At 52.8% G+C, this 138,339-nt stretch overlaps 1 protein-coding gene and 1 pseudogene across 2 annotated transcripts; both read left to right on the top strand.

Annotated features, from left to right (window-relative positions):
* Positions 1-1,158, top strand: part of LOC128120744 (40S ribosomal protein S26-like) — a 3,926-nt pseudogene extending 2,768 nt beyond the window's left edge.
* A 15,526-nt stretch (positions 1,159-16,684) lies between these two features.
* Positions 16,685-85,234, top strand: Scarb1 (scavenger receptor class B member 1). Of its 2 annotated transcripts, XM_052755478.1 has the most exons (13): positions 16,685-16,984; positions 56,594-56,751; positions 57,925-58,066; positions 60,289-60,492; positions 62,148-62,243; positions 64,157-64,272; positions 66,292-66,458; positions 72,068-72,186; positions 74,820-74,893; positions 77,521-77,572; positions 78,264-78,410; positions 80,851-80,979; positions 84,431-84,543. In XM_052755478.1, exons 1-12 carry the CDS (start codon positions 16,859-16,861, stop codon positions 80,977-80,979), a joined length of 1,530 nt encoding a protein of 509 aa, XP_052611438.1. In that variant the 5' UTR covers positions 16,685-16,858; the 3' UTR covers positions 84,431-84,543. The 2 variants fall into 2 exon arrangements, with proteins under 2 accessions (XP_052611438.1, XP_052611439.1); XM_052755479.1 differs by lacking the exon at positions 80,851-80,979 and having other exon boundaries at positions 16,689-16,984; positions 84,431-85,234.
* The last annotated feature ends 53,105 nt before the right edge of the window (positions 85,235-138,339 follow it).

Below are 138,339 nucleotides of genomic sequence, written 5' to 3'. Positions count from 1 at the left end.
ACCTTGTGTGCGAGCATTCAAGAACCCACTTGGCATGACCTCATCCTGCCCAAAGAGACAGCATTGCATCCAAGCCGGGGAAAGTGTGCCTGGCTTGCAGAGACAGGTTTTGAACCTGCTTCCACCAAGTGCCAGCCCTGTGTCTCAGCCAGGTGCCGGGGAACAGCTCTTGCTTCAGGAGGGAAACTGAACTCCGCTGCAAGCTAGCTACTTCACAGGACAAGGGCAGGTCCTGATCCCAGGGCGCTTTCTCTGTGCCCTGTGACCCCAGCATGCTCCTCTGGCCTAGCTGTTCGGTGGGTAGTGACCACTCAAATGTGAGGCACGCAGCCCTGCGTAGCCGTCACAGGCTCTAGGGTGCTGGGGAAGAGGCAGCCAGAACAAGAGTGGTGGTTTTCTGGGTTGGGAAGAGAATATCGCTGTAGCAAGGATAGCTAGAGGTAGCCTTTAATCCTAGCACTCGGGAGGCAGAGGCAGGCAGATCTCTGTGAGTTCGAGACCAGCCTGGTCTACAGAGCGAGTTCCAGGACATCTAGAGCTACACAGAGAAATTCTGTATCCAAAAAAGGGGGGTGGGTGGGAGGCTGGAAAGATGGCTCAGTGGTTGAGAGCACTGGCTGCTCTTCCAGAGGACCTGGGTTCAATTCTCAGAACCATCTATAATGGGATCTGATGCCCTCTTCTGCCATGCAGACAGACATACAGGAAGACAGAGCACTCATATACATAAATAAATAAATCTTAAAAAAAAATAGCTATTTCGGGTCTTGACTCCAAGAACACCAAAAACAAAACAAAACAAAACAAAAAAGAGGAAAAGGGCCAAAAAGGGCCGCGGCCACGTGCAGCCAATTCACTGCAAGAACTGTGCCCGGTGCGTGCCCAAGGACAAGGCCATTAAGAAGTTCGTCATTCGGAACATTGTAGAGGCCGCTGCCGTCAGGGACATAACCAAAGCAAATGTCTTCAATGCTTATGTGCTCCCCAAACTCTGTGTCAAGCTGCATTACTGCGTGAGCTGCGCTATTCAGAGCAAGGTAATCAGGAATCGATCCTGTGAGGCCTTTGAAGGACCGAACACCCCCACCATGATTTAGACCTGCTGGTGCTGCACCAGGACCTCCACACCAAAGCCCATGTAAAGAGGTGGCTTCATAAAGACAGAAGAAAAAAAAACAAAAAACACCTTGGAAAGATAAAATGGGACTTACACTTTATGTAGTAAAGCCACTGTCCTGGGACACACATCAAAGCCAGACACTTGCATGTCTGTAATCCCAGCATGCCACATCTGTAATCCCAGCATGCCATGCTGGAGATGGGAGGCAGAGAGACTTGTGGGACAGTTAGCCTGGTGTACAAAGCAATGAACAAAGGGCCCTGTCCAAACAAGGTGGGAGGTGAAGACCACCCCCCAAGGTTGTCTGTGACCCCCACATGTATGCCATTACATGTGTGCCGGCACAAACACACGAAGACCCAAGGCACGTGCGTGCGTGTGTGTGTGTGTGTGTGTGTGTGTGTGTGCAATGTGCTCACACACACAAACTAAACCAACTGAAGACAGAATGGCTGGGCAGTCCTGAGGGGCTTGCGGCAGAGCTGACAGGCCAGGCCAAAGTCTTATGTCTGAGCTTGCATGGGGGGATCCACACACTAGCTCCCTCTTCAATTTGTTAACTTATGAAAACAGGGTCTCACTATGCGCGGTGGTTTGAATAGGAATGGCCCCCACAGACTCCTGTGTTTGAATGCTTGGCCCACAGCGAGTGGCACTATTAGGAGGTGTGGCCTTGTTGGAGTGGGTGTGGCTTTGTTGGAGTGGGTGTGGCTTTGTTGGAGAGGGTGTGGCCTTGTTGGAGGAAGTGTGTCACTGTGGAGGTGGGCTTTGAGGTCTCATATTATGCGCAAGCCTGGCCTAGTGACACAGTCTCTCCTGCTGCCTGAGGATCAAGATGAAGAACTCCCAGCTCCTTCTCCAGCACCATGTCTGCCTGCATGCCACCAGGCTTCTCGCCATGATGATAATAAACCAAACTTCTGAAACTGTAAGCCAGCCCCAATGAAATGTTTTCCTTCATAAGAGTCGCCATGGTAAGCCGGGCGGTGGTGGCGCAGGCCTTTAATCCCAGCACTCGGGAGGCAGAGCCAGGCGGATCTCTGTGAGTTCGAGGCCAGCCTGGTCTCCAAAGCGAGTTCCAGGAAAGGCGCAAAGCTACACAGAGAAACCCTGTCTCGAAAAAACCAAAAAAAAAAAAAAAAAAAAAAAAAGAGTCGCCATGGTCATGGTATCTATTCACAGCAATAGAAATCTCAACTAAGACACTATGTAACCCAGACTAGCCTCCAATTTTGAGTACTCCTTCTTCTGCCTCCCGAATGCTGGAATTGTAGGGGTATGCTACCACACCTACAGTCTGGGTTAACCTCAAACTCTCAGTCCCCCTGCCTCAGCTCTTGGCCCCTGGCTAGAATTACAGTTATTTGCTGAAACTCTGGTTCATCTCCTCCTTAGAGCTGGTCCTCTGTGTCTTCAGGTGTGCTGCATAGTTTTATGTCGACTCGACACAAGTTAAAGCCATCTGTGAAGAGGGAACCTCAATGGAGAAAGTGCCTCCATTAAATCGGGCTGTACACAAGCCTGTAGGGCATTTTCTTAATTAGTAAATGATGAGGTAAGACCCAGCTCATTGTGGGTGGGACTATCCCCAGGGCTGGTGGTCCTGGGTTCTGTAAGAAAGCAGGCTGAGCAAGCCATGAGGAACAAGCCAGTGAGCAGCACCCCTCCATGGCCTCTGCATCAGCTCCTGCCTCCAGGTTCCTGCCCTGTTTGAGTTCCTGCCCTGACTTCCGTTAATAATCAACAGTGATGTGGAAGTATAAACCAAATAAATCCTCTTCTCCCCAAGTTGCTTTGGTCATGGTGTTTCGTCACAGCCATAGAAACCTTAACTAAGACAGCAGGTTTCATTTCTGATTTCAAGTGTTCAGGAGGATATAGCTAGTTCTGGGCCAAGCACCTGCCATGTTGGATGAGATCTTTGTATGCTAACAGTCTGTCTGGGCCTGGGAAACAGTTCCTGTGAGTATTAGGAACACCACATCAGAAATTATTTTTTTCCCCCATTGGGTGTGGGTATATGCATGTGAGTGCAGTGCCCACAGAGGCCAGAAGAGGGCGTCAGATTCCCTGGAGCTGGAGTTGCACACACAGTTGTGAGCCCTCGTGTGCTAGGATTTGAACTCAGGTCTTCTGCAAGAATAGCCAGTCAGTGTTCTTAACCACTGAGAATTTTTCCAGCCCCCCAGAAATGTGTAGAAACAGGAGAGTAACTGTGGTAGACCTATGGTTTAGTGGTTAGTGTATTCGAAGCCCAAGGCTTACTCCCTGGTACTGAAGTACTTTGACTGGAAAAGCAAGCCCTCTCTGTGAATCTCCACAGCCCAGCACTGTCCTGAGCAGGGAAGCTGATCCTTGAATGGTTAAACCCAGGAAGCTCCCGAACTGGCAGCCGCCTCCACCTCCACCCATTGAGATGCCCTGGAGCGGAGACCTAGAAAGTACAGGATGTTGATGGGGAAGACTGAGTTCTGAGGAGAGGTGGCTCTCCTCAGTTTCATGCCAGTTTCAGAATCAAGGCTTTGGATGAAGATCCAGGTGCCAGAAGCTCTTGGTCACAAGAAGGTTGCTGTGTCTTCGCACCTTACCTAGCCAGCCGACGTCCAACAGAGGAGCAGGATTGCTTCTGCGCAGACCCCCTTTAAAGACAAAGCCTCACATAGGCCAGGCTGGCCTTGAACTTGCTGTCTAGTTGAGGATGGCCTTCTGCCTCCACTGCCCATGCTATATGATTACAGGCATGGACCACCATGTTAGAGTTGCAGGCTCTTTTTTATTAGCGAGGAAACGCCCCCAGCATTCTCTCAACATATTATTGGCCAGAACTTGGTCACATGTCCTCTCCTCGGCCAATCATAGGGAGAGGCATGGTATGAACCCGGTTGGCTTAGACAACGGGGATTTTTTTCCCCCAGTTGGGGCCTTAGGTTCCCCTTTTTTGAACATATGTGGCTCCGGGGGGCGGGGGAGGGGCGCAGGAGTAAAGCCTCAGCCTGCAAGAAGGGAGAGCGAATGGAAGCTGCCGAGCATGCTTATGATCCCAGCACTCTGGAAGCTGAGGCAGGAGGATTGCCATGAATTCAAAGCAAGCCTGGTCTACCCAGCAAGGCCCTGCCTTAGAACACAAAATACAAGAGAAAAAGAAGAAAAGGAAGGCTAAGGATGCCAGTCAGTGGTACAGGGCTTGCCTCCTGTGCCCCAGGCCCTGCCGGGGACAAAAAGGAGATGGTAGGAGAGAAATTGGGAAAGCTACTAATGGTGCTTGTTGCCATACTCCCCCAAATTCCTGGGGCACATCATCCCCGCCCCGCCCCCGTGCTGTCGAGTACTGAGCCCTCCACTGAGTGTCAGCGGTGGCTGTCCCACTGGTGAGCCGTACCATCTCCTCACGGCTCTGCTGTGGCTCTTGTGGCTGGAGTCCTGGGCACTCCCCACCCCGGCACCCCCTGCGCAGGTTGGGAGCCTCACCGCAGCCAGGGAGTGACTGATGTCAATGGAATGCGACTGAGGACCCAGGGACATGATGGTACAGGGAGTCAACATGTGTGGATCACTTGGGACAGAGTCCGGTTTGTTAAGTGTAGGCTTGTTAAGTGTAAGTGACGGAAGCCAGCCATGGTGGTGCACGCCTTTAATCCCAGAACTCAGGAGGCAGAGGTACGCAGGTCTCTGTGAGTTCAAGGCCAGCCTGGTCTACATGGTGAGTTTCAGAACAGCCAGGGCTATACAGAGAGACCCCCCCCCTGCCCCCCCAAATAGCTATCTTCACCTCTTGTTGCTCTGATACAATACCCTGTCAGATGAACCTTAAGGGAAAGAGAATTTGTTTCCACTCAGTCTGAGGGTACCGCCAATCATGTGGAGAAAGTCCTGACAACAGGATTATGAGGCAGGTAGTCATATTAGACCCAGAGTCAAGAAGCAAAGAACAGTACTTGCTAGCACTCAGCTCCCTCTCTCTAGCAGTCCATTACCTAAGCCCATGAAATGCCCACAATGAGGGCAGGACTTTCCACCTCAATTAACCTCATCCAGATAATCTCTCACACACCTGGCCAGAGGCTAACCTACTCTAGATAACCCTTCCCAGGAATACCTGGAGGCTATGGTTCAATCTCCTAGTCCAGGTGCCTGGGACCCAGAGAGTCTCCCCAGATGACCGGGTGTCTTTTGTATAGGGGCAAGGGAGTTAGTTGGAGTCCTCTCTTATCTCCGGGTGCTGTGCCTCCCCTCCCCCCCCATAGCTTTCAGTGTTGGTTATAAAATAGCTCCAGAGGGCTCCACAGCCTCACTGGGAGGAACCTGCCTCCACCCGCTGCTCTCTGTAGCCCCACCCCTGCACCCCAGCTGCTCCCTCTGCTCAGAACACTTAGGACTAGGAGAAGAATACGAAGGCTCGGCAGTCTGTCTTCCTCCCTCTTACTGACCCCTTCAACTCGGATGCTGTTTGTATTGACCTGCTTCTGAGTGGGGAGTTAGACTGTGTGCCCACCTGCTGGTGACTGTTATCCATCCTATACTTGGGATAGAGGTGGGGAGGAGCTCTCGTGGAGGCTAGCCTGGGCTACAGAGTGAGACCCCTCCCCCCTTCTCTCTCAAAACAAAGACACCCAGCCCAAACCAAATCAATCAGCTAGCTAGTGGCCTGAGGGAGGTGGACAGTGGGGATGGGTCACCTCCCAATGGCTCCTCCACAACTTGGGGACACTAGGGCCCCCAGGAGTGTTCCCAGTGCGAATGCATCTCTTGGAGCAATTCGGTATCACTTCTTTCACATCTTATTCGTTGAAACAATCGTCCCAGTGTCTGTGTGAGAGGGAGGGAGACAGCATTGGCTGTGGGTGACTGAGAAAACGCCATAGAGCATCGGGAACCACAGCCCACTGTCCCTCTGTGTCCTCTCCAGCTCTCCCAGGCCATGTCTAGCCTGAAGTGGGAGGGCCAGGAGGCTGCAGGGTGTGTGGGGAAAAGGGTTGGTCACTCAACAGTACCACCTACTCGGAACCCTTCTAGAAGTCTCCACTCATCCTTAGAAGCCTCTGTGATAATGCAGATAGACCTTCCTTCAGGAGAACTAGACTGGGGACTAGAGAGAAGGCTTGGCAGTTGAGAGCAATTGTTGCTCTTTTCGAAGACCCAGGTCCCATTCCCAGCTCCCACATAGGGGCTCACAACCACCTGTAACTCCAGTTCCAGGGGGTCCCACACCCTCTTCTGACCTCTGTGGCATTGTACATGTGTGGTACACAGAGACATGCATGCAAACACTCTTACATAGGAATAAAAATTATAATTTTTTTTTTGAGACAGGGTTTCTCTGTGTAGCCCTGGCTGTCCTGGATCTCGCTCTGTAGACCAGGCTGGCCTCGAACTCACAGAGATCCGCCTGCCTCTGCCTTCCAGGAAAGGTGCAAAGCTACACAGAGAAACCCTGTCTCGAAAAACCAAAAAAAAAAAAAAAAAAAAAAAAAAAAGGTGTGTGCCACCACTGCCTGGCAAAAATTATAAAATTTTTGAGAGAGTCAGAACAAGGAACTAATTCAGAGTCTAGGATGTCTAGCCTTCTGACAGTTGGTTCTTATAGTTGAGACTCCTCGTCTGTTAGTGTCTTTCCAGGTAATAAAGGATGGTTTGTAGAGGCCTAAATGACCTAAGGCCACTAAATCTTGCATCCCTTCTGAATCATCTCTGTCTGAAGCAGGACAGTAATCAGCAATGTTTACACTCATTTCCTTCAGAAGGAAACACAGACTTGCTCTTACAGAGTGTGTCTCTGTCATAACCATGGCCAGGAAGAGGGTCTCAGGCTGCCTTGAATGACATTTTTCATGGGAGAGAGTTATATGAACTTTTTCTTTGTGTATGTGTGTGCACCACACAGGTGCAGTACCGTCAGAGGCCAGAAGGGGCATCAGATTCCCTGGGATTGAAGTTACAGGTAGTTGTGAGTTGCCTGATTGATGTAGGTGTGTGGATCTGAACAAGGGTCCTCTGCAAGACTAGCAAAAGCTCTTTACTGCCCAGCTCTCTCCAGCTCCATTTTTCTTTTTTTTTTTTTTTTTTTTTGTTTTTCGAGACAGGGTTTCTCTGTGTAGCTTTGCGCCTTTCCTGGTACTCGCTTTGGAGACCAGGCTGGCCTCGAACTCACAGAGATCCGCCTGCCTCTGCCTCCCGAGTGCTGGGATTAAAGGCGTGCGCCACCACCGCCCGCTCTTTTTTTTTTTTTTAAAGACAGAGTCTCTCGGGAGGCAGAGGCAGGCGGATCTCTGTGAGTTCGAGGCCAGCCTGGTCCCCAAAGTGAGTTCCAGGACAGCCAAGGCTACACAGAGAAACCCTGTCTCGAAAAACAAAAACAAAAAGACAAAGTCTCTTTATGTTGCCCTCCCTAGCTGTTCTGGAACTCACTCTGTAGACCAGGCTGCCCTCGAACTCAGAGAGAGTCACCTGCCTCTGCCTCCCAAGTGCTGGGATTAAAGGTGTGCACCACCACTTTCTGGCCTCTTTTAGAAAATGTTTTTATGAAAAGTAAAAAAAAACCCTCATGACTTGGAAATAAAAACATCACGCACCAAAACTGACCAAACCCGAAGTCTGTACAACTTAATGAACTTCTACATTTATACTTACACAGTTAGAATCGGCATTCCAAACGGAAGCTAGAAAGCTTCATGGTAAAATTTATGCTTTCAATATAGGATATATTCTATGTACTTATCCACTGCCAACTCCTCCCCCTTCCCCCGATCCATGGCAGAATTAGAGCTAGAAAAACATTTAGCTTTTTTTTTTTTTTTTTTTTTTTTGAGACAATGTTCCTCTGTGTTGCGTTGGAGCCTTTCCTGGAACCCACTCTGTAGACCAGGCTGACCTCGAACTCATAGAGATCCTCCTGGTTCTGCCTCCCGAGTGCTGGGATTAAAGGCATGCGCCACCACCGCTGGGCTTAGCTTTGTATAAACTCTTGTGGTGGTGCACGCCTTTAATCCCAGCACTTAGGAGGCAGAGGCAGGTGACTCTCTCTGAGTTCGAGGGCAGCCTGGTCTACAGAGTGAGTTCCAGAACAGCTAGGGAGGGCAACATAAAGAGACTTTGTCTTTTTGTTTTTGTTTTTGTTTTTCGAGACAGGGTTTCTCTGTGTAGCTTTGTGCCTTTCCTGCATTCAAACCTTCCCTATTCCCTTATAGTTAGCCCTTTTGTTCTTTTCTTTATGTTATAACCTATCCACATGGACGTTTGTTGACTTATATACATGTATTATTGGCTAGATTCTGCATATGAGAGAGAGCTTGTGTGACCCTACAATATTATACAGTCTAAGTCAGTGGTTCTCAACCTGTAGGATGCAACCCCCTGGGGGGGCGTCAAATGACCCTTTCATGGGGGTCACATATCCAATATCCCGCATATCAAATCTTTACATTATGATTCGTAACAGTAGCAAGATAACAGTTATGAAGTAGCAGTGAAATCATTTTATCCTTGGGTGGTCACCACAACACGAGGCACCGTGTTAAAGGTTCGCAGTGTTAGGAAGGTTGAGAGCCACTGGGATAAGTCCATCTATTTCCCTGAAAATTTTTAACTTCATTTTTCTTTATAGCTTGGCAAGGATTCGATTTTATAAAAATACCAGGTTTTTGTTATCCCTTCACCTGTTGACAGATGAAGAGGTTGATTCCAATCCTTGCTCTCAGGAATCAAGCTTGTGCATCTCTCCCTGCAGCTGTCTTTGTGAGGAACCAATCCCATGTTGGGGGGGGGTGTAGTTCAGCAGTCCATGGGGGCCTCCCTACCCAGGCACCTTCATCCCAGACAGTGCATCTGTGTGCCAGCCTCACCCCGGAGAAGATAGCACAGGTCCTGAAACCAGGGCAAAGGTGAGGTGGAACTGGCAGCCCAGGGAAGAAGGAAGTCCCTGAAAGACGGTGACAGGGACACACACGGGTGCGTCTCTATGACCTGGACTGAAACAGAGTTCCAGAGGCTGCCTGTTTGGATTTGATTTGCGTTGTTTTTGAGACAGGGTCTTGGCTGGGATTCACTAGATAGACCAGGTTGCCCTTGAACTCACAGAAATCCACCTACATCTGCCTCCCAAGTGCTGAGATTACAGGTGTGTGCTGCTACCACCTCCATCTTAGTAGTTTGTTTAACCCTGTTTTCCCAAGTATTGTCATTCCAATGTAGAATCAATTTAGGGTTTTGGAGATCATATGGTTCATATCCTTCTTTTACCAGGTATGTTTGGAGATTGCTGTAGAAGACACATACATATACCACACCACACAGCACAGCACAGGACACACACACACCACACATACACATACCACACCACACACACACATACACCACACACACACACACACCACACCACACCACATACACACACACACACACACACACACACACACACACACACACACACACACACTTTACCCTTGAATCTGTCTGCCACTGCTGGATCTCTCCCTACCTCTTCTTGAGACAGGGTCTCACTGTGTAGCCCAGGTTGGCATCGAACTCTAACAATCCTCCTGCCTCAGCACTGAGATTCCAGGAGTGAGCCACCAAGTCTGGCTCATCCCCTCCTTACTCCAGTTCCTTAGCTCCACAGTGTAGAGTCTCCTCCGTCCCCGGGACAGGCTGGGGGTGGGTGTGGGGGTGGGTACAGGGCACCAAACTGAACCATTACCAGGTACGTAACCAGGATTCACTCACTGTGTTCTCAGGGCTCCCCCATGGGCTCCTCCGTTCCCCAAAACTGTAGGTGAGGAAGCAGAGGGTTTAACAGCTTTTGCAGGTAGAGGAAGAAGGAAGCCAGGGAAGCCAAAAAGCTCATTGGCTGCCTGCTGAGTGGAGATAAGTCCAAGGGGAAATGGACAGAGGGAAGGAGGTGGCCAGGATGTGGAGTCCTTGTCATCTTGAAAGGGTGGACAGGAAACAAGTGGTCATTGATACGAGGTTTGAACAAGGATGGAGACTCTGGATGCTGGGGCAGGGGGATGGGGTGGGTGGGAGAATATTCCAGTAGACAGAGGGCGCCATGTGCAAAGGCCCTGAGGTAGGGGCTGGTAGCTTGAGAGGCAGATGCAACTAGACCAGAGTGGGGCCAAAGAATGGTGACCTTACCAATTACAGCAAGGACTTGGGCCTTCACTCTGAGGTAGGAGGGAGCCAAAGAAAAGGGGTGTGTGTGTGTGTGTGTGTGTGTGTGTGTGTGTGTGTAATATAATTTTATTATATATAATATATTATATAATTTGCATATGGTAAACTCATTTAAAGTGTAAGATTGCTGGCATGGTGGCGCACGCCTTTAATCCCAGCATGCAGCGGGCAGAAGCAGGCAGATCTCTGTGAGTTCGAGACCAGCCAGGGCTACACAGTGTGACTTTGTCTCAAAGGTCAATAAACTAAGATTTAGTGGCACAGTGCCAGAGTAGAAAGGGGAGGGGGCAGAGCTTAGTCCTGGGCAGTTCCTTCCCCTCCCTCAGCTCCGGAAGCCACTTGACCCCTTTCTGTTTGGATTCACTTACACGATCATTTCATGCACACTTGGAACCACGGTCTTGCATCTGCCTTCTCTCCCTCACTGGTGTCTGCTGGATCCAGCCACATGGCAGCATGCCTCAGAGACTCAGTATCCCCTCCTGCTCACAGACCACGTTTGATGTATCCGCGCGGCTGCTAGGTGGGGTGGGCTGCTGTGGAACACAAGACTGGAACTTGCCCACAGGAATTGCTCTGGGGGTGTGCATTCTCTCTCTGGGATACAGACCTGGGAGCAGAGCGGGGCGGGGGCTCATGGGGCCTTCAGGCTCAGCATCAGACCCATGCCGTATCTCAGGTACCCACCAATGCGTGTAGCCTGGTTTTTGGCATCCCCAACCGAGCTCCTTGGTACCTGCCTTTCTTCCTCAGCATTGAGAATGGACCCAGGGCCACTTTCATGCTGCTGGGCAAGCGCTCTCTGCTGAGCCATCCTGCCCTCTCTTTACTCTTAGAAGTAGGCCCTCACTGAGTTGCTAGCTTTGACCTCATTCTGTACCCTAGGCTGGCCTTGATCTTATGATCCTTCTGCCTCAGCCTCCCAAATACCTGGGTTGACAAGCCTGGCATCTAGCTGTGTTTTGATTGCAGGAAGGCTCTGTACTAAAAGGGGCCCCTCTAGTGGGGTCTTTAGTACACGACTAACCCACACTCTTTCTCTGACCTTGTGCTGGTGAGTTTTGTCAACTGGACACAACCTCGAGTCACGTGGGAGAAGAGAACATTGATTGAGGAATCACTTTCATCAGATTGGCCGAGGGCAAGAGTGGGCATTTTCTTGATTTATGATTGATGTGGGATGGTCCAGCCCACTGAGTGGTGCCACTCCCAGGCAGGTGGTCCTGGGCTGTACAAGAAAGTCAACTGAGCAAGCCATGGGGATTGAGCCAGGAAGCAGCATTCCTCCGTGGCCTCTGTGTAAGTTCCTGCTCCGGGTTCCTGTCCTGAGTTCCTGCCTCGGCTTTTCCTAATGATGGGCTGTGAGCTGTAAACTAAAACAAACCAACTCTCCCCCAAGTTGCCTTTGTTATCCCAGCAATAGAAAGCTGACTAGAGCAGGCCCTTCCTGGGTGAGCCTCCTTTGCAGGCCTCCTCAGCCACCCGGAACCGACCTTCCCCTCCCATCCTAGGCCATCCTGTGTTGTCTCTCAGACTCCCCTCAGCAAGGTCAGGATTTGGTCACCCACGTTGCCCATCCTTTCATGTCTGTTCTCTCTGTGTGTGTCATCCAATGACAGAGTAGCTTGTCCCCAGAACCCAAGGCCAGGGCCAGAGCTCTCTGAAGTAAGCATCACGTAAATTTGGACCTTGAAGACTCAGAGACATTTTGGACTGCGTGAGTTGCTCAAGGCAAGTGGGTATCAAGGAAGGGGGTTGTCGGGGGCCCCCCGGGAGTTCAATCACCCACCACAGACCTGAGCTTTCCGCTGACTGGCAAATTCCCAGGAACCACTGGCGTCATCAGAAATAAAACAACCCAGAGTTTTGTCCAGTTGACAAAACTCACCAGCACAAGGTCAGAGAAAGAGTGTGGGTTAAGTCGTGTACTAAAGACCCCATTCGAAGGGCTCCTTTTAGTACAGAGCCTTACGCTATCAAGGATGTTGAAGGCCTCAAGGGACTCAAGGACATCTTATTTTTAAAGGCTTACTTTTTAATTATGTCTCTTACTTTTTAATTATGTCTCTGTGTGCATTTGTGTACATGAGTGCAGGTGCCTGAGGAGGCCAGAGGAGGGGTCAGATCCCCTGGAACTGGAGTTAAGGATGGTTGTGAGCTGCCCAACGTGAGTGCTGGGAGCCAAACCCGTGTTCTCAGGAAGAGCAGCGAGTGCTTTTAATCACTGGGTCATCTTTCCAGCCCCCTTCAGTGAAATTTTAGTAACTGAATGATCAGTGAGTTCATGATTAACAAATAAATGAATGGGTTCCCTAAAGGTTTGCTTAAGCATTTAAAAAGTGTTTTACATTTTTATTTTATTTTATCATTTTATTTCTTGTTTATTTGTTTTTTAAATAAGGTCTCACTATGTAGCCCTGGCTAGGTAGACCAGGCTGGCCTTGAACTCACAGAGATCCACCTGCCTCTGCCTCTTTCTTCAGTGCTGGCATTAAAGGTGTGTGCTGCCATGCCTGGCCACATGTATTTATTTTGTGTGTATGTGCCTTGGAGATCAGAGGACAACTTGTTTGTGGGAGTCAGTTCTTGACTTCCACTAAGTGGGTCCTGGGGATTGAACTTACTTCATCAGGTTTGACAGGAAATGCCTTTATTCAGTGAAGCATCTTGCCAACTTAATGCTTAATTTTTTAAAAATAATTTATTTATTTGTATTTTCTATACATTGGTGTTTTGCCTGCATATATGTTTGTAGGAGCATCCCCTAGAACAGGAGTTACAGACAGTTGTGAGCTACCATGTGGTTGCTGGGAATTGAACCTGGGTTCTCAAGAAGAGCAGCCAGTGTTCTTAACCACTAAGCCATCTCTCCAGCCCCGAATGCTTAATTTTTTGACCCAGTACCTGCTTGGTAGTTTGCTAGGCGTGGCTCTAGGGGCCAGGGATGCATTGATACTTAAAAAGAGACCAATATCTGGGATGGAGAGATGGCTCAGTGGTTAAGAGCACTTGGAGCTCTAGCAGCAGATCTGAGTTGGGTTCCCAGCACCCACATGGTGGCTCACGACTGCCTGTAACTCCAGTTAGAGTTAGACTCCCTCTTCCGGCCTTCTTGTGAAACTGCACAAATACACAAAAATAAATCATACATAAATAAAGCCGGGTGGTGGTGGTGGTGGTGCATACCTTTAATCCCAGCACTAGGGAGGCAGAGGCAGGTGGGTCTCTGAGTTGAAGATCAGCCTGGTCTACATAGTGGGTTCCAGGACAGCCAGGACTGTTACACAGAGAAACCCTGTCTTGAAAAATGAAAAAAAAAATCAACAAATTCATCTCTAGAGAGACATAAAACTATTTTAAATGAACACTCCTTTTTCTTTCAATTTGAATTTTATTAATTATTCTTGTAGGGGTTTGCCATGGCACCTGAGTCTGTTCTCTCTGTCACCACGGGTTCTTGGATTCCAGCTCAGGTTGTCAGACTTGTGTCTTGCTGAGTCACCTCACCAGCCCCTTTCTTTGGCTTTTTTGAGACAGGTTTTCATGTAGCCCAGGTTGGCCTTGAACTTCCTGTGTATCCAAGGCTGGCCTCGAACTCCTGCTTCTCCTACTTCTACCTCCCATGTGCTAGGATTACAGGAATGCACCACCATGCCTGTAAGGACTCCCATTTTCAACAGATGAGACACAAAGACGCCTTTGATGAGCAGGTTTTGGGTTGAGGAAAGAAGGAGCCAGCCCGCGGAAGGATCTAGAGAAGCAGTCGTGTAGAATGAAGAACAGCTAGCATAAAGACAAGAGTAAGCCAGCCGGGGAGCTGGAGATGCTGGTAGAGGGCTTGCCACAGGAACCTGAAGGCCTGAGATTGGGCCCCAGCATCCGTATGCAAATAAAGCGCACAGGACCGAAGAGATGGCTCAGTGGTTAAGAGCACTTGCAGCTCTTGCAGAGGGAGGTCTGGGTTCAGTTCCCAGCACCCACATGGCAGCTCACAACCACCCATAACTACAGTTCCAGGAGATCCGACGACCTCTTCTGACCTCTGAGGGCACCAGGCATGCACATGGTGCACAGACATACCGGAAGGGAAGACACTTGTACACATAAAATAAATCTAAAACACTGACTGCTCTTCTAGAGGTCCTGAGTTCAATTCCCAGCAACCACATGGTGGCTCACAACCATCTGCAATGAGATCTGGTGCCCTCTTCTGGCCTGCAGGGATACAGGCAGACAGAACATTGTATACATTAATAAATAAATAAATCTTTAAAAAAAAAAAAATAAATAAATCTAAAACAAACGAACTCTAGGCTGGCAGTTCCGGTGCTGGGGAGGCAGAGACAGAAGGGAAGACCCTCAGGGCTGGATGGCCAGCCAGGTCCCAGTAGGATATTCTGTCTCAAACAGCACGTCCAGGTGCACCCACATAGACACAGGAGAAAGAGAGGGGGCTGCAAGTCCAGTGGACCCAGGGGCAGGGGCAGAGGTGGGCGGGGCCAGAGGTGGGCGGGGCCTTGGGCTATCAATTGAATCATACTGCCTATTCCAGGTTCAGAGGTTGGCCAGCCACCAACCGGCTTAAGTCTCTCAATCGAGTGCAGCCTGAGAGCAGTTCTGATCACTTACTCGTTATAGAAGAGGGCATGAGGTGCAGAGGGGCCTCAGGACTCTGAGGTGGGAGTCTTCACAGTCCAGATTCCTCCGCACCTGTTCCCATCCCATGCCCCTGATGGAGGTCAGGGCTGGAAGTATGACCTGGCTGTCTCTCCAGAATTTACCAGATGCTCAGTAAATCCTCACTTGGGGACATTTTGCTGAAGATGGTTCCAAGAGGAGTTCTTCTGGGATTTGGGGGAGGGGGAGGGCGGGGCTGGAGTGGCCCATGTTCTTAGGAGTATTAACTTGAGGTATCTGATGTCAGGGATACTGCTGGGTCATCCTCGTGTGACCCAGGAGGAGTCTTTTTTTTTTTTGGTTTTTCGAGACAGGGTTTCTCTGTTAGCTTTGCGCCTTTCCTGGATCTCGCTCTGTAGACCAGGCTGGCCTTGAACTCACAGAGATCCACCTAGCTCTGCCTCCCGAGTGCTGGGATTAAAGGCGTGTGCCACCACCGCCGGGCAGGAGGAGTCTTATAGGGCAGCAGCACCCTTGAGGGAGCCAAGGACCTGGTCTGTAAAAGGTTGCCAGGAGGAGGTGGTGACACCCTACACGTGCCAGACTGGGTTTTCTCAGCTGCGATTATCCACCCTTCATGTCCTGAGTGGGAAGCAGGCCTTGGCCTCGCTGAGTAAGTCGCCCTGTGCCTCAGTTTTCTTGGTAGTAGCACAGGGCGGTTAGGACTAGAGTGGTGGTTCTGAACTTCCTAATTAATGCTTTGCCCCTTTAATACAGTTCCTCATGTTGTGGTGACCCTCCCAACCATAAAATTATTTCCTTTGCTACTTCATAACTGTAATTTTATTACCCTTGTGAATCGTAATGTAAATATCTGATATTTCCGATTATCTTAGAGCTCCCAAAGGGGTCGCGACCCCCCCACACCGGTTGAGAAACTTTGAATCAAAGGCCCTGGCTATGTGCTGGGCATGAGCTAACTGAGCCCTGGGCAGGTCGGGGAAATACAGAGTCCTCACCTCCCTGCTGGTATCTTGCGTGGGGTTTATGACAAAAAAAAAAAAAAAAGTCCAACTGAGCGCAACTGAGCCGGTGGCGCTGGATGATAAGGAAGAGTCGCCAGAGAGCATAGTGGCCAGGCGAGGTATCTCTGCCTGATAAGCCCCTAGAACACCTTCCCGGATGGAGTCAGGGCCCCAGCGGGTGTCTGGGGCCTGGAATTCTGAGTGGAGGGTGTGCAAAGACCGTGAAGGACGCGGAATTCCGAGTGGAGGATGTGCAAAGGTCCCGAAAGACACGGAATTCCGAGTGGACAGCGTGCAAAGGCCGGGAGGAACACGGAATGGAGGGCGTCCAAAGGCCGGGAGGGGCCCGGAATTCCGAGTGGAGGGCGTGCATGGCCCGGAGGCAGGCAGGCCCCAGCCGACTGCAACTGTTGCAAGGCCAGGGATGCTGGAGCCGGAGGCATTCGCATCCGGAGAAAGACGAGATCACAGGAGTAGGGGTGGCTAGCCAGTGCAGATGGTGCCAGGGGCTTCTGCGCTCTATGGGGAGCGCATCGGTTCCCACTTGGACAAGCGAGAGACACAAGGAAGCGCAATCCGGAGCGCGCAGCGGGAATCCAGGCGCACCGTGCACTGGTTCAGAGAGCTGCGGAACTCGGAGGGGCCGCTCCAGACGGAGGCCACGCCCATGACTCGCCACTAGAGCACCGCCCACTCCCCGCCCACCCACCCCCTCCGGAATCCCGCGCTGCGCGAGGGGGCGGGCTGCCCGGGCCATGGCGCATAAAGCCTCTGGCCACCTGCAGGGCTCCTGCTGCGCCGGCCACCGACTGGGACTCACCTTGCTGAAGCTTGAGCCTCGGCTTCTGTCATCTCTGTGGCCTCCGTCGCCTCTGTTGCTGTCCCCTTCAGGCCCGGAGCCCCGCGAGCCCCGGCCGCGCACGCGGACATGGGCGGCAGCGCCAGGGCGCGCTGGGTGGCGGTGGCGGTGGGCGTCCTGGGGGTGCTGTGCGCTGCGCTCGGTGTTGTCATGATCCTCTTGGTGCCCTCGCTCATCAAGCAGCAGGTGCTGAAGGTGAGTGACTCGTCCTCCGGGGGGAGCGGGACGCAGGATGGGACACTGGCGCTACCCTTCCCACCACCTGGGAGGCCCAGGCTCACTCGGGAGGCTTGGAGGTCTGAGTCACCAGCGTCCCAGGGGCCTGACCCTCGCTGGAGCAGAAGTGTGGCCTGGTTGTCCGAGTTTCGATTGCTGCTGCCCTGACCTCCAGCCCTTCTACGCATCCCGGCCGGTGACTGTACCTAGTGACCTCAGGGCTGTGGGCAGCTGGTGTCCCCTGGTACCTCTCTGTGAGGCTCCCACGGACGCCCAGTCCCCAGTGGGTGTTCTGCCTGTCTCCTCCCGCCCAGATGCCCCAGCGATGCCCTGGCTCGCCCCCACACTGCCTGCCAGTCTGGAGAGTTAAGCCGCTTTCCTCCCCACGCTCTGGCAGAGGCAGCCAGTACCCAGGTCGGTGAGGGCAGGCAGCCGGGCCTCTCTCTTGATCTCACTCAGCCTTAGGTCCCGTTGCCCTTTCAACCGGGGACCTATATTGGGCGGTGCCGGCCAAGCCACAGACTCTGCCCTGGGAGCCTGTGTTCTCCGAATGAGCCCGGAGCTCATTAAGTCCTGGAGATTACCGTGTCATTACACTCCAGCTAAGGGTGCTTCTGAGACGCTAGGCTACCCCGGAAGGGGAAACCGAGGCTGGCCTTTAGGGACCATTTAGTTAGAACTGGACCTGGGATATAGAAGAGGCTGTTGTCACATGGGTTGATTGACATCTTTCCCCTTAGCGGGTTTGTTTACTGGGAATCTAAGAATGGCTTAGTGTACTGTGCCCCGTCGTAGGGTGAATGAAGGAGAGAATGAATGAAGTTTGCTCCTTCTTAGGCCCTGACTGCCGCCTCCCAGGACCTGACTGGCCTTCCAGATGGAGCCACAGGTGGCTTTCCTGGAGTTCTGGTGGGCACTTCTGAATCCTCTTGGCCACACTGTCGTTTTTAGTGCTTTGAATTTTTAACCCTTGCTCCTGAAGACCCTCGGGTCTGATGGCAAAGACGTCCCAGGGTCCCAGGGGTTGCCGTGTCTGGGGCGGAGGAAAACCCTTTTCCGTTGGAACCTCAGAATTAGCAAAGTTAGCAGTGACAGCCTTGTCTCAGTGACAGTCTTGGTTTTCAGCCACGCCAGGACCCAACACGTGGACTGGCTGCCTGTTCCTCACCCCGCTTGCAGCGGGTGGAGTGAGCAAGTGACCCCAGCTCTCCTGTTTGGGGGTGAGGGGGGAGTCTCAGCTGGTTCCCGGGCTCCTCTCAGGAGTGTTTTCTTTATTGGGTTGGCGTCTGCCGGGGTGGGGGTGGTGGGGTGGTGGGGAGTTAACGTGTTAGCGTTGGGACTGCGCATGCCTGTCGGGTCAGTGGGGCGGGGGGCATCTGTCTGCCCCGGGCTTTGAGAAGGAAAGCCATGTTTGGCTGAGCTGTCCTACAGCTAGAAGCTTGGGGCTTTAAGTTTGAGTGAGCGGCTTCCAGCACCCGACGAGTGAAAATCCCAAAGGCGATTGGTTGGGGGCTGAGTGGCGTGAAGGAAGGAAGACAGGAGGACACGCCTAGCCCAAGACAGCCGCTTCTTAGACGCCCCGGCTGGAGTGTAGCCGACCTCCTGGAGGAGAAGAAAGCTCACTTCAGGAGCGGGCTGGAGGACGGGGGCGGAGGGGAGCAGGGAGGGGGACCTCGGAGTTGACTTTGGCCACTTTCGTTCTTTGCGACTTGAATGGAAGCCTTGTTTTTATGAATTTTCATGTTTTATGCGGGTTTTTTTTTTTTTTTGTCAGTTAAAGAAGTTGATGTATAAAAGGCAGGAATACTTGGTTTAAGAAACAAAAAAAACAAAAAACAAAACAAGGTGCTGTAGAGATGGCTCAGAGGTGTTTTTCCAGAGGACCCGGGTTCAATTCCCAGCACCCACATGGTAACTCACAACTCTCTGCAACTCCTCACGCATACATACATGTAGGCAAAACGCCATTGTCATAAAATTAAAAATAAATAAATTGTAAAGAAAAAAATCAGGGCTGGGTCTATAGCTCAGTGATGGTAGCAGTTACCCAGCATGTAACTGGCCCTGGGTTCCAACACAAACATAACACCCACACAACACACATACACAGACACACAGACATACACAGAAAAAAGAGAAATTTCTTCTGATGTTATTATCATAGGTATGGTATCGTTTTTAGACCTTTCTATATATGTATATACAATCGTGTGTGTGTGTGTGTGTGTGTGTGTGTGTGTGTGTGTGTGTGGTGTGCACATGCATGTACTTGTATATGAACCAGGTAGGCGACCAGCAAGCCCCAGTCATCCTCCTGTCTCTGCCTTCCCATAGCACTGGGATTACAGGGTCACTCTCAGCGGTGCCCAACATTTAATGTGGTGCTCGGGGTTTAAACGCAGGTCCTGTTTGCCCAGCAAGCACTCTGCTCCCTGAGCCACCTCTCCAACTCTGATGGACATATTTTATAAAACCTGAACTGGGCCGGGTGGTGGCGGCGTTGGCGCACGCCTTTAATCCCAGCACTCGGGAGGCAGAGGCAGGCGGATCTCTGTGAGTTTGAGGCCAGCCTGGTCTACAGAGTGAGTTCCAAGGCAGCCAAACTACACAGAGAAACCCTGTCTCAAAAAAATCAAAATAAATAAATAAATCAACAACAACAACAACAAACAAACCTGAACTGCATAGCATGTGCCTTTCTCTCTCTCTCTCTCTTTCTCTCTCTCTCTTTCTATTTTTTGAGTCAGGTTCTCACTGTGTAGCCCAGGCCTCAAACTCACAGAGATCTACATATGGCTACCTCTTGAGTACTGGGATTAAAAATGAGCACCACTGTGCCTGGCTTAAGTAGTATGGTTTTTCTGTTCAGTGTTAGTTCTCAAAGGTGTGTGTGTGTGTGTGTGTGTGTGTGTGTGTGTGTGTGGTGTGTGGCTGGGCTTACTACACAAGTCGAGGCCAGAGGTTGATGTCGGGTGTCTTCCTCGATTGCTGTCCACCTTATTTTTTGAGACAGGCTCTCTCACTGGACATGGGGTGTACCTTTTCTGCTGGACGCTGGCTAGTGAATCCTTGGGAATCTGCCTGTCTCCGCCCACCCCGGTGCTGGGGTTCCAGACATGAACTACTGTGCTCAGTGTTTTTGTTTGTTTGTTTGTTTTTGTTTTCTTTTTGAGGTTGTTGTTTTTGTTTGTTTGTTTGTTTGTTTGAGACACATTTTCTCTGTGTAGCCCTGGCTCCCTGGAATTTGCTCTGTACACCAGGCTGGCTTCAAACTCAGGAATCCACCTGCCTCTGCCTCCCCAGTGCTGGGACTAAAGGTGTGCATGCGTGCGTGCATGTGCCACACCTGGCTTAGTGTTCAGCTTTTGTTCGGGTTCTGGGAAGCAGGACGAGATCCTCTAGGAAGCACTGAGCTGTCTTCCCTGCCCTGTTCAAAGGTTTCTGCATGACAGGCAGACCATGCCAATCTGTTACTGCCCCCCCCCACTACTACCCCCTCCCCACACACACTGTGAGGTATTCCTTTGTTTACCGAGTCCTCTGTTGACCGGCCACTTCCTTTGTCTCAGGCTACAGAGAGCACATACCCTCCTGTGTGAGTCTTAGCCTGTGGACCCACAGGTGTGCTCCATTTCGATTTTGGTATTTTCTTCTTGACTCCCGCTTGACAGGCTCTGGAACCAGCCACTTCCCCTTGGTTCTTCGTTCATTACATCACCCTCTCTGGGGCTATCCGGTGGCTTTGATTCACATCTTCAGCTCCACGGGGTTGGGCCACGGGATGCCCACGTAGGTGACAGTTTCCAGAGCTTAGGGGTGCAGGCACACTGTGCCATGTGCTAGCTGGGGGCCAATCCATCATTTGGGAGCTGGGCTTTCTCAATGAGACAGGGGCCAGATCTGGTTTGCTCCTTTGAGGGATTAGCAAATTACAAAGGCGATTACAAGCGCCTTTGGAAATGTCCTGTGAACCCGCCTGCTTCTTTCTGGTTTGCACCCAACCACAGTGTTGTGAAACAGGCCGAGGCTGCGGAATTCTTCCTTTCTACAGATAAGGGATCTGGGCCATAGCAAAGGTCGGGGAGCAGGTTATTGAGCATGGCCTGTGGTGGGCTGGGAGGGACTTCAAGTGCCCATGTTTGATTTACCTTCCATTGGGAAGCAGGAAATAGGGAAGAGCCCTCTCTATACAGGCAGCTGCTGGGCAGAGTCAAAAAAGAATTAAGAAGGGCCAGGTTACAAAAACATATGGGCTGAGCAGTGGTGGCGCACGCCTTTAATCCCAGCACTTGAGAGGCAGAGCCAGGTGGATCTCTGTGAGTTTGAGGCCAGCGTGGTCTACAAAGTGAGTTCCAAGATAGCTAGGGCAGCGCAGAGAGACCCTGTCTCAAAAACAATCAAAAACCAAAAGGAAAGGAAAAAAGAAAACACGTGGATGATGGAGAAAAATCACTGTTCCTGTTAAAGTCCCTCCTCCCCAGCCTCTTGCCTGTCCTCCCAGCTACCTGGAGGCTGAGGCAGGAGGAATGTAAATTCGATGCTGGCTCTCGGCTGTACAGGAAGTTAAAAGTCGGCTTAGGCTGTACAGGAAGTTCGAACAGCGAGACCCTGCCTTTAAATAAAACGTAAGCTAGGCACGTCGGGGCACACTTTTAGTCCCAGTGTTCAGAAGGCAGAGGCAGGCAGATTTCTGAGTCGAGTTCCCGGACAGCCAGGGATGCGCAGAGAGACCCTGCCAAATAAATAAATAATAAATAGATAGATAAATAAATAAATAATTTAATTTAAAAAAAAGGTGAAAAGAAAGCTGAGGATACAGCTCAGTAATAGAGAGAGGCTTGCCTAACATGTGCAAAGCCCTGGGTTTGACCCCCAGTGCTGCAAAACATCATCATCGTCGTCATCATCATCATCATAATAATAAAAGCTAATAGTTTTCTATATTTTCTTTTTCTTTTTTTTTTTTTTGGTTTTTCAAGACAGGGTTTCTCTGTGTAGTTTTTGGTGCCTGTCCTGGAACTCACTCTGTAGCCCAGGCTGGCCTCGAACTCACAAAGATCCGCCTGCCTCTGCCTCCCCAGTGCTGGGATTAAAGGCGTGCACCACCACTGCCCGGCGGTTTTCTATATTTTCAACAGGTTCCGGTCAGTGCAATTACAGTTCAGAAAAAGGTGTGGAAGGGTGCACACCAGACACACAAAGCAGATAATGATGGGTCCATGATTCTTGGCACATTTTTGTTTTATGTGTGTGGATGTTTTGCCTGCGTTTACATCCGTGGGCCACGTGTGTGCAAATGCCCTCGGAGACCAGAACAGGGCGTCAGATCCTCTGGATCTGGACTTACAAGATGGTTGTGAGCCATCATGTGGCTGCTGGGAATTGAACCCGGGTCCTCTGGAAGAGCAGCCAGTGCTCTTAACCCCTGAGCCATCTCTCCAGCCCCCCATGATTCTTTTTGTCAAATATTATATGTATGTATTCATTTGTGTGTGAGTGGAGTGGCTGTGCCATAGCATTCCTGTGCAGGCCCGAGAACAACTTCCAGGAGTCAGTTCTCTCCTACTATGTGGGTCCCAGGGATTGAACTCAAGTCGTGAGGTTTGGCAGCAAGCATCTTTACCTGCTGAACCTTCTCACTAGCCCCAGTGGTTATTATTTTGTTTGTACTGCTTTGAGGCAAGCTCTCTATTACTGAGTGTTACCCAGGCTTTATTTGAAATTATCCTGCCTCAGCTTCCTGAGTGCTGGGGTAACAGGCCTGCAAAAAACCCACCCGGCCTCCTTAAAAACAAAAAAAGAATGTATCCGTGTGTTATGAATTTAACTAAAAATGACAAGTGAGGCAGTATCTTAGTTAGGGTTACGATTGCTGTGATGAAACACCATGACCAAAGCAAGTTGGGGAGGAAAGGGTTTATTTGGCTTACACTTCCACATCACTGTTGATTATTAACGGAAGTCAGGACAGGAACTCAAACAGGATAAGAACCTGGAGGCAGGAGCTGATGCAGAGGCCATGGAGGGGTGCTGCTTACTGGCTTGCTCCTCATGGCTTGCTCAGCCTGCTTTCTTACAGAACCCAGGACCACCAGCCCTGGGGTGGCCTCACCCACCATGGGCTGGGCCCTCCCCCATCAATGACTAAGAAAAAGCTCTGCAAGCTCCCTCTTCTCAGTTGACAATGGTCTGTGTCAAGCTGCTGTAAAACTAGCCAGCACAGGTGGCATGGTAACACAGGTCCCTGTCAAATAAGGAAACAACTGAAGGGAGTGACTGCCCTGTGACTTTCCTGGAGTGTGTGTGATAGTGTCCCAGAGGCCAGCCCACCAGCATTGAGACCCCTGGCTGTTTCACCTAGAACCCAACCTGGCATGCAGGTGCCCATCCTCGGGACCACCCCCTTCACCAGAGGCCCTCATAATCTTTCTCTTGTCTATGATTGGGACCCCTTTGCTGTCCTTAAGTGGATTTTCCTGTTGAACTCACCCCAGGGGCTTGACCTATACGTCTGCTGATGCCTCCTTCATCCATTTGTGCATCCTGAGGTGCAGGGCAGAAGGCTCAGGCTGTCCATACCTGCTTGTTTCTGTCCGCTGCTTCCTGCTACCTGCTCTCTAGTTCACCGACATCTTAACTTCACGTGCCTGGGGGCTCCAGCACCCTTTATACCCCCTGTACCCCTTTGGCTGCTCCACCTGCTTGGATCCATATAGTAGTCTCATCCAGCTTTTCACGGGCAGCCAGAGGGACAATGTCCATCCGGCTCAGATCCTTTGACATTCCCCGTCTTTTCCTGAGTGAACCCCAAATTCCTCTCAGCAGCTTGAAGATCCGCACTCAGTCTGTCTCCCTTTCCCTCCCTCGACCCAGCCAGCCCCACCCCTTGGCCACCCTCCTGGTTTGAGCAACGCGATCCCTAGTCTCACTTCAAGGGTCCTGGCATGTCCCTCAGCCGGAACTGGAGTGAAGGGTGGTTGTGATCTGACCTGTGGGTTCTGGGAACCGGACCCAGGTCCTCCACGGGAGTAGCTGGTGCCGGTAACGTCTGAGCCATCTCTCCAGCCTTATTCGGTCACAGGCCTGTATGCGGTGCTTTCTTTTTCCTGAACGTGGAGTTAGCCAGGGGAGGGGCTGTGGGAGCTGACTGGGATGCTGGTAGATGGCTGTCCACCTCTCCTCACCTCAATTTTGTCTCCTTCTCCCACTGCTCCCTATGGACCTCCAGGGAATTCTCAGGAGTTGGGCTAGCCTGGGATATCTACACTGTCCCTGAGTTGTTTTGGGACCTTTGGCAGAGCTCCTGGGCCTGGCACTTGGAAGGTGGCGCCGAGGGCAGATAGCAGCTTGTAGACACTGTTACCTTGAGCAGTCTGATGTTAGTCAAAGCCTTTTATTTAGTGTCTAAATGGCTACAGTTGCTTTCTGCCTCGTTCCAGGGAGACAGACACAGGCACACAGAGATAGAAAGTAACTTGTCCCAAGTCACACAGCTTGAGGTAACAGAACCAAGCTTTTCAGTGAATTCAAAGCCTGTGGTGGTGTAGCCTCTGCTGATACAGACTGTAGCTTCTGGGTGGTGTAGCCTCTGCTGATACAGTCTGTAGCTTCTGGGTGGTGTAGCCTCCGCTGATACAGACTGTAGCTTCTGGGTGGTATAGCCTCCGCTGATAGATTGTTGCTTCTGGGTTTAGCTCGCCCTGACTGTTGAGAGGCCCAAGGCCACCACCCTGGTCCTTCCTTCTTTTACCCTCTGTGGATGAGTCTTCCATTTATCTGCATGGCCAGTGGAGGTATTCCAGGCTTTTCTCCCGTGGCTGCCTGAGAAGCCTGCAGGCTCAGAGCCCCTCAGGAGGACTCAAGTGGGAAGGTCTGCCTTTCCCCAGCTTGTGGCACCCTATGACCTTGAGGCTAAGGTCTGCCTGGGCCACTGTGGGCCGTTCCCCCAGTGGTTTCTGGGGCCCTCCGTGTCAGGATGGGTATCCCTGCAGGTTCCTTGCTCTCTAGGCCCTGGGTAGTGATGTTTGGGTATGCTGGGATTTCTTCTGTTTTCTTCCTCTTTCCTCCTGCCTGGCTTCCGGTCCCCCGGCTCGGCTCGTGAGGAACTATTTTGGTTCCCTACAGGGCTGTGGCTGTGGCTATCGGCTGCCTATTTTTAGTTCCAAGCGCTTACTTCTGTTCCCTCCTGGCTTGTCTATCCACTAGTACGCATGTCTCCAGTGCGTGTGTCACACCTGTGGGTGAATGTCCGCACAATGGTGGCCCCAGGTGTACTAGCACATACAGCTCGGTGTAGGGTCCCAGGGTTGACACATGTGGCTATGTGTGTTTTTGTGTACCACACAAGTTGCACCCATCCACGTGTGGATGCAAGTCGTTGTCTGGGCCCTCGTGGACACACGTGCTGATACATGTTCCCATGTGCTGAGGGGCAGGGGACGTGGTTCCGTAGCAGAGGGATGGCCAAGCAGGTGCAAGGCACTGGGCTCCAACTTCAGCACTGCGGAAGGAAAAAAAAAAAAAAGGGTCACTGTCACTCTGCGGTCACTGTGTGCAGCAGTGAGGTGCTCTTGTCTGGCATTGAAGCCAGGCTCTCCCTTTTTCATTCCTGGAAGGACCCAGAGACCCTGCCTATTGGCAGTAAGGGCTCCTTACTGTCCTCCCACAATGACTCACCCTAATTCCCCCCAACTCCAGGAGTTCAGCTACCTGGAATCCTGGGCACTGGCCTTGGATCCCAGTAACCGACTCTAGAGCCAAGCTGGGGAGGCCACTCGGCTCTCTGTAGAACCTATCTTAGGTGCATGTGGGTTCCTAAGAGGTTTGGCCCAGGCTGCCAGCTCTGCGGCCATCTTGGACTTCTAGAGTCCAGAGGAGTGTTCACACATCCTTGGCCAGCATAAAAGAGGCTCCAGGCCACCATGAGCCCCTCCCCCAGCTTGTCACTGGATGTTTGACACTTCCCATTGCAGGACCCGGGAGTTCAGCTGAGAAGCTCCCAGCCGCCAACCCTGGATCCGGTGTTGCCAGTATGGTCAGAGGAGGATTCAGCCAGGGGCTTTGCCAAAAATACAAACAGGAAGCCAGGCGGTGGTGGCGCACGCCTTTAATCCCAGTCCTTGGGAGGCAGAGCCAGGCGGATCTCTGTGAGTTCGAGGTCAGCCTGGGCTACAGAGGGAGATCCAGGACAGGCACGAAAACTACACAGAGAAATCTTGTCTCGAAACACACACACACACACACACACACACACACACACACACACAAATGCAAACAGGAGAGAAGGCTGAAGCAGGAGGATTGCTAATTCCAGGCCAGCCTGAACTACAGCGTGACAGGGCTAAAAAAAAAAAAAAAGAGAGAAAATTGACAAAAAATGGAAAACAGAAAACAAGAAAGGTTACACTTTTACCTCTCTCCTCTCCCTCTTCCTCCCTCACAGGTGGGTGGCCTTGGCCACCTCTGGCCTAGGGGAGGGTCAGGCCAGGCTGCCTTGCAAACAGAAACAAACAAAAAAAACCAGGCCTGGCTCAGCCTGGCTCCGGAGCTCAGGAGGCTTCATGGCTGCCCAGGGGTGACTTCCACTCCAAGCCTTGAATGGCGGGGTGCTTTACACCTTCTCAGAGTCATGGTCTCCTCAGACCTGGGGGTTTCTTGTCTCCCCCCCCCCTTTCTTTGCGATGTTCAGCTGCCTGGGGAGGGGAGGGAAGGAACAGGAGTGGCCTGCCCCTTGCTTGCTTCCTGGCATTTCAATGAAGTTCCTTCCACCCTCCCTGGAAGCTTCTAGAAGGGCTCTTGGACCACTTTCCCTGTGGGGCTCCAGGAGGTCTTCATGGTTGTCGCTGGGCTGGGTCCTTTTTTGCTCACAGTTGGTGAGTCCTCACCTTGCCTCAACTGTACTCTGGTGGAATATGTCCAGGCCCGGCTCACTGCTCAGGGCCTTAGCCATCCATGCTCAGTTCTGGACTGTCTTCTGTGGACCTTTTTCTTGAACTCCTCCAGCCTTGACCTCGAAGGAGGACTTTGGTTTGCCAGATGTCTTACCCTGCCCTGAGCCCCCTCCTCATCTCCAGGCCTGTCCTCCTCACCTTCCTGATTAGCTTGGCCTGGGGTCTTCCATACTGTGGCCGCTAAGAGAGCTATCTCTTGCTCTCTCTCTCTCTCTCTCTCTCTCTCTCTCTCTCTCTCTCTCTCTCTCTCTGCTTGAGCCTTGGGGAAGTGAGGCTCCCTCTCCTACCTTCAGTCCCTTTCCTGAGGCTGGCTCCTGTCACCGTATCTTTCATCGGGATTTTGAACTTCTTTCCAATGTCTCCTGTGATCTCTCCCCGCCGGCTCCCAGGACAGCAGCCAGAGATAACCTAGGACCTTCTCCTGCGCCATGAGGCCAGTATCCTGCCCTTCGATACCTTCCCAGCCTGTCCTCTCCGCTTCCCCTTGTGCATGGACCAGGTCTGTGGGCTGCTTATGCCTGTGACATGTCCCAGTGAGAGCCCACTTAGGTCAATTCAGATTGCACCTGCTTGGGAAGCCCACACTGGTTCCCACAGTTGACACGAAGGCCCCCCTGGCCCCAGTCTCCACACCATGTTTTTTCTTCAGCCCCAATACACTGGACTGTTTACCTGTGACATTTACCTGTATACCGGACCTTTTTCTTCTGCCACGCTGTCCCCATTGGGAATCCTGGGCTCAGGAGGGCAAGGACCTCTGTGGTGTTTGTTCTCTGCCCCCAGTGTTGGAACTAATGCCTGGCACCGGGCCTTGGGTTCCCAAATATTTAGCCAGAGCGGACAGGCCGAATCACAAGGTGTCCTGGGACACTTGGCACTGTGAGGTCCCGTGCCAGGCCATGGGTGCCATGGTGCCACTGCCCCGCCGTGGCTTGCCTCCGGGCGGCGGTGGCGCACGCCTTTAATCCCAGCACTCGGGAGGCAGAGCCAGGCGGATCTCTGTGAGTTCGAGGCCAGCCTGGTCTAGAGAGCGAGATCCAGGACAGGCATGAAAATTACACAGAGAAACCTTGTTTCGAAAAACAAACAAAACAAAGCAAAAATCCCAGGTACTATGATTTAAAGGGCTAGTTCAGGTTCCAGGCAGGTAAAATGATGTGAATTTGATTCCCAGGTCAAAAAAGCTGGTCATTTTAGTGCTGGGGAGGCAGAGGCAGGAGCATCCCTAGGGCTTGGCAACTCTGGACAACCCTGCTGAACTGGGGAGTTCCAGGCCAAAGAGAGACCCTGTCTCAAAAATCAAGGTGGATAGTGTCTGAGAAACCACACCTGAGGTTGTCCTCTGGCCTACACACACAGACACACACACACACACACACACACACACACACACACACACACCCTGGTCCATTAGTCTTTTCTTCACTAGCTCCTGCCTGTCTGGCCAGTCAACATCCTGGCCTCTACACACACATACACATACACACACACACACACACACACACACACACACACACACACACACACCCATCTTCTCTTCTGCCTCGCCTGCTGTTCCTTCTCCCGAATGCTTTTCCCTTGGCTCTTTTATTCAGTTCCTCTCTTGTGCTTCAAAGTAAACATAACTCATTTGTATTTTGTGGTGCCTGGGAGTCTCACCCAGCAATGCACTCATTCTAGACAAGAGCTCTGTCACCAATCTACACGCTACACCTGTAAGTGGGATTTTTATTTATTAATTATTATTATTATTATTATTATTATTTTATTTGGTTTCTCTGTGTAGCCCTGGCTGTCCTGGAACTCACTGTGTAGCCCAGGCTGGCCTCGAACTCACAGAGATCCGCCTGCCTCTGCCTCCCAAGTGCTGGGATTAAAGGCGTGCGCCACCACTGCCATTTGAAGACATTTCCTGGCCACTAGCTTCCCCCACCTCCTCTGAGGCTCCCCTGCGACCCTGAGTTCACCCTCCAACCATCTCATCCATTTGGTTGATGACCTACCAGGATGAGGATCCTGTGTGCTTTGTACACAGCTTTACTCCACAGTGGTGACCTGGCTGGAGTGGGACCAGTGCTGAGGCAGGGGGAGGGCCCTAGCCCTAGTGGCCATTATTGAAATCACAAGCCTTGTGGCTTGACTCTGCTCCATTCTGGGGGTGGGGGGGAGGCTGGGGGTGAGTCAGGGGGCTTTCATGTGCCTCTGTCTCCCGGGATGGCCTCCTGAGCTGGCGTTCATATGGCCCAGATCACACCCAGTGGCCCGAGTCTCTGGCAAGGACCACTCAGGGTCTGAGTCTCGACGTGCTTCCTCTTGACTCCAGCAACTTCTCTCTGGTGTCTGTGCCAGGGTGTACCCCATGTATATGCCACTGGCTTCCCCCAGTGACCTCTTTCCTGTCCCAGCATGAAGGCAGTGGGCCAGGAGAAATAGACCCAGTTTTCAGAGACGGTATTGGGACTGCTGTGGGCGGTGAGTAAATAAATCACACCTGTCTTAACCAAGGGCAGAAGGGATTAGAGGTGAGGAGCAGGTTTGGGGAGCACAGCCTTCCTGAGTGAACGGTCTTCGGCAGCCCTGGCTTGGCGTGGGCCACGTGCTCTCCTCTGCAGTCTGTAAGCCCAGGTTTATTACCAAAGCAGGGTCACGTCCTCCCGTGGTTTCCTCACAAACAGAGCCAGTGTGGGGCTGGGGTGGACAACTGCTTCTTAATCGGCCAGTGATCTCTATGGATCTGCTAGTGATCTATATCTATAGAGATGAGGAGGTGTGGCCCACAGTCATGAAGAACAAGAACAAGAACAACAACAGAAAAACCTGGCTGCTATCACACACCTGTAATCCTAGCACTCCAGAGGCTAAAACAAGAGGATCGGAGTTACATCATCCTGACTACATAGGGAATTCGAGACCAGTCTCGGCTACCTAAGATCCTGTCTCCAAAAAAAAGAGGGGGGGGGGGCATGAAAGGGCTCAGTGCGTAAAGATGCTTGCCACCAAGCCTGTTGACGGGCGTTTGATCCTGGGACCCACATGGTGGAAGAAGAGAACCAGCTCCTTCGAGCTGTCCTCTGACCTCCGTGGGTGTACCACATTCAGATTCCTACGTACAGACAAATAACAAACACGAAACACTACAAATCAAAGCAATGACGCGAAGGGCCGGGAGAGGCGGTGGTTGACAGTCCCTTGCCTCTGATTGGCTGGGCTTGGGCCACGTGCTTCTCTTTGGGCCAATCACTGTGCACCAAGGGGGCGGGGACCATTCCTCTGTAAGAGGAGCCCTCTTCTGAGGACTCAGGTCGGAATGGAGTGATGTCCTGTGACAATAGCCCAGGTAGGGAAGGAAACCTTGGCCCCTGGTTAGCACCCAATCACCCCCTTTCGTGGTTCTGTATTTGGGATGCCTCCTTTGGCGTTAGCTCCAGCCTTTCTTGAGAAAGGAGGCAGCTTATCAGGGTAAATTTAACAACTCTTGGATGGTTGGATCTTCAGCTACTTGGGTTTCTCTCTTTCCCTTTTATTTTATTTCATCATCATCATTATTGTTTTGGTCTTTTGAGACAGGGTCTCTCTATATAGTCCTGGAACTCACTATATATAGACCAGGCTGGTCTTGAACTTACAGAGATCCACCTTCCTCTGTTTCTGGGGTGCTGGGAAAGGCCTGTGCTACCATGCCCAGCTTACCACCACCACCACCACCACCACCACCACCACCACCATCATCATCATCATCATCATCATCATCATCATCATCATCATTTGAGACAGGGTCTCACAACTGTAACCCAGGCTAGCCTCAAACCTTTGGGCAATCCTTCTGCCTCTGCTTCCAGTCCTTGGGATTATAAGCATGCACCACCATGCCTAGCCCATCTTTTCTTTTATTAAAATTACATGCATTTGTTTATTTGTGTGTGGGGGGGGTGGGAGCACTTGTGTGCCCCCCTACACACACACACACACACACACACACACACACGAGTAGAGGTCAGAGGACAACTTGCAAGGGTCAGTTTTCTTCTTCCATCGGGTAGAGCCCAGGGGTTGAACTCAGGCCATTAGGCTTGGCAACAAGGGCTTTTACCGACTGAGCCATCTTAACCCCCATGCTTTATTTTCTCTTTAAGGACCACAAAGGTCAGAGGAAGCTGTGCTCTGTTCAAGGCCGTGGGGATGGTTGGTAGCCGGCCTGTTGCGGGCCATGCTGACAGTCCCGGGCTAGCTAGGGAAGTGGGATGTTGGACCTAGGGAAAAGAAAGGGAGCTTGGTAGGTGAGGGGTGGCCAGGTGATTTATTCTATGGTGACTTCCGGGCAGAGTCCCTGTGTTCCTCCCTACCTTCTCTTTGCTCCCACCCGGCCGCAGGAGTGGGAGGAGGTGTTCCGATAGATGTCAGGGCCATCCGTGCCAAAGTTCAAGCTGTGTGGGCTTCCCTCGAGGCTCGGGATGGGCCCTAGGACGAAAGTAGGAGAAGGAGCCTGGGCCTTTGCGACCTTCACGACACTCGGCACCAGGCGCCAAGGAAGAGGCGTCGAGCCGCTCTGGGCATGTTCTGCAATGTGGCTCGGGAGTCAGTTCTGGCCCCAGACCAAGCAGCTGTTGGCTCTTGCCCCGGACTTTGATGCATGCCCTGCTCTTCTGGGATAGTATAGGGGCTGCAGCTGGGCCTCAGGGATGAGGCCTCTGCTCGTGTCCCTTTCTAAGCTGAGCTGTACCCGGGGTTCTCACATGCTTGCCGTCTGCCTGGAGGAGAGAGATGAGGTGGATGCTCCTATAGGGTCATTGTCAATATCATGAAAGAGTTGATAAGTCTCTGGGCTTGGGCCTTGGGGGCTGGCATTCTAAATTTGAACCCTGGCTTTGCCAATTCCCTGCTGGGCAACTTCAGGCAAATGCCTTAACGTCTCTGTGCCTTTGCACCCCGTTCTGAATAATGTCCTATGCCCTGACTTCGGTGACGGCAGAGGAGCTAGTACTTGCTGGACGCCTAGAGTGTCATTTCACCATGTTGACACACACACCCCCCCCAGGCGGGTCTGTCATCAGTGTTTGCAACAGAACTCCGCTCCGCCTGCTGCTCTGAGCCATCAGGAGGCTTGCTCAAGGCGTGCCTAGGTTTCCCACTGGCCTTCGACCGCCTTGGTGATGTCTCAGGCTGACTCTGCAGTAGCCGGAGTGACCTTGCAGAAGAGCCTTGCCCCGCCACATCCAGCTGCCTCTCCAGGGTACACTCAGCTGTGGGCCTTTCTCCCATCTCCAGGTTTTCTTTTTAAAACACTGTTGTTTTGGGAAAATTGCTGACGCAGGACAGCCGGCCACATTGGCCCTCACCCAAACCCCTTGGCCCTGCAGAGGATACATGTAGATCTCTGTGTGGGTCAAGGACGCTTGCCTCTCTGCCCACAGCCTGCAGCTACAGGCTGGCTCCTGCCTGTGAATCCTCTGCTTCCTACCCCGACCTTCCTCCATCCCAATCTATCTTTCCTGCCTCTCTGTGTGGGTATGTGCACATGAATGCAGGTGCCTATGGAGGCCACATGAGGGCGCCAGATTTCCCGGCGCCAGATCCCCTGGAGCGGGGAGTTACAGTGAGCCACCTGACTAGGGTGCTGGAACTTAGGTTCTTTGTGGGAACAGTACACGCTCTTAACTGCTGGGCTGTCTCTCGGCAGTTTTTGTTTGTTTACAGAGGGGCCATATAGAGATCAGAGGACATCCCTGGGGAGTCAATTCTCTTCTTCCATCCTGTTGGCTCAGGGACTGAACCCAGGCTCTTGCAGCAAAGTGCTTTTTTTTTTTTTGGTTTTTCAAGACAGGGTTTCTCTGTAGTTTTGTGCCTTTCCTGGAACTCACTTTGTAGACCAGGCTGGCCTCGAACTCACAGAGATCCGCCTGCCTCTGCCTCCCGAGTGCTGGGATTAAAGGCGTGCGCCACCACCGCCCGGCTTTTTTTTTTTTTTTTTTTTTTTTTTTTTTTTTTTTTGGGCAAAGTGTTTTTATTTACTGAGCCATCTTGAGACAAAGTCTTATGGAGTTTCCCAGACTAGCTTTGGAGTCCAGGCTGGCCTTGAACCTTTCAGTCCTCCTGCTTAGCCTCCCTAGCAGCTGGGGTGGCAGCCTTGCCCACCATGCCCCACTTGGTTGCAGTTGTTAAGTTTAGAGGATTGTCCCGTGTGGGTCCCCTTCCTCCTATCAGTGGTGCCACCATTTTCTTGTCACACCCCCTCCCAGCCCTGTTTTCCAGGAGCTGAGGAGCTGGCCAGGTTCTAGGCAGGGTGCCCTGGGTGTGATTGATGTATGCTCAATGTCCCACAGACCCTGCACAAAAGCTGCCTGCTATGATGGGTGTCGGACTATCCTGCTCAACCAGGCGGCTGAGCTCCACAGCAGACGCAGAGGGGTGGTGGCCATAGAACCTAGGCGGGTTAGAGTATCCTGCACCAGCTCCCGCTTAAGCTTGCTGGCTTTCCTAGCCCCGCCTCCACGCTCCAAGAAGTGTTAATCCTTCCGCTGGCCAGGCTGGGGCCAGGCTGGGGCCAGCCCAGGGTTCACGTCCACCCACCCTCGCGGCTCCTTCTGTCCTATTTCCCCATCCTGGCCTCTGAGCCCTGCAGGAATCCTGATCCTGGCCCTGGTCCCATCTGGCCCTCTGGCACAGGAGGCTGCATTGGTTCCCCTGGGCTGAGAGCCCATCTCAGCTGGTGTTCCATTGTAGCCGGGGTCCTGACAGGCGCTGGCCTTGGGATTTCCTTCTGCTCTCTGTTCCCAACCCTCCTCGTGCCCCCCCCCCCCCTTTGTTTCTTATTATTGGGAAAGAGGACGTAGTTCTGGCAAAGGTCATAATACACGTTCATCAGGTGACAGGAGCCCCGGGTGAAAAGATGAAGCCCTTGTGGTCCTGTGGCCCTGCCAGAGGGAACCACTGACCCCCCGGGGCTGCCCTCTGCCTCTCTCAGAATCCCTACCTACCCAACTGGGTCCTGGTTTTGAGCTTTTCCTCCAGTGTACCCAAACTCTGATTTTATTGTGGTGTTCTTGCTCTGTAGCTCACACTCTGGCTTGAACTGGTGTCAGCCCTTCTGTCTCAGTCTCTGGAATACAGGGCCCACAGATGTGCACCACCAAGCCCGGCCTTATTTGTATCCTGGCTGTCCTTGAACTCGCTCTTTAGACCAGGCTGACCTCGAACCGCCTGCCTCTGCCTCCCGAGTGCTGGGATTAAAGGCCTGCGCCACCACCGCCCAGCCGGGGATATGGCTTCTTTTACTGAACTTGTTTTCAAGTTCATCTATCTAGTAGCATACGGCTGTGCATCCTAACTCTTTATGATGGAGGGATTTTTTTTTTCCACAGTATCTGTCTTCCGATGGTGGCAGGTAGATGGTGGCACTTGTGGGTGTGGGAAGCATGCTGCTGTGAGGGGTGTGGACACATGCTCACTCCTCTTGTCCCCCTTTCTCTGCCCATCCCTGTCTGTCCTCCCAAACCTCATCCTCTTCCTAGCTTCCATCCTGAATGTGACCTTCAACCTGCTTCCACAGTGGGAGTCCGTCCACACTGCAGTGGGTGAGAACTGGAGTTTGGAGTCCCCTGGCTGGCGTCCAAATCTTGGTTCAGCCTCCCGCCAGCTGTGTGACCTCCAACAGCGGGCTCACCTCTCTGACCACGGTTAGGTGACTTACATTACCGGGCCATCATCGTGAAAGGCCATCAGTTGGGTGGCTTAAGGGATGCTCGTTTCCTTTTGGCCGTTCTGGAGGCTGGAGGCCCGTGGCTGCCTCCGTGGCTGCCGCTGTGGCTCCTAAGGCTCCTACTCTTTAGCTTGCAGCCACTGCCTGCCTCATCCTTGGTCTCTCTGCCCCAGCTCTTCTTGCTGTAGACATTTCATCAGGGCCCCCCCAATGAATCGATTGCCTCATTTTAACCTCCCACCACCCCATGGTGGGCCCCGACTCCGGTACAGCCCCACTTTGAGGCATGAGGGTGGGGGTGGAGGTAGTGGTTCACCACCGTGTGGAACACTCCGGGTAGGACACTGTGTGGCCATCTTGAAGTCAGAGTCTCTGTGATTTGTGCCTGAGACCCTTGAAAGGTTGGGTCTTGTGGGAGTGAGGAGGGTGCCCGGGAATATCTGAGTAGTTCGCAGTTGCTGGGGGTGGAGCAGATGGGTGATGCAGATGCTCTGAGTCACCCCGTGCTCCTGTAAGTGACCCCGGTAAACATGTTGCTGCACTCATCTGGATGGGCTAGAATCACCTCTTTGGCCCGAGGTCACCCTGTCTGGGGTGAATAAAGTCCCCAAGAAAAGTCACACAAGAAGAGGGGTTTTTATGTTTATTTTGCTTATGTACGTGTGTGTGTGTGTGTGTGTGTGTGTGTGTGTGTGTGTGTGTGTGTGTGTGGTGGGCATCAGATGTTTTTATCACTCTCCACCACACTGATTTGAGCATCAGGGTGAACTCCAGCTGCAGTGTTCGGGGAGGTGGTGGCCTCTCCAGGCACTGGCCAGTCACCCTGCTAGGTGGCACTATCTTATCTGGGTTGCCGTGTGCCTATCTGGCTTCTGGCTTCTTGCTGTTGCCTGGATTCCCTATTTAATGTCTGTCAGATTTTGTCTGTTCCCATGGTGACAGGTGCCCTGGTTTTTCCCATTCCTAGCCACACACACAATACTCCACATACTCCCTGGAGCCTGCCACATTGGATGGCTTCAGATCTGCCCTTGGGATGTCTGGGTAAGCAACCAGCTGGCCACTGCTGGCAGGCTGGCTTCATAAGTGGCCATTCATCTTCTCAGAGTTCTCCGTGACCAGCCTTCTAGAAGCTCTGTGGCTTTGAAGAGAGCCTGTGGGTGTTGTCTCAGTTTGCATTTCTGTGTGTGTGTGTGTGTGTGTGTGTGTGTGTGTGTGTGTGTGTGTGTACACAATGTACGTATATGTGTCTGTGGGTGCATTTTCTGTGTTGGTGTACATGTGGCTACCAGAGGTCCATGTTGGATGTTCTCAATGACTGCCCAATTTGCTTGTTTGTTTATTCTGAGATAAACTCTTATTACCAGGCTGGACTGGAACTCACTATGTAGACCAGACTGGCCTCGAACTTGCAGAGATCCACCTGCCTCCTAAGTGCTGAGATTAATGCCATGTATGACCACACCTGTTGTGTGTGTGTGTGTGTGTGTGTGTTGGTGGTGGTGGTGCTGGTGCTGGTGTTTGAACCCAGGGCTTCCTAGGTGCTAGGTGAGCACTCTGCTGCTATCCTATCTCCCATGCCCAGTCTGTTTTTTGACTCAGGGAGCTTACTGATTGGCTAGACTCTCTGTGTCCGTCAAGCTCCAGGGACCTTCCTTTCTCCACCCACCCCAATGCATTAAGTGTTGGGGTTATAGACCTATGCAGCTAGGCTTGCTTGGCTTTTTCATGGTTCGGGGGTCATTTGCAGGTCCTCATGCTTGAACAGCAGGTAGTTGTGTTTACTGAGCCGGCTCCGTGGCCTGTTGAGCCTCTTCCGTTTGTAAGTAGGGCTCCAAGAATTTGAAGGGCATTAACAGGCTAGCCTGAGGCTTGGGCTCCATTTACTCAGAATTTGTGTCAGGCTGCGCTTGTGGCTCACTTTGTGGAGTGCTTCTCTAGCATGCCTGAGGTCCTGGGTTCAATCCCCAGCACCCTGGGAACTTTACATGGTGGTCCATACCCACCATCCCAGCACTCTGCTTGGCTACCATAAGGAGGCCAACCTGGGCCAGAGACACTGGTCCAAAGAAAAAATCTGTGTTGAAGGTCGTGGCGCTCAAGGCTGTCTGGCTTTTGTCTGGGATGGGAGCCTGATTGGCAGGTAGAGGCGGGCAGGAAAGTCCTGCCAAGGGCTGGAGGCCAAGGGACTAGCGTGTCTGTCTCCTCACCAGTGCTGAAATCAGGGGGTATTCCTTCAGTGGTGGTGCCTCAGCCCCTTAGAGAGGCCTGGGTTAGTCACCTAGGTCTAAGACTCTAAAGCATGGGAACTTGCTGGTTAGGCTGGGAGCGCCTTGTGTTGGGGGCCCTTGACTCTCTCCACTCCCAGAGGTTTTCACGGCTCTTCAGTAGGTGGAGTCGATGCCCCTGTCTCTGCCTCTGTCTCCACATGGCCTCCTCTGTGTTCTCCTCCTCCTCTTCTTCAAGATTTAGTTGTCAGCGTTAATTATGTATATGTGTGTGATTGCATGAATTTATGTGCATGGTGGATGTGCTTGGAGCCCATGGAGGCCAGAGGGCGTTGGGTCCCCTGGACCTGGAGTTAGAGACAGTTGTGAGTCACCATGTGGATGCTGGGAACTGAATGCTCATGCTCTTCTCCACTGACCATCCTTCAGGCCACCCCCCCACCCCCCGCCCCCCGCCTTCTTATAAGTTCATCTGTCCTTGCATTTGGGATCCCACCTATGTCCAATCATTTTTGAGATTCATTCCTATTTTGAGACACAGTCTCACCATGCAGTTCAGGCTGGCCTCAAACTCATTCCGAAGCCCAAGCGGCCTTTAAACTCACAATCCTCCTGCCTCAGCTTCCCAAGTGCTGGAATGACGGGCCTGTGCCACTGTGCCAGGATATTCTTAACTTGATGACATCGGCCCAGACCCTGTCTTCAAATAAGGTCTCACTCTGAGGTTTGGGTGGGCATCAACTTGGGGGCAGGGGGTGCTATTCTTACCAGTGGTCATGTGCCATGTATGTGAGCCCAGACTCAGATCCGCAGGATTCTCAGATTCAATCCCAACTGTCATAGGTTCTACAGAGACCGAAATCCCTCCTGAATGTCGCTTCCTCATCTGTGGAGGGGCTAGGCACTCTCTCAGCACCATCTGGAGGTCACACAGGGCCATGGACGGCATGGTTGAGTGTCTACACATGTGCATGGTGGGGTGCCTTTGACCCAGACAGCCCCACTATGAAAACAAACTACAGAACAAAAAAAAATCATCCCTCTGTTGCGATGACCAGATCTCGGCACTTGAGAGGTGGAGGCAGGAGGATCAGAAGTTCAAGGTCGTCTCTGCTAATAGTCAGTTTGAAGCCAGCCCAGAGGGGCATGGCCCTCTGGGAAGACAAAGGTGACATGTTGCTGTCCTCCCCCAGGGTCCCAAGCACAGAGGTAACTTTGGTTCATGGCTTTTGTTCTTTCCTGCAAAAAAAACATGTTTATGTCCAGGATAGTCCCTCCCTGCCCTCTCCGTGCTCCCTACCTTGGCTCCCGGTACCCGTGCGCACTTCCTGCATTTTGCAGCCCTTGGATTGGGCACCCGGATGGGTCCTGGGTCTTCCCCTTCTCTCCTCTGCCCTGTTTCCCATCAGCCAAGTCAATGGAGAGTGGACGTGCATTCGACAGCATGTCTCCGGGACGTTGGGCCTCTTCCAGAACCATCGCCCCATGTCTTCCGGAGCTCTCTCGGGGGATGTATTAGTTTCTAGAGACGCCACAAATACCCCCTGGCTGGGTGCCTGGAAGCCACCTGTGAGTTAAGGTGCCACTAGGGCTGAACTTCCTCTGAGGCCCCAGGGGTCCTAACATACCCCCCCCAATTCAGCTTCTGTGTCCCCCAGCTTGTGGCCCCATCGGTCACTCTATCCCTGCTCCACCTTCTGATAAGAACATCTGTTGTTGGATCCAGGACTCACCCCTGGCCGCTCTCGAGACCCTCAGTCATAACATCCGCAGACCCTTCCTCTTGACAAGGCCATGTTTATGCCTTCTGATAAACAGAGCTTTGGTGGTGGGGGTGGGGAGGGGTTGACACCCTGCAGGAGGATGGTGCTAACAGCAGCAGTCAGCATCGACCAAAACCGAAAGCACATGAAAGGCTGAGGAAGGGAGGATCGCACATTCGAGGCCAGTCTGGGCTGTAGCCGAACACGAGGTGTCGGGAATTATTAAACAGCTTGTCACAGCAGTTATAGTCCAGAGCAGAAGGACATGAATTCCCGTGTACTCGCTCGCTTGCTTGCTTGCTTGTGCTGGGCTCAACTTCCCCACTCCTGTGTAGTTCAGGACCCCCCTTTGCCTAGGGAATGGTGCCACCCACGGTGGACTGGGTCTTCCCACGTCCGTTAACCTAATCAAGACAATCCCTGCAGACAAACGCACAGGCCAGCCCAATGTAGACAGCCCTTCCTTGAGACCCTCTTCCCGGGTGCTTCTGGGTATGTCAAGTTGACAGTTCAAGCCGACCATCCCCAGGTCATGATTTTAAAAGACATGGCACATCTCTGGCACGTGCTTAGCTCAGAGTTACGGGTTATGTGTGTAAAAGATTAAAGGCTCATCGACACAGAACTTGGTCCCTGAAGGCGCTTACCAGGCTTAGTCACCGTGAGAACATCACAGTAAGACCCCTTTCTCAAACCAACAAACAAGAACATGGCTCAGGCATGTAGTTCATGGGTGGGGGAGGGTTTGCCTAGTGTGCACAAGGTTCTGGGTTCCATCCCCAGCACCGCGCGCGCACACTCACACACCGGCTTTCATTGAGCGATCACACCTCCAGGCACGAAGCTGTGTGTGGTCCGGCTTCCAGGCATGTGCATCAGAACCAGAACCACCCCGGTCTCTAAAGGTCCGCTCAAGGCATTTTCTGCAAGTGGAGGCGCACAGGCTCTGTGAGGTGGAGGTACCTGCCAGAGGCCACACAGCTGTTGGGGAAGGTCAGGTTTTATCTGGCATCTGGGTGCGTCACTCTTGCCTGGAGGTTACACCCTGACCCTCTTCGGGACCTGTGTGTGTGTTTCGTGTTTGAATTTTTGTTGATACTTACAGAGGTCTTAACTCAGACTCACATTTCCAGGCCCTTGTGTGCACAGAGGTGGCAGAATTTATGTGGTCGCCGCTGGCAGAGCTGCGCCCCCCAGGATAGCTGCTCCTCAGTGGGGTCCTCCTGGATGATGATCTCTAGTGTGTGGCTGAGGGCAAGAGGCTGGACTTCCTTGTGCCTCAGTTTCCCTGCTTGTCAAGGGGACCGTGACTAGGAGGGATAAGTGAGTGATAATTGGGGTAGTGTGTTGGTGCGGCCAGGATCGTATCCAGCTGCGGGCTAACATGGGCAGCGAGGTGCTCAGCTCAAGTTGGCAGTGATGTCCTTAACATCGGGCCTTCTTGTTAATCCAGTGTGTTCTAGGAGGTGTCTGGGGTCCTTGGGTGATGGGTTTGGAAAAAAAAAAAATTGGGCCATGGTGGGTGCTGAGATCTGAAGCCGCTGGAGCTTCGTGGTAAACCTCCCACCTCTGTGTCCTCATTTGCCCTGAGCCTCCTACCTGGTCAGGTGAGGTGGTGACGAGGGATGAGAAGGCCAGTGGGATGGCTGAGCAGGTAAGGGTGCTTGCTGCCAAGTCCGATAACCTGAATTTGATCCCTGGAACCTACACGGTAGAAGGACAGAACAGACCTCCACACATGTGCTGTGGTGTGTCTGTGCCCTGCACGTACAAAATAAATAATAAATAAATGAATGTGATTTAAAAAAAAAAAATCACAAGGGGCTAGGAAATGTCATTTGTCCCCATAACTCTCCTCCCTGTGTATGGACTTGCAGAGTGAGAATGAAGACGTTAGGCTGAGGTCTAGCTGCTGCCTCAAGCACGACCTCATCTTCCAAGGACTCAGTTTCCCCATCTGCAGAGTGGTTGCTGTGTTAACTCCTGCACAGCTAGGGGCGTTGTCTGCGGTGGTGATGAAGGTGTCCCTGGGAACCTCCAACAGCGGAGGACAAGTCCAGTCAGATAAAGAAAGACGAGGAGAGGAGAGGCCAGCCAGGGAAATGGCCGTGGCTGTGGCCAAGAGGCTGCCCTTGGGCTGAGCAGCCTGGCCTTTGAGGTCTCCCCACAGCTGACCTTCCCAGTCTGGGCTTGCGTGGTTTGTGGTCCAGGAGCAGATAAGCAGGCCGGACTATCAGCAGTCAGGGCCACCAACTCCTCAGTAGGGGGAGGGAAGAGACGGGATGGGCCCTGTTTCAAGGTAGAGGCTAACAGAGAGCCACTGTGGAGACCCCACAGCCCGGCCTCACCGTGGCATCGCCCCCTTCCCAGGCCCACAGCTGGGAATGGCTGAGCTCTTGTTTGGTAAAACTGGGAATGGAAGGTGTCTGTTCCCTAGCAGTTGGGATACTCACAAACCCCCCAGTACAAGGACTCCCGCTGCGGGCCAGGAGGGACACTTGGTGCCTTAAATGATCTCCGGGTGTCTTTGTGTCACACTGAAGCCTTGGGGAGTTATTAGTCTTCCAGATGGGACAGAGGAGGACTCTGAGACCCTTCTGGGGAAACAGGTATTCCCTCTTTCCATGGAGCTGACTGCTCTGTTGTGTGCTGAGCCCTTCCCAGGCCCTGGAGCTGCATCGTGGACAGAGAAACAAGGTCTTCACAGACCATCTGCCGCACACAGCAGCCGCATGTAATGGTTGGTACAGAGGGCCATGGTGAACACGGCATGGATAACGAGGAGACCAGTGGGGAAGGGTCTCTGGAGCTGAGCAGGAAGGAGGAGGCCTCTCTGAGGGCCAGACCAGTAGCCTTTCCACCTGACCAAGAACCAAAATGAGTGTTTGCCCAAAGTAGCTCACGGGTGGCGGTGGCCCGGGAGCAGGTGTTCAGGACACCTGTCGGCTGCAGGTTGCTGAGGGTCAAAGGTCATGCACACTCACAAGGACAGCCTCTGGATAACCCAGTGGGTCACAGGTGTTCGGAGGAGCAGCAGCAGCAGCAGCTATCCCAAGAAGTCAGTGTCAGGGTCTCAAAAAGTTGACTGGAAGCTGGGCTTCAGTGGCACACGCCTTTCATCCCAGCACTCGGGAGGCAGAGGCAGGCGGATCTCTGTGAGTTGGAGGCCAGCCTGGTCTACAGAGCGAGATCCAGGACAGGCTCCAAAACCACACAGAGAAGCCCTGTCTCAGGAAAAAAAAAAAAAAAAAGCTGACTGGAGAATCACTGTGGGGTGCAGCCATCCTCTTGGGGAATCTGGACGCCACACACAGCTGAGTGGTCCAAGCACTGAGTGACCATGGATGGGCAAATAGAAAAACCGGATGAGATAAAAAGGGGGCTGGAAAGATGGTTCAGAGGTAAAGAGCACAGGCAGCTAGCTCTTCCAGAGGACCCATGTTTGGTTCCCGGCACCCACATCAGGGAGGCCACGACTGCTCGTAACATCAGCTCAAGGGGATCCTACCTTTTCTTTTGGTCTCTTTAGGTACTACACTCATGTGCACAGAGCCACATATGCCTTAAATTTAATCAAAAATTCAGTTAAAATTAAATCTTCACAAATCAAAAGGACTCTCCAAGAGAGGGAATCGGATATAACTCTACAAAGGAAGAGAGCTTCCTTCTTTTTTTAAAAAAAATGATTTATTTATTTTTATTTCATGTGTATTTGTGTTTTGCCTGTGCATATGTCTGTGTGAGGGTGTCGGATCCCCTGAAACTAGAGTTACAGGCAGTTGTGAGCCACCATGTGGGTTCTGGGAATTGAACCCAGGTCCTCTGGATGATCAGCCCATGCTTATAACCGATGAGCCATCTCTCCAGCCCCTCCGTTTTTTGGGTTTTTTGTTTGTTTTTTTGTTTTGTTTTTGTTTTGTTTCGTTTTTGAGACAGGGTCTCACTATATAGTCCTTAGGCTGGTTTCAAACTCATGATTCTCCTGCCTCAGCTTTCTGAGTACCGGGATAGCCGCTGCAGAGGAGAGAGTTCTGCTCTGTGCTGTAACATGGGTGAACCCTGAAGGGCAGATTCTGAGAGAAGGTAGGACAGATGCAGTGTGATTGTGTTCACAGGGGCCCCTAGAGTACCCAGGTGTCGAGGTCGGAGGAGTGGGATGCTGGGGGGCGGGGTAGAGTGTTGAATGGGGACAGGGTCTCAGAAGGACAGATGAGAGGTAGTCTGTGGGGACAATTGCCCAACACCATAGGAGCGGATACTTAAAAATGGCCCCATATCTGGAGGCTTCACCACAATGAAAGTGAATAAACCAGCTGTGGCCAATTTCCTCCTGAAGGGACATGGGTCACAGCCCTCCTTTCTCTGGCTTGTAGATGGAGGGCCCAGTGTCCATGGTGGCTGTGTTCCAGCTTGATGAATGTCTTAGAAAAATCTCAGTTCCCTGAAAGTGTGGCCCGGAGCCATAGCTGATGCCGCAGCCTCTGCCCCTTCCTCTGAGGTTTGGCCGGCTTCTGGCTGCATTTTTGAACCTCAGCCAGCGCAGAGCTGGAGGCCCTTGTGGTATTGTCCTCGTTAGGAGTGTTTGTGAGTGAGTGGGTGTCTTCCTTGGGACAGCTTCGTGCCCCAAGCCACTGCACGCACTGACATTGGAACGGACCATGAGGGGACCATACAATAGTCTGGGGACCAGGCTGGAGAGAGCTGAGGATGGAAACCCTGGCCCAGACCTACCCCCACGGCCTCGTAAGGCCTCATGTGGCGGTAGCTCAATCGAGAACTCTCACGCGTTTCTAAATGTTCAAGTCCTTAGCTGCCACTGCGAGAATTCTCTAGTCTCCCACAGGCCCCTCACCCAGTCTAGAGGCAAGGCTGCCTTCCCTGAGAGGTAGGGCTCTCTACCCGACAGGTGAGCCACATGGATCTCTAGTGGGGGGCTAGGAGGCAGAGAGCCCTGGGTGGGTAACAACACAGCCTGCTGTGTGTGTCAAATGCGTATCCAGCACATGGTGGTCGGGAAGCAGAGACAGGAAGATGACGGGTGTGAGGCCAGCCTGAGCTGCACACTGAGGTCCAGGCTAGCCTGGGTTGCATAACACGTCAGAAAAACTACAAGAAAAGATGCCCATTCGCCACCTGGCGTGGCCCTTGATAAATGATAGCCCTTGTCACTAGCCTGACACTTTGGCCCCAGGATCAAGAAACAGGAGCTCCCAGAACCCCTTGGGGCACCTGGAAGGTAACCAGTCCTCTCACTTTCTCTCTCTGTCTCTCTGTCTCTCTGTCTGTCTCTGTTCCTCTCTCTCTCTGTCTCTCTGTCTCTGTCTCTCTCTCTCACTCCCTCCGGGAGACAGGCTCTGTCTCTGTCTCTGTCTCTGTGTCTCTGTCTCTGTCTCTCTCTCTCTCTCACTCCGGGAGACAGGCTGTGTCTCTGTCTCTGGCTCTGTCTCTCTCTCTGGCTCTGTCTCTGTGTCTCTGTCTCTCTCTATCTCTCTCTCTCTCCCCCTCCGGGAGACAGACTCTGGCTCTGGCTCTGACTCTGTCTCTCTCTCTCTCTCTCTCTCTCTCTCTCTCTCTCTCTCTCTCTGTCTCTGTGTCTCTGTCTCTCTCTATCTCTCTCTCTCTCTCCCCCTCCGGGAGACAGGCTCTGGCTCTGGCTGTTGTGAAAGTCATGGCAATCCTTTTGCCTTACCCTACTGAGTGCAGGGATTACAGATATAAATTACCACACCCAGCCCTCCACTAGCTTCCGGCTGCGTGGATTAGCTTGATCGACCTAAACCGAGCCGGGCTCTGCCTTGACTTGTCTCTGTGCTTTCACAGTGGGACCCCTGGCCCTGCTCTGCAGTGGCTTCGTGCAGCTCAGCCTGAGGCCGGTGAGATGCATACCGAGTCATGGCTGGTTGCTTCTTGTTGCTGGGTCGTGTCCTGAGCAAACAGGTCCCTGTTCGGTGGGCTCCAGCTCAGGGCTGTGATAGAAGCTTCTGGAAGCATCACTAAGGCTTTTGCTGATGTTCTCATCTTTCCGAGCGGCACCTGGGATTGAGCGAGGAGGTTGCAGGTGGGTGGGAGCAGGCGACAGGTTTTAATGGCTGCTTCCCAATGATGCTGCGCTGTGTGATGCGCCCTTCAAGGGTGCTGGTGCCGCCACCGCATGTCAGCAGGTGCGTCGTGATGCTCTGAGTGCTTCCTCTCGGGTCCCTGAGTCACACAGGTTAGCAGAGTCCTCTTGTCCAATCACAACCATTTCCCTGAGGGCAGAATCCAGTCTGGTTAACCTTGCGTCCTAGTGCTAGGTACCAGTTTGGGGACTTGGAGGTGCTTGGGCAGGTTGGAGAGAATGAAATCGATTGAATAGATGGATGAACGAATGAATGAATGAATGAGTGTTCTCAGCCTGTGTTGTTTTGGGTCGGGGATAAGTGGGAGTGTCAGTGGGTACAGGTGCCATGTGAGCTGTGGGGTTAGGGTGTCTTCGGGCTGTGCCCATTTTGGGATGAGATGTTTGTGTGTGTGTATATATTGTACATATATATTGATACACACACACACACACACACACACACACACACACACACACACACACACACACACATACACACACACACGAAGCCAGGGCCCTGTGCACATACCACACAAGTGCTCTGGTGTTAACGCCTGGCCCTTTCGACTTGAGAACTGGAGTTGCTATCAAGTCTGGGGAAATCACTGCTCAGTAGAAGCTTGTTAAACAGTAATCGGCCCCAGAGCAAAAGCCGGCCTCACAGGCTTCCCATGAGGCCTCACCCACTGACAGCTGCCCGTGGGGCAGACATGTTCGGTATACGAGTCTGCTCTGTGTTCAGTACTGTGGGGGTTCTCTTCTGTGGGACTTTATCTGGGTGGCCCTTACTGCGGGCTACCTTTGGGAGCAGAGGGAGTGTGGCTCAGTGGTTGATATACACACAGGTACCCATGTGTCTGTGTCCAGTCCTGGCCCAACCTGGGGGCTTCCTGAGGCTCCCACTGCTCTTGTCCCAGAGAAACCCACTGGCAGTGAGGATGCTTTTGACAGGACCGTAGGTCCTGAAGCTACCCTGGAGAGGCGTCAAGGGACCCACTAGGGACCCTCTGATGGAGCCAGCAGATCCTTTTTCCCCGGGGCTCTGATTTTTATACCTGGACAGGTTCCCTGGCCTGTCAAACTGGGGTTAAAGAGGGGTCAGGAGGCTTGTATCTTGAGGTCACCTTCGCACCTCTGTCCCTAAAGATGTGTCTGCCTGTCCCTGTGTGTCACAGGAGCAGAAACCACAGTTCTCTCGTAGCCCGAGGGACTCAGCAGCCACACCCTTTGACGTCTAGGGAACTTTCTAGCATGTGACTGTGGGCACGTTGGTATCACTCTTGTGTATTAAGCTACCATAGCAAAACTCTTGAAAACATTTATGGACAGCCTGTGGGCGGGTGCCAACATTGCCCCAGGATGACTTAGCGGACCGCCACACCACAGTGCACAGGTACTCAGCTTCATTAGGCAGAGCCATGGCACCAACAGCCCACGCTCCCACCAGCATCGCATACACAGTCTGGTTGCCCCCCACATCCTTGCCAACATCTGTGACTGTCAGTCTTTCTCATTTTAGCCATGCTGGTATATGGCCTGGAGCTCTTTATGAATTGAGGGGACATTTCCCGAGTTGGTGGGATAGCTTTATGACGTCGTAGGTCACCAATCTTTATGCACGGCCATCCCTTGTGTGTGGCTGTCTGTCTCAAAGCTGCCTCGTGTTCCAGGGCGGCTGCTGTAGCTCTCTCCATCAGGACTGAATTCCTGGGTGCATGTTGGGGCCGGGGCGGGGGGGACTTGTCCCTGAAGCCACAGGAACTTTTGGTAGGGGAGGGGTCTGAGGGGGAGGGGCTGTTTTTACAAAGATGCGTCCCGTCCATTTTCTTCACTGCTATGGTTCAGGCCCAGCGCGCACAGCCTCTTGTGTTCTGGGGGCTCGGCAGAGGCTCTGGAAGGAGATGGAAAAAGATGAGAGATGGCACATGTCGCAATCGTGGGAGGGTTAGTGCAACGGGCTATGAGCTTAGGAGCACCCTAGGGGCACGTGGAGAGTGAGCGACGTAGGTGGTACAGAGAGGCAAGGTTGGAATAACTCAGGGGAGAGACTACACAAGACCCCGCTGGTCATTGCCAGGGATTTTTTTCTTTTCTTTTGTTTTGTTTTTCGAGACAGGGTTTCTCTGTAGTTTTGGTGCCTGTCCTGGATCTCGCTCTGTAGTCCAGGCTGGCCTCGAACTCAGAGATCTGCCTGCCTCTGCCTCCCGAGTGCTGGGATTAAACGTGTGTGCCACCCCTGCCTGGTCAGAACTGTGTTTTTGAGCCCGAAACGTGTTTCCTAAGGGAAGGACCAGGTTTTGCAATTTCCTAGGTCAGATTAATGATTGCTCCGTGGACACCGCAGTACCTCAGCTGAGCCGCTGGGAAGTCCCTGGAGAGGCTGGGGACAGTGCCCTGCTGATCCTGTGCGGTCCTATGTGGAGAGAGAGCCTGGGTGAGATTCCATCTCTGTGACCTCCCTGGGGGCAGAGGCTTCCGAGCCCGGTGCTGTGCCTGTGATATACAGTCAGAGAGTCAGCGAGGTGGAATGTGCCTGAGTGTCATGTTACCCACACAGAGGGTTCCTCAGGTCTCTAGCACCTCAGGTGGGGGCCTTGATCATCTCCGTCTGTTTTTGTCTCCGACATCTGGGTGTGTTTGGCTCCTGCAGGCCGACCTTCAGTTGGGAATTACCCTGGCTACAGTCAGAGCGCCCTCTCACCCCAGGCCCACTGTGTTCTCTTCGGTTTGAGTGGCCCAGAGCCCACTTCCGGCTCAAAGTATTTTTGTTTGTTTGTTTGTTGATTGAGACAGGGTTTCTCTGTGTAGCCCTGGCTATCCTGGAACTCACTTCATAGCCCAGGCTGGCCTCGAACTCACACAGATCCACCTGCCTCTGCCTCCTGAGTGCTGGGATTAAAGGCGTGACCCCAAAGCATTTGTTTATCTGGTGCCCAGCCATCCCACCCAGTTCTACTCTGAAAGGCAAGCCGGCTTATTCTCTGTTGTACCCTGGCACCCGGGTCAGTGCGGGGCACTCGGCACATAACTAGTGTGTATTTGGGGGTACAAACAAATGATTGGAACACCCAGTCCTGCATTGTGCAGGGCATGGAGGTTACTCCGATTTTCCTGTCTCTCCAGGCACTTGGAGTGCATTTTGGGGGCCCCCAAGGCTTGCCGAGTAGGGTTGAGGCAGCTCATGGCTACCGATAGAGGAGGCAGTCCCTCTGTATTGTTCTACTGTTGTTACTATGACGAAGGATCCAGGCTTGACGCTGGTATCACCTACCTCTGATGAGGCCACTTCATTGCTACTGCGCACTGCTGGAAACGTCTGCGGGCAGAGAGGTCACAGGGGAAATCCAGAAGCCAAAGAGAATCTGAACCCCCAAATCCTTTCCTGATGAGGCCGTGCCTCCTGAGGGTCCTATCCCATCTCATGTGGCTTCATGTTAGAGTCCAAATCTCCATCCATGATCCTAAGCATGAGGATAAGGTCTTTGCAGGTGTTTTTAAGGTAAGGATCTGATGGGCCAGTGAGGTCATTGCTCGCTGGAATTCGGGTGTCAAGTGCGAGCCTCAGCCGTGTGCTTCAGCTACTGCTGGCCCAGGGGGTTGGTGTTTGGGACAGGGCTTGGCAAGGCTCCCCACATGGGCACTGTGGTCATCATGGAACACTCCCCCCCGCTTCCCCTCCAAGACTGTCTGGGTCCCCAGCCCTCAGGACTGTGATCACTGTCTCTGGCCAGCACTCAGTCCAGGCAGGAGGCTTGCTGCAAACCTCTTGTGTGGAAGTCAAGTATCCTTTCACTTGGTCCTGCCCAAGGCTGGGGACCAGCTGGGGGGGGGGGTCAAGCTGTGGGAGCCAAAAGTATCTATTTTTTTTTTTTTTTAATTTTTGAGAATCACTTAATTGAAAAATAGACAAATGGTTGAGAACGAAGATGGGACATTTTACCTATCATACATCCTGGACCTGAAGCGCCCGAGCCATGGGTGGGCTCAGAAATATTCTTCTCTTAGGCTAGAGGCACAGCTTAGTGGCACAGTGTATGCCTAGTCTGTGTGAGGACCCGTGTGAGGGTTCTGTCCTGGCATCCCCAAATGCCATTATTGGTGTTGCATGTGTGTGTGTAGAGGTCAGAGGTCAACCTGAGGTGTTGTTTCTCAGTCACCTTTTTTTTTTTTTTCGAGACAGGGTTTCTCTGTGTAGCTTTGCGCCTTTTCCTGGAACTCACTCTGTAGACCAGGCTGGCCTCGAACTCACAGAGATCCGCCTGGCTCTGCCTCCCGAGTGCTGGGATTAAAGGCGTGCGCCACCACCACCTGGCTACACCTTATTTTTTTTTTAAGGATCTATTTTTATTTTACACATATAGATGTTTTACCCACATGTCTGTCTGTCTGTGCACCGTGTGCATATACCTGGTGACTGCAGAGACCAGACTATGGCATCAGATCCCCTGGAAGTGGAGATACAGATGGTTGTGAGCCATCATGTGGGTGCTGGGATTCGAACTCGGGTCCTCAGGAAGAGCAGCCAATGCTCTTAACCACTGAACCATCTCTCTAGTCCCTCACTTTGTTTTTACGAGGCAGGGTCTCTCTCTAGGATCTGGGTTTCACCCCGGGCATCCTGCTGTCTCCATTTCCCCAGTTCTGGGATTACAAGCAATGCACCACCACACCTGGCTTTGTATGTGGGAGCTGGGGGTGGGGGGGCAAACTCAGGCCCTTATACTTTTTTTTTTTTTTTTTTTGATTTTTCAAGACAGGGTTTCTCTGTGTAGTTTTGGTGCCTGTCCTGGATCTCGCTCTATAGACCAGGCTGGCTTCGAACTCACAGAGATCTGCCTGCCTTTGCCTCCTGAGTGCCGGGATTAAAGGCGTGCGCCACCACCGCCCAGCTTGCCCTTATACTTTCGAAGCAAGTGATTTACGAGGGAGCCATCAATATACATGTTCTCAAGCTCATACTATGTCAAAGGTGCCCACAGGATGCCGGCTCCTCTCGGGGGTTCGTTTCCCAGACTGGCGGATTATGGTGTTCCAGGATTAGCTTTGGCTCCTTCCTCAAAGTCTTCTGAGGTCTTGCCAGGTGCCTGGCGCTGCCTGGAAGTTCAAGGCTGCAGCGTGAGCATCATCGGTGGGATTTATGGCCTGGCAGGGAGACAAAAGCACAATGCACAGGCAAATGGGAAAATAAGGAGCGCCTTGGAAAAAAACAAGAGTGGGTGAGGGGGCTCGGGGCTCAGGGTGACCTGTGTGGGCCTTCCTGAGCACAGACACAGTGTCCCACGGGGCCTTGCTCATAAGGCTTCCTTGGCAAGCATATTGAAGAGGACAGCCAAGCAAGGGTCTGGGAGAGAGTGTGTGAACATCCGAGGCAGAGCCGATGGAACGATGATGGGGAGAATGATGGTAGGTCATGGCGTTAGAGATGCCAACGGGGCCAGACAGAGGAAGAGGCTCATGGGCCAATGTCATGGTAAAATTTTATCCATTTTTTAAAGAATCGTTTTGGTGGGGGCCAGTGGGCATGGCATGCAAATGCCAGAGCACGTGCAGAAGTCAGAGGACAGTTTGCTGGCGTAGGTTCTGTTCTGCCCTAACATGAGTCCCAGGGACCTAACTCCGGTCCTCAGGCTTCGGGGTGAGTGCCTTTACCTGCTGAGTCATCTTGTCAGCCAAAGCATTCCAAAGTTAAAAAAAAAAAAATTTTTTTTTTGAAAGATGTTGGACCGCAAGCGGCAGATAAGGGAAAGGCTACACCATCGCAGGCATTATGCACCCCACATTCATCACTAGGCTCAAGGGCACTGCACACTTCAGCCTCCTGCAACCCCAACCACCTGCTCTCCTCGGGAGCCGCCCATCACCCCATGCTTTTGAGATTTTTGGCTAGTTCCCTGTGACCAAAAGAGCCAAGCAGGATCTGTGGGGAATGCCAGCTTTCCTGAAGAGCCCTCTGGGAGGGGAAGGGAGCCAGTCTGTTCGAGGTGAGAGCCTGTGGGCACTCTCCGAGGTTCTGCCGGGCTCTTGCACCTTGAGAATTCCTCTAGGGCAGAGTTTTCAAACTGTGAGATGTGATCTTTCTGATATGGGTTGTGACATCTCCGGGGTATGTGGGCGACTGGTATTTCAAATGTGGTGTGTGTGGGGGTGGGTGGGGGGTGCCAGAGAAATGGCTCAGAGGTTAAGAGGGGTGTGTGTGTGTGTGTGTGTGTGTGGTGTGGTGTGTGCAGATGCCAGAAGAGGGTGTTGGATCTCCTAGAAGCTGGAGTTACAGTTTTATGAGCTGCCTGATGTGAGTGCTAGGAACTGAAATACTCTTAACCACTCTCTAGCTGGCCCCCACAAGTTAAAAGCAAACAAACAAACAAATAAAAGTCTAAACCCTTAAGAGCCTGGTGCAATGACACCCTGGGATCCCTGCAATCCCAGCACTGAAGAGATGGATGCAAGAAAAGATCCGGAGTTCAAGGTCTTCCTCAACTATATAGAGGGTTCAAGGCCAGCCTGGGCTACAGGAGACCTCATCACATACAAAGAATCCCAAAACCCGCCCTAGAGGAACGGGGAGCAGTACAGAGTCAGAAATACTGCGGTTGGGATGGAGGCCATTTTGCCGGGGGAGGTTGCCCCGGGGGACGTGCCGGCATTTGGAAGCTGGTGTTCTGGGTGCTGTGCCAACCAGGGACTCCACGGGGCCACTGGGCATTACACAGATCCGATCAACTCCAGACATGGACATGGCTGCCTGCTCTCTCCCCAGGCTGTATGCCTCACCTCTGCCCTCACTTCTTTGGCTCGAGCTTCCTATTTTTTGCACAGTTGCTGGGAAATGACATCCTATGTGACTGTACAGTTTATCTTTTTAAAATGACGGGTGACTTTCCGTTTGGGCATATCATTTAGGGGCCAGCGAGGTGGCTCCAGTGGGCGAAGGCACTTGCTGCCAAGCCTGGTGGGCTGAGTTCGATCCCTGGGGCCCACACGGTGGAAGGAGAGAACCAACCTCTCTAGAAGTTGTCCTCTGACCTCCACACATGTGCCCTGGCGTGTGCAAACCCACACACATACCTGTATACTCAAATAAGTAACTGCAGTGATTAAAAAAAAAATAGAAATGTTTATTGAGACATGCCGGCCTTGTCTGTTCCGGAGCTTTGCACAGTAGGACTCACACAGCCTATATGCTTTGCTTCTGCCTTCTCTCTGCTCCCCCGAGATACTACACTGCATCCTTCCTTTCCTGTTTTCTTTCTGAGACAGGCTTCTATGTAGCCCAGGCTGGCCTTGAACTCACTATGTAGCTGAGGATGACCTTCAACTCCTGGTCCTCCTGTCTCTGCTACTGGAGTGCTGGGAATGGAACTGACCTAATCCACCGGGTCACACACAGAGGCACGAGCACCCGTGGGGCTTGTCCCGTGGTGCCAGAGGCAGGTTGGTGCTCTCCCAGCGGCTCTCCAGATGTTTCCTAGAGCCTCGTTTTAGAAACACCCCTGTTAAGGGTGGACCCGGAGCCCGGCACGCTCTCAAAGCGGGCCAGCCTTGGCTGGAACTCCCTCCTGGGATCTTTTCCTGGCACACAGCCTGGTTTTTGCCTTTGTTTTGTTTTCTTGCTATTGTGAGACGGACGGTGGCTGGCCTCAGTCAGGCTGCCAACTTTCTACCTTGGCCGCCTGATGCTGAGGTAACAATCGTGCACCCCAACAGACAGCTACATCTTTTTTTTTTTTCTAAGTTTTTCACATTTTGTTTATTTTGTTACGGTGATAGGGATTGAACCCAGGGACTTGTACATGCTAGGCAAGCTCCCTTCCACTGAGCTACATCTTCAACCCTCATCTACACTTTCTTTTATTTTAAATATAGTGTCATTTCTTTATTCTTTGAGAATTACAGCATTCATACAATGTATTTCAATGGTATGGACTTGCTACTCCTCCCGGAAGAATCTTCTACAGGTCCCTCTTAACTTTATGTGTTTATGGTTTTTTTTTTCTTGTCCTTTGAGACAGGGTCTCACTTTGTAGCTCTGGTTCGTCTCAAACTCAAAGAGATCCTCCTGCCTCTGCTTCCTGAGTGCTGGGAGTAAAGGCCTGCACCACCACATCCAGCTTTCTATCTTTTTTTTTCTTTCTTTCTTTCTTAAATATCCCACTGAATCTGATCACTGTGGCCCATATACACATAGTATGGGGGCCGGTTTATACTATGTCCATGTAGCAAAATAATAGTACATTTACCCTCGGAGCCTGTCAGCTCTCAGCCATCATTTCTTGGCCAGATTCATAGTACCAGGGATGTTTTTTTGCCCTGTGGAGCAAGTTTTACATCCAGTTAGTAAGTGGTTGATTACCCCTATAATATTCATGCCACTAATGTATCCATGGGCCTGTCTTTTTTAAAATTTATTTATTTTTGTTTTATGTGCATATGTGTTTTGCCTGCCTGTGTGTCTGTGTGAGGGTGTTGGATCGATCCTGGAGTTACAGACAGTTGTGAGCTGCCGTGTGGATGCTGGGAATTGAACTCAGGTCCTCTGGAAGAGCAGCCAGTGCTCTTAACCACTGAGCCATCTCTCCAACCCCATTTAGTTTCTTTTTGAGACAGGATCTCGCTATGTACCCCTGGAGGGCCTGGAACTCAAAGAGATTCACCTGCTTCTGCCTCCAGAGTGCTGGGATTAAAGGTGTGGGTCCCCATGCCTGACGTCAGGCTTCTTATTTACCTCTAGGAGAAGTATTATCCCGTGTGTGTGTGTGTGTGTGTGTGTGTGTGTGTGTGTGTGTGTGTGTGTGTGTGTGTGCGCGCGCGCTTGTCTATCTGTCTGTGTCTATGTCTGTGTCTTGTGTTTGGAAACAGAGTTTCTCATTTGCCTGGTACTTGGTGAGTAGGCTGGCAAGCCAATGAGTCCCAGGGGTTCACCTGTCTCTGCCTTCCCAGTGATAAGATTAGAAGCTTGTGCCACTATGCCTAGCTTTCCTTCGTGGGTTCTAGGGATTGACCTCTGATCATGCTCACCCAAAAAGCATTGACCCCTCATCTCCCCCACTGACCCATCTCTCCATCCCTCAATGTAGTGTTTAATACGCAGCCCAAATGTGCTCTCCTGGGTGCCGTTCTACCTGTTGGGCTGGGCTGACGGTTCCTTGGAAGCAGCATGGTCCTGAGGGGACTCACCTTGGCTTCCTCCCACTCTGTGTCCCAGGGCTATGATCTTCGGCCTTGGGAAGGGGGATGGATAGAGTGACCGAATCAACTATGTTCCGCCTTGAGCTTCATGACTGTTATCTAGTCAGCTGGTCCTGGTGTCTCTGGTCTCTTTGACTGGAAAAAAATTTAAAAGATGATTCTGTAGTTACAATGGGAAGGGTCACTTTTCACTAGGAGACAGTGTGACGCCAGAGGCCTGCCTGATCCCAGTCACTGTTCCCTGTCAACTCTTACCTAAACCTTCCGGTGGCCCTTGAGGTGGACGCTGTGTTTGGTCCACGGCAAGACCTCCTGTGTCACCAGGAAAAAAAAGGGACTATGACAGTCGCTGCCTCAAAGGGCTGTGGGGCTGGCCAGAAATGGAAAATGCAGTACAGAGGGCAAAGCCTAGCACGGGGCACCCAGGGACACTTCGGCTGCCACCGCCAAGGTCCTGACATGCCTCTCTGTGTGTGCCAGAAATTCAGGCTGTGGTTCAATGGCGGCCACTGGTGGCCACAACTGTAGGAAGGACGTGGCTTCTCCTGGGTGGGGATTCACACTCAGCTGACGATTTACTTTCCTTGAGTCCCGTGGAGGACAGGCTAGACCCAGCCGTGGCTTCAGTGACGGGGACCTTGTAGTATTCAAGAACAAACCCAGGCCCGGAGAGGTAAGCTAGGCCTGGGAGAGTGTGACCCAGCGTCTGCCTGCCTTGGAGTCCACCCTGACCTGCCAGCTCTGGCCTGCCACCTCCTCTGGGGTCTCTACCTGTTGTTTCTGGCTGTTTGGGGACAGCGGGATGGTAGTCCTTGTCCTGGAAGGCCTAGTTCAAAGACAGTCAGAGGTGGCCTTTGGACATTGCTGTCTCTGGTGAGCTGGGGGTGGGCACTCTTAGCTCTTATGGAAAGCAGAGGTCAGAAGTCAGGGAATAGCCCACCTCTTCCTTCTAGCCTTTGAGAAAATTGGTGGGTTTGGTTTTGTTTTTGTTTTCGAGACAGGGTTTCCCTGTGTAGTTTTGGTGCCTGCCCTGGATCTCGCTCTGTAGGCCAGACTGGCCTCAAACTCACAGAGATCCGCCTGCCTCTGCCTCCCGAGTGCATGGGACAGAGTCTCATTCATCACGTATCTGAGGCTGGACCTCATAGTTACCATCTTCCTGCTTCAGCATCCCAGGTGCTGGGATGACAACCCTGTACCACCATGTCTACTTTGTATGGCTAGGGACCGAACCCACGGCTGCCTGTGTGCTAGGCAAGCACTGAGCCACGCCCCAGCCCTGCTTGTTGTGTGTGTGTGTGTGTGTGTGTGTGTGTGTGTGTGTGTGTGTGTGTGTGTGTGTGTGTTTTGTCCCTCGAAGCTGGTGACTGTGAAGAATCCAAGCCACGCCAGGTGGTAGAGGCAGAGGCAGGCCGATCTTTGTGAGTTCAAGGCCAGCCTGGTCTACAGAGTGAGCTCCGGGACAGCCAAGGCTACACAGAGAAACCCTGTCTCTGGAAAACAAAACAAAACGAAAAGAACATGTCTTACGACACTGGCTTCCTTCCCCTTGAAAGCACAGAGCCCATGTTTCCCTGGTTCAGTAAAAGCCCCACAAGGCTGGGAACAGACAGTCTGTCTCATTCCCACTGCTCTCTGCCACTCCTGGGACCTGACCTCTCAAGGTTAGCTGCTGACAACATGCTTGGTGAATGAATGAAGGAAGGAAGGAATTAATGAGTGAATAAAGGAACAAAAGGATTAGTAAAGGAACAAGTGAAATGATGAATGAAAATGAAAAAGCGAAATGATGAATGAACGAAAATAAATGAAAAAAAAATGAATGAATGTAAATGAAAAAAATGAATGAATAGCTTCATGAATGGGTGACTGGATGAATGGAAGTGCAAACATCATCAAGTCACAACCACTTTGGTGCAGGGCTCCCGTCCTAGGAGCGCATTCCCTGAGGAGCACTGTCTTAGCCCGCGTTCTGTTTCGCTGGGAAGAGATACCATGACCGAGACAACTCTTATAAAAGAAAATATATAACTGGGGGCTTGTTCACAGTTTTCAGAGGCCTAATCCATTATCCTCATGGCGGGGAGCATGGCAGCAAGTACCGTGGGCATGGTGTTTGAGGAGTAGCCGAGACCTTACATCCTGATCCACAGGCAGAGAGAGAACTACCCTGGGCCTGGAGTGGGCTTCTTTGTTTGTTTTGTTTTGTTTTTTGAGACAGGGATTCTCTGTGTACCCTAGCTGTCCTGGAACTCACTCTGTAGACCAGGCTGGCCTCGAACTCACAGAGATCCACCTGCCTCTTCCTCCAGAGTGCTGGGATTAAAGAGGAGCGCCACCACCACTCAGCTTTGGAGTGAGCTTTTGAAAGCTCAACGTCCACCCCTAGCAACATACCCCTTCCAACAAGGCCACACCTACTCCAACAAGGCCACACCTCCTCCAACAAGGCCACACCTCCTAATCCTTCCAAACACTTCACCAACTGGGGACTAAGTGTGCAAACATATAAGCCCGTAGGGGCCATTCTCTTTCAGATCACCATAACGACCTTTCCTGACTGGCCTTTGGAGCCCTTGGCACACAGGCCAGTCTCGGGCAGCTGTTGTGAACCGTAGCGGGGAAGCAAGCCCCTCCTTATGCTCCTCTCTCTGTCTCCCTGCAGAATGTCCGAATAGACCCCAGCAGCCTGTCCTTTGGGATGTGGAAGGAGATCCCGGTCCCATTCTACCTGTCCGTCTACTTCTTCGAGGTGGTCAACCCCAACGAGGTCCTAAAGGGTGAGAAGCCGGTAGTGCGGGAGCGTGGACCCTATGTCTACAGGTGAGACCAGGAGGGGTGTGGTGGGGCTGTGGTGGGGAGGAGGGTTTGCTGTGTTGAGCCTTGGAGATTGCTCCGGAGGTGGACCAGGCACAGAAGAGGGAGGCCATCATGGCTGACCATTTCTTTATGGAGTGATGCTGTGGGGCCGGGCTGAGTGCTAACATGCGCATGTATGTGTGTTAATTGGGGGTGGGGGGGTGGGGGGGGCGGGGCACGGAGGGCACAAAAGGGGCGAAATGGCTGCTATGGAGTCAGAAAAGTTAAGACAGTGGTGCGGAAATGAAGCCAGTTAGCATGGCACCTAAGGAGTGGGCCACAAGCCGGGAGGGGACAGAGAGCATGGAGGGGGCTTGTGTCTTAGTTGACGTGGCCTGTGTGGGCCTGTGTGAAGAGACTTGTGACTTCAAGGTTGGAGGGGAACATGTGGCCCTGGAACAATGGGATGAGCAGTGCAAAAGTCCTGAGGCAGGAAAATGGTGGCATTGGGGAACAGTGAGGAAGCCAGCTTATGGTACTGCAGGGCCTGGGGCTCACCCGCCAGCAACTCTGTCCTTGGTTTCCTGTGGGTGCAGCCACCTGCTGAGGTGGGAGTATCATTGTCCCACCCTACAGATGCAAAAACTGAGGCCCCAGAGGTTTTTGCATTCCGTGGCACATGTCCCAATCCTGGCCTCTCATGGTTGAAACTAGGGACTCTTAAGAGTGGCTGCCTGGTCTTCTACCCTTGGGCAAGGGGCTTTACTTCTGTAGGACTGTTTCCCCATCTGTGACATGGAGAAACCTACCGTGGCGGGGTTCAAGGACCAGGTGAGATGGTTAGTTTGAGCCTCTTAGTTTAGCGTGTGGCCTGTAGTAAACTCTCAGTAAATGCTGGCTGGGTGGATATCAGCTTGGTGCTGGGTGCTGCTTGTCAAGTGAAAGAGGGATGTGGGGACTTGTTGTGCTTTCCAGAGGGGTTCAGAGAACCTTGTGGTGGGTGAGGGAGAGCAGAGAAGGGATCGTTGGTGGCGGCAATGTCTTGCCACGCACGGGTGGATGCTGGGGTATGTAGACAAGAGGAGGCAAGCTTGGCCTTGGTACTGTTGGGTATCAATGGCTCCCAGGGTGTGCTGGGAGCTGATGGGAGCCTCCTCATGGCCTCACACACCCAGCTGATCCAGTGTCTCTCCACAGGGAATTCAGACACAAGGCCAACATCACCTTCCACGACAATGACACAGTGTCCTTTGTGGAGCATCGCAGCCTCCATTTCCAGCCCGACAGGTCCCGGGGCTCGGAGAGTGACTACATTGTACTGCCTAACATTCTGGTCCTGGTAAGGCTGTGGCCCCGTGTCTACCCCATGCCTACCCCGCTTTCTCCCCACTGTATCCGTAGTGACCACCCCATCCTTCTCATTGCCTTACTTCCCACCTGAGACTCTGGGACCTCCATCGTGGTCCCTGATGAAGCCTGAAGGTCAGCGCCACCGGGGACCAGTGTGGCAGGGTCACCTGATCTGGGAAGTGGGAGTCAGAAAGAGCAGGCATTTATTTATCGAGTACGGTGTTGGGAGTTGCTGGGTCACGGCCTCGGTGCATGCTGGGACCCAGTCAACTCAGAGCAGTCCCAGCTGTCTTGGGGAGAAGGCAAGAGTGAAATCAGGAAGGACATTTACACAGAGGGGCCAGGAGGACCCCCCCTCCCCCATGGACGAAGACCCAGGCACCAATTGGGCCAGCCTCACCAGGCCAGGGTCGGAGCCCATGGTCTGATTTTCATACTTTTTGGAAGATTCTTTTGATTCCCCATCCCCACCTCTGGCCATAGGAAATTGTCAGAAACACCAGTTAGGTGCTGGCTGGCTTTGCCCCTCAGCTTCCCTGCCTGCCAACCCCAGGTCTATTGTCATTGACGTCCCCAAAGACCGATGGGGCTGGAGGGAGAATTTTTGTTTTTATTTATTTGTTTGTTTGTTTATTATCATTATCATTCTCTTGAGACAGAGTCTCACTGTGTAGCCCTGGCTGTCCTGCAACTCACTCTGTAGACCAGGCTGGCTTTGAGCTCACAGAGATCCGCCTGTCTCTGCCTTAAGTGCTGGGATTAAACGTGTGCGCCACCACATCTGGCACATGACTCCTTTTTTAGATATGAAAACACAACAACAATCCGTGTTGGGCCAGCAGGCTGGGTCAGTGGGTAAAAGATGCCTGCCAGTAACCCTCATGACCTGAGTTGAATCCTCTCCAGGACCCACATGACTCCCACAAGTTGTCCTTTGACCTCCATACATGTGCTATGGCAACCCCACCCCCCAACAAACATAGTAAGAACCCTGTGTTGATTACTGATATTGAAGGAGACCTGTAAGGGGGCGGGGCAGGGGGCAGCACAATACACTTCATGGAAAGTTCAGCCATGCATCGCCCAGGAGGCAGAGGTGATTTTTGGTTGAGCAGCCTTTGGAAAAACCTTGGACCCAGATGCATGCTGCAGAGGAAAGCCAACACAAAAACTGTAAAACTCGGGCTGGAGAGATGGCTCAGAGGTTAAGGGCACTGCCTGTTCTTCCAGAGGTCCTGAGTTCAATTCCCAGCAACCACGTGGTGGCTCACAACCACCTGTAGTGGGAACTGATACCCTCTTCTGGCATAAAATTGTACATGCAGATAGAACATTCATATACATAAAATAAATAAATAAATTTAAAAAAAAAGAAAAAAAAGGAAAAAAAAAACTGCCGGGCAGTGGTAGCGCATGCCCTTAATCCCAGCACTCGGGAGGCAGAGGCAGAGGCAGGTGGATCTCTGTGAGTTCGAGGCCAGCCTGGTCTCCAAAGCGAGTTCCAGGAGAGGCGCAAAGCTACACAGAGAAACCCTGTCTCGAAACACCAAAAAAAAAAAAAAAAAAAAAAAAAAACTGTAAAACTCAACTGCACTCAGGTCACTTTGACCCAGGGAGCAGATGTCCTGGACTCCCATGTGGGGAGGAGACATGAGAAGTGGGGTGGAATCCCCATGAAGAGACTGAGGCAGGAGGATGCTGAGTTCTGCATCAGCCTGGACTACATCTTGAGACATTGTGTTACAAAAACCTAGAAGAGGGGGCTGCAGGAGGTTGGGGAGACTTTCTCAATGTGTTCCGTTCCTGGGCTCCTGTTATAATAGAGTGGGGTCCGCATCCTGGTTATAAACAGAGCACGGGATCTTTGCTGGCCCTCTTCTCTGGCAGGCCTGTTCCTATCCTTGGCTACAGCCTCGACTGTTCTGAGGGTGCATGCCCCAGCTCTACAGAGTATCTCCTGCCAGGCCTCAGGTGTGTCTCTACAGTTATAGTGGCTGAGGATGGCTTCTGAATGCCAGGCCTGAGCTTTGTGACTGCCTTGGAGTTCACTTAGTCTGAACCCTTTGCATGTTCTCAAGTACATATTGCCCTGGCAACAAGGACCAGAGAAGGGTCCACACTGAGGGCCTGAACTCCTTGCCTGATACCTGGTTGAAGGTAGCGGGAGGGAGACACATCCATCTCCCTAGCCCCATGTCCTTGGCTTTGCAGGGTGGCTCAGTAATGATGGAGAACAAGCCTGCAGGCCTGAAGCTGATGATGACCTTGGGGCTAGCCACCCTGGGCCAGCGTGCCTTTATGAACCGGACCGTCGGTGAGATCCTGTGGGGCTATGATGATCCCTTCGTGAATTTGATCAACAAATATTTCCCAGACATGTTCCCCATCAAGGGCAAGTTCGGCCTGTTTGTTGAGGTAAGTGTCTTCCGTCCACACAAACAGTTGTGAAAGCCAGCTGTTGGGGGGAAGCCCCTAACGCAAACCGGCTTAAGCAAAGTCGGGAAATTATCAGCTCATATAACAGAAAACACCAGTGTTGCGTTCAGGGGTGGCTTGATCCAGTTTAAGGGGTGTGTGACTGGGGGTTAGCTTAGAAAATTGGAGGCTTTGCTGGAGGAGGTGGAGGACTGGGTTCTCGAGAAGCATACCTCAGATGTCCCATCAGTGTGACTCAGAGGTGCCTGCTTATTCTCAATCTTGACCTTAAGTAACCTGAGCTAAGATCTGATCTCTGACCCCTGCTCCAGCTCAGCTTTCTTCGAGGGAAATCTGATGATGAGGTAGGCTTGCCGTGAGGGTCAGTGGCATGACCCAGTCACCCACACCTCCAGGACCTGTTGTACTGAGCTTAGATGAAATTTACTGCTCAGCGGTTAAAAGGACTGGTTGCTCTTCAAAAAGACCCTAGTTCAATTCCCGACACCCACATGGTGGCTCACAACCGTCTGTAGCTCCAATTCCAGGGGATCTGATGCCCTCTTCTGGCTTTCTTTGGCTCTATATGCATGTAGTGCACAGATAAAACATGTAGGCAAAAAAACTCATACACATAAAATAGAAATACATACAGTCTTGTGGAGAGCAGACCATGGATAAGGCACCGCATCTCCCAGTGACCAGGTGAGGATCCTGTGGGGTGAACATGTAACAAGATGTTGAATGCCCAAATGGTAGTGCTTTTACAGTCAGGAGCCCTTGGTAAAGCCCTGTTCCTGCGCCTGCCCTTCCCACCTCCCACCCACCCACCCACCCACCCACCCAGACCCCTATCCCTCTCTCTTCCTTACAGCTGAGGTTGGGGGGCCTGAGTGGGGCTCCTGAGGAGACAGGCAAGGAGACAGGAGCAGAGCACACTCCATCAAGCTCTGCTCCCCAGCCTTTCTGCTTAGCTGATCTGAGATTGACAGCTATTACTTCTGTGACCTCTGATCCATTCTACCATTGCTGGCCCTTCCGTTGAGCTTCTAGACCCTTCCATGACACTCTTTCCCTGGAGAATTTGTATTAAATGCTTTCTCTCTCTCTCTCTCTCTCTCTCTCTCTCTCTTTCTCTCTTTCTTTTTGTTTGTTTGTTTTGAGACAAGGTCTCTTTATGTAGCTCTGGCAATCCTAGAACTCACTATGTAGACCAGGCTGGCCTTGAACTCAGAGATCCGCCTGCCTCTGCCTCCCGAGTGCTGGGATTAAAGGTGTGCGCCACCACTCCCCACTTAAATGCCTTTTTTTTTCTTTATTGGCTGCTGGGCCTGATGGAGTAGGCTTGTCATCTCTGTACGTGGGAATATGAGGCAGGAGGATGGCAGGTTCAAAACCAGCCTGGACAACTTAGTGAGACCCTGTCTCAAAATGTGAAGTTTAAAAAAAAGAGAGGGCTGGGGGTAATGGATGATTCAGTGGACAAGCACTTGCCCAGCAGCATGTGCAAGGCCCTGGGTCCTGTCCTCATCACTGAGTCAGTACGGCAGTGAGGGGACCTGTCCACAGCTGAAGGACAGGTGGGCTTGTGCCTGTGTCCAGGTCTCGTGCCCCCAACCTAGGGCTAAGGGCACTGTTCCCTGCCTTGTCTGCAGATGAACAACACAGACTCTGGGCTCTTCACTGTGTTCACGGGCGTCCAGAACTTCAGCAGGATCCACCTGGTGGACAAATGGAACGGGCTCAGCAAGGTGAGCAGGAGGGGAGACAGTCCCCACCCCCGGAAGCAGGGACTAGATTGGGGACAAGCCTTAAGGGATGGTAAGTGCTCTGGAGAGGGCGTCGGGGTCACCTGAGGACCTCCCAGGTCCAGGAACTGTCCCTTGAGTGCTTCTGCTGGGAACTCCTCACTCTTCTGTTCCTGAGTTTTCGTTTACAAGGCAGACAGGAAGACATTCCCATAAAGATAAGACAATGGAGGCCCAGCACCTTGTCCGTGCCCACCCGGAAACCCCCAGCACTGTTTGCGGGACCCAGCTTCCTGGCCGTTGACCAACCACCACGCCTCTGTGTATCCAGAGAAATGTGTTTTCCTTCCTTCTTTGAATACACACAAATCCTGTGTGGCTGTTTTGCAGCTGGCTCTTCTGTTCAGGACATCTTTGCGTATATTGTGTTTTTGTATTGTTATGTTTGTCAGTGGCTGAAGATGGAGCCCAGCCCCTGTGCATCCTCTACAGGGGCTCTACCATTGAGCCATGCCCTTAGGCCCTCACTGGGGGATTCTAGGTGCGGGTGCTACCACTGAGCCACGACTTCCAGCCCTTCACTGGGGGATTCTAGGCAGGGGCTCTCCCATTGAGCCACACACCCAGGCCCTCACTGGGGGATTCTAGGCAGATGCTCTACCATTGAGCCATACCCCAGCCCCTCACTGGGGGATTCTAGGCAGGTGCTCTACCATTGAGCCATACCCCAGCCCCTCACTGGGGGATTCTAGGCAGGGGCTCTACCACTGAGCCACACCCCAGCCCCTCACTGGGGGATTCTAGGCAGGTGCTCTACCACTGAGCCACACCCCAGCCCCTCACTGGGGGATTCTAGGCAGATGCTCTACCATTGAGCCATACCCCAGCCCCTCACTGGGGGATTCTAGGCAGGTGCTCTAACACTGAGCCACACCCCAGCCCCTCACTGGGGGATTCTAGGCAGGTGCTCTAACACTGAGCCACACCCCAGCCCCTCACTGGGGATTCTAGGCAGGTGCTCTACCACTGAGCCACACCCCAGCCCCTCACTGGGGGATTCTAGGCAGGCATTACCTGCTGAACCATCTCACTGTCGCAGCAACCCTTTTCCTTCTTAATTTTTGTTTGTTTTTGTTTTTCGAGACAGAGTTTTCCCTGTGTAGCCCTGGCTATCCTGGAACTTACTTTGTAGCCCAGGCTGGCCTGGAACTCGCTCTGTAGACCAGATTGGCCTCCAACTCACAACAATCCACCTGGCTCTGCCTCCCGAGTGCTGGGACTAAAGGCGTGTGCCACCACCGCCCAGCTAACCAGCTCCTTTCTAATATAAGAAGCCTGATTGAATGATCTCTCCCATGCATGGAAAGTGCATGGTTTACTTTTTTGTTTCTCAGACAGGGTCTCACCGTGTAGCCCTAGCTAGCCTGGAACTCACTATGTAGACCAGGCTGGCCTTGAACTCACAAGAGATCCACCTGCCTCTGCCTCCTAAGTGCTGGGATCTAGGGTGTGCACCACCATGACTGGCTTGAGTATTGGTTCTGAGTCCTAGTCTCCCTGACTAGAGGCAGGCACTCTGATGGGCTCTGTTGTCTCCTGTTGTCACCCTAACAGCTCTGCTGGCATGTCCCAGCTTTCCTTGTTTCCTTGTTCCTTGGTGTGTATGTTGACTTCTGCTGGGAGAGGGCACAGGAAGATGCGGGCAATGCGCCCATTGTGCAGATGACTTAACTGAGTCCCCGACAATGCTGTGTGTTCAGGCCTCACTGTGGGGAGCAGGAAGCTGGGCTGCATCCTCTGTCTACACAGCCTGTTCTGTGCCAGGGGTTGGATATGATGATGTCTGCACCGGAGCATATATGAGGTGCAGGCCTTGGCTGTCCCTCGAGGCTGCATCTTGTCCTGTCCTCCCACAGATCAACTATTGGCATTCGGAACAGTGCAACATGATCAACGGGACTTCTGGGCAGATGTGGGCCCCATTCATGACACCCGAGTCCTCGCTGGAATTCTTCAGCCCTGAGGCCTGCAGGTAACGCTTGCGTGGGCACTCCCTACTCCTAAACAGGAGAATCTGCCTCTAAGATGATTTAGGGTCCACTCAGGTAGCTCCTGGCGTGTGCACTCCAAGTGCCTGGCCCTTGGTGTCCTTTGGCTCAGGTGTTTTTCTTGTCAGAGGTGGCTTGCGGGGAGGAAGGATTTATTTTGGATTTCGGTTGCATGAGGATTTGCACCTTGAAGGGTCTTCCACCTCCCTCAACAGCGCCCCCAGCTGGCGTCCAAGAGTGCAAACATGTTGCCTGACTGCCTTGACAGTTTCCTGAGTGCCATAGGCTTCTGCAGATCCCAGAAGGGCTGTGAGTGGGTGGTTGCTGGGGACTCAGTCATGATGGTGCTGTTGAGAGGTGATGGGAGGAAAAGGTCAAGGTCTCAGGGGAGCTGTGAAGTGGAGCCGGAAGGCTGGGGTCTCCTGGAATCTGGACCTTTAACTGCTGGGCACAGTTCCCTCTCAGTCTACCGATCTCCAACTCCCCTGCCTCAGAGGCATGCTGGGGTCTTGTAGCTTGGGCTCCACCATCCCAGGGTCCCGACTGTGGCCTGGGAAGACATGGTGGGCCTCTGAGTCCATTCCTAAGTTGTGCGCTAGCCAATGTTCCATTCTGGCCACGCTGGAGGTGACCTTGGCCTGGGGACTCACTGGGCTGACCTTTGAGCCCTCTGCCTCTCTAGCTAACACAGACAACGATGCCCTGTGCCAGGTGTGAACAGAGCCATGATGGGGTGGGCAAAGTCTGTGCCTTGGTGCCTATGGCCCATGGGGTACTTTCAAAAGCAGAACTTGGTTATTTTAGAAAATGTATTACGATTTTTTAGTTAGGTGTATCTGTGTGGGCATCATGTGTGCAGGTGCTTGTGGGGGCCAGAAGAGGGCGTCAGATCGCCTGGAGCTTGTGTTATAGGTGGTTGTGAGCTGCCCAAAAAAGTGGGTGCTGGGAATTGAACCTACGTCTTCTAGAAGAGCAGTAAGTGTTCTTTACCATTGAACCGTCTCTCCAGCCCATTTATTTATTTGTGTGTGTGTGTGTGTGTGTGTGTGTGTGTGTGTGTGTGTGTGTGGTGCTGGCCATGGACAGAGTGGGTCACCCAGTCCTTGTTTCCAATCGGAAGTGTGATTGAGGTTAGACCGTGCGGTGAATGGGTAGAGAGGATTGAGGGTAAGCAAGGAAGACCTAGAGAGCTGACGTCTGGTGTATGTATTCCAGGCTGAGGGAGAAGTGGGATCCAAAGGTCCTGGGGTGGGAAGGGGGTATGTTTGAACAGCACCTACGAGGCCCTTAGCAGGTGGAGTGAGACAGGATGGGTGAGGGAAGCCAGGGATGGCATCTCACTGCGGGCAGTGACGGCAGGGGCCATGGTGAGTTCCTCAGCATTCACAGGAGACCATTGCCCAAAGCCCTGGTTCCCACAGTCCTCTGTGCCCAAGTCCCTATCAAGACAGCACATCGCCAGCCGGCAGTGGTGCACGCCTTTAATCCCAGCACTCGGGAGGCAGAGGCAGGCGGATCTCTGTGAGTTCAAGGCCAGCCTGGTCTACAGACGAGTTCCAGGACAGCCAGGGCCACACAGAGAAACCCTGCCTTGAAAAACCATGTGAGAGAGAGAGAGAGAGAGAGAGAGAGAGAGAGAGAGAGAGAGAGAGAATGGCATTTCATTGTAAATGGACAGGAACTCTGTAAACTTCAAACTATCTCAGGTGCCTGACCACACAGAGTGTAGCAGAACACCGTGCACATGCTGGCTGGCTTTCTTTATTGTTTGGAGAGCAAGGGGAAAATTTACCAGTTGGGCAGTATAGGTGCAACAACTTGGCCCCAAATGTTTTTTTGTTTTTGCTTTGTTTTGTTTTTTGGATTCTTTTGAGACGGGGTCTCATATCACCCAGGCTGGCCTTGAACTTGCTGTGTAGCCAAGAATGACCTTGATCTCCTGCTTCTCCTGCTAAGCAGAGAACTAAGGGAATAGTCCTCACCCTGCCCCCCCCTCCCTGCAGGTCCATGAAGCTCACCTACCAGAATTCAGGGGTGTTTGAAGGCATCCCCATCTATCGCTTCACGGCCCCCAAAACTCTGTTTGCCAACGGCTCCGTCTACCCACCCAATGAGGGCTTCTGCCCGTGCCTCGAGTCCGGCATTCAGAATGTCAGCACCTGCCGGTTTGGTAAGTGTTCCTATCCGTGTTCCTTCCCCGCCTCCAGGCCGAGGTGAGAGGGTGGCACCAGGGTCTTATCTGCTGCCAGCTTGCAGTCCCATTAATCTCTGGTCTCTGCACCCCTGATGAGCTCAGTGCTAGAGATAGGGAGCTAAAGATAAGCGCAAAAGATAACCGCCACCCTGATAAATGTCCCACCAGCACTGGTTATCCACGGGCTCCGTCGCTCCGAAGTCCGAAGGGTCCTGCCCTGAGGTTAAGATTCTGACAGTGGGCACTGGTTCTTGGCCACGGGGAGAGGAGTCAGCCAGCCCTCGGCCCCTTCCTGCTTCTGGAGGCACCACATTCCTTGGCTCGTGGCCCCTTCCTTTCCATCTAGCATCCAGTTTGAGACCAGGTAGTGCTGTATGGCCCAAGTTAGCGTCTAACTTGCATCCTTCCCGTCTCTGCCTCCTGAGTACCGGGATGGCAGGCATGTACCCTGAAACCAGATTCCCCCAAAGCACCGCATTCTCTGATCTCCTCCTCTGCCCAACTCTTGAAGAGTTTTCAGGACCCCAGAGACTGACTGGATGGGAGCCACTAAAGGATCTGAGTGCCAGCCGATCTTTAGCCTGGTGCCCGCCGCTGTAACTCCCTTGCCCACTAGGATGTGGGTGGGAACCTCCCCCGGGGCCATTCACCTGCCGAGGAGCAAGGGCTTGGCAGAATCAATCCGGCAACTCCGCCCTTGTGTCAAAACTCTCCTCTTCGGCCGAGTTGGGTGTAAGTCTTGGTGCTGGCTGGCTGCTCTGGCGTCTGCTCTGGCGAGTTCTAATCGTGTGCCAGACCCTGCCATGCCCCTCCTCTGTTGCTCAATTTGGATACTTGGGTGTCAGGGACATGTTGCACCCCTCACCCCTCACCTGGTGATCAGGCCTAGGCAGCTCCAGGTACCTCCCACGCGGTCTTTCTTCTTCCTACCCAGCTTGCTCCCCGGTCTGCTACTGTGGTCCCCTCGGTCCCTTGCCAGCTCATATTGCACCAGATGTGAATCAAATTGAAATCAAAAGCTTCATCTGTTCATAGCCTCTCGGAGGCCCTCCTGATCGTGCGTCTTCTTTGGCCCTCCAGCCATCCTCTGTACATTCTCTTTGTGCCTCCCTATTGCCTGCTTATGGCTACTGATGTTCTTTAACCCTTCCCTGCCTGTCCCCTCTCTGGACTGCAAACCTTGTGCCCTGTCCCCCCCCCTTCCCGCCGCCGCCCCCGCCGCCACTCCTAGAACGTATGGCCTTATGATAGTTGTTCACAACGTGTTGAAATATGCAGAGACAGGCACTAGAAGGCCTGAGGCAGGGTGGTGACCCGGGTCTGGTGGTTGGTGGGACACAGCCTCTCTCTGACTGGGTCTGACTTTCAGAGAACGGTGAAGCATTCTCTCGTAGCTAGAGGAGTGAGCTCTGGGGATACTGCCATAGGGGTGAGAAGAAGAGAAGACATGATGGAGCCTAGTCTGGGAGTTCCCCTGGTAAGACAGCGCCTACCAGGTCACCTGCTACTCGGAGCCATCAGACATCTGTGGCAGGTGCCAGGTGCCTGGCCTGATGGGGAAACTTGTTGGTTAGTGGGATTCAAGCTTCCAGGGCAGAGCCCTGCACAGGCACGGGATCCGGGACTTTTCTGTGGGCAGGAAGCTGTGTCCACAACCTTTAGCTCTGCTTCCCCTCAGCGCTTGATCCCAGAGCTTGCTCCAGTTGGTCCAGCTATGACCCAGTCCCTGAAGCTGGACTGAGGCTGTATTTGATTGGCCAGGCTGGGTCACACACACCACAGGAGCAGCGGCGACATCCCGACACCCTCTACTGACAGGGACAGAATTTCAGATGTGCCAGAGAATCTAAGTGTACTTGTGTCTGTAGCTTGTTCTTTTGTATTTTTGGGGGAGAAGAGGGGAGTGGGCACAAGCGTGTGTGTGCAGGCACGTACATGCATGGAGGCCAGAGCTGGGTATCTTCCTCAGTCACCCTCTCAGTCATTTTTTGAGGCAGATTCTCTCAATATTCCTTGACCTGGCAAGCTCCAGGGATTCACCTGTCTCCACCTCACGGTGCTGAGGTTACAGATGTGCACTGCCACATCTGGTTTTCTTTTTTTTTTGGTTTTTCGAGACAGGGTTTCTCTGTGTAGCTTTGCTCCTTTTCCGGAACTCTCTTTGTAGACCAGGCTGGCCTCGAACTCACAGAGATCCGCCTGCCTCTGCCTCCCGAGTGCTGGGATCAAAGGCGTGTGCCACCACCGCCCAGCAACATCTGGTTTTCTATGTGAGTGCTGGGGACCTGAACTCGGGTTCCTAAAGCTTGCCTTTTTAAAATGGGAGAACAAGAAAGGGGAGGTGGGGGAACTCAAATGATAGGAGCAATTTGGAAACTGCAGAGGGAGCTCAGCCACCTGGCCAACCACAACCCCGCGAAGAGGCGGGCCTCGCGGGACGCAGTGTTTCCCAGCTCCTCCGGCCCACTGCCTGACTTTTGGTCTCTAGGCTCTCCGCCTGGCATCGGTCTCTATGTGGATGGAGTCATGATGTGTGTTCTTTCTCCTCATTCCCTGATGCCGTCCCCCGCCCCCAATCACGTTGCTATGTTCTGTCTGCAAGATGGTGGGTGAGCTCCTGGCTCATGGAGCTCCCTCTTGGCATTTCAAGCACGAGGGTGCTCCTAGAACATTCTTGCCCATGCTGTGAGGGTGCATCTGGGTCCACATTCCTGTGGCGTTTTATCTGATGATAAAGAATGCACATAGGTTTCCCCTTCTGGGTCACGGGAACTTCGTGGACTCAGGACTCCTGTGTCTCATCTCCCTGTCTTGGGACGGCCTCGGACCTTTCCTGGAGTGCCCCTTAATCACAACTGGGGTAATCCTGAGCAGTTAAGTCTGGATACACGGGCCATAAAGCTATAAATTAATTATACTTATTGCCCGGGTGCGTCTCTCTGAGGGTGTTTGAAAATAAAAAATAAAGTTAAAAAAAAAAAAAAAGATGAAACACACCTGCTGTTAGAAGGCCACATGGGTGTGCCATCTGCAGCAGGCTGTGTTGGCAGCCATAACACTCGGTTGGAATCTGTACCTTCCAGGTCTGGTTATATGGCAGCTTCATTTCTCCGGGTTCCATGATGTCCCTCCTATGGAAATGGGGTTCTGGTGTTTGCTGGTGTCTCCCTTCACAGATTAGATGGGAAGGTGGAGACAGGGAAGGCAAGCTCGGGGTGACTTTAGAAGGTCCATGGAAGTGACATTAGGCCTCAGGGACTGACCAGGTATCTGTTTCCTGTTCTGATTTATTTTTGGTGTTGTCTTCACGAGGGCTTGAAGGCCTCTGAGGGTCCACTGTCTCTTTCTGACAGGACCAGGTGCCTCTCTGGAACCTCGCATGTTCTAGGATTCACCTGAATTCTCAATGACTCTTGCTCTCCTCTGTAACAAGTCTTTGTCTGTCCCACCAGCCAGCTCCCAAATAAGGACACGGAGACTTCTTATTAATTGTGAAAGCTCGGCCTTAGCTTAGGCTTGTTTCTAACTAACTCTTATAACTTAAATTAACCTATTTCTATTTATCTACATGCTACTACATGGCTCGTGGCTTTTGCCTCTCCTCCCGCATGTCCTGCTTCTTCTGCATCCAGCTGGTGACTTCTCCTTTCTTCTTCCCAGAGCTCTCTCGGTCCAGAAGTCCTGCCCATACCTCCTGCTTAGCTATTGGCCATTTAGCTTTTTATTAAACCAATCACAATGACATATCTTTACATGGTGTAATGAAATAGCTCGCAACACTCCGCTCCTCTCTGCCCACACACACCTGGATGGGGCAGTGGTCTGCCACTCGCAGTTCAGGTACAGCGCTCACATGTCAGACATCTGGACTTGAAGATGGGCTGTGGCAGCCAGTGCCGTAAGTTGTGTTGAGTCATGACTCAGGATATCCCACGAGGAGAATCACAGGGACCATAGAATGAAGGACATTTGAGAGCCCAAAAAGACAAGGGATGGCACAAAAGATCAAAACCCCACACTGAAAACATCCTGGTCCTATTCCCAACCCATGCTTAGCTCTGCTATCAAAGTCAAAGCAACCGTGAACCCGAGGCCACAGGCCACACCTAAGCACCAATTATAAAGAAGTAGGGTTGGGGGCTTCAGCAGGAAGAGTGAGGTTTGAGGGTTCTTTTTGAAGACTAGACTGGGATGGAATTCAGAGACCTACCTGCCTTTGCCTCCCAAATAAAGGAGTATACTATTGCATCTGCCTTTCGTTTTTATTTTTAATTTAATTTAATTTTTTTTTTTTGGTTTTTCGAGACAGGGTTTCCCTGTGTAGCTTTACGCCTTTCCTGGAACTCACTTGGTAGCCCAGGCTGGCCTCGAACTCACAGAGATCCGCCTGGCTCTGCCTCCCGAGTGCTGGGATTAAAGGCGTGCGCCGCCACCACCTGGCTGCCTTTCGTTTTTATAGATTTATTTTATTTTTAGTTATGTGATTTTTTTATTATTATTTCTGTGTGTGTTTGTACACATGAAAGCAGGTCCCTGCAGAGGCCAGAGGTTTCAGATCTCACACTGCTGGAGTTACAGACAGTTGTGAGCCTTCTGACTTGGTGCTAGGAAGCGAACTCAGGTTCTCTTTGTCACTGAGCCGCTTCTCCAGCCCCGAGGTTTTCTTTTTTTTTTTTTTTTGGTTTTCCGAGACAGGGTTTCTCTGTGTGGCTTTGCGCCTTTCCTGGAACTCACTTTGTAGTCCAGGCTGGCCTCGAACTCACAGAGATCCGCCTGGCTCTGCCTCCCGAGTGCTGGGATTAAAGGCGTGCGCCACCACCGCCCGGCGGTTTTCTTTTTTTTAATTTTAGAGGCTTAGGAAACACCACTTCTAAAGGCAGTGCAGCTGACTTCAGTAGCTCTGCCGCCCTGGAGCCTCTAGTGACCTCACAGGAAGGCTAGGAACTTACACATCGGGCCCTTGTCCTGAGACGGCTGTGTTGCGCCCCTTGACTTGGTTGGTGGCAAGGTCCTGCCTCGGGGGTCCGGGATGGGACTCTCTTGACTGGGCGGCCCCCTCTCCTCCTGTGATGTCAGAGACCTGCTCATGGGCACCCCTGAGCTATCATGCCTGCAGAAGCAGCCCGTGTGCCCAGCTTGGCATTCAGATGCAGCGTCCACTTTCACATTCGTGTGGCCCCAGTTTTCCTTTCCATCTTCACCTCCCATGATTCCCTCTTGCTCCTCTGGCCCGGGGAGCCTCCATGCTCTCACCTCTGCCACACTCCTACCTGAAATGCCTTTCCCTTGCTTGGTGGCGGCTGCCCTGTCCCCTCCTCCACCCCCCCCACCCCTCCACCCCCCCTACCCCACCCCAGCCACTGGAATCAGCCAACCTGGCTCCATCCCCCGTCCCTGTGCCTTGTGCCCAGCTTCTTCACGCAATGAGGGAAGGATGCTCCCTGCCTGGTCACCGATGTGTCCACATCTTGTTAATGCCCCGCCGACTGTCGGTCTCTTTCCGTCCTTATCCTGCGCCCCTGGCACGCAGCCAGGCCAAGGTGGAACCCTTTGTCTTCTGACTGCCCTTCCCCCTCCCCCTCCAGGTGCGCCCCTGTTTCTGTCACATCCTCATTTCTACAACGCGGACCCCGTGCTGTCCGAAGCCGTCCTGGGTCTGAACCCCGACCCAAAGGAGCATTCCTTGTTCCTAGACATCCATCCGGTAAGATGCGCCCTGCTAGAGTCTGGGGCTGGCTCCTATGGGTTGCTGCAGGCTACTGCTGTTCCCCCCGCACCCCCCAGCACAGAGCTGGCTCCAACTAGAGCCGGGGAGTCCAGTTCCTTCCACAGTGGCAGCTTGTAGAACTTCGAGCCATCAAAGGTCTTACCGTACCCCAATTCCATAGTTCAGTGATGTCATTACTTTTTATATTGGGGCCTATAAAAAAAGATATATGGTGGTAAATTAATTAAGAAATATCAGCTGGGACGTCTCCTGCACTAGAGATAGCCTTGACAGTGTCAAGACTCTAAAGATTTCGAGACATCCGTGTGGGCCACAGTGTCTCACGGGGGAACCTGTGTGGGGAATTTGTCCCGTGTTAACTTGTGTCCACCAGCCAGGGCCAGGAAGGTGACACTCAGACACAGGCCCATTCTGGGATGACAGCCCTGCCCTCTTCTCTGCCTCTGGTCACTGTAAGATGTATCCAGTCAGGCTGGTGTCCTTACCATTAACTTGGGGACTCTCGAGGCTCCTATCCTGCATGAACACCCATGACTCCCTGAAGGTATTTTGTGAAGACCTTTTTGTTTTACTGGGTGGGGATAGAAGCCTGGGCCTCTCACACACGACAGGCGCTCTGGTTCTGAGCTGTGCCTCCAGCTGGCCTCGAACTTACAGTCCTCCTGCCTCAGTTTCCAAGTGCATAGTCACACCTGGCTCACAGCCGAGGGTTACTGCAGAGGAAGGATGAGAAGCCGAATTGGGCACATGGGAGGAAGTTGTCTGATGCCTTCCCTAGGTTGTGCCTAACTCCCCAGCAAGAAACCTGATGTATATGAAGTATTTTATGTCAGGAAAGCCCTTCAGGTTAGGGGCCTGGGGGTTGACTGGGGACCTGTCCCGTGGGCCCCTCTCCTTGGGGCAGATCCATGCTCCAGACTCCCAGAGGACACAGGTAGCCAGTATTAACTGTCTAGTTTATGCAAATGGTGTGGCACAGTGAGACCAACACCCTAGCTTGGGGAGTGGGGGACCCCTGGAACTCAGGTTCCAAGACTGACACTGGGCATTTACCCTGGCAGATTTCCTGAGGAGGGTCACGTGGCCACCCACAATGGAGCTGTATGCACAGTTATGATCCCCACACCTCTGTCTGAAAGTCATATCCAGTTTCTGGAGGCCTTTGCCCTGGGAACAGGAGGGACCTGGGTACCTGGGTGCGCTGGGCTCAGAGGAAAGGCCTTGACCTCTACTGTGAGTGGTTATGATCCGAGAGGTGACCTTCTGGTTCCATCATCCCTTGCAAGAGTCACATGACCTGGGCAGGGCTCACCGCCTTCTCAGCAAACAGTCAGCACAGAGCCCCCCAGTCCCAATCCTGGAGGTCTCTTTTCACCAATCTTCTCTCATTTCCTTCTAGAACTTTCTCCCTGATTTAAATGACGTGAGTGTCAGTTCCCCTAGTGATTATTATTGTTATTGTTTTTTTTTAAGCATCTCATTTTAAAAATAGAGCCACATGCAGGAGGCTTTCTGCTGCCACCTCTGCTAGGGAATTACGGGACCCTGCATTGTTAGGACTAAAGGAAAAAATGGCTACAAGCTGCTGTGTAATTAAACCTACTCACCCTGGATCAGGCTCTGCACTAAGCTTCCTGAGCCAGTGGGAATGTTGTAAACAGATCGAAAAAGCCATCCTTACTGCACATGCCCCACACTCGGAAGGCACTGTCTGAGGGAGCTGTGTGAGGGCTGGGGATATAGCTTAGTAGGTCCAGCGCTTGCCTAGCAGGCACAGAGCCCTGGGTTCCATCCCAGCACCGTGCAGTTAGGAATGAGCCAGCCCTCAGAAGACAGAGGCAGGGAGATTAGGAGTTCAAGATCAGCCTTGGTTATGTAGCAAGCTGGAGTCCAGCCTGGGCCTCATGAAATTCTGTCTCAAAACAAAACAAGCCGGGCAGTGGTGGCACAAACCTTTAATCCCAGCACTCGGGAGGCAGAGGCAGGTGGATCTCTGTGAGTTCGAGACCAGCCTGGTCTACAGAGCAAGTTCCAGGACAGCCAGAGCTAAGTTCCAAGACAGAGAAACCCTGTCTTGAAAAACCAAACCAAATAAAAACAAGAACAAAAACCCAGATGGAGATCGCCCCTCTGGTGACAAGTGGCTCTGCAGAGGGGACCTTGAGATGGCCAGTGTCTGATCCCTTTGGCAAGCATGTATTTGCTGAGGGAGAGCCTAATGTATGGGGGGCGAGTTTCTAGAAGGGTGTCACCTCTTGCCTGGCTCAGGTGGGTGAGAAGCCCCTCAGGGCCCCAGGGCTGGAGCAGGCTGGGAGCTGGCCTCCATGGTCTTCCTCCTCCTCCTCCTCCTCCTCTTCTTTATTATTTTTTTTTTTTGCTTTTCTTTCTTTTTCCTCTTTCTCTTCTTTTTAAAGATTTATTTATTATGTATACACATGCCAGAAGAGGGCAGCAGATCTCATTATAGATGGTTGTAAACCACCGTGTGGTTGCTGGGAATTGAACTCAGGACCTCTGGAAGAGCAGCCAGTGCTCTTAACCACTGAGCCATCCCTCCAGCCCCATGGTCTCCATGGTCTTATAGCTCTCCTCACTGTTTTCTGCTCCAGGTCACTGGGATCCCCATGAACTGTTCTGTGAAGTTACAGCTGAGCCTCTACATCAAGTCTGTCAAGGGCATTGGGTAAGTAGGGTGGGGTTGCAGATTCTGAAGGCATCTGGGACCAGGAGGCTTCATGCATTGGTGGATGCAAGGCATGGGACAAGGCAAAGATTCATCCACTTCTGTCTTTCCTATGAAGGCATCTTTGCTCTGGATGGAGACCCAGCCTGCACCCTGACACTCCTTCATTCCCCTTTCCTAAGATCTCTTCTCCTGTCAGGTTCAGTGGCTAAGAGCACTGACTGCTCTTCCAGAGGTCCCGGGTTCAATTCCCAGCACCCACCTGGCAGCTCACAACTGTCTGTAGCTCCAGTTCCAGAGGATCTGACACCCTCACACAGGCATACATGCAGGCAAAACAGCAATGCACATACACACAAAAAGAAAAAAATAATAACAATAATGCCGGGCGGTGGTGGTGCATGCCTTTAATCCCAGCACTCGGGAGGCAGAGTCAGGCAGACCTCTGTGAGTATGAGCCCAGCCTGGGCTACAGAGTGAGTTCCAGGACAGGCTCCAAAGCTACACAGAGAAACCCTGTCTCGAAAAACCAAAAAACAACAACAAAAAAGATCTCTTCTCCCATCAGTCAGATTGGTCAATCCAAACTGTCTCCCTCCCTCTTCTGGAATAGAATAGACTGCAATAGCATAGATTGCCTGCTAGCATGTCTGTGCACCATGTAAGTGCAGTGCCCACAGAGGCCAGAAAAAGGCATGGGATCCCAGGGGACTGGAGTTGCAGACAGTTGTAAGCCACTGTGTGGGTGCTGAGAATTGAACCTGGGTCCTCTGGAAGAGCAGCCAGTGCTCTTAACCATCATTCCCTGGATTTACTTTAGTTATGTACACAGAGTGAGACTTCAAGGGCTCCTGCCCCATTCCATGTTTGCCAGGCAGAAACTTGGTAATGGGGGTCCAGCCTTGGGGCTGATCACTCCCCAGTGTCATGGATCGAATGCCTGGGAACCACTTAGAAGGATGTGATTGAGGAAGAGATGGGCTCTGGGCTTCGTGGCTTGAGTGGACGCCAGCAGGGCCTATAGGTCTCATACTCAAGAGCCTGGCCCTGACCTTCTGTAGGGGAAACTGAGGCCAGGAAGCACCTGACTCAGCTAGGCTCCTGTACGTATACACACACACACACACACACACACACACACACACACACACACACACACACACACACGACCTCCTGGTTTCTGGAAAAGCGCTTTCACTGAATTATACCCCCAGCTCTCTTTCCACTTTTTATTTTGACACAGGGTCTCACTAAATTGCCCAGGCTGCCCTCGAACTCATTCTATAACCCGTCATGGCCTCGAACTTAGACCTGCCTGCACCACTCTATCTGGCTTGCCCAGGCTCTTGAAACTGAAGGCCAAAGTGGGCCGGCTCCTGAAGCTGGCTTCCAAACATTGATTGGTTGCACTGCCTAAAATACTCCTTAGAATCTTTGTAGATTTATGGAGCCGCGGCGGAAATGGAGATCTCTGTCCCCTGTCCCCTCTCCCCCGGACCCTCCTCACCGTCACCTGCTGGCAGTAGCTGGCACAGTACAGAACCAAAGTCTAGAGAGGTGTTATGGTTACAACCCCTGAACCATGGGCTTCAGCTTCAGGATGTAGTCTGCTCAGGCCTCCCAGCTCCTTCTGTGTGTGTGTGTGTGTGTGTGTGTGTGTGTGTGTGTGTGTGTGCGCGCGCGCGCGCGCACGTGTGTGTTCCATGCACACTTATGTGCAAGTGTGCAGCAGCCAGAAAAGGATGCTGCATGCCCTGCTCTGTCACACTCCACTTTCTTCCCTTGAGACAGGGTTTTCTCGTTGAAGCCCCAGCCCTGGCCTCTAGCCCTCTCAGCCCTGGGGTCTGAGGTTCAAAGCCACACACACAGCCTTTGATCTGGGCTCTGGGCTCTGACCCCAGGTGCATATGCTTGAGTAGCAAACGCTCTGCCCACTGCACCGTCCTCCAGCACTGCCCCAGTTTCTCCTCTAGCCTCAGGGGTACGGTAAAGTACCTGCGGGATCTAGACCTGTGCCGTGGGATCAGGTTCGGCTGTAGACAGCCGTAAATGCAGCCACCCCGGCTTCCGTGGGATGAGACTCATTGTTATTGTTTATTTTTTAATGTATTTATGTAGTGGAGTGGGAGGGGGCTGGGGGGCAGGTGCATGCCAGAATGCACATGTGAAGGTAAGGACAACTTTCGGAAACCTGTTCCCTCCTTCCACCTTGTGGGTCCTGAGGATGGAACTCGGGTCATCAGGTTTAGCAGCAAACACCATTACCTGGTGAGGCATGCTACTCCCCTTAATGTATTATTATTATTATTATTATTATTATTATTATTATTATTATTGTTATTATTGTTGTTGTTATTATTATTATTATTATTATTATTATTATTATTATTATTGATTCAGGGTTTTATGTAGCCCAGGCTGTCCTCGAACTTGGCTACAGATAGTCAAACTGTAGTCAAACTTGCCTTCCAAGATCTCCATACGTCTTTCTTGTGATGACGTATGACCAAGGCCTTGCACAAGATAACCAAAAGCTCTACTGAGCCACACAACACCCCCAGCCCCTAACATAGCTTCCATTCTCCAGGTCACCTTCGGTCACTCACTTTGTGTCCCCATGTTTCTAGGCAAACAGGGAAGATCGAGCCGGTGGTCCTGCCGCTGCTGTGGTTTGAGCAGGTGAGGCGAGGCCCCAAGGGCGGCAGGAGGCGGTCCGGGTGGGGAGTCTGCGTGTATCTGAGGCAGGTGGAGAGGGGTGCGGGCCTCGCTTATTGATCTTATTTCACCTTGATGCTAATGTTAGCTTAATTTCCGGTACCTCAATTTAGTTATTCGCATGGATGTTTTGCCCGCATGTATGTAAGAGAGCATCAGATCCCCTGGAACTGGAATTGCAGATGGCTGTGGGCCACCAAGTGGGTGCTGGGAGGAGAACCTGGGTTCTCTGGAAGAGCAGCCAGAGCTTTTGACCACTGAGCAGCCATCTACAGGGTTTGCTAATGGCTCCCGAGAGTCAGGTTCACTTCCTCTTTGTCTGAGGCGGTGCGCGGGAGGTGGAGATCAGCACCAGGCCACCTGATCTTTCTCGTGACCCTTCAGGTCCTAAGACTAGGTTCTAACCAGTGAAAAAGATGACGGTCTTACGAGGTGGGCCTTTTGGGTCAGATCCACCTCCCATTGGCCAATGCCTCATCACGTTGTCCTGCCAACAGCAAGGGCATCTGGGAAATGTAGTTCTCCTTGGACTTCGTAGCAAACGCGCCCTGGGGCTCTCTGGTCTGGGTTTGGGAGGGGTGAGACGCAAGGAAGGGTTCCGGGGGATGCAGTGTGCAATCCGGCCCTCCTCACCTGCCCGTCTGTCCTTCTGCAGAGCGGGGCCATGGGCGGCGAGCCCCTGAGCACGTTCTACACGCAGCTGGTGCTGGTGCCCCAGGTGCTCCACTATGCGCAGTATGTGCTGCTGGGGCTGGGCGGCCTCCTGCTGCTGGTGCCCATCATCTACCAGTTGCGCAGCCAGGTAAGTAGGCGGGGCGGCCGGACTCCGCTCGGATTGGAGCGGACGTCTGTCTCCCGCAGCCAGGTCTCCTTCTGCACCCTCTCGCATCCTGCTCGACTCTTCTACCTGCCCTGGAAGGCCCGGGACACTCCCCAGTGGGTGCTGGGCTGAGAGAAGTACTCAGTAGTCATTTAACCAGCAAGTGGGTACCACTTGGTGCAGACTCTGTGAAGCGCCTGGAGGAGGTGAAGATGGGAGGCTGGGGTCTGGCCTGGTCAGCGAAGCAAATGAAAAAGCCAGGTTTTTCAGAAACAGGAAAAATAATTTACCCAAGGTAAAAGATAACAGAAAATGGGATGGGCCAGAGCCGGGTGTGAGGTGGAAATGGGAGGAGCCACATGTGGGCTCTTGAACTTAAATGTTCTAACTCAGGAGAAAAAAGTGAATTTAGTTATAAATTTTTTTTGAAACCCAAATATATCAAAATATGGGCTTGAGGGTTAACTCAGCAATAGAGCGCTTGTTTAGCAAATGGATTCAGCAAATGCATTCAAACATGCATTTGGCAAATAGCAAATGCGTTTAAAATGTTTAGCAAATGCATTCAAACATACATTTAGCAAATAGCCCTGCATTCAGTCCTCAACACTGACAGCAAAACCTGCCATCAAAAGTGATAAAAAAGATCAAGAGAGAGAGGGAGAGAGAAAGAAAGAAAAGAGATCTGGAGAGACAGTGGTTGCCAGCACTTAATGCTTGCAGAGGACCCAGATTTCATTCCCAGCACTCACATGGTGGCTCACCACCATCTGTCTGTAACCCTAGTTCCAGGGGATCTAACGGGTACGCACGCACACACACACACGCAATTGGTGTATAGACATGCAGGCAAAATATGCGCACAGATATAAAATAAATATTTAAAAAGCAGAGAAGGCATGCAGTCAACCTAAAAGATGGGAAGGTGCCCTCAATTCTTTTCCAGGTTTAATCTTTGAAATCTGGTGACCATTTCTCACCAGGTGTGGTGGCTCAGGCCTGTAATCCCAGCATCCTGGAGGATCGGAAATTCAAAGTCACCCTTGACTACATTGTAAAGTTTGAGGCCAGCCTGGGCTCCGTGAAACCTTTGTCTCAGAAAATAAAATAAAAGGGAATAGTGTGGTTCAGACCTGGGTGGGGGTGACTTATGTAAGGGAGGAAGCAAAAATGAATGAAAAATCTAACCCTGGGGCATGCAGCCGTTAAAAGCAGGAAGCAAAAAGGGAGGTGACTAGAACTTTAGTTCCCTTCTGGCCTTATTTAGGGCCATCCATCCACTCGTGAGAATTTTTTTTTTTTCCTCAAGGCCATGCCTGTAGATCTTGAGGTTACAAAAAACGAACAAAACATACCACTTGAAATTCAGGGTCAAGTCCCCTCACGTGGTGCTGGTATCTGTAGTTACGATGAGGCTGGGGTAGTTGTGGACAGGGTGATGAGCAGCTGTGATGGGGGAGGGTGGCTGTCTGCAGGCAGGGAGTCAGTGGCCACCCTCAGGGCCCCACCTGAGACGTCCTGGGGCTACAGGCCCAACTTTCTGTCCGGTGTGCTTGGTGGGGGGACCTTCACTCCTGCCCTCCCGTCCCAGTCAGTCGGCTGGTTTTCTCTCTGAAGGCATCCTTGCTTGCTTGCTTGCTTGCTTGCTGTGGGAAGAACACATCCCTCTCAACTCACCAGTACCCCACTTCCCTGTCCAAGCACTGCCCCCCCACCCCCACCCCCGGGTCTCATGTCATCTCAAAGGGGCATCTGGGAGCCTCTGGCTCTCCACGTTGGCAGTAGCTTTGAGTGTCTGATGGGCTTCCAGGCTGGTGTCGCTCCTCTCTGCTGCTGCCCAGTGAGAGCCGGGCCAGCCTCTTCCAGTTAACCATTGAAGAGAGGGGGATCCCGAAATAGAAGGCTTCTCACTGCCCCTCGGGGGCTGGGGTTTCATCAGAGGCCAAAACAGCAATCCACACCCTACCAGCCTTGCTCTAACAAGGCTAGGCCTCACTTGTGTGTGTGTCTGTTTGTCTCAGTCGTTTTTTGTAACTGTATGCTGGCTGGTAAACAACATACTCACCCATACCTCGTTCTTAAGGAGAACAAAATTATGTTGATATTTCCCCCTGATTGCAAGCACCATGGACTTGAGGACGTGGTTTAAGTGAGGCATTGTGCTTAGCAGGCCCCAGGCCCTGGCTTCAAGTCCAGCCCAGCTCCGCCAAACCAGACCAGAGAAACCCAAACACTCCCCATACTTCCGCTAGGGTGGCTCTCTGAGGCTCTGCTCGCCCCTCTTCCGGGGGGGCAGTTCGCCCGTGGTGCAGGGTGGAGGACTCTGCGATTCCTGTTCTCTTCTTTCCCATCGCTTCTGGGGGAACCCAGGGACTCCCCAGGGATACAGCACGGACTATAAACTAGCTTGGTTGTCTTCCAGGAGAAATGCTTTTTATTTTGGAGTGCTAGTAAAAAGGGCTCGCAGGATAAGGAGGCCATTCAGGCCTACTCTGAGTCCCTGATGTCACCAGCTGCCAAGGGCACGGTGCTGCAAGAAGCCAAGCTATAGGTGCGTACCAGGTAACCCCTCCCCCCCCCACCCCCATCTCGCCTGTAGCCAGTAGACCTGTTCGACACTCTCCGCCGCCCATACATAGCATCTGCCTGGGCATCATCCACACGGAGAGCATCCTCCTGCCATCATCACGGTGGGTCCCATCTTGCCTGGGTTTCTTGGACCTTCAGTTGGGTGGACCTCTCATTTACAAGGTCCTGTGAGAAGCTGAAAGGCAGACCCGTTGCTTCTCAGCGCTCCGTCCCATGCAGTTTGCTAAATGCGGGTCCCTGGGCATCCTGGAAAACCCAGAGACTCCTGCAGCCCCACGGGTTTGAAACTTGTGTTTTGCTGGACCTCAAAGGAAGGATATTTTGGTGTAGAAGGCGCACCGGCTCCAGTCTGGAATAAGTGACTATAAGTAATTTGAGCATTGGTTGAGTGCCAGCTGTATAGGCGGGCCTGAGCACATAACAGACTACTCGATACAGTCTGAATCTAGACCAGGAAGTATCTGCCCTGTGCAGTGCTGGGATGGGTCTTCCCAGTGGTTCACCACCAAAGCAGGTATGGCTGACATCCTGTCTTGCCGGGAGCCAGGACAGCACTTCCCCCAAGATCTCCAGGTCCCGTAGCATTCAGGGCTAAGGAGAGGCCGAGCCCTCCAGGGTGTGCCCCTGCCTGAGAAGTGACAGGAAGAGCGATGGGCCCTGCAATTTGAGGTTAGCAGAAGTGAGTTGTGTCCCAATAGACGCTGCTATTTTAGCCTTTAAGCCAACTTGGGTGTGAACACTTCCTTGGAGGGAGCTAGAAGGGTGGAGGCCACGGCTCTCGGCTCCTGGGCTTCTTGGGGGCCGGCTGGCTACTTCCAACAGTGTCAGCTGAGTCAGAGAAGAAAATAAAACAGAGAACTCTGGTGGGTATGTGATTGTCCTGGGAGGTGCCACCTCCCCAGAACAGGAAGGAGGGCAGGCCCAGCTGACTGGGCCTCTACAGCTCCGTGGGTCTCATGTGTCCCTAGAGCTGAGGAAAGATCCTGGTCGGGTGGGGCTTCCAGGAGGGGTAAAGGTGAGGCCCTGAGTCCTGCTGCCTTCCATCCATGGCGCCCTCTGCAGGTGATGTTTGGTATTGCCAGAGGGTAGGTAAGGCGTCGTGGGTGGGAAATAGGGGACTCCCACCGAACAAATGCAGACTCCAAGCAGAGATTGGGTACTCATCTTAGCCCCAGATGGAGCCCGTAGCCACTCAGCCTCGACCCTGTTCAGACCGCAAAGAAATGAATGAAATCGGGGTTTCGTCTTTATTTTCCCAACCTGGTCTAGACTTTGTTTGCAGATTCCCCTGGGCTATGGAGAATGGCTTGAATCCCTACTCCAGGGGACACCCCCCTCACCGTGCCCCGCGCCCCACGCCCCCACCACCACCACCACCCTGGCCATGTGCTAGGGAAGGGAGTGTCTTCCAAAGACCAGCTTCTGCATGCGGGGGTAGACACGTGGGTCCTTGCAGAGGAGGTTCCCCAGCCTCACTGGCTGGCTAAGTTTAAGACTTGGTGAGGCCCCACACTTCGCCTTGCACCTGGGGTGTGGGGGTGGCCCCTACGGGTGCCTGCCGTTGCTGAAAGAGAAGGAAAACAGGGCCACTGCTAGCCCAAAGGGTATTATTATATGAATCAAAAAAGACGCTCCCCCCCACCACCCCCGGGCGGATGGGCGTTGTTGTGAAGCAAGGGGGTTGGCTGTGTGGCCAGGTGCTGGGAACAGACAAGGGTACAGAGTGTGGCCTTTAGGGAAGTGCTCCGAACCTCTCTTTCTCATTGGTCTGTCTCCCATTCTCAATTTAATCTCTGTCAAACACTGTGATGGGGGAGGGGCAAGCGAGGGGCATTCTGGTTCCCCTGGCTGCCCTGGTTCCCCTGGCTGCCCTGGTTCCCCTGGCTGTCCAGTGCCTTGTAGATTTGTTACATGTGCTTTTCTTGGGAAAGACCAAGCTACAGTCAACTCTTGTTTTACTTGTTTACTGGCAGCAAGGGCATGCTGCTGGGTCCCTCGGACTTGGAACTTGTGGCAATCCTCCTGCCTCAGTCTCCCGAGTACTGAGATTCCAAGCCCCCACCACCGCTATGCCTTGTGTCCTCCTTTTACTTTGGATTCTGTCTGTCTGTCTCTGCCTGTCTGTGGTGCTGGAGACTGAAGCCAGGGCCTTTTACTGAGTGTTCAACCTCTGAGCTTCACCCCCAGCACCCCCGTTTTTACTTCCCACTGAGACTTTCTCACATGCTGGGCTGCTGTGGCTTATGGTGGCGGGAGACTGGCTTTGGTCCAGGGAGAGGATGCTCCCCCACCCGCAGGCCTCTTTCTGTCTGCCCTGCAGTTTCCTTCCCTGCTGCGGGGTGCAGCAGGGCCAGGATATGGGGGTGACAGTGTCTCTCTGTTCTAGGGGAGGAGGGAGGCTGGGCAGTGGTGGCGCACGCCTTTGATCCCAGCACTTGGGAGGCAGAGCCAGGCGCATCTCTGAGTTCGAGGCCAGCCTGGTCTACAGAGCTCCACGAAAGGCGCAAAGCTACACAGAGAAACCCTGTCTTGAAAAGCCGATATATATATATATATACACACACACATATATATCAGATCTCTGTGAGTTTGAGGCCAGCCTGGTCTACAGATCAAGATCATGGACAGCCACCAAAACTATACAGAGAAACTCTGTCTCAAAAAACCAAAAAAAGGGCTGGAGAGATGGCTCAGAGGTTAAGAGCACTGCTTGTTCTTCCAAAGGTCCTGAGTTCAATTCCCAGCAACCACATGGTGGCTCACAACCATCTGTAATGAGATCTGGCGCCCTCTTCTGGCCTGCAGGGATATGTGCAGACAGAACACTGTATACATAATAAGTAAATCTTTAAAAAAAAAAAAAAAACAAAAAAAAAAAAACCATAAAAACAAAAAAATGTATGCTAGGGGAGGAGGGATGGGGCTGCAGAGTAGGGATAGATGCCCAGTATTCTTACCATTTTCCTAAGCTGGGAAATCTTTTCAACATCTACGGCATCTTTTCCTCCTCTTTCTCCATAGCCTACTGTCCCTAAGGCCCAGAGGCCACCATCACAGGGATCTGCTGGGAAGGTGTCTCTCACGTCCACGAACAAGAGCCGTTTTTAACAGCTGATCCTGGCCTGTCGTGTGACCCTGTTTTAAACATGGATTCCTGTGGACAGACATTTAGGCCATTTTTAGTTTCCCTGTGCAACGGTGTTATACACCCACTCTGGACTCCCGCACTGCCCTCCTCACTGTATCCTGCCAGCCTCTCTGGCCTCAGTTTCCCCATCTCTCAGTTCATGGCAGACAGCGTTGTGATGGGGAGGAAGTGGGGTCCATGCTGGTGGAATGTGGGGTGGGAACCGGGGATAGGCAGGGCAGGGCTGGGTGACAATCTGGTGACTCAGCTTCTTCTTTCTCCACAGGGTCCCAAAGACGCCGTGAGCCCCCCAAACCTGATAGCTTGGTCAGACCAGCCACCCAGTCCCTACACCCCGCTTCTTGAGGACTCCCTCAGCGGCGGACAGCCTGCCAGTGCCACGGCCTGAGCCCCCAGAGGTCACACCTGTCCGCACAGCACGCGTGTGCCCAGGCGTGTGCAGAAACACTCAGGGACCAAGGACAGACCTGCCGCGGAGGGCGCCTGCCGGACCACAGGCACTCTCTTCCAAGTGGCCTGTGAGCCAGGCCGTGGGGACTGCTGTGACCCGACCGCCACCGGCCCCTCCTGTGGGGCGCTGGCTCTGCCCAGGGCCCTCAGACTTCATGCTCCCCTTTGTCTTCCATCATCAGGCTGAAAGCCTCAGTCCCCATGGAAGACAGAACTGTCACTCCTAGGGGCTGGGCGTGCATCGGCCTCTTGTGCCAAGGCCAGGCAAGCAGTTCCAGGTCCTGATGGGTGTGCACACACACACTCGGGAGCTGTGTCTGGCCCTCTTCCTCTAGTCTCCTGCTATGTCACCTAAACACTGAATTTGGCCACTTACAGTGGCCAAGGTGGCAGGCCCCTCAGGGTCCTTAGTTTTCAGGTATAGTGTCAAAAGTAGAGAGGTGTGGGCCTTAGACGGCCTGGCACCTGGTCCCCTGGTCCCCTGGTGTACCTCCCCGGAAGATGGGGGACAAGGAGGCCCAGCACCCCGCAACTGCCCCTTTTTCTACTGGAAGAGAAATTTTATCATCTTTTGAATGAAACTCATGATTGAAACAATAAAACCTTTTCACAAATTCAACGCTGCCTTCTGTGACTGTCTGCTGGGCAGGGCGGGGCTGGGGCTCCGGGGTCCAGGCCACATCACTTGTTCAGGATGTGTTCCCCATGGCTGCCAAGCATGTCTCCTGGTGTCAGGCCCGCACCAGCCTCTAGCCATTTTTCCACTTCAAGCCTGGTGTGGTACATGGCTCGGATGCACCAGCACCTGGCTGCCTGTGTCCTTTCTCTGTCCTGTGGAGCCCTCTGGGTCTTCCTACAGTAGCACCCCCCGGGGCCAGAGCGTCCTTGTCACCCACGTGACCTTCGAGGGGCTGGGGGAAGGGTTGGGAGGAAGGGTCTAAGTTTGGTTTTTGTTTTTTTGGGGTTTTTTGTTTTTTTTTGTTTTTTTTTGTTTGTTTGTTTTTTTCAGGACAGGGTTTCTCTGTGTAGTTTTGGTGCCTGTCCTGGATCTCGCTCTGTATACCAGGCTGGCCTCGAACTCACAGAGATCCACCTGGCTATGCCTCCCGAGTGCTGGGATTAAAGGTGTGCGCCACCACCGCCCGGCTTATTTTTGTTTTTTTAAGACAGGGTCTAGCTTTACAAGGCCAACCTGAGCTAGAATTCACCATCCCCCTGCCTCTGCCTCCCAAATGCTGGGGTGACAGGCATGCCCCACCGTATCACAGATTTATAATTTCTGTGACGGGGAATAGCCAGCCTCTCTGTGCTTCTCAGGTTGGTCACGCACTTCCGGGCTCAAGGAATCCTCCCAGGACTGGGAGGTAGAGACAGGAGGATCAGACGTTCAAGGTCATCATCCTCAGCTACATAAGTTCAAGACCAGCCTGGGCTATACATAAGACTCTGTCTTACAAAAGAAAAAAGAAAAAAAAAAAAAAGAGGAGGCCAATGCGGTGGCACATGCCTTTTATCCCAGCACTCAGGAGACAGAGGCACATGGATCTCTGTGAGTTCGAGGCCAACAGCAAGCTCCAGGCCAGCTAGGACTACATAGCTGGATTCTGTCTCAAAAAAAAAAAGCAAAACTTGGGGTTCAGACCCCACGTCCCCGGTGCCACACACCCCCCCCCCCCCTTTATTGTGACCTTCCTCTCAGCACGTAGCATTTGGCAGCTGGCTAGCTTCGCTTGTTCCAAAACATTCTCAGAAGGAACCACGCAGCGGGGAGCCTGTCCAGTTGGCTTCGGGGACTCCTCCCCTGCCGAGCCGTGTGCGGGGATCGATGCCATCAGTGGCCAGCTGTCAGTCATCCAGGGTATTTCTACCCAGCAGGCTGACACGCCCACCAATCTCTCTCCACATTTATAGAAAGCTGGGGAATGGAAATAACCCGCTTGCAAAAGCTGGTTGCCCAATCTGCAGCATTCTGGGAACTAACGTGGGAAGGTTCCCCCACGGGGGAAGGGGGGGGCATTGAGGAAGAGGCCTATGCTCTGGGGAAGCCCCAAGGCCACAGGTGGTCCTTGAGGTCCAGATCTGGGAGAGGTGGTCACTCACAGCGCCCCCTGCTGGCTCCTTTTTGGTTTGTTTTGCTTGCTCTCTCTGTCTCTCTGTCTCTGTCTCTGTCTCTCTCTCTCTCTCTCTCTCTCTCTCTCTCTCTCTCTCTCTCTCTCTCTCTCTCTCGCGCGCGCGCGCGCGCAGCGCGCGCGCGTGTGTGTGTGTACACTGTGTAGCCCAAGCTGGTCTTGAACCCTAGGCAGTCCTGCCTCAACCTCCTCCCCAGAGCTGGGGTTCAGGTGTCTGCTACCATTCTCTATTTCTTTTTTTGTTTGTTTGCTGTTTTTTTTTTTTTTTTTTTTTTTTTTGGTTTTTCGAGACAGGGTTTCTCTGTGTAGCTTTGCGCCTTTCCTGGAACTCGCTTTGGAGGCCAGGCTGGCCTCGAACTCACAGAAACCCGCCTGCCTCTGCCTCCCGAGTACTGGGATTAAAGGCATGCACCACCATCACCGCCCGGCCCATTCTCTATTTCTAAAGACATTTGCTTTAAAAACAAGAAAAATAATTTAAAAAAAAAACTTTTGGATTTTCGAGACAGGGTCTCTCTATCTAGCTTTGGCTTCTTGGAACTTGCTACGTAGACTGGGCTGGCTGGCCTCAAATTTACAGAGATGCACCTGCCTCTGTCCCCGAATGCTGGGATTAGAGGCATGAGCCACACCTGGCTTCAAGAATTAAATTTGTTTGAAGAGGAAGCCATGTGTCTGTGACGGTCCGGAGCTGTCTGGCCAGCGATATTCTGTGGCACCCACGAGGGCTGACATACAGCTCTCACACCTGCAGGCCCTTCGGGGTCCTGTGGCTCCTACTTCCTTGGAGCTACATCCTACACTGCCAATGGAGTGTGTGTGTCACCCCTGGTCATTCTCCTGCCTCATCCAGGCCTCACTTTCATCTATCCGAGCCATACTAACTTCTCTGGGAAGCCCCCCCCCCCCCCCATGCTGGCTAATTGTGACTGTCAACTTCACAAAGTAGAGTCACGCTAGAAGAAAGTTTCAGAGCCGGGCGGTGGTGGCACTCGGGAGGCAGAGGCAGGCGGATCTTTGTGAGTTCGAGGCCAGCCTGGTCTACAGAGTGAGATCCAGGACAAGCGCAAAGCTACACAGAGAAACCCTGTCTCGAAAAACCAAAAAGAAAAAAAAAAAAAGAAAGTTTCAGAGATGGATTGCATGGATCCAGCTGGCCTGTGGGCACGTGTGTGGGTCGTTGCCTTGATGGTTGATTGACATGGGAAGACCCGCCTTTATGTGGGCGGCACCATTCCCTAGGCTGGGCCCTGACCTGTGTTAGGAGTGAAGAAAGCCAGCCAAGCATGAGCCAGCAGGCAGCGTGGGCGTGTCTGTTTCTCTCGGCTCCTGACTGTGGACATCATGATGTGTATAGCCAGCTGCCTTGACGTCCCCGAAAGGATGGACGGTGACTCGAAACTGTAAGTCATATAGCCCTTCGTTTTCTGTGTTGTCCACAGCGCTGGAAATGGAACTAGAACACTCCCCCACCCCACCCCCATGACAACCGCTCACTCAATGTTTCCATCTCGGGACACCTGGAGTGCTTTTGCACCCGGGCTGATGCTAGAATGTTTTGGAATACTTGAGATGCTAAACCTGGCTGCTGCCGCAGTCCCCTCCCCCCTCAGCCCTGACCCTGTGAAGGAACCTCTAGTACGTGGCCCCCCAGAACATGTCGACCTCCTCAGAGGCCAACTGGTTCTGGAATTAGCTGTCCAGAACCTGCTGTGTGCTTGGCACCAGGGTCCTGGCACAGGGTGCTGGTGGAGGTGCCCACCCGATGTCCTTCCTCCTCTCAGATGGCTTTGCGGTCTGAAGCTTGAGAGGGGCATGGATGAGTCGCGGACCTTAGCACACCACCAACCACCACTTACTTCCCCCTTTAAAACTATACCAGAGAGACCGAGAGATGGGGGTTCAGGCGCTCAAGGAATAATTGAGCTCTATAGCAAGTTAGAGGCCAACCCGGGATGCATGAGACTCTTGTCAAGCAGAGAAACCAAAATGAAGCCAGGCTCGCTGGGGCGTGCCTGTCACCCCAGCATTCAGGAGGCTGAAGCTGTGTGCTTGGTGGCTCCTGTGTTCAAGCTCGCTACTCTGTCATACTTTGATCTGTCCCTGGAGTATTGGGAGCGTCTGCCTGGCTGCTCCTGGCTCCCATATGTGGCCTGCGCCTTCTGTCCTCCAGAGAGCTACCCAAGAGTCTTTCTGAGATGTCACCTGCCACAGCTTGTCCCTCACCACATAGGTAGCTTTTCCCTCCTCGGAAGGCAACCTCCACGACAGTCATCCTGCACCTACAGGACCGGCTTCCGGGCAATCCCAGGATCGGCCACTCGGGGGCGAGCTGCACACACAGGATGCCCGGCGGCGTCTGTAAGGGCCAGGGTCCTCCCATTCCTGGGATGTGGAAAATCCATCTTTAACTGTCCACGGGCTGGCTCGGGGATTGGTAACCTTGAGGAATTGCATTTTGTGTGTGTGTTCCAGAGCACCCCTCCCTCGCCAGAAATATTTAATAATCTTTAGAATTTGTAAGAGTCTTAACCCTAAGAGGCTTAGGAGCAAGAGCAAGCCCCTAAGCTAAAACCCAGGGCTAAATGATAAGGTCTTTGGCCATGGGAAACAACCTTCTGTGTTGCTAATCTCTGCTGTAGTTACTGGGCTGCCTTGGAGCAATTCTCTACATCTCTGAACTTGCCATTGCCAGCTCATGGAAAGGAGTGGCGGTCTCTGCCATGCAAAACTCAGGCAGCATCTGTGGAGATAGAATAGAAAATGCATGGTGGTACAGGCCTGTGACCCCAGGACTCAAGAGGCTGAGGCAGGACAGTCATAAATGTGAGGCCAACCTGAGCTACATAGCAAGAGCCTGTCTATAAGTAAATAAGGAATGAATGGGTGTGTGAGCAGTCTCTCCAGAGATGGGACTACGGTGAAATGCTTGGATGCTGGGCTTCCGGCAAGCAGCTATTAGGCACCTGCTGTATGCAGAACGCTTTCAGCTCTGAGAAGGTACTTAGAGTCTCTCATTCAGTAAATATCTGGGTGGCTGCTGTGTGCCCGGCGCTCTCCTGTCCAGTGGGATCGTGTTGGGCTGAGTTTCCTAGAAGGAATGTGTGAGACAGGGAATTATGACTAAGGGGTATCCCTTGGGAGAGGGACTGGACTCAGTAGCCAAGGGCAGTTGTGCAAGAAAGGCTTATGGGCACCGAAGTATTAGGAATCCGGGACATGAAATAACTTGGAGCTGCTGCAGGTACAGGAAATGGCCACCAGGGGTCACTGTGGTTCTAGTCACTAGAGTGCCTGGCTCAGAGGTCAGCATCCTTAGCCATCCTGGGTTTCTGTGGCAGCTTTGAGGCAGTGGAACATCTATTTTTTTGAGGTGCTGGATATATTAAGAGTGAAAAACAAAGCAGAATTAAAAGTAAGAGATCAGGGCTGCACCAAATATGCTGTTAAACAAATGTGTTTATGTTTAAAAGGCTATCCCCAGCTCACACACACAAGTGCTGTGTGGTGTTGCCAAGTCGTGGGTCTTGTGGATGATTTCTATGGAAAGAGTGACAGTTCTTTTAGCCCAGCAAGCCAGGTACTGGGATGGGACATGTATACTCATCTCCAAAGTAGACACGGGTTCGGGCCACACAGCTGTCCTCGGGGTAAGTGGGAACTATGAAAAGGCAGATTCTGGGGCTAGAGAAACAGCTTGACAGTTAAGAGCACTTGCTGCTCTAGCAGATAACTGAAGTTCGGTTCCCACCATCCCTATCAGGTGGCTCCCAACCATCTCTAATTCAAGATCCGGGGGGTCTGATGCCCTCTTCTGGCCTCTGTGGGCATTGCACTCATGTGTGCACACATTCACACATGGAGGGACACATATGCATACACATAATTTTAAAAATAATACAGATTTTTGGTTCTGGCCACTGCCTACCAATGAGACCAAAGCTGGGCCCTGTTTCTACTTTCCTGGGATACTGACGTCACTTGCGTCCTTGCTGTACACATGCCACGTGTGTTCAGTGTTTTGCGTCAAGACCTGGGGACGTGCTGGTGTTACCATTCCCCTCGTTTTTCCCAGTGAGGAAACTGAGGCACAGAGAGATGAGGTCATAGTTCATGGTCTCCCGGTTGATAAAGGAGCGGGTTTGCATCTCGGCAGCCTGGTCCAGCTCTGGAGTACTGCCCTCTTGGTCCTCTGTATGCATTACCTAAGACTGCCCACTGTGCTGCCGAATGGCTCTCAGGACCCCAGAAAGAATTTCAACCCAGGTCAGGAAGCAGGGCAGGCGCTGAGGCAGGAGACCTCAAGACGCCCGGGGAGAAAGGGAAGCCACAGGCTCCGGTGACAGCCTGCATCCCAGCTGTGTCTAGAACACTGGTTCTCAGCCTTCCTGATGCTGCGACCCTTTAATACAGTTCCTCATGCTGTGGTGATCCCCCCCATCCCCGACCATACAATTATTTTCATTGCTGCTTCATAACTGTTATGATTCTAACTGTTATGAATCGTAATGTAAATCATTTTGGAGGTAGAGTTTTGCCAAAGGGGTTGTGACCCACACAGGTTGAGAACAGCTGGTCTAGCAGGAGCTCCATTTACCAGGCCAGGCTGCTCTGGTAAGACCCCAGGCCTGTCCCGTTCAGACTTGTCCCAGACAGGTGGCGAGTGGTGGGTAGGGCAGGAAGAGTCATGTGTCTAGAAATAGCGCCTGGCTCCCGGAGCCTGTCACAGGACAGGGCGAGACGACAAGGGAGTGGGAAGGATTCCCTAGACTTTGGGGGTTCTGTATACACCTTCAGAGGAGCGGTCCATGCCGCTTTGAGGTCTGGGGAGCTGGGCTAGAGGGGGAGGTGCCAGGGCAGCAAATGCCACCATCTTAGAATCAGTGTTTGAGCCATTCTGGGTCCTGTGCTTTGTTGGTTTTTTTTTTGTTTTTTGGTTTTTTTTTTTTGGTCTTTCGAGACAGGGTTTCTGTGTGTAGCTTTGCGCCTTTCCTGGAACTCAATCTGTAGCTCAGGCTGGCCCCAAACTCACAGAGATCCGCCTGCCTCTGCCTCCCGAGTGCTGGGATTAAAGGCGTGCGCCACCACCGCCCGGCGTCCTGTGCTTTGTGTGAAGAATTTTAGAGGGCCATGTAGGAGGCAGGAGAGGCTTTGCAATGTGGCCACTATGCCCATTTCTCTCATCTACATGTTACCTGCCTCCTCCCATAGGATATGGGACGCCATACCCAAGCCACCGCCCCCCCCCCTTTCCTCGCCCTACCCTTACCCCTGCCCGGCGACCGCATCTCCACAGATGGACAGGCAAGGCCTAGTGTGGGGCAAGGACTTGTAAGCTGGTACAGTGGCCTCTCTGGTCCCCCGCCCCACCCCCCCGCTGTGTCTGTGGCTACCATCTGCCCTCGGCTGGGCCACAGGAATGTCTTCTGTTTGAGGAGCAGGGACCCAGTGATGACACACAGGCCTCTCTGACCCAGCTTTGTGCCGCTCTTGGCCCTATGGTCTCAGACTGTGGGCAGCAGCTGTTTGGGGGCAGGACATGGTTTCCCCATGACATCAGCTTTGGCAAGCAAGCAGGCAAGGGTAGGAGGCCAGCCCCCGCGGCTGGAGGCTGGATGGATGGTGCTGTGTCTCCCTGAGCAAGGCACAGGTGGGACCACACCATGCCCACGTCCACCTCACAGGAAAGCCACTTCCTGCCCCCACCCACTCAAGGGTCCAGATGAGGGTGGGCGCGAGGGACGTGGCACGGACATTACGCTGAGGGCGGTTGGAAACGGTTTTCAGATGGGTAACGGAATGCGGAGCAAACCCTGGGACCTGGGAGACAGACCCAGGCAAGCTGCCCTGCGATACCACACATCACCAGCAGATGCCGCTGTTGGCCGCACAGCAGGTTCCGGGCTTCCTGCTTGGCTCCGCGGTTGAATTTGAACCTGGGACCGAAGTAGAGACTCTCAGGCCAAGGGTTTGCACACTGCACGTGATTTACAGCAGGCAGATGGGAAAGGCACGCCTGGCCCAGAAGCTGGCCAAAGAGAGTAGCCGCATGGAGCGTGTGGGATTCTGGGTAATGGTACCTCCTCTCCTGGGGCACCTACTACTCAGGGAGGCAGGTGGGTCTGTCTCCCTGAGTTCAGGCCTGGGCTACAATTCCTCACAGAATTAATTTCCTGGACGGGGAAAAAAAAAAAAATCAATGCCTGTCCCTCGGTGCCAGACATTAAACTCCTTCTCAGGATCGGTGGTGGCGGGCTGTTTTGACAAGGGTGAGAATGGAGACACCCGGGAGACCGGTGGGAGCCTGGTCGATGGCTCACTTCCTGACACCCGTGCTGCTGAGCACACTGTCATTGAGCCAGGACACGCAGCCACCCGCCCCTGCAGCAACCATTCACAAACCCCCCCCCCCCCCCATATTTCATTTGTGAGCCCCTTCAATGCGCAGCTCGGCGGCTGTGGCAGAGCAGAACCCCAAATGAGCTATTTATGGGCCATCTTTCCACGTTGCTTGCATATTATAATTAAGAGATAATGTCAGTGGAATAGAGCGTTGTCACCCAGGAACGGCCCTCCTGCCGCCTCGGAAATGTCACGGCAAAGTCACAGATATATCAAGCGTAAAACTGACGTTTGTTTTCAGAGCAGGGACGCTGATCCTGGGGACAAGTGATACAGCTGCGGCTTCATTTCTGTCTTGGAAGTGATGGATGCCGATGGATGGCTGGGTCTGGAGGAGGAGGGGTCTTGTCTGCGGTGGTGGAGACCAGCTGGGGCTGTGTCTCACCCGGCCATCGGAGGAGATGGCTGCCCTCTGTGTCCCACTCTCAGCAAAGATGCTCTCGGCGGTATAGCCGTGAAGGTGGCCTGGGTGCCCCGGCTCCCGATTGGGCAGTGTGTTTTCTGCAGCCCAAGAGGCTGCCAGCTGGCAGGGTCCCCCTTCCTGTCACCCCGTTGTCTCTGGGGAACTGAGCGGCTGCTGGGTGGCTTGTCTTTGGACAACCTCGGTTTCCGAATCACTACTCCGAGCCACACGGCCTTGGAAGGGCAGCGGTGACTTTGTGGACTGGGTGTCTACATTGTGGAGTGACTGAGGGTCTGTAGGCTTCCAGAGTGGTGCCCTGGTGGGTGAGGCCACTCACCTGGCTGATGTTGCCTCACCCAGCATCATTATCAAATGCACATCTGCTCAGCACTCCACCCAGGGCCTCATGAATATTAGGCAAACACTACCAGTGAGCTACAGCTCTCAACCCCCTTTCCTGAGGGTCCCACAGGGGCCTGGCTGGCAGACCTCCTCCAGAACACAGAGTGGCTGCTTTCTGACTGTGTGCTGGAGTAGCTGAGGGAGGGAAAGGCAGACAAGGATGATTGTGTGGTTTGTATCAGTCAGTGACCAGCCAGTGGTGCTGCATAACAAGTTGCCTTGAATCCCAGGGATGGAGGCGTCTTTGGCTCCTGCCTTTGCAGGCTAGTGGGGGAGGCTGGCTTGCCTGGCTGGTCCTGTCTCGGGTGGGGTCACTCACACATCCTCAGGGTGGTCTGTGGCTGACCGCACAAGCCTAAGGGTGGTCACTGGGGGTGCCCTGCTATGACCCAATTCTTATTAAGGGGGCTGAGCGTTTTCCAGCCAGGGTGTGCTCCATGAACGTGAGCCTGATACACACATGGCTAGGGACAGTGGGTCTGCCCCAAAACATGAGGACATTCACCCACCACCAGAGCCCTGGCTCTGCTGTCTGTCCATAGGGGGACAGATGGACCGTCATCTGCCCTGGAGACAGAGGGACAGAGCAGGCATAAACCGTGACCATTAAGAGGCTTCTGCCACTGAATCTCCCATCTGGTCCTTGCCAAGCAGTTGGTTTGTCCTGGGCCTTGCCATTGGGTGCTGAGGGACGGTGGCATATGGAGCAGCTATGTTCCCACAAGGTCACATTTGAACGAGGAGTACACCTCATGCCTTGCTGTGCAACATGTACATTCCTGGGGCCTACATTCTTGCCCAGTGCGGGTATTGACTGAATTAGCCTAAGGGTGGTCACTGGGGTGCCCTGCTATGACCCAATTCTTCATTTACAAAATGGTGAGGTCCCTACCCCTTATTTCAGGGGTACAGTCTACTCACAGGAAAAATGAGTGCTGTTTGTCTGTCTAGTCCTTAAGAGACCCTGAATAGTCTCCACCTATGTCACAGTGTGCCACGTAGCACACCCTGGCCCCTTACACATATCCTTTCAGGGTGAGAAGCAGATGTCACAGAATGATCACTGAAGCCCAGCCTGGGTAGAGGGGGATATGATGCTGAAGGATGGTTGTTTGGACCACTGAGTATGGGGCTCTTTTGTTACGCAGCACTTTGAGGGTGTAGCTAACTGATACAGTCTGTGATTGGTAAATGCTGTCAGTAACCCCATTTTACATTGAAGAAAGCTATGGCCCAAATTCATGAGGAAAGTGACTCAATACTGCCAGGTGGAACCTAGTCATGTTGACCGGGCCTTGGTCCAGGTGAGGCTACATGCTTACCCCAAGGCTGGACACAGAATGGCGTCACCCCACACCCATGCGCCAAGAGTGGCAGAGAAAGGCTTTTCCAAACAAGGCTGTCCACCCACGTTTTAGGGGGTCTGGTCTGCATACAGAAGCAATGCTGTGTTTATCTGACCAGCCTGTAAGAGACTGTAAATATGGTTTCCACTGGTGTCCACAGGGTGCTCAGCACATGCACCCTGGCCTCAGCACTTATCTGAGGGATGAGAAACCAGCAGAAAGGGAGGTAAATGTCAGCAGCAGCAGACCTCAGCCCGAGGCACACCATAGAAGCTCTGTAATCCTCTGCAAAGTCCCCCCGGCCACGCAGCTCCCAGCCTCCCACGCTCTACGCAGCTTGGAGAAGATCATATGTGATTTATTCCTGGCGCCGGCGCCGTGAGGTACTCTGCTGGAACAGTGAGTTACGAGGCCATTTATCTTGCTGGCAGCTTCTGATAAAACGGGCAGTCTGGACAGACGGGGCCGTTAACGAACGCGGCAGCTGAGCTGATCATTTAGAGCTGGAAACCTTGAAACTGACTTTGATTGAGAGGGTTCGCAAGCCAGGAGCTTGAGGGCTTAGGTTGAGGTGAGACCCCCCCCCACCTCGGGGGAGAGTGTGGTGCGGCATTACGTGGCTCTAGCTGTCCCCGAAGACTCTCTGGGTGTGACTCTGTACAATCTAGGTGGCCAGTCCCCAGCCTTGCTTCCTGCCCCTCCAGAGGGATGTGTATTAGTCAGCACCAGTGGGGGCAGGCTGTGGTAACAAAGAGTTCCACAGTCTCATGGCGAGAAACTAGCAAGGTCACCGCTCACTTGAGTTCCACGTGTGCTGTGGTCGGCTGGGGTGGACTTGTACCGTGTCCCTCTCTCTGCAGCCCAGACTGAAGGCCGTTCCTCTATGAGCTGCCGGCTTAGCTTTTGAGGCAGGGTCTCTCACTGAGCCTGGAGCTCCCAGATTCAGCTAGACTGGCAACCAGCAAGCCCCACGGGGACCCACCTCTCTCTGCCCCCAGCACTGGGGCTACAGGCGCATGCCTGGCTCTTTACGTGGGTGCTGGGGATCTGAACCTAGGTCCTCGGGTTGCATGCCTGCACTTCTTTACTGACCAAAAGGTCTCCACAGTCTTTTGGTTTTTTTTTTTTTTTTTTTTTTTTTTTTTTTTTGGTTTTTCGAGACAGGGTTTCTCTGTGTAGCTTTGCGCCTTTCCTGGGACTCACTTGGTAGTCCAGGCTGGCCTCGAACTCACAGAGATCCGCCTGGCTCTGCCTCCCGAGTGCTGGGATTAAAGGCGTGCGCCACCACCGCCCGGCTGTCTTTTGGTTTTTTGAGACAGGGTTTCTCTGTATAGCTTTGCGCCGGGTCCGAACTCACAGAGATCCGCCTGGCTCTGCCTCCCAAATGCTGGGATTAAAGGCATGCGCCGCCGCCACCGCCCCCCGGCAGCCCTCTGCACATTTTTGCTGAGCACCTACTGGGTGCCTGGAGCTCTGAACAGCAGCTCAACCCAAGTCTGATGGGGGCAAATGGTGGCATCACTCTGTGTGTGTGTGTGTGTGTGTGTGTGTGTGTGTGTGTGTGTGTGTGTGTGTGTGTGCGCGCGCGCGCGCTGCTGGGGTGGAACCCAGGGCTTTGAGCTTGCCAGGCAGGCACTCGGCCACCAAGCTAGCCACATCTCCAGCCTGGTGCCCAGATCCCTGTGGGGTTCCCCTTCCCTGACTCATATTTATAGGTCTATGCTGGTCAGTCCCATGGCCATGCCTGACTTCCGCCCATGTGGGTGTGGGAAACCAACAGTTACTAAGAGAGAATGGAGCTTTGCTGGGCTGCTCCCACCCAGGCCTAATCCACTTCTCTGACCTTTGTCACACCCCTCGGTCCGCTGGGGACCTCAGGCTTGCTCCTCACAAGAGGGCCAAGCCAGGCATGGAGAACCTGGAACCTGTTCCTCCTTCCCAACGGTATCCCCCCCGGCATTCTCCGCGGTGCCTGGCACACAGCAAGCGCTTGATGCTAATGTGTTGTGACTGTGAGATGACTCACCCAGCTCCGTGTGCCCTGGAGACCTTCAGAGGTGTAATGTTGAGCCAGACAGGACTCCCGCTAAAGTGCTCACCTGCCTGGCTCCACGCCAGACCCCTCCCACGGCAAATCACTCCTAAGGACGGTGCATGGGGGGGGGCAGCTTCCTTTACCCACAATGTAGTTTCCTCTCCTCTACTCAGAGATGGCGCTCAACCCATGTCCTGGGTTTTGTTTTTGCTGGACTGAGATTTGAAGCTTCTAAGCGACAAATTCCTTATCTCTGCAACGTGTGTATTTGCCAGCTGCAGATTCAGCTGCAGTGACAAAAAAAAAAAAACAAAAACCCTGCACTCTGGTTAAAGCCAAAAGAAGTTTATTTCCCTATGACATGGGATTCCCACGGGGCAGCTCCACCAGGGACAGTGGGAGATCTGTCCCACTGTTGTTTGGGGACCTGGGTCCTTCCATGTGGCTCTTCCTTCATCTCTGGGATGAAGTCATTCCCCATAGAATGGATGCAGCCCAGGGTTTGTCAGGGAGGAGGTTGCACACAGCCAGGGATGGAGACAGATGTGGCTGTGTCTGGGTACCACCAGGACCCCCCCCCCCCCCCATGGCCGACACAGCTCCTGTGTCTGCTGTCACCAACCCCCCTGCCCCTGCCCATGGCCAACACAGCTGGGCTCTTGAGAAGCTGGAACTGGTTCTGATTGGATCCAGGGAGTGAGAAAGATTATCACTGTCATGCCACGCCATGGGGATCAGAAGGGGCTGGGTGGGCAGCAGGCCGGAGGCTCAGTTGCTTTGCCGGGGCTGTGACCTAGAATCTGCCCCCCAAGGCTGCTCAACAGGCTACTTTGGTTCTATGGTTCTGATCCCAGCCATCTCAGGGTCCCCAGAGGATCGGATGACCAGCAGCGTGCCTGGGACATTTGATGTTGACCCCTGGTGTGTAGGAAGGCCCAGACCAAGGCTGAAGCAGAATTGCCCTCCACCCTAGACAACGGGGGTCTGAGATGGGTGCTGAATCAGTGGGAAGGAAGCCCAAACCAGGTCTGGGTTTGTGGCCTGGGTGTACACCTGTGGCCTTGAGCGCCAGCTTTATTGGATGGGGAATCAGGGCCTCAGAGAGGTCAAGTCACTGCCCTGTAGACACACAGTATGGTCATTGTAAATTAAAACCAGGATTTGGAATGGGCTGTGTCCGGCTGACCCCAGGGAAAGTGCTGCTGTGTATGGGTTCCTGTGTGACCTTGCTTTGTATGGAGGGAGGCGGTGGACACAAGGTCAGAAGGAGGAGCTGGCTGGTGGAGGGTTCTGGCTGCCCGAGGAGACCGATGTTCTAGGAGTATGACATAGACCTGCCAGCCAGTTTACCCGGCCTGTCAGGCCCGATCGGCAGAACTTTCTAGAAAGTTCTAGAAGTCTCTTGGGGGCTCTCATCCATGGGTATCTCGGGAGCAATGAGCAGACCCCTTCTACCCTGGGCTGGGCTGGAAGCAGCGGCTGAGTTCCCGCAGGCGCCTGCCTGGGGAAGGGGGAGGGGAAGGGATAGCGGTTCATCTAGGCCAGCCATTAGCCTCCCTGAGCTTTGGTGTCTTCCCCCAACCCCTTGGGGTTGGTGGATATGACTGTATGATAGGGGCACTTCCATCAGAGAGAGAGAGAGAGAGAGAGAGGTGCCAGACCTCTCAACAAGACTCAGCCTGACCTGCATGTATGTTCCTGTAAATGTCGATCTGGTGTCACTCTCAAAGAGAAGCCAGTGACCCCCCCCCCCTCCATGGTAGCCACCCTCCACCCCTGCGAAGCCACACAGTAGGGACAGTATGTCCTACAGAAGCATGTCTGGTGTGTCGTTCATTCTTGGGGGCGGGGGGTAGTGACTTTGGGTTGTTGCTTCTTCGGGTTCTGTGTATTGCGTGGCTGACTTAACGGGGTTGGGTCCATTCCTCTTTGTCACACTTCCCGGCCCGGCTCTGGTGTCTCCAGCAGTCCCTGGAGGCAGCCTTGCCTCTGGGTGAACCTCACTGGTGTCGAGTAAAAACATGGAGCCGCAGATGACACTGTGCACAGAACCCTGCTGGGAAGGCAGAGAACACACAGCTCCGTCACACCGTCACACCGTCTCAGGGTCGCCAGATCGGCAGCAGCGACCCCTGGGGATGTGTTAGCAGTGCTCTTGGGCGCTGGGTGACCCTGAACCTGTGATTCCCACAGCCTTCTGGGGTGCTCTAGACACACTATGAGACTGGGTTCGAGGGCCCAGCTAACACACAGGGACAGAAACCTTTCCTGAGAACAAGGGGGTGATTGGGGAGCCTTGCTCCGCCCCAGGGGACAGATGGGTATGTTACATCAAGGAGGATGCTGGGAGGATGCCTTTAATCCCAGCACTCGGGAGGCAGAGGCAGGTGGATCTCTGTGAGTTCGAGGCCAGCCTGGTCTACAGAGAGAGATCCAGGACGGGCACCAAAACTACACAGAGAAACCCTGTCTGGGGGGGAAAAAAAAAAAAAAAAAAGAGGGAGGCCAGCAGTGTTTGCCCAGTGCCCACCATGGCCTGCCCTGGCTCTTCTCCCTGGACTCTTACAGATGGGGAAGATCACACAGAGAGATCCAGCGACTGGCCCAAAGTCACACAGCTTAAAAGACAAGGAGCCAGGCCCCAGCCCCTCCTCTAGGCTGAATTCTCAAGTTGAGGCCCGGCTCTGCTTCCCATGGGTGTGGCTGGCCGTGGATCACACCACCAGGAGACCCCTTAAGGTGCTTTTGGGGTTTTCTCATGTTCCCTTGGATCAGCCAACTGGGGCCGGTGGCTCTCGTCCATGCCCCGCCTAGGACCAGGAGTGTCACAGCCCTGTAGCTCTTGGTGGCTCTGAAAAACAGCAGATTGCATTTCGCCTGCCGGGAACTCAGTCACCCACTGACAATGGAGACTCTCTCTGAGCAGGCCAGGGCAGGGCTGTGGGTCACCGTGTCCCTGGCACAGCCGCCGCCCGGAGCTGGCCAGGGCTGATCTTTCTTTGTCCTACTGTGGCCCCACCCTCCCTGTGGGCTGGGAGTCCCTTGCCTAAGAGGTCACTCTCAAGCAACCTGGAGCCTTAGTCCATTGAACTGTGCCCTCCACTGAAGGCTGGGGTCTTGAAAAGATTCTGTCATCCACTCACCCACCCATCCACCCACCCACCCACCCATCCATCCATCCATCCATCCATCTACCCATCCATCCATCCATCCACCCACCCATCCATCCATCCATCCATCCATCCACCCACCCATGTATCCATCCACCCACCCACCCATCCATCCATCCATCTACCCATCCATCCATCCATCCACCCACCCATCCATCCACCCACCCATGTATCCATCCACCCATCCATCCATCTATCCATCTACCCATCCACCCATTCATCCATCCATCCATCCATCCATCCATCCACCCACCCATCCACCCACCTATCCATCCATCCATCCATCCATCCACCCACTCATCCACCCATCCATCCATCCATCCATCCACCCACCCATCCATCCACCCACCCATCCACCCACCCATCCATCCACCCACCCATCCATCCACCCACCCATCCACCCACCCATCCATCCACCCATCCATCCATCCACCCACCCATCCATCCATCCATCCACCCATCCATCCATCCATCCATCCATCCATCCATCCACCCACCCATCCACCTATCTATCCATCCATCCATCCATCTATCTACCCACCCACCCACCTATCCATCCATCCATCCATCCATCCATCCATCCATCCATCCATCCACCCACTCATCCATCCATCCATCCATCCATCCACCCACCCATCAAACCACCCACCCACCTATCTACCTGCTACCCACCCACTCACCCACCCACCCATCCATCCATCTGTCCATCTGTCCGTCTATCCATCCATCTACCCACCCACTCACCCTGCTACTCACCCATCCATCCATCCATCCACCCTTCCTTTCTGCCTTCCTTCCTCCTACCTTCCTGAGAATAAAACCAAGCCAGAGTTAGGCATGGCAACACATATCTGTGGTCCCTGCACACAGGAGGCTGGAGCAGCAGGACTGCACATCAAGACTATCTCAGAAAAACCCAAACCCAAACAAAACGAAACAAGGCAGAAGAAATGGTAAGAGGGAGACCTGCTGGTACCTATGCTGACCTGCTGGTACCTACGCTGGGCTGTGACCGCCTGGACCCAGATAAGCTCCAAACTGGAGGACTTCAGGCCCTGACCGGGACATGAGCCAGCGAAGGGGTCTTATCACTGAGGAGCAGGCCATCCCTCTCCTTCATTCTACATGACAGTTCCCACACTGCACATGGACACTCTGCACGTGGACAGGGCAGGATGAATTCTTTGCTTTTCTAAATTGCCGGTGAGAAGTTGGACTGAGAGAGGCCGTCCTGGGCTTCCTACTCTCCATGTGGGGACATTTGTCTTCCTGCTGGCCACAGACCTCTTCTCTGGACAGGAGAAGATGGTCACTGGGTTCCTGACTCTGCCTCCTCCCATTCAGAAAGTATGGCGAGCTCCAGCAGCGAGCTGGGGATAATATACTTCTCCTGTGAAGGCTCAGACACAGTGGCTGTTGGAGGTTTTGTGGGTCACAAGGTGTCTGTTATACGTTCTGGGTTTTTCACTGTTTTGGGCTTTGGAACAGGCTCTCACTGTAGCCCAGGCTGGCCTTGAACTCTGAATCCTCCTGCCTCAGCACTTCACCAAGCTGTTTGTATGTTTTGTTTTTACGATCCTTCGGTAAGGTAAACAGTCTTAGTTTGCATTTTGGAGGCTCCTCCTCCTCCTCAGCAGGCCTCGGGAAGATCTGGCCCCGACTGTGATGCCCAACATTTGAAGGTGGCTATAGGATGGAATCCACTGTTTGTCTCCCCAATTTGTTCTTATTCTCTCTCTCTCTCTCTCTCTCTCTCTCTCTCTCTCTCTCTCTCTCTCTCTCTCATTTTATCTGCACTGGTGTTTTGCCTGCCTGTATGTCTGTGTGAGGGTGTCAGACCTTGGAGTTACAGGCAGTTGTCTGTAGTTGGAATTTTCTTTGGACCGCCAACCAGCTCTCAAAGAAAGACACGAAGACTTATTGTTAATTATGAAAGTTCAGCCTTAGCTTAGGCTTGCCCCTTTAGCTCTCATAACTTAATTTAACCTGTTTCTAGTCATCGTCCTTTTACCTCGGGGCTTCTTAACCTTTCTGAACACCCTACTGTGCTGCTTCCTCTGTATCTGGCTGCCTGGCCCCTGGCGTCTCTTTTTCTTTCTTTTCTGAGCCTCGATTCCTCCTCCTCCTCCTCCTCCCTCTCCCTGCCTGGAAGTCCCGCCCACACCTCCTCCCTCACTATGGGCCATTCAGCTTTTTATGAGACCAATCAGGTGCCTTAGGCAGGCAAAGTAAAACAGCAACACATCTTTACATAATTGAACAAATGCAGCTCATCTTCGCATAGTTAAACGAATATTCCGTCACAGTTGTGGGCTGCCGTGCGGGTGCTGGGAATCGAACCTGGGTTCTGAACTGCTGAGCCGTCTCTTTAGCCCCCTTGTTTTCTTTCTATTAGCTGGAATGAAATCTTCTGTCCCAGGCCTGGGCTATCCTGGGGTACTTGGAGTGGAAACTCCCATCTGAGGTACCTCCTTCCTTGGCTGTCCCCCCACGCGTAGTTACTAATGACCACTGATTCCTTGGACTGTATCCATGTATCTGTCTCTCTACTACAGACTACAGCTGCTGGAAGGAGAGTCTGTGTGCTGTGGTGTAGCCTGGGGAACCATGGGGGATCTGATGTCAGCCAGCTGGGGCCAGAGCAGAGGTGTGCAGCCAGGCCTTGGCACAGGGCAGAGATGCCAGTGTCCAGCCTGGGTGAGCAGAGTCAGTGGGGCCGGGGCCACTCTCAGGCTGTGACTTTAATCACACACCAGGGAGAAGGGAGGTCCCTGTCCTCATAGGCATGTGAGTAGAAGCCACAGACCCCCCCAGGATCAGCTTGCTGTTGGGGATCCTGCTGCTGAGGGCAAGTCTTCCTTCCCTCAATGGGGCCCCAGCTCCCAGCCATCCTGAGCCTACCTTATGGAACCCAGACCCTTGTACTCCTTGCCTAAGCACCAAGAGCCAATTCTAGAAGCTATAGACTGTGGTGAGAGGGAGGGTCCTCCCAGAGCCCAGAGATCAGCGCACCTCTGCCTGGAATCAAAGGTGTGTGCCTCCACGCCCCAGTTATCACCCACATTTTTAATACAGCCTAGGACTGCCTGGGACAGAGGGACCACTCACCTGTCCATTCACTAACAATCCATGCATCTACCTACCACCCACCAACAGATGCATGTTTTAAAGACTTTTTTTCCATTAATTTTTTTATGTGTATCGGTGTTTTGCCTGCATATCTGACACTGTGTGCATTCAGTGCCCATGGAGGCCAGAAGTGGTTGTTGGATCCCCTAGGAATGGAGTTACAAATGGTTGTGAGCCACCATGTGGGTGCTGGGAACTGAACCTGGTCCTCTGCAAGAGCAGCCAGTGCTCTGAACTGCTGAGCCATTCCTCCAACCTCTAAGATGTGTGTGTGTGTGTGTGTGTGTGTGTGTGTGTGTGTGTGCGCGCGCGCGGATGCAGTACATATGGGGGCCAGAAGAGGGCATTGGATTCCCTTGAGCTGAGTTACAGGCAGTTTTGAGCTGCTCATCATGGGTGCTGGGAACCAAAATCAGGCCCTCTGCAAGATCAGTATCTGTTCTTAACTGATGAGCTATTTCTCCAGCCCCTCTGTGTTTTAATGCCGTTTTGTTTTTGGCTTTTGAAGCAGGGTCTGGCCGTGTGGCCAAGACTGGCCTCAAACTCACGATCCCCCTGCCTTGACTCCTGAATTCTGGAATGACAAGGGTGAACCACCTTGCCTGGCTTGGAAGGAGGCTATTAGAAGCCAACTCACTTCTGAAGTCCTCATCAGAGTTGCTGGGGGAGTCACCTTTACTCCATTTCACTAAGGAGAAACCGAGGCATGAGAAGTTTTCAGGGCCCAACGTTGGCTACACAGGCATTTATTTCTGTGTTAATACACTCCCTGAGGAGGATGGCAGAGGCCCTCCATGTGGGAGTGGAGGTGACCCCACCCACAGGAGCCTGTGTGGGAGCCACTGGAGCTGGTACGGCTTCAGGTGAGTACCTGGCCCCTGGGGACAGCTTGGTCCTGTCACTGTTGCCTGTGCCTCAGTTTCTCCTTCATGAAACCTAGGCTTTTGGTGACAATGAAGTAAGGTCTGTATCTACCCATGATGCCCAGAGCACCGCACTCACCCTCAGGGTTTGTTTGCAGAGTGACTATGGGACCACCTTGCCATTTCTGCTCAGTCTCCCTTCCACGTAGGGAACACTGTTCCCGGTGGGTGGAACGGCGTGAACAGAGGCCCACTATGCACTGGGGCATGTGTGCCAGGACAGGGCACAGTGCCATCTGGCCACTACCGCACCTTGGGGGCACACAGAGGACAAAGGAGGTGTGAAAACAGCAGATGACCAGTCTCTTCTTGTCTCGGGTGGCAGAGGACTAGAGGCGGGACCTGCTGCCGAGCACGTCCCACGTGTTTACCAGCCCTACAGAGGCCTGGCTGACTGAGGTGCCAGGCAGCCCTGGAGATGGGGACCAGCGGGCTGTGTCGGGAGGGGTCTCCCCTCTGTCTCCTCCCCTCTGTGAAGCCCCCCCTCCCCACAGCCTGCAGCTGTGGAAAACGCCAAGTCTGCCTTTTCCTGAGCAGGACCCCGATGGTGACTTATTACAGACGAGCCACTTCCTGCCCTGAGATGACTCAGATGGATTGGCTGTGAGTGGGGGCGGGAGGGGGGGCTGCAGCTGCCAGCCTGGATTAATCTGGAAATGCTGGCTCAGGATGTGGTGCCGCAACACTTCGCCAAGGTCACGATCTCTCCATTTTCTCCTGGCTTAGGCCAGGCCTTGAGGGAGCGCCGTCTAAAGACGTCACACCCCCAGCAGGGGCTATACTGGCCTCTGGGGACTCTACAGAGACTCCTCTGTCCCCCTGTTCCAGTAACAACAGCTACAGAGGGTGTGGGGTGTTTCTTCAGGTGTCCAATCAGTTAATTTTTCAATCAACAAACTTTGGTACTCATCTGTTCCTGGTGTTGGTGCCATGCTAGGAGCTTGTGGTGTGAAGTACAATAAAGGCATTGTCCTCCCTCTCAAAGAATTCCAGCCTCACCTGAGACCTGTTTGTGGTTAAACAGAGCAAAACCCTTAAGCCAGCTTAAGCCAAAGTGATCATCATGTGACTGAATTAAGTCTATACTTTCAGGTATGGCTTGATCCAGACACTCCAAACATTTCTTAGGGGCTGGGGAGATGGCCTGATCAGTAAAGCTCTTGCTCTGCGAGCATGAGGCCTTGAATTAAATCCCCAGAGTTTACTTAAAAAGCCAAGCATGGCAGCATATGCCTGCAATTCCTGCACTGGGAGGCAGAGTCAGAAGGAGCCATGGAGCTCACGGTTGAGACAGTCAGTGAGAGACCCTGACTCAGAAAATAAGGGGGAAAGCCAGGTGGTGATGGTACACACTTTTAATCCCAGCACTCGGGAGGCAGAGGCAGGTGGATCTCTGTGAGTTCCAGGCCAGCCTGGTCTACAGAGCGAGTTCCAGGACAGGCTTCAAAACTACACAGAGAAATCCTGTTGGGTGGGGGGTGGGGGCATGTGATGGGAGGCTGAGGCAGGAGGATCTCTGTGAGTTCATTGCCAGTATCAAGCCAGCACCTGCATGAAAGCATACTCACATGTAAGTCGTTACACACACACACACATGCACACACACACACTTTTCAAGGATTTCATTGCCCTGTGTCTCAGGACTCCACCATATGTATTTTCCATTGCTGCAACGTCCAGAGGACCACAGCTCTTGACCTCTTAAGCGGGTGGGTGGGGTCCACATCAGACTCACCATCTCCAGAGCTGTGAGCCTGCCAAAGCCAGACTTCCCTCAATGCCTACGTCCTGTCCCCAGTGATTCTGGATGGAATCAGCTTGGGCCACATGCCCAGCTCTGAGACAACCACATGGCCGTAAGTGCTGTGATTGGCCGGCTCTTTGAGTGGATGGAGACCACTCACACACTGGGGCTGAAGGGCCCTGCAGGTAGAGGACACAGTGGACTGTGTTCCAACCAATGGAGAACGGAGGCAGGGTGGTCAGAAGCACCAGTGGACTTGCAGCATGGAAGGAGGGCCATGGGGAGCCCCGAGTCCTTTCCTAGCTTCCTGGCTCTGAGCTGTGTGACCTTCGGTAGACGGGGCAACCTCTCTGGTCCTCCTTTCCTCATGAGTCAAAATCAGTCAGTAGCCCCAGCCATGCCTCTTCCTGGGCTGGGACCCATCCTGGAACACTTGCGCTGGCTTTGAACTGGTCCTGGCTTGTTTCTGCTGCCCCAAGCCTAGGAGCCGGGCTGGGCTGGCAGGGCTCCTGCCTTTAGAGTTTGTTCAGAGGCTCGGCTTTATCTGGGTGTGAAATAGAATCTTTGCTGATGACTCAGACTTCAAAGGATGGGCTGGGACCTTCTGGGCTGGGACCTTCTGGGCTGGGCTTCCCACAGCAGGAAAGCATTGATGCTGGGCCAAGGAGGCTGGCTTCTCCCTTCAGCTTGGCGTGGTGGCGAAGGCCAGGCACCCTTCCTGCACCAGAAACTTCTATCAGAGCTATCTGTCAGGGGCGGCAGCGGCGGCAGGGGAGTGGGGGGGGGCAGTTCGGGGGTGGGGGAGGGGGGTTGCAATGACCCCTGAGCCCACCCATCCTCAGCACACCCTCCCAGCGTCCCAGAAGGGCCAGTGGCTGGCGATGACGCATTTAGACCTCATTTGTTTATAAGAGACAGAAGTATGTGTGGACAGAGGTAAACAAGAGGGTGTCCTCCATTGCGGGAACTGTCCCTCGGCCCTCCCCCCCCCACTCCACCCAAACCTCCTGTATACTCCCTCACGCTCTTGGACTCCTGCTGAGGCCTCTACCACGAGCGAGCGCTGGGATGATGAGTATGCACCACCAAGCAACCTCACCCAGCTCCATCCTGGACTCGCGAACAGATTCCAGGGGAGCGCTGGACGCGCCTGGTCGCTGGTGTCCCTTGTTGACTATCTCGGCCTGCCAAGATGGCTGGAGAGACACCAGCATGGTGCTGCTATGAAGAACAGTGTATAGACTTAGCTGGTCCCTAGGCAGAGCCTGCCTCCTCCTGCTCCGTTCAACTGGGAATTCAAGCTGTCAAGCCATGCCAAGTTCCGTGAAAGTGTGCCCCACACACCCGCCAATATGTCCACACTGGCCTGACCCATGCTTGCAGACTTGGCTTGTGCACTGGCCTTCCGTTGCAGACTTTCGCTGTCCAGCTCGTTCTAAACTGTCACGTTCCCACAAAGGGACACAAGGAAACACTTTTCCTCCAAGATTTCTTTGTTTTTAGTTTTGTGTATGAGTGTTTTGCCTGCATGTAAGTCTGTGCACCACATGTATGCAGTACCCGCAAAGGCCAGAAGAGGGCATTGTATCCCCTTAGAACTGGAGTTACAGATGGTTGTGAGCTGACGTGTAAGTGCCCAGAATTGAGCCTGGGTCCGTCGGAAAGCCAGGCAATGCTCTTAACCATTGAGCCATCTCTCCAGCCCCGAAGAGTGAACGATTGATCCACCCCAGGTCAAGAGAAGTTGACCTCACAGCATCAGGCTAAGTGTCAGAAGCCAGCTGCTGAAAGGGTATGTCGAATAGAAAATGGACAGGGTCAGGAGAGAAAGTTCAGAGAAGAGACTGAGACCCTACGGCATACCATAGTCACCTGATCTTGTGGGGTGCCCCCAAAACAGCTTGACCACACAGCTGCCATGACAGGCTTAGAGGCCCAGACACAGCTTCTGGCAGGCAACACCTGGACCCAGGAAGAGCCGTAAACTGATCCCACCCAGGGTGGGCCTACATCTAAGGGGAAATACCTGACATTCCAAACATTCTCTATACCTAGACAAATGTCAGCCAATCAGGGTCCTGAACCCTGGCAATCCCCTCACCCCAGCCTCTGCTGTGATACACCCCCACCACCACCCCGCCTGGGCTCTGGGCTCTCTGCTGCGTAGGACAGACAGCCCAAGCTCCAAGCTTGAAAACAAAGGCTCTTTGCTTTTACATATGGGATTTGCTCCCCGTGGTGGTCTTTTGGGGGTCCCCGAGATCTGAGCATAACATTCTGTCCCCAAGACCTCACAGGTCCACTTCCTGCTTTCCCTGTCCTGGTTTCTGCCCCGTTTCCTGAACATAAACCAGAGTCCCTGCTTCAGGGACTTCTGTGCTGGCTGTACACACATCCCCAAATCCAGACATGGCCCCAGAACACGCTGCCTTCCAGCTTTGGTCCAAACGCTACCTTCAAAGAGACCTAAGTAGACCCTTTCCATCACCCTTACACGGTATGCATGTGGGGTACATCTGAACACACCCCAGTACAGACGAGCCTCAACTCTTACACAGGACTAGGGGTGTGGCTTAAAGGAGGGGAGCTTTTCTAGCATGTATGAGGCCCTGAGTTCAAACCCCACCTAGCCTTAGGGGTGGGGTCGGGGGAAGGGGAAGAAAAGTGAATGAAGGAGGCCAGACCGAGAACTACTTGGCTTCATTGACGAGAATAATTGTATCTAATCCTATAAATTGTCTACTTATAGCTGTATCAATAGAGGTCACAATTGTCAGCCACATGTGGATGGAGCCCTTGAACTCTTGACTCTAAAACAGAGAAAAAGAAATTTATGTCTTACCTCATTTTAATGACCTTCAGTCACAGTAAAAGCCAAAGAGGCCGCGTGTGATGGCTCACACGGAGTCCCAGAATGTGCGATCCTGAGGCAGGAGGATCACTGTGAATTCAAGGCCATGCTGGGTTATAGAGGAAGATGCTGTTACCAAGCCCTACCTCCATTAGAGTTACATTAAAAGATCCTTTCGGTGAGGGGGATGGGAATATTGAAGGAAAAGGATGTTTTAGATCAGGCTCCAAGAAGTGTTCATCTCTGCAGGATGATGTGGGAGTATGGCAAGTTGCCTGTGTGTGTGTGTGTGTGTGTGTGTGTGTGTGCGCGCACGCGTGCACATCTGTGTGTGCACGCACATGAAGATGGAGGCCAGAGGCTGATATCGGTGTCTTCCTCCATCACTCTGCACCATTTACTTTATTTATGGTACGCCTGTGCTGTGGGACACGTGGGAAGACCAATGAACAACTCTCAGAATTTCATGCTCTTCCCCCCATCACATGGTTCCCCAAGAAGGAACTCGGGTTGTCAGGGTCTTTTTTTTTTTTTTTTTTTTTTTGGTTTTTCGAGACAGGGTTTCTCTGTGTAGCTTTGCACCTTTCCTGGAACTCACTTGGTAGTCCAGGCTGGCCTCGAACTCACAGAGATCCGCCTGGCTCTGCCTCCCGAGTGCTGGGATTAAAGGCGTGCGCCACCACCGCCCGGCCGGGTTGTCAGGGTCTTTAACAAGGGACTTCACCCAGAGAGCCATCTCCTGGCCAGTGAGCTGCTGGGATCTGCGTCCACCACCTCCCCAGCACTGATAGATAGTCCTAGAAACACACAATGATTCTGGTGTTCTTGGGGCTGTGGGCCCTGGGATCTGGGATTTCTGTTGTAGGGGATGGCCACAGGCAGCTTTCACACACAGACTCCAAAATCTTTTTTTCCCCCATTTTTATTTATTTTTCTATTATCAGCTTGATACACTATAAATTCTTATCCTAATAGTGAAATGTTTGATTGAGGCTTGCCCAGGAATTGAGTAAAACCAAAACTTATTATAAGCCACAGTCATCCTAGGATCCCCCCTGCTATGTAGCCTCCATGGTTCTGTGGGTTACAGTCTGATTGTTATTTGCTTTATATCTAGAATCCACTTAGGAGTGAGTACATACCATGTTTGTCCTTCTGGGTTTGCAGACTCCAAAATTTTAACATGGAAAAACACTTGTGAATGTCTCAGGGACAATTTTATTTTTTAATGATTTATTTCTTTTTATTTTATGTGCATTGATGTTTTGCTTGCCTGGATGTCTGTGCGAGGGCGTCAGATGCCCTGGAACTGGAGTTACAGACAGTTGTGAGCTGCCATGTGGGTGCTGGGAATTGAACCCCAGTCCTCTGGAAGAGCAGTCGGTGCTCTTAACCACTGAGCCATCTGTCTAGCCCTGGAGGGCAGTTTTTAAATGGATCCTGAAAGATAATAATCGGCGCTGGTGGTGGCGCTGGTTACCGGCAGAAAAGTCACGAGTCACGGCCACGACTACCAGAGTTACAGACAGATTTATTAGGAGGGGAAAGGGGGGAGGGGAGCAGAGCAGATAGCAAAAGGATGCTTTTTAAGGCACAGATTGTGACCATGCCTCACCTATGTAGTTGCCAGCACCCGCTGATGACGTTAGATACAAGACCCCGAGCTGCCCATGTGTGGGAGTGAGGGCGCGATCCTAACAGATCCAACTCAGATGATAATATATGGGATTGGATTGGGGTATGAGGTATTTAAAATCATTACACATGGTGTCTACCTTTCTCTATGTGTGTGTGTGTGTGTGTGTGTGTGTGTGTGTGTGTGTGTGTTATCGAAACAGGGTTTCTCTGTGTAACACTCCTGACTATCCTGGTATCTGCTTTGTAGACCAGGCTGGCCTCGAACTCATAGAGATCCGCCTGGCTCTTCCTCCTGAGTGCTGGGATTAAAGGCATGTGCCATGGCCACCTGGCTGAGCTGTTTGTAAACAGTCAGTTCCATGGCACTGAGCACCTTCCCATTGATGTGCCAATGCTCCTGCTTCCAGAACTTTCCTCTTCCCAGCTCAATGGTTTATAGCCTCAGGTAACCTCAGGGTTTCTGGAGAAGGAAGCTAGGCAATGTGAGAGGCCAGGAGCCCAGTGTGGATCAGAACCTGGAAGTTGGGGCTGGAGAGATGGCTCAGTGGTTAAGAGCACTGGTTCTTCTTCCAGAGGACCTGGAGTCAGTTAACAGCACCCACATGATGGCTTATGGCCACCTTTAACTCCAGTTCTGGGAGATCTATGCCTCCTTCTGGCCACCTAAGGCACTGCACCCATGTGGTGCACATACACACATACAGACAAACACTCATATACACGAAATAAAAACGAAACTGTTAAGAGAAGCTAGAAGTCACAGGTGAGCAGTTCCTTGAGGGTGTGCTAAAGGAGATGGGTTGGCAGTGTGGGGGGGTGGGGGCATCCCTGTGCCACAAGGAGAAGTTCCAGAAACTCAGGAGAGTCCCAGAGCCTCTCTCCTACCCTCTCCTGGGGTTCTGTGCTGTGGGATGTTCTGTATACTGTGAATGTGTTGCTCTGATTGGTTGATAGATAAAACGCTGATTGGCCAGTAGCCAGGCAAGAAGTATAGGCGGAATAAGCAGACAAGGAGAATTATGGGAAGGAAAAAGAGAACTGAGGAGGAGACGCCAGGCTGCTGTCCACGGAGCAGCATGTAATGGCACACAGGTAAAGCCACGGAAAATGTGGCGACATATAGATGAACAGAGATGGGCTGAGTTTAAGTGTAAGAGCTAGTCAGTAGTTAGCCTGAGCTAATGGCCAAGCAGTTTTAATTAATATTAAGCCTCTGTGTGTTTATCTGGGTCTGGGCGGCTGCAGTACTGTGGGACCGTGGGAGCCGGGTGGGACCAGGAAAACTTCAGCTACGGTTCTGAAGGCCCAAAGGGAGCCAGAAGTCAAGAATATCAACTATAGCCAAGGGCTTCAGGCTTGGGGACTGAGGGTGGATAGCAGAGGACTTGGAGGATCTAGGGGGGCCTGCAGCCCAAATCCATTTTTGGTTCCTTTTCTTCTGGCTTCAGCCCTGGTTTTCCTGGGGCAAGGTGGATCTGGTCCCCCTTCCCAGCTTGAAGGCATTAACTCCAACTCTAGGGCCATTTTCCAGGGGCCCAAACCGGGTAGCTCTCTGCTCTGCCTCGGTCCAGCCTGGTTTAATGTTGCTGATCAGGACTGGTTGGGGCCTTTGCAGAGGGACTGATACGTTCAGGGATTTTTTTCTTTCTTTTTTTTAAGTTCAGCAGGAACGCTGAGCAAGCAGCAGATGGGAAACAGTAAGCTGTCTTCTGTGTCTGGTCTGCGTCAGCGTTCTGTCTACACTGAGTCTTGTTCCGGGAGGGAGCCCGAGGACTGATCCTGCTGAGCCGCCATGAACCACAAGGCATCGTGGGTCAAACAAGTATTTTGACTTCCACCCGGGCCAGGAGCCAGGTTCCTGCCTTTAAAATGGGGCGATCACCGTCCTCGCTCTTTGGGGTTCTCCTAGGTCAGGTGAGGCTCCTGTGCACATGGACCCAGTGGGTGCAAGGGCCTCTTAGGGCTCCAAGGATGGAATTAGTAGACTTAGCTGAGGCCTCCGTGAGGTATCTGACTCTAAGCCAGGACAGTTCCTGGGCTGCCAAGTCTGGGAACCCCTTGTGGGACAGTGCCCTGGCCCCAACCCTAGGACATCCAAATGTGGCTGTTTGGAGATGGATCTGTTATGGGTTGGGTCGGCCCCGAACAGGCTCGTGTGTTTGAACTCTTACCCCCCCCATTAGGGGGTGCTATTGTGAGAGGCTGTGACACCTTGGGGACCCGTGGTCTAGCTGGCAGAAGTGCTCTCTGTGGACAAGCCTTGGTTGTGTTCCTTTCTGGTTCTGGCCAGAACTGTCTATGTCCTGATTCACCAAGGTGTGAGAAGCCGTATACATTTCTGCCACAACAGACTAAGCCACTTACCTTGGCAGTTCCCCTCTGCGATGGGCCGTGAGCCAACTCTCCCCCCCCACTGTGCACCCGGGGGTAGCCTCAGCAACACATGCGTTCACACTAATCTTGACCTCAGTCAGGAGAGGATGCGTTTTGCTGCAGTAACAAATGACCCCCAAACCCCAGCTTACGAGATGCTGACCATGATGCACCTACTGGCCGGTGGGTCAAGCAGAAAGCTGGGCTCTTGATGGACAGAGAGCGTCGACTATTGTAAGGGACATGGTGGGGATGGGAAGATGGCTCAGTGGGCAGCACATAATGGTGAGGATGGGTGTTCAGATCCCCAGCACCCAGGTAAAAATGGGCCACGTGTGCTGACTGCCCACCTGCCATCCCAGCACGCAGAGGCAGAGCCTGGGGGATGCCCCATGGCAAGCAACTAGTCAACCAGCTGGAATCGCTGAGCTCGGGGTTCAAGTTAGAGACCCTGCGTCAATACACACAGTGGGGATTAACGGAGGAAGACACCAAGGTCAGCCTCTGGCTGTCACATGCTGGCATTCATGCACAACCCACTCACTCAAGGGATGTGAACCTGAGGAAATCTTACACTGGCTTTTTCTTTCCCCTCCTCTCCCCTCCCCCCCCCCCCGCCTCTCTGTCTTGCTATGTAGCTCAAGCTAGCCTCAAACCTCCAACCTTTCTGCCTTTGCTCCCAAATACTGGGATTGTAGGCGTGAACCGCCACACCCAGTTTAGCAGTCATTCTTAAAACGGCACCACCACCTCTGTTCATGATTCGCCACTCTACTAACGGCTATCCTCACCTGCTATGGGATGAAGGTGGCCCAGGGAGGTCACTTACCTTGCTCAGGGACACACAGCAATGATATCTCCCTATGCCCTCAAGAAAATCTTTACTTGCTGAGCGTGGTGGCGCACGCCTTTAAGCCCAGGATTCCAGGAAGCAAAGGCAGGTGGATCTCTGTGAGTTCGAGGCCAGCCTGGTGTGTATAGAAAGTTCCAGGTCAGCCAGGGCTACATAGACCCTGTCTCCAGACAAAACAACCTTCATTTATCCTTTTACTCTAGATATGCCTCCTATCTATTCTGGGACACACACACACACACACACACACACACACACACACACACACACGTGCACAATACACCCCCCTGCTTGCACACAGGATGGTAATTTGGGGCAGGATGGGGCTGGGGGCCTTCCTTATTCCCTCTTAGGAACTGAGATCACTGTGGCTTCCTGTCCCGTGTCATGATTCATGGCTTGTCTAAGGTGCCCGCCACCGCCACCGCCGCCGCCGCGTGAGCTCATCTCAATCCTGTCTATTGTCTGAACCGCTCCAGGAGACACATCCGAGGCTGGGGATCACAGCGGCTGATTTATGACGCCAGCCTCCCCACAGCGTGAGGCAGAGGCAGTTAGAGGTTCACTGAGCTCCAAGAAAGATCTGGTTGGCTTGCTTAATCCCCAGAAGAGACGCAGCCTGCGGCGAACCGAACCGAGATGAGCAGAGGTTCTGAATTCTCCAGGCAGACAGCGCATCCTGTTTCCTGCTGAGGGGTCCCAGGAGGGAACTGAACGCTGTGGGGTGGCAGATGGCTCATGGCATCTTGAACTTGCCACTGTTGGAGATTGGCCTCGGGCCCACTTCTTGCGGCTCCTCTCTCTCTGCCAAGCTGAACCATCTGGCCTTGCTGGACTAAGGACTCAGGGTCACCCCTGGCTGCATCTTTCCCAGCCCGTTTTATAACCGATTCATTAGCCAGGACCGAAATTCCTCATTGGAGCCACTTTGGTTGCCTGGACCCATGAAGTAATCCAGTTCTCCTGGCTTCCGGTGGCCACACCTCCCCCCCCACCCCGACCCCCAGCTCCATTTCTCACACAGCAGTCTGTTCAATCTGTTAAAGCCTACAGCATGATACTTCTCTGCTCTAAAACCTCCCGTGTCTCCCACTTTCCTCAGAGCAAAGACCCTGGATGTCCTGCCCCTCACACCAGTGATCTCCTCCCCTCACACCGGTGACCCCGGTGCTTTCATATCTGCCTCCTAATCTCTCCAGGGTTCTTAGAGGTATCCAGGCCAGCATCCCAAGCTGCTCATGGCTGGAGCTCACCTCTTTCAATTGCAGGAGAGATCAGCTCTCCTTGCTTGGGCCTTCCTGATGCTTGCCTGAAAGCTTCTGAGTGGCCCTTTGTGCCCTGCCTCCGCTCTGCATTTTTCTGGTCTTGCCTAGGACAGTGGTCTGTCACCAGAACAGGACTAGCACACAGCAGGTCCCTCTGACCGTCTACCGAACGTGTACATTTGTGCCTTCAGTTTGCCAGACACCAGGAAGGGACGCAGGTCCCAACAGAAAGCAGACTCAAGGCTCAGGAACACAGCCAGCCTCCAGTGTGGCCTCCTATATGGCCCGAGGCTGGGATCCTGGAAGTAGGACAGGGAAGTGCAATGGGCTTTCCAACTAGCTCAAACTCTGCTCCACAGCCAGGGCCAGGCGCTGTGTGATGCTGGGTTAGTTTCACAACTTCTCTGAGCCTCATGCAGCCCAGGACTGTCATGGGTGGCCATGAGGCCAGGCTGGGCACATATCCCATTCCCTGTCCTGGGAGGAAGAGGAGACCCAGCAGTCCTCCACTCCTCGGCCATGGAAACCCCGACCTGTGAACGTGCCTTCTGGCTCACGTGACAAGTCAAAGGGTGTCACATTCTGTGGACATAGAGCCACCATCTTCTCCAATTTGGAGAGAGCAGAGGTTCTAAGGTATAGTTACTGTTACTGGCCCTTTCACCAGAGAGGCTGTGGTGCCTCTGTGCCCGAGGCCAGTAGCTGCAGTGACTGAGTTGGGGCTCAGCCCAGTCCCCTGGCCTTCCTGCTCCCCAACCTTCTTCCTCTGTGAGCAAGCTTCTGGCCACAGGGCCTTTGCACCTGCTGGACTTGCCTGGTCCTGTATTCTTCTCCCTTTTCCAGAGCTCACACACACACACACACACACACACACACACACACACACACACACACGTCCCGGACACACACACAGCCCTCCACCCTGCCCCACATCCTGGGCCCCTTGGGAGCCGCCCTCCCCCTGAGCTTGGCTGACTCCTCCGCTGTGGGTCCCCATGCTCTGAAAAAGAAAATCTATTTAAGACACGAAGAGACGGGGGGGGGGGGGGGGGGGGAGAAGGGGGTTGTGCCACAAGCTCTGACATGGAGACTCTGCTAAGAAGCAGCCAGCCCCCAGATGGCAAGGGGCCCCGTGGGAGGCAGCTGCATCTGTCACATGCACAGATGGGAGGCGGGACACTGGGTGCCAGGGCTGAGGGAGGGGTGGAGCTCAGGGGGAGCAGAGCTGCTGCTGAGGGAGATGAAAACCTTCTGGAAGGGGGTGGCAGGGATGATTTCACAGAACAATGGCTGCTCCATAAACATCACACACAAGCTCGCATACACATACACAGATGCACACACACACACACACAGATACATGCATGCATACAAATAGATACACATGCAACACACGTGCATACCTGCACACACGCATAAACATACATATATAATACACACAACACATACACACAGATACATGCATGCATACAAATAGATACACATGCAATACACATGCATACATGCATACACACATAAACATACATATATAATACACACACACACACACACACACACACACACACACACACATATATATTCACACATGCATACACAAACACTCCAGCCAGCCTGGCTTCCCATGGCCAGACCCTAGTGCGGGGCAGGTTCTAGTACAAGAGAGGACTAGCCCGAGGCTTCCTTCTGCCCCTCTCCCCAGCAAGCCTGCCCTGGGAAAGCCCCTCTCTCTGGCCCTGCCTCTGGAGTGGTGGGTCTGCCAGAAGCTGAGGTTTCTTTTTTCTGGTGCTGAGGATGAAAACCACAGCCTTAGGCTAAGCAGGGGCCCTACCGCTGAGCTGTGGCCCCCTGTTTTTTTTTTAATCAATTATTTTTGTTTTATGTATACGGGTTTTGTCTGAAAGTATGTGTGCCATGTGTATGCAGTTCCCACAAGGGCCAGAAGAGGGCGTCTGACCCCACAGAACTAGAGTTATAGGATGGTGTGAGCCAGCATGTGGATGCTGGGACTCAAACCCGGTCTCTGCAGCCAGAGCTTCTCATCAGTGAGCTGCCCTTCCAGCACCCTGCTCTTTTACTACTTTTTTTTTTTTTTTTTTTTTTTTTTTTGGTTTTTTCGAGACAGGGTTTCTCTGTGTAGCTTTGTGCCTTTCCTGGAACTCACTTGGTAGCCCAGGCTGGCCTCGAACTCACAGAGATCCGCCGGCCTCTGCCTCCCGAGTGCTGGGATTAAAGGCGTGCGCCACCACCACCCGGCACTACTTTTTATTTTTGAGGCAGGATCTCACTGAGTTGCTCAGGTTGCCTTGAACTCATTGCGTAGCCCAGGCTGGCCCGGGACTTGTAGTCCCCTTCCCTCCGTCTCTCAAGTACTAGAATGTTGACCTACATCACCAGACCTGGCCCTGGCTGTGGTTATTTTTTTTTTTAAGGTTTATTTATTATGCATACAGTGTTCTGCTTGCATGTACACCAACATGCCAGAAGAGGGCACCAGATCTCATTACAGATGGTTTTCAGCCAACATGTGGTTGCTGGGAATTGAACTCAGGATCTCTGGAAGAACAGTCAGTGCTCTTAACCTCTGAACCATCTCTCCAGCCCCAGCTGTGGTTATTTATTCCTTATTGTGTGTGTATGACATGTATATGGGGGTGGGGTTGCATGCATGCCGTATAGTATTCACATGGAGGTCAGAGGACAACTTTGTGGGGTACATTCTCTCCTTCCACTTTTCATGATTTCCAGGGATTAAACTCACAGGGCAAGTGGTTTTACCCAGCCCCTGCCAGCTGTGATTTTTTTTTTTAACTTATTATGTACATTGTGGTTTTGCCTGTATGCATGTCCGTGTGAGAGCTCCAGATCCCCTGGAACTGGAGTTGCAGACAGTTGTGAGCTGCCATGTGGGTGCTGGGAATTGAACCCAGGTCCTCTGGAAAAGCAGTCAGTGCTCTTAACTGCTGAGCCATCTTTCCAGTCCCACACTCCCCAGTCCTCAGCTCTGATTTTTAAAGCATGCAGAGGTGGAATCTGGAAAGTTTTGAGAGCTGCTTATATCTCATGGTGAGGCTGAAAACACGACCGTGGTGCTTAAGAGCATTTACAGCTCTTACGGAGGACCTGAGTTCAGTTCCCAGCCACCATATTAGACTCTAGCTCCAGGGGATCTCGTTCATTTGAACTCTGTGGGCTTCTGCACGCGTGCGCACACTTCCTTAAATTTTTTATTTTGGCTTTTTGAGACAGATTCCTTGAATTTTTAATTTGAAATTTTTTTTTTTTGGTTTTTCTCTGTATGGTTTTGGTGCCCGTCATGGATGGATCTAGTTCCGTAGACGAGGCTGGCCTCAAACTCACAGAGATCCACCTGGCTCTGCCTCCCAGGTGCTGGGCGGCTGGCTAATTTGAAAAATCTTACGCTCCAGAGTTCACCGGACCCACATTCTGCTGGGTGAGGATGTGGGCGGGGGTGAACCCATGGAACACAGGCCTCCCCCTACCTCCCTGTGTCCCCTCTGCACGGTGGCTTACTGCGGCGTGGCTCTTGCTGGCCCAGTCTGGCACAGTCTGGCTCGCCATGGCCTGGCTCTGGGCCACCAGGAGACGCTTCAGCTGCCAGGAGAAGATCCGGTCCGGGAACAAATGGCAGGAGGAGAGTCAGGCCCAGCACATTCCTGCCCTGGGGCTCCATTCACCCCAGATGAACCTCGCCCTTTTAACACTATACATCACCTGTCCCAGCCACTTGGCCAGAAGGCAGCACCTGGGAGCTGTCGGGCTAGGGTGGACCAGGAAGAAGGTGCTGAAGGAAGCCAAGGGCCCTGGTGGTGGCAGCAGACAGAGCCATCAGGAGCAGTGGCCCCAGATTCCACGCAGCACCCTCTCTACTGAGGACCGCCCTGGACACAAACTGGAAACCTCAGTGGGCCTGGCAGGCTCAGGGAGAGTCAGCTCCAGATCCCTGCGGGAGGCCTTTGCCACTGTCTAGGGTACACGCACTCAAGTGCACTCCACCCTCGGGAAGCCCCAGGCAGGCTTCTGAAGGGCGCAGCCCTGCACAGCCTCCACCCTAGCCGCCCCTCCCCCTCCCCTGCAGCCAGACTCCACACCTCCTGTGCCATCCAGCAGGAGGCAGGGCATACCCAAGAGAGACAGAGTGTGGCCACTCACCTTTCCACAGGGAACTTCCGGGGGCGGTGGGGCCTTTAATCCTGTGTTGTCTCCTCCTCTCTCCATTTCAGCCCCGCGCCCTGAAACCCTTGGCTTCAGGGGAGCCCAGCTCTCAGCTCAGCAGCCAGACTGAGATAACGGGGGGGGGGGGGGGGGGGGGGGGGGCTTGACACACCAAGTCCTTGAGGGGCAGGGCACAGGACCCTGGCTGACGAGAGAGGGTAGGATGGGTAGGATTGGTCAGGTGAGGCCAGTGGCCAGGCAGAGGTCTCAGGGTCCGTGGCAGGATCCACTGAGGTCCCTTCTGGTGTCCCACAGCCAAGGGTGCCCTGTCGCAGAGACTTCAACATCTCAGCCTCTCCTGCTGCCACCCCTTATGATCGATCTTCCCTCATCCTGTGGCTGTCTGGCTTCAGGCACTTTCTTGAACAGCGCTGTTTTAGCCAGTGTCGCGCCCATTATCAACTTTGGGGTTACTCTGGGTCATCTGGGCTGTTGTGTGGTGTTACCTCGAAACAAGCCGACCATTAGCAAGGTGTACACACTAAGCTACCAATAGCATGCATATGCTGTTTTTTTTTTTTCACGATATGGAGATTAGGGAATACACAATATGAAAGTGGCCACAACAGTCCCTCATTTTCCCCCGGTCAACTTGGAAGCCAACTCTACTCTGAAGGAAACCATAGAACAGGACACACCCCAGAAAAGCCAGTCCCCATGGACTGTGAGCACCTGGATCCAGCCACACCTGAAGCTAGACATTCCTTGCTATTTCCCAATACTGAGAAAGTGAGATTTTGGCTGGGGACAGAGCTGGGAACCCATGTTTCTGGGAGTCTCCCCTGTGTTGTAGAATGTTATTTTAAGGTGTGTTACATTTGTTTATTGTGGAATATTTGTTTAACGATGCAAAGATGGGTTGCGTTCGTTCTTTTATGTTGCATTTGTTTTACTCCGTGAAGCTGTGTTGCATTGCCTGTCTAAAACCCCTGGTGGTCTAATAAAGAGCTGAATGGCCAGTAGCGAGGCAGGAGAAAGGACAGGCGGGGCTGGCAGGCAGAGAGAATAAATAGAAGGAGAAATCTGGGAGGAAAAGAAGAAAGAGCCAGAGAACAAGGATAGGAGGATGCCAGGGGCCAGCACACAGCCAGCCATAGAGTAAGAGTGAAAGTAAGATTACAGAAGAAAAGGAAAACACCCAAGGCAAAAGGTAGACGAGATAAGTTAAGAAAACCTGTCTAGAAACAAGCCAAGCTAAGGCCGGGCATTTATAAGTAAGAATAGGTCTGTGTGTGTGTGTGTGTGTGTGTGTGTGTGTGTGTGTGTGTGTGTGTGTGTGTGTGAGACTTATTTGGGAGGTGGGTGGCGGGTCCCCCAGAAGAGCAAAAACAACCAACAATATCCCTGGTCCCCCTCAACCCCTCCAATTGTGAAGGCCCAGCCCAGGACCTCAGAATCAACAGCTGTCTGTAGGCATGGAGCCCTGGCTCACTGGTCCTCCCCACTGGTCCTCCTCACTGCCGGCTGTGCTATTGGCTGCCGAGTTGTGATGTATCTTTTAACAATGGCTCAGAATCAAATTAATTTCAGATTGGTTAATAAACTTCAACCTCCGGTCTTCCTCTTGGGCAGCTGAAGCTGGTGCCTGCTGCTTTAATTTGTTGCCGTTGTGATCCTTTAATGCTGATGAAATTATGAAAAAGGTTACTAGTGAAATTACCCAGATTTGATTAGGTTTGAATGTATTAATACAGCTCTTTCCTGCGGTCTCTAGAGAGAACGGGGCAGAGGGCCTGTGGGTTTTTGCACATTAGGAGCATAGGAGGCCACCTAGAGCCCAGGTTCACCCTGCCACTCCAGATAAGCCCCTTTGGGGGGTGAAGTATGCATTGATTGAGTGCTGACTGTATGCACAGCCCTGGTTGTGAAAGTTCTTATTGAGTCTACAGGGCCAGGCTGGGACAGGGGTTACAGGAGGAAGTCATGACCCAGCTCAGCCCTAGGTAGCTCTTGGACTTCCCAGTAAAACCCAGTCTGGTCGGAAGGAGGGCCTCCTATGCAAATCAGTTTGACCTTGGATGATGAATTGGGCATTCCCTGTGCTAGAGGCCCATCTCCTAGCCGCATAGGGAGCTGGTAAATGGATGGCCTTAGGCCAAGCAGAAGACAGAGGCCCAGTCAAAGCCCACCCTGGGGCCAGCCAAGGGACATGGGTAGCTGAGGGGGCTCCCCTCCCTGTGTAGGTTATCCTGTGGCTGTGAATGCCATCACTCTGGAACATGTGGCCTTGCCCTGACATTCCTCAGCAATAGAGGGATCCACAGGCGCCCTCTGCCCTTCTTCAGAGCCCAGCATTGAGCTAGGCTAAGAACTGAGTCCTAGGATGGGTGGTGTAAATGGTTCTCCATCATGGCCAGTCAGAGGGTAGGGTGGGGGGGCTCCAGGGTCCCCCAAGAAGGACTCCTGGGTTCCAACATTTGTGGCCACCCAAAGAATATCAGACAAGTGACCCTCGATGGGGAGTGTCTTTGCCTCCTGTGACCTCACGGAGATCTGCTGGGGTCGGCAGAGTCCAGCTGCTAAACTACCCTCCCTCTGGCTGACTTGGGGGGGTGCACCAGTCCATATAGAGACCACACATGGCCATTCCCAAGGGCTAGAGTGACTGCCTTCCTCAAACCCTGCTGTCCTCACCCCCACCTGACCGAGGAGCCAGGGAAACCAGGAATAAACCTGTGTTTGCTGCTTTTTAAAATTAAGCCCAGTGGGAGTGCTACATCTGTGCAGCTGAGTCCGGAGGACTCAACACCAGCCTGAGGAAATGGCTCATTTGGTAAAGGACTCTTACCTTGAAGGGCCTGAGTCCGACCCCTACACCTAAAGGATTCACCTTGAAGGGCCTGAGTCTGACCCCCACACCTAAAGGACTCATCTTGAAGGGCCTGAGTCTGACCCCCAAAACCCATGTAAGAAAAGCAAGACTAGCCAGTGCACACTTGGAATTCCAGTACTGGGAAGGCAGAGACAGGAGGGTCCCTGGGGCTCCATCCTTAGTCAGCCCAGTCAAAATGTGAGAGTCCCAGGCCAGTGAGAGGCAGACTTGCTTCAAAAAGGAGTGTGGACTGGGCCGGTGGTGGGCGCACACCTTTAATCCCAGCACTCAGGAGGCCGAGGCAGGTGGATCTCTGTGTGTTCAAGACAGGTCTGGTCTACCTAGCAAGTTCCAGGCCTGCTAGGGCTACACAGTGAGACTCTGTTTTGGTTTTTTTCAGGACAGGGTTTCTCTGTGTAGTTTTGGTTCCTGTCCTGGATCTTGCTCTGTAGACCAGGCTGGCCTCAAATTCATAGAGATCTGCCTGGCTCTGGCTCTGGAGTGCTGGGATTAAAGGTGTGTGTGCCACCACCGCTGGGCTCAGACTCTGTTTAAAAAAAAAAGGTAGAAGGCGGTCACCTAAATGGCTTGCCAGTAATGGCACTTGCTGAGCAAGCCCAGTGACCTGAGTTCCATTCCTGGAGTCCACAGAAAGGGTTAGAAAAACCAACTCCACAAATTTGTCTTCTGACCTCCATGCACAGTTCAGGGTGGGAGAGCCAAGGGAGAAAGCCACTTTTGCTGTCTGTGACTATCTCAAAACAACAAAAACAAGGGGCTGGAGAGATGGCTCAGCGGTTAAGAGCACTTAGCTCTTCCAGAGGACCCAGGTTCAATTCCCAGCACCCCACATGGCAGCTCCCAACTGTCTGTAACTCCAGTTCCCGGGTTACCTGACACCCTCACACAGACAGACATACACTAATGCGCCATAAAAATAAAAATAAATAAATTCTTAAAAAAGAAACAGAAAACAGATATTTAAAAAAAAAACCAAAGAAACAAAAAAAGAAAAGGCAGAGGGGGATGGAGGAGACAAAGGAACCCTAGCCAGGCACGTTTTGTGTGGGATGTTTGGAGGACGCCAAGGGGGGCAAAGCTGAGGTAATGGGGACACAGGATGTCCAAGTTTGCCAAGTGTCCATCACTTGTCCCCACCCAGCGCATTGCCTGCCCTCTGGTCCACACGTGGTCCACAGCCCTGGCCACGGCGTCCAGGACAGCCTCACCCTGTGGGGCATCAACCCCTGGAGCCCGGTCCCTGTATTTGCTCACAGGCTTCTCCAGTACTGGCTTGCTTCTATTCATTTTGTCCAAAGCAATAATTCAAGAAAAGCTATTTAAAACTGGCAAGGAAGGAGGATGTTTATCCCACCTGCGCCGTGCACGTGGTCTTCCTCCTTTTCATAATCCATCGCTGAGCTGGGGGTGGGGGGGGGCTCGATTCCTGGAGGTGAGGGCTGTGCCAGTTCCAAACCTGCCAGTCAGACTCTTAAGCCTGGTGGGGGCAGCCAGGGTGGGTGGGGGCAGGGGCAGCTCATGGGTAAGATTCAGTGGGTCTCATCCCAGCCGGATGACCTCCTCCATTCCCCAGCCTGTCACTTAGCTTAGGAACATGGATCTGTAACATCTGGGCTTTCCCCCTGTTCCACCCACAGTTAAACTTTTTTTTTTTAAATATGTTTTTTTTGTTTTATGTGTACAAGTGTTTGCCTGCATGTATGTAGTATGTATGTGTACCATGTGCCAGTCTGATTCCTGTGGAGGCCCAAAGAGGGCATCAGATTCCCTGGGACTGGAGTTACGGGTGGTCGTGAGCTGTCAAGTGGGTGCTGGGAATCGAACCCAGGTCCCCTTGTAAGCGGAGCCAGTGCTCTTAACTGCTGAGCCATCTCTCCATCCCCCATAGCTGAACTTCAACAAAAGCCGAGGTTGTAGCTTGTGAGTGACAAGTGAGATCTGTGGGGGGCAGCAAGCAGGCTTGAGACTGTGGCAGGGTCTGCATGTCACCCGAAAGCCTGTGCCTGTGACGGGGTCTGTGTGTCACCAGCATACCAATGCTCGCTTCAGACAGTATTTACAGGGTCCAGCAGAATCCACATGGAATCCCCGGGAACCCACTGAGGGAATGAGCTTGCAGTCAGACCCAGGAAATAGGAGGCATTGATCACTGTTGATAGCTCCTGGGGAAGGGGGCTTCCATCTCATACTTCGTGCCTGTAGGGAGCTCCATCCTGAGAGGAGATAAGACTTGCCATTAGTGAGTCACAGGACTGAGAGAAGCCCAGTCTCTGCTTGGGGATGTGGCCATCTTGGACCAGTTGACAGCAGAGGCTGATTTACCGGTGAGCTGTTGTGTAACTCTGTAAGAGGCCTAGGGCCAGCCAGGCTTGGTGGCACACATCTTTAGTTCCCAGTACTTGGGAAGCAGAGGCAGGTGCATCTCTGTGAGTTTGAGGCCAGCTTGCTATATAGAGAAACCCTGTCTCAAACCAAAAAGAAAAGAAAAGACCCTCCCCACGGAATAAGTTTCAATGCTCTTGCTATCCATGCCATTGCTGTAGAACTGTGGGCTGCCGGGGTTCAAATCTCAGACTGGATGTTTCCTAGCTGTGTGTGCTGGCTAGTTTTATGTCAGCTTGACACAGCTAGGGTGCTTTGGGAAGAGGAAACCTCAACTGAGAAAATGTTCTCACAAGACTGGCCTGTGGGGCAAGCCTCTGGTGCATTGTCTGTCTGTCTGTCTCTCTCTCTCTATCTCTCTGTGTGTCTCTCTCTGAGACAGGATTTCTCTGTGTAACAGTCCTGGCGGCCTGGAACTCGCTCTGTAGATCAGGCTGGCCTCAAACTCACAGAGATCCACCTGCCTCTAGCTTCTGAGTGCTGGGATTAAAGGCAGGTGCCACCACCATCCAGCTGTGGTGCATTTTCTTACTTAGTGATTGATGTGAGAAGGCCCAGCCCACTGTGGGTGGTGCTTCCCTTGTGTGGGTGGTCCTGCAATATAGAAGACCAACTGAATCAGGGTCATGGTGGTGCACTCCTTTAATCCCAGCACTCAGGAGGCAGAGGTAGGTGGATCTCTATGGGTTTGAGGCCAGCCTGGTCTACAGAGTGAGTTCCAGGACAGGCTCCAAAGCTACACAGAGAAACTCTGTCTCAAAAAACTAAAAAGAAAAAAACAAAAAACAAAAAGACAAACTGAGCAAGTCAGGAGATAGAGAGCCAGTAAGCAGCGTTCCTCCATGGCTTCTGCACCAGCTCTGCTTCAGGATTCCTGCCCTTAGGGGCTGCCCTGACTTCCCTCAGTGATGGAGCGTGACCTGAGGCATTAAGACACTGTATGACCTTGAAGAAATTACTGAAGCCCTCTGTTGCCTGTGCAAGCCTGGCAGCACCCTCCCCCCCACCCCCCCACCCCTTACTGGGTGGACAAATGTGGAAGGACACAGCTCGAGGCCAACCACCAGTGGGACCTCGGTAAGCCACAGCTCATGCCCCCTCCCCCCCCCACCCCCACCCCTCCAGTCTCCTCTGCTGAAACTGTCACATTGCCTGGCTTTGATGGACTCTAGAGGGGAGTGCGGGGGAGGTGGCTCAGTCCTCTGAGGTGGCTCCTGGGCCTCCTGGAGCAGGACCCAGGCGAGAGGGCTGTGCCGAGGCTCCCAACAGAGGGGAATTCCACCCACGTCCACACATGGCTCTTCTCAGCAGTTCAGGGAGCTGCAGGTCCCTTTAAGGGGTCAGAGGCTGCTCTGTTGACGGTGACACTCAGAGCAAGATCCCCGTCCTCACGAGAGTCACTTGGGAAATGCACAGCTTGGTTCGTGTTGACTTTGTGACAGCTGGCCCTCATCGTGGTGGCCATCCAAGCAAGCCTCTGCTGATGAAGAGACGAGGCTGTGTCCCCTGAGTCACCCTGGACAGGCTCTGGGTGGGACTGGCCGTGGACGTGCAGGCAGACTATGGGGTACTGAGAGAGGGCTGCTCTGTGAATTTCCATCCCATGGCTCAAGGAGGAGCCACAGGGCTATGAAGGCTGCATGTTCAGAGCCCTTCTGTGTGAATCAGAACCGCCACGCCATGTCACTCGTAGGGGACCTTTGGAGCTAGAATGCTCTGGACTCCAGGGCTGGGGCACTATGGACTTTCTTTATCACAGTGTATGATTTATTCCTGGGTCTGTAGGTGTCAGAGCACTGGAACTCTCTCTGCCCCAAACCAGGTGTGACCGGCTCTCCCAGGTGTGCTCAGGCTGCCACACACAGACACACACACAAAGGAACTTTCCCCCGAGAAATTAAGATGATTAGGAATGGGCTATTCTGACCTGCTGGCAGCTCCGGACTTCAACCAGAACAAACAGCAAAGACTATACAAAGAATGAAGTGGCCACGTGGGCCTGATTCAAAGAATGGCCCAAAAGAAAATTGGGCAAAGGAACAATACACAGAAAAAAAAGAAGAAAAAAGAAGAAAGAAAGAAATGTAAACAAAACAGACCCGGGGTGGTGGCGCATGCCTTCAATCTCAGCAGAAACAGGTGGATCTCTATGAGTTGGAGGCCAGCCTGGTCTACATATCGAGTTCTAGGTTAGCCAGGGCTACATAGGGAGACCCTGTTTCAAAGATAAACAACTGAGACAAATTTCCCCACCTAAGGTCGGTCGCCTGTGGTGTAAATTGGCTGTGACCTTGTCCCACTGTTGGCTGACTCTGTTCCCTAGCAGCCTCAGTTTATCAGTCTGTGTCATGGGCGTGTGTGTGTGTGTGTGTGTGTGTGTGTGAGAGAGAGAGAGAGAGAGAGAGAGAGAGACAGAGAGACAGAGACAGAGACAGAGACAGAGAGAGACAGACAGAGAGAGAGAGACAGACAGACACAGACAGACAGACACACACAGACACAGACACAGAGAGAGAGTCTTGGAGGCATGTAGGCTGTCCCCAGGATTGGGTTCCTTAATGATTTCGGTCTTGTTGGCCATGGCTGTCACCGCTGCAGTGGGAGGTGGGGACAGGACCTTTGAGATTTTCTGGGACTTTCCACAGCTGCTCAATATGGGTTCCATGGACACATTTGTTAACAAGGAGGAAAAAGAAGCCCTGTCCTGTTTGCGCTGTTAACAACTAGGAAGTTGGGAAGCCACAACCTGTGACTCCCTGGGGGCCATGCGGAGACTGAGGTGAGTTCAGGTGGGCAGCCCAGTGCCGTGGCTGCCTGGCGAAGGCCACGCCCCGGTGAGGAACACAGAGCTGCAGGTGGAGCAACCTGCTTCCCTTCCCAGCCCTGCACTCCCTGGCCATCTTAGGATAGGGGCTTCTAGAGAAAAGCAGGCCAGGTGTGAGGCCCCGGGGGCCCTGAAGATGCCCAGGGAACAGTTCCACCTGGAAAATTCCACAGCAGGGTAGCGTTGGCAGGGGCCTCTGATCTTGCACTCCGCTGGGGGAGGAATGAGGAGGTTTATTGAGCATCTGCAATCCTCAGGTCCCAGGCAGTAGAGAAACAAGTTAGTTGAACGGCAATCCAGACTCTTGGGAGTTAGGCGGCCACTGGCCCCGTGCGCCTGGCGTCCCTGTGAGATGGGGAGAAACATGAAGAGAAGCCACCGAGGAGAGAAGCAGGGAGTGGACGGATAAAAATACCATCCAAAGGCTGCCCGCACAACCGGTGTGTCCTCTCGGCCACTTCTTCCCCCCCCCCCCCCCGGACCTCTTATCTACCAGATTCTGCTCCCCCCAGCATGTGACACTCTATCCCATAAGACCATGGCACAGATGCTCACGTCAGAGGTGAGGCTGGGGGAGGTAGGTGTCTCGACGGCACACGGGTATAATAGGGGTGTACCCAGACTCTCCTCCACCAGTACTGATGGTTTAGGGGACCATCTCCGGATGGCTCAGCCCAGCCCTCAGCAATCGTCTTTGCTCACACTATTCCCATAATTCAGTACCACCCAGGTCAAGCTGGTTAGGGATCAGCCAGCTTAGCTGAAGAGGTGAGCTAGGCCATGATCTCTGTGACAACTGTGTAACTAGCTCTGCATTTGGGCCTGGAAGCAGTCAATGATGATATGTAAAAAGGATGTGATTATGTATCAATAAAACTTTATTATTTGTTTATATTTATTTATTTGTTTGTTTGTTTGTTTTTTTCAAAACAAGGTCTCTTGGTATAGCCCTGGCTGCCCTGGAGCTCACTCTGTAGACCAGGCTGGCCTCAAACTCAGAGATTCACCTGCCTCTGCCTCCTAAGTGCTGGGATTAAAGGTATGTGCCACCACCAACTGTCAATAAATCTTTATTTACAAAAACAGGCTGGGGGCCAGATTGAGCCAACAAACTAGCTTACCGAGCCTTGCTCTCAGGCAATCAGAGGTACCCATTCCCCTTCATGTGACCCAACTCTAGCCAATGAGAAGGGCTTCCCTAAGGGAAATTGTGGGATGTTTAAAATTTGCTCTTAAAGAGAAGCAGGGGCTGGAGAGATGGCTCAGTGTTTAAGAGCACTAGCTGCTCTTGCAGAGGACCCAGGTCCAGTTCTTAGCACCCACACAGTGGCTCACAACTACCTGTGACTCCAATTCCAGAGGATCTGATGCCCTCTTCTGGCCTCTGTGGGTACTGAACACATATGGTGCACAAACTCATACAAGCTCACACATACATGGAAAAATAATAAACACTTTTTTTAAAAAAGAGAGAGAAACAGGACTGGGGTAAAGGGCTCAGAGGGTAAATTACCTGTCATGCTAGCATGAAGACCTGAGTTCAATCCTTAGAACACATGTAAAAAGCCAGGTGTATTGCATGTACCTGTGATCTTAGCACTGGAAAGGAGATGATAATTGCTGAGGCTCCTGGCCAGTCAGCCTAACCTAAATAGGTGAGCTCCAAGCCAACGAGAGAGCCTGTCTCCAAGGAGGTGAATGGCTGTTAAGGATGGAGCCTGAGGTTGTCCTCTGACCTCCACACACCTGCATACACACACACACACACGCACACACACACACACACACACACACACACACGCACGCACCACACACACACACACACACACACACACGCGCGCGCACACACGAAATATGGTTCAGTCATAGTGCACCTGCCTAGCATGCACAAGGTAAGAACCCCAGCATCCAGTAATAATAGAGTAATGTTGATGATAAGAAGAAGGAGGAGGAGGAGAAGGAGAAGAAAGAAAGAAATATGAAGAAACGGCAATCCTCTATTGGGCTGTAGCAATGAGTTGACCAGATGAAGGACCCAGGTCCTAAGCCAACGACTCAGCTGAGCCCCCAGCTCCTCCCCTGTGGGCTGCCAATCATAGGCATGAAGATGTTTGATGGGCTGGTGAGATGGCTCAGCCACCAAAGGAGCTCGCCACCAAGACTGACGACCTGAGTTTGATTCCCAGGACCCACATTCGGGGAAGACAACTGAAATCTACAACTTGTACACACATACACAACACAAATACATTAAACTAATTACTAAAAAGAATTCAAGTTCCTTGAATGACTTTCTTTTCCTCACTTGCTAATACAATCTCCTCCTTGTGCCCCAGGCCCTGGGTTGAGCACCCCACACCCCAGCTGCCTCCGGAGTATGACGATTTGGAGAACAGCTTCTTGCCTCGAGTCTCCAGTGACTCTGCTCAAAACTACTGGCACTCCACGGGCAGAAACAAGGTCAAGTGGACCCGGTCAGGCGGGTTGGTTGTGAACTTCAAAGCAGGTAAGCTTGGAAAGAGCTGGGCCAGGCTGTGCCCTCCGTCCCACTCCGGTCCCTCTGGTGCCTAGAGGACACATCCTTCCATACCTCCTTTCAGCCCTGCTGGAATTACGTCGATCTCATGGCCAGCAAGCTAGCTGGGAGATGCCACTCTCCGTGGCTGCCATGGGATGAGTGTGTGGTGAGCCTCATGCCCCAGGCAGAGGGAATGAGGGGTGTGTGGCTCAGGCTAGTGCCCACCAAATCGTACTAAAGGTGTGGTTTTTCCCACAGGGACCCCATAGCTCTGCTCTATTTCTTCTCTGCTCCCACCCTTGGGCACGTCCCCACTGTTTATATTAGGGCCTTCTCCTGTGGAGCCAGGTAATGGCCTGTGTCGCTCTGTAGATACCCTCACTGCAGACGGTTTGCACACATACACACTTATCTGTCCTTGGGAGTGAGGATTGATTTTTTTTTTCCTCCCTTTTGGCTGAGAGATCACGTATAGCTCTTCCAAGTCTCCAGGGCTGACATCATGAACCCACTTGCTCAATGTAGATGCAGAACCTAAGCCGGAGGGGTTGAGTAAGTTGCCTGGGGTCCCACAGCTCCGGGAGACAAGTCTTTTATCTGCTCCCCAATACCAGTCTCATGACGCTGGGAAAGCCATTTAGTTTCCTGGGCTTCAGCCTTTGTGCCTCTGCCACGGATCTGCATGAGAGTTAGAAGTCAGATACGCTGCCAATTGAATGTCTCACACACCAGCTGGTGTCTGTGGGTAGGTGAGGGGTCAGGGCCCTGAGCTGCCTTTTGCCCTGTTAGCCTGTGCTTGGCCAGGGATCCATGGGGACCCCCACATGACCCCTGGAACAGGGAACAGGGAGAGGCGTCTCCAGAGCCCTGGCCCTGCAGTCCCCAGAGAGGAAGGATGTGGCCCACGCACAGGGATCGGGCCTAGCCCCGTCACCATGGCAGCGGTCTCCTGCGTGTGTGGCAGCTGCCCACGGAGCTGCAGCTCCACCCGGTTCCCTGTGAGAGCCGCCACGGTGGCTGGGCTTCATGCCCACGGCAGCCTCCTGCCTCACAGCTGGGAATGCTTGCTGGCCCCAGGCACACAGTGGGCCATTAAAATCCAGGTGGCACCATGCCAAGGCAGTCAGAGCTGCCCTGGCAGGTTAGCACACAGGCTGGCCTTGTTTCCTGGGTCCTTTGTCCCTTCTGGATGTATACGCCTCAGTCAGCCATGCCTTCTAGCTGGTGGCCTTGGGCATGGGGCTTCGTTTTTTGGAGAGTGTTTTAAAGATGTATTTTTTAATATTTTTTTATTATGTGTATGGGTGTTTTACCTGCATGCAAGTACATATGCATCATGTACATGCTTTACTTGCATGCATGTATGTATATGTACCCTTGTATGCCTGGTAACAAAGAAGACCAGAAGATATAGGATCCTCTGGAACTTGAGTTACAAACAGTTGTGAGCCACCATGTGTGTGCTGGGAATTGAACTCAGGTCCCCTGCAAGAGCAGCTGGTGCTGTTAACTTCTGAGTCATCTCTCCCAGCCTCCTTTGGGAATGTTTCCTTACCTGTGTGGTAACAATGAGATGGTCTGGTAGGGTTGTCTAGGATGGTGCTGAGAGCATTGTGGGTTGTCTAGGCCTCTGCCTGGCCTGGGGACCTGTGATAGCCCAGGCTGGACCACATGCTATGTGTTGGAGCTGATGTTACCATCTTGAAGATAGGCCCTTGAATCCCCACAATGTGGTTCTACTTCCTTGATCTGTGTTACAAGTAGAGAAACTAAGGCACAGGAGGTGTCATAACCAACCTAAGCAGGGCATCTCTCTGCTCTCCAATCCTATTCTATCTTGTTTTACAGAGGCCCTTGAATAACAGCCAGTTTTTCTGAGCAGACAATTATTGGGCATCTACTGAATACAGGCTTCATACTGACAACTTAGGTGCAGGGGGTAAATCAAGGCACAGTCAGGTCCCCAGGAGGCAAGAGGAAGCTGAGATCCCAGAGACTACCTGATGGCCAACTCTGCTGGGTCTCCTGGTGCTGGCATAGGGAAGGGGCTTGAACAGACTCAGTCCTTTTCTCTGTGACAAGGGGAACACAAGGGGCCTAGGCCTGTAGCCGGGAACTATGTTCTCCTGGCTTTGTCACCCCGGCCTCCTTCCAGCCCAGTGGTGGATATTGGGTCCATTTCACATAATCATGTCCAGCTTCACCCCACTATGACCCCTCTTCATTCTCCAGATGGCTCAACCCCCCCCCCCCCCCCCCGAGAGAATCCTGGCAAGGCTTAAGTTCAGAGGTTGGCCTTGGATCTTGGCTGACTTCAAGTTTCCACAGGCCTTGGGTCTTACTGGCCTCCAGTCCCTGCTGACCTCAGGCTCCCACTGGCCTTGAGTTCCTATAGCCCTTTGGTCTCTGTTGGCCTCATGACCCTGCTGACCTCGGGTCCCCACTGACCTTGGATTCCACTGGCCTTGGGTTCCTGCTGACCTCGGGTCCGATTGGCCTGGGGTCCCACTGACCTCTGGTCCTCGCTGTCCTGTTCTGTCCTGTAGGCTCCAATGTCGTTGATCTGGGGGTTGTCCTCTCAAAGGGAAGACCCAGAGCTGTGCTCACACGGGATCATAAACACAGGCAAACTCAAAAATGTATACAGTATGTGTGCAAATACAAACACATGCACACATATATGTATGCATGGGCACACAGATACACACAGTTACCACCACACTGACCCTTGCATCCAGGCTGTGCCAGCACACACCAGCCTTGTGCCTCTCTGAGCCTCCATTTAATATGCCTTCGCCCGGATGGTCCTGTCTGTAAGTCTTGGGGACGCGTGGGAAGAGGGCACTCTGTGAGCTACAAGGTGACTTCCTCACCTAGAGCAGAGCACAGCCACTGAAATAGTCCCCAGAGAACACTAAGATTCCTCTCTCACAGCCCCTTCCTTCCTCACCCAGCCCCCCACCCCCAGCAGTGGGGACCCTGGGCTCACCATCACCCTCAGGCACACCACCCCCGGCTCTGTGAAGTCGGATGCTCCTCGGCACTTTCCACATTCAAAGTGCTTCCCTTCATGCTAAATAATTAATTCTCGCCACGCTCCCAGGCGAGGGAATAAATAAATGTCATTCGTGGGGGCGGAGTGGGGGGGGGGTGACTAAAAGCACCGGGGAATCGAGGCTGACAGCTCCAGACTCCGGCAGAGGGGTCAGCCAGGGACACAGCCTGGGAGCTCACAGCCAAATAAGAGGACAGAGCCCCTGCCACACCCTCCTCGCCCCCATCGGGGTGTCAGGGACAGAGCCAGAGTGAGGCTAAGGGACCACCCAGGGCTCCCGCGCCAGACACCAAGCCAAGTGGGGACAGATGGATCGGCCCCTTCCCCTCATAGGAGAGCACGCACAGCTCTGTTCACAACCGGAGCCACCTCCAGGTGGGGGCCATGGGGAGGTACTCACTGCTCCTGGCCACAGGCCCCTCTCTATAGCTCCCTCTGGAGCTGCCCAACTCATCCCTACCCAGCTCTCCTACCTCATTCCAGCTGGGCCCTGGGTATGTCCTTTGCCGGAATGTCCTTCCTCACCAGCCAACCTCATGGGGGGTTCCCCGCTTCATCCAGGCCCTGCTTCCCTGTCATCCCTCTGAGTGTCCTCTCTGGCTGCCCCTCTGAGAGGAACACACCGTGAGCTCTCCCACACCTTCCACATTTATTGGGGGATTTATTAAGGCAACTCCACGTAGTTAAAAAGGAGGTTTATTTTGGGGTAGCTTACAGCCAGTAAAGGAATGGGTTACAGGATCCGGGAGAGGGGGAGTGCAGTCCAGTGGTGTCCTCTGGAGAACTCTGCTCGGTCTATCTTCCAGCATCTGGGGTCACAGGGAACCAAGAGATGGAGCATGTCCGGATCTCGGTTCCTAAGGGCTCCCGCCTTCGCCCAGCCCCAGGGGCAGGTCATAGGTAGGTGTGTGGCAGTTACCAGAAACCTCACTAGGGATAGTACTTCCAGGTCAAAGCTGGAACAGCTACCCACTACACACACTTCATTTTATTTCAGATCATCTGTCCCAGGTCCCTCGTCTGCTACAACCCCAACCTGGGATTACTTCTCTGTGAAGGTCTAATTGTGACTGGTTTGGTGTCTGGCATACAGGAGGTGCTTAGAACATGGTGGTTTTCCTTTCTCTGCTCCATCTCCAGCAGCCAGAAATGTGTCTGGCATGTAGTAGATGGTCAGTCAACGTCTATCTGATGGATGTTGCCATCAGCCTGGAGCTTGAAACACAACGTCTAACATATTTACTTTGAGGGCAGCTGGGTCTCTGCACCTAGAGCAGTGGTTGCATACAGTTGGCACTCAATAAATGCTAGTTTACTTTTCCTGCTGCATCTCCGACACCCAGACCTTAATAGGCACTGGCTGTTTACTGAATGAACGGTTCAATGGACAGACAACCTGTCCTCCCAAGCCCAGAATGCTTCAGAACGGAGACTGGGGAGAGGTCGGCCGTCTAGACCCGGCCTGACTGGCATGTCTTGTCCCTCTCTGGGGAGCAGCCCTCTCCTGCCAGGCCTGATTTGCCTGCCATACGTCACCTGACTCCAACATGCACTTTGCAAGTCTGGAGCAGCCTAGCCCTGTGGGGATGAAGAGTGGAGGTGAGGAGGGAGGAGGAGGGAGAGGGGGGGGCGGAGGAAGAAGGAGGGTGTGGAGCGTGGAGCGGGCAGGGAAGGGAGGAGAGCTGCAGATGGCTGGCCATCTGGCTACTCAGGAGTGGGCCGGCAGCCGTACCCACCAGTGCATGCCATGCTGACGTCCTCAGCTCCGCTGGGCCGGGCAGGGGCTCCAGGGTGAGGACAGACCCCTGAGGGGCCATTGAAACCTGTGGCTGCTGCCTCCCTGTTGTGGGGTCTGCATTTGGACCGGTGCCTGGCAGGGTGGCAGGTATTAGCAAGTGATCAGGGTATCTGGGGCTCCAAGGTCATCCCAGATCTGAGGGCACCAATCGCCATCCCAGGGCTCACAGAGGTAGGTACCCAGCTGCAGGGGCAGGCAGGGAGGACCCAAGCATGTCTACATGTGTGTGCACACAGGCACACAGCCATGTGAGTGGGGACAGGCAGGGACAGAAGGGGACAGAGTTGTCCAGATTCACGAAGATCAGCTGACAAAGTTTTCTGCTCATTACTGAGAGCATGGATCATGACAAAACATGTGTGTCTGTGTGTCTGAGTGTGCCCAGGGGGTTCATAAAGATTTCACATGGGCATCCAGGTCTCTGTGCACAGATATGGGTCGCCTAACGCCATCGGAAAACACGGACATTTACATTACGATTAATAACAGTAGCAAAGTTACAGTTACGAAGTACCAACCAAAGCAATTTTATGGTTGGGGTGGGTGGAGGGGTCACCACAACATAAGGAAGTGCATTAAAGGGTCACAGAGTTAGGAGGGTTGGGAACCACTGCTTTGTGGGGAGAGAGAACACAAGAGTTTGTAAAGCTGAGCACACAAGGGGTCAAGTGAACAATGGCAGATCAGTCTGTATAAGTAGCGGAGGTGGGGGTGGGGTGGAGCTTTGTGTTGAAGTCAGACGGCGGAGTGCGGGTACCACTGGAGCTTAGAGCCCCCAGGGGTGTGTTTCGTCACACCTTCAGAGGACCCCATCACTTGCACCCTCTTCCCATTCACATCTCCTCTCCAGGCAGCTTGCTCCAAGTAGCTGGCCCTACGGAGTTCAGGGGACCCTAGCCTGAGTCAGGGATGCGGGGCAAGGCTGAGCAATGGCGGCTGCCTACCTTCCATCAATCTCAGTGAATGTACCTGAGGGCCTCTGGGTGGCAGATTCTATTCTCAAGGTTTAATAACCTCCATTGCAAGTGACAAGTTCCCTCTCCCTGGCCGTGGGAGCTAAGATGGCCATGCCTTGAGGGGATAAGGAATGTCTCTCCCCGCAGTATGCGGGCCACACCGTCCCTGGGCATCGCTAGCCACGGAGCACGGCAGGGTGGAAGGTTAGCTGTTGTGACTCTCAGGCCGGGTGGTGTCGGGAGACGTGGTGAGCATGGGCTCTTCTTTCTTACCATGTCAGCAGCTGATCTGGAGTCAATCTTCCCCATCGTCACCCCCCCCCCCCCCCAGCTGAGAACCGAACCCAGGGCCTTGCGCTTGCTAGGCAAGTGCTCTACCACTGAGCTAAATCCCCAACCCCCCATCGTCACGAGCTGGCAGTGGACGCCACCAGAAGTGGTGTATTGCTAGCCGGTCTGCCTGGCCCCAGCCGGAGAGGACATGTCCCTGTGTCTTGTCGCAGGGCAAGGGGGCTCATTAATTACAGGGACCCTGATGCAGTGGCAGGCCTATGGTCGCCAGGGCTGGGGTTGCTCCATCCACACATCTCTGCGGGGTAGTGCTAGCTGCCGGAGAGAACCTCAGCTGGGTGGAGGCCACCACGCGTGGCTTGAGCTTCAAAAGCCATGTCCCAAGAGGTGGCAGAGCAGTGTGTCACCCTCTGCCAGGCAGACCTAAGAGCCCCAGGGCACCTCTCTTGATGTGGGTGGCTTCAGTCTGCTTCTATCATCTCTGCCCTGCCCCTAGACTTCTGTCTTGGTGGGATTGCAAAGGCCACGTGCAAAGGGAGGTCCCACCAGAATTGAAATAATGGTACGTTAGGAGGGACTGAGGACACTACTGGGGACAGTGGACCTGATACACAGGCAGAGTGTGATGCCAAGAGGGGGGGCACCTTAGCCTCTGTATTGGGCCCTCTGTTTAGAGGGGCCAGGCAGAGCCACCCTGTCCCTTAAAACTTTGGGAGAGACAAGCAGATCTCTGTGAGTTCAAGGACAGCCTGGTCTACATAGTGCATTCCAGGCTAGTTGGGGCCACATAGAGAGACCCTGTCTCAAAAAACAAAAATGGAGCCGGGCGGTGGTGGTGCACAACTTTAATCCCAGCACTTGGGAGGCAGAGGCAGAAGTATCTCGGTGAGTTTGAAGCCAGCCTGGTCTACAGAGAGAGATCCAGGACAGGCACCAAAGTTACACAGAGAAACCCTGTCTCAAACAAAAACCAAAAACCAAAAATGAGCTTGGACACACATAGTGGGAATAATGCTGGAGTGTGGTTGTGGTGGTTTGAATGAGAATGACCCCATGGGTTCATATGTTTGAATGCTTGGTCCCCAGCTGGTGGAACTGTTTGGGAAGGATTGGAGGTGTGGCCTTGTTGGAGGAGGTGTATCACTGGGGGTGGACTTGGAGGTTTCGAAGGCCCGTGCTAGTTCCAGTTCATTTTTAATCCCTCTCCCTCCCCTTCCCCTTCCCCCTCCCTCTCTTGCGTACGCGCTCTCTCTCTCTCTCTGCCTTGTGGTGGTTGTCTCAACATGTAAGCTCTCAGCTACTGCTCCAGCACCACACCTGCCTACCTGCTGCCATGCTCCCTGGAATCATGGTCATAGATTCTAATCCCCTGGAACCATGCGCCCCCCAAAATTTAATGCTTTATTTACTTATTTATTTTAAATTTGAGACAAAACCTCTCTGTTCTGTTGCTCTGGCTGTCCGAGAACTCACTCTATAGACCAGGCTGGCCTTGAACTCACAGAGATCCATCTGCCTCTGCCTCCCAAGTGCTGGTACTAAAGGCATGCGCCACCTCACCTGGCAGACGCTTTCTTTTGTAAGTTGCCTTGGTCATGGTGTTTTGTCATGGCGATAGAAAGCTATCTCAAGCAGTAGCTCAGGGTGAACCATCTTTGTTGCTGTGTAGTTTTCCACTACATGGACATACCACAACATACCTGTGACCAGACATGGTGACCGTTCCCAGCAGCCCCTTCTTGACATTTCAGTGGATGTCACTTTGTTCTAAATAATGTGATCTGGGGCTGGAGAGATGGCTCAGTGGTTACTGCTAGCCCAGAGGTCCTGAGTTCCATTCCCAGCAAGCTATATGGTGGTTAACAACCATCTATAATGAGATCCGATGTCCTCTCTGGCATACAAGCATACATGTAGACAGAGCATGAAAAGAAAGAGAGAAAGAAAGAAAGAAAGAAAGAAAGAAAGAAAGAAAGAAAGAAAGAAAGAAAGGAAAGAGAGAGAAAGAAAGGAAAGAAAGGAAGAGAGAGAGAAAGAAAGAAGTAAATAAATAAACAAATAACATGATCTGATACAGCATTCATGTGGTGGGTAGTAAATTTTGTCTAGCACACATGAAAATAAATGCCCAATTATTAAAAAATGGAAATGTGTGTCAAAATCAACTCCTG

Source organism: Peromyscus californicus, unplaced genomic scaffold (genome assembly GCF_007827085.1).
Source record: "Peromyscus californicus insignis strain IS unplaced genomic scaffold, ASM782708v3 Scaffold_2__1_contigs__length_46816999, whole genome shotgun sequence".
Taxonomy (NCBI): Eukaryota; Metazoa; Chordata; class Mammalia; order Rodentia; family Cricetidae; genus Peromyscus; species Peromyscus californicus.
This window is presented reverse-complemented; position numbering and strand designations above follow the sequence as displayed.

What these genes read in the sequence shown, in the direction of transcription:
- Scarb1 (XM_052755478.1), top strand. Translation starts at nt 16,859, where the DNA reads ATGGGCGGCAGCGCCAGGGCGCGCTGGGTGGCGGTGGCGGTGGGCGTC. An exon ending in TGCCTAACATTCTGGTCCTG is followed by an intron (nt 58,067 to 60,288) that starts GTAAGGCTGTGG and finishes TTGGCTTTGCAG; the next exon opens with GGTGGCTCAGTAATGATGGA. An exon ending in TCTACCAGTTGCGCAGCCAG is followed by an intron (nt 78,411 to 80,850) that starts GTAAGTAGGCGG and finishes GTTGTCTTCCAG; the next exon opens with GAGAAATGCTTTTTATTTTG.